General features: G+C 39.0%; 1 protein-coding gene across 2 annotated transcripts; it reads right to left on the bottom strand.

Moving 5' to 3' along the window:
* Nucleotides 1-55402: 55402 nt before the first annotated feature.
* Rab28 (RAB28, member RAS oncogene family) lies at nt 55403-137745 on the bottom strand. 2 transcript variants are annotated; one of them, XM_046423729.2, is made up of 8 exons: nt 137484-137745; nt 132934-133030; nt 127752-127840; nt 116380-116509; nt 70936-71039; nt 64141-64218; nt 57533-57626; nt 55403-56345 (listed from the first exon to the last, which is right to left on the bottom strand). In XM_046423729.2, the coding sequence occupies exons 1-7, from the start codon at nt 137556-137558 to the stop codon at nt 57537-57539; spliced, it is 663 nt and encodes a 220-aa protein (XP_046279685.1). In that variant the 5' UTR covers nt 137559-137745; the 3' UTR covers nt 55403-56345; nt 57533-57536. The 2 variants fall into 2 exon arrangements, with proteins under 2 accessions (XP_046279685.1, XP_046279683.1); XM_046423727.2 differs by lacking the exon at nt 57533-57626.
* Between the last annotated feature and the right edge of the window lie 6434 nt (nt 137746-144179).

Genomic DNA, 144179 nt, shown 5'->3' with positions numbered 1-144179 from the left:
TTTTTAATAGAGTAAATGTAAGTTTACTTGTTTTCACCTGCACTCTAACATGCCTTCTTTCTTAGCTCCCAAGGAAGTGTGGTTAATCCTCAGCCTGGCATGTCTGAGAAGCATCTGACATGATCTGCATTCTTATGGCTATTCCCATGGGCCACTGACCACCAACAGAGTGGGGATCGGTGAGGTCACTCTGTTTTACAGACATCATTCAGACTTGTGCATGGAGTGAGAATGCTGGAGACAGACACGCCCACTGGAGGGATCAAGAGATCTGAGATGAAAACCAGACCACAGCAGTAGAGGTGAGGAGAAAGAGAAAGTGGGCTCAGGGGCTTCTCTGAGAGACGCCTCGGGTGCCTGTGTTCAGTCCTCTCATCTACGATACAGCCAAACCCGTGGTGGACAGTTGTAAGTCACCCCTGCCCACCCCACCAGTAGGGTTTCTCTCTCTATTCTGCCCCTAGGACCTCTTCCTATGTCACGGAACTCAACTCACAATGGGACCCAAAGGTGTGGAGACCTGATCTAATGCCCTACAGCAGCACTTGCCCCATCCAGATGCTCCCACCCTCCTCTCGGGTGACAGCACTAGAGCCATTCTGGGCACTTGTCAGAGGTTCTGGGGAAATTGAACCCCCATCGCCTACAGCAGTGACTTTGATAATACACCAGCTGGCTGACTTTCCCCTTCCTTAGTCCTCTCCCTCTTCCTTCCTGAAATCACCTTCCAGATAAACTTCCTGCTCCCATGTTCTTACCTGAAGCTCTGCTTTTGGAAACTAAGCTCTGATCATAGAAACCAAGACAAATCCTAAGATAGACTCGATATAATTTAATGACTGCTTGGTCTTGGAGGATGAGGCAGAGAGGAAGAATAAGTCCACTTTGGGATTTTTAATAACCTTTTTAGCCTAATTTTAAACTGAGCTTTATTTTAAACCAAGTTTACAAGGATGAATGCAAATCAGTTACTTTAACTAAGCTAAGCCCTTACTCAACCAATCTACCTCCCTAGACTGTATACCTTTCCGAAACTCTGAAATTTGGGTCTCAGATAAATTAACTTTGTAAATTGTTTCTGGTTGGATTTGAATCCAACTTCAAATCATTGGCCTCTTTTGCTAGGGGATAATTCTGCTTCCATATAATAAGTCTAATATGAATAGCACAGAATGCTGCTCCTGGAAAGATATGGGGTCTGACATAGCTGACCTCCCTTTGTTACAGAAGAGGAGATTGAAACTATAAGAGGTAGGACTGTTGTTCAAGATCACAGCTCTGCATCCCTACGGGTGAGGAAGTCATGAGGAACCGTGCATGATCCAAAGTTACAATGGAGGAGAAGTTGAGAAAAAGGTCGAAAGAGGGAAAAGAGTGGGGGGAAATGATAGGCAGAAAGAGAAGAACAAATCAGACGGGAAGCAAGTTGCTAAATCCCATGAAAAGCAGAGCAGTCAGGGCAGGCCCCTCTCTTTTGCATCTATGGTCTCAGGTTCAATGTGAGCAATCAGGAACCTGCATGGAAAGCCTGACTCCTGCTCATCCAGCCAATTGACATGGCCCACATGATGATCATATGGAAATGCCCAGCTAAGTGATTTGCAAATTATGTTATGAAGTGATAGCTAAATGGACCATGAAATGGACTTGAATGATTTCTGCAGAGAAAGCATATACTAATGCTACTATAAGTACCAGCAAGCAACAGGAAATGGCAAGCAAATAGCAGTTTGACCCTGTCTCCTATACATAGCACTAACTCTTCATGAGCCACATTATAAAGGGGAAACCATCATGACTTAAGGAGATATGATAGGTGTCAGTCAAACCTGTTTTTAAAAATAGTAAAGATGGCTGTTAGGGCTTGAATTGTACCCCCCATCAAATGTTGAAGCCCTAACTTGCAGTACCTCCTAGGAATAGGGTTTGTATAAAGGTGATCAAGTTAAAATGAGTTCAATAGGGTGGGTCCAAACTGAATATGGCTGGCATCCTTATAAAAAGGTGATCTTTAGATACAAAGAGACATGCACAGAGGTAAGATGAAGTGAAGTCAAAGGGAGAAAATGGTCACCTACAAGCCAAGAAGGTCCAGAAGTACGTACCAGAAACTAGGACTGAGGCATGGAGCAGGTTCCCCCACACATCCCTCAGAAGTCAGTAACCCCGCCCACACTTGGCTTTCAGATGTCTAGCCTCCAGAATTGGGACACCATAAACTGATGTCATTTAAGCCATTCAATTTGTGGTACTTTACTCTGAAAGCCCCAATAAACTAATCCAAAGATCATCTGAAACAGAGTCAGACCCCCTGTCACTATTGATGAACCACACCCATGCTACATTCGTGTTTAAGACAATAGCTACATTTGTGTTTAAGACAGTGTATGATTTTTAATTAAGTGTAAACACACACCCATGAGAATAAAGACTCAAACAGTTTTACTGAGAGGACTGTGTGATCCAAACAGCTTTCTTGTCTGGTTAAACTTGAATTCTTGGAAAAGTCTGTCCTTGGTGGGTTCCTTAAAATAAACATCCATTACCAGGAAAGTTAATCAGCTTTCCGTGACTGTAAAAAAAAATACTCAAGATAATCAACTTACAAAGAAGAAAGGTTTATTTCAGCTCACAGTTTCAGAAGTGCCAGTCCATGGTTGGTTGGCCCCATGGCTTCAGGGCCCGAGGTGAGGCAGCACATAGTGGTGGGGAGCACATTGTAGAGTCAGCTGCTCACCTCATGGGGGCCAGGAAGCAGAGGGAGGAAGAGAAGGGGCTGAGGTCCCGATACCACTTCAAAGGCTGCCTTCAATGACCTACTTCCTGCCACTAAGGCTCTGCTGCCAAAGTCTTTACTACTTCCCAGTAGTGCCACTGGTTGGGAACCAAGCCTTCAATACATGGGCCTTTGGAGGACATTCAAGATCCACACCCTAGCACCATGATAATTTAGACAGTGTCTGTTCCCTAAAATCATTAGAATCTAGTCAAACTCTGATTCTTCCAGCCCAGCATTCCCGAGAGACACAGTGGTCATCTCTGAAAAGTAAGCTGAATGTCAGCATCTCCCCTGGGGTGCCCCAGTCTAGGGACTCTTTTAAAACAAACATAGCTCATTCAGCAAACCAAGGTTCCCACCTCAACTGTCCCATTGGACAGGATCTGGTTAAGGTATGAGTGACCCTCAGGGTATGGGCAGGGTGAGTTCCTTCCGAAGGCCATGAGAAAACCTCTGCCAGGCCTCTCTTCCATCTTGACTCCTCACTTAAAATTACACAGACCATGTGTTTTACAAGTTGTCCAGTTTTCTTTTCCCTTTTCTTTTTCCATAAAGTGTGCCGACTCACATGGGTTTCTGTAAAACTTTCTAAAGTCCATGTTATATTAACCGGTCTAGTGTGAACTACAAGTACACTTCAGATAATGATTCTTGCAAATGAATTAGTGGTGTCAAGGAAAAGAATTTGAGCAGATAGAATAAATGATTGTGTCCATTAACAGCATCTCAATATGTTAAGTCCTTACCACATGCCGTGGTTCTAAGGGTCGTACTCACACATGTTATTTCAGACCATCCTGGTTCCAACCCTATTGAGTAAATGGCACTGTAGTCTCCAGTTTCCAACCCAGAAAACTGAGGCCCAAGTTTTCATACTATAGCACCACGATATAAAATCACTCTGTTCAACTGAAAACTGGGAACAATGGCAGTCCCTGTGTGGAAAAGGTATCAGTGTAATGAGGCCTTAACTGAAGCTTGTGCTTTTAAGTTCTTTGTTGTCTATTGATCTTTTGGCTGCTTTTTTTAATCTCAAGATGGATGTCGACAGGTGAGTTTTACATACTTCATACAAGAGCCCTGGGTCAAGGTCAGGGATCGATGGAAAACCTGAAAGGCAGATCAGATACCAAGAAGTGATTATATGATTAAGTAGACTTTGGAAACAGTTCTAGGAGCAGAAAAATATATGTTCAGGACATTCAATCCCATCAAGACTGAGGACCCATAGAGGGAGTGGCCATCCCAATAGGCATGGGGGACTGGAGCCCTCGCCTTTATTCATCACTTGTTGCCTCCTAATTTACTTTGCAATATATAAGGATTTGAAAGCAGACACTTAAGGAGGCCAAGAGAGTATTAAGAAGATTTATAGGAGAAGTAATTAAAATGAAGTAAAGCTCTTACAGAACCCAGGGACTAAGAGTGAGACCTTGTGGACCTGGATCCTTGTTCTACCGTGTCTAAGCTTACCCCGAAGTTCAGTTTCCTTATCGGAAAAACTGAGGATGATATCTGTAAGCATCCCCAGGGGTTATCTTCCTTTATTTTCTTTTCATTTATTTTCTTTTATACTGGGTATTGAACTCTGGGCCTTGTGCAGGCTGGACTAGCACTCTAGCACTCAGCTACATCCTTTGTGCTTATTTATTTATTTGATTAATTAATTTTGAGACAGGGTCTTGCTAAATTTCCCAGGCTGGCCTTGAACTTGTGATCTTCCTGTCTCAAGCCACTGGGATTACAGGTGTGTGCCACCACACTGGGCCCTCCTATGTGAAGAGGATTAAATGACACATATAATGCACTAGAACTGAAGAGTACTTTTAACCTAAATATTAACTCCAATTTCAATCACTAGACACTTGCTTTCCCACAAAATTGGAAAGGTCTGCCATTGTTCCCAGTCTTCAGTTGAACACCAGGAACATGTGTGAGGATTGCTCCTAGTTTAACATACAGCACTACCAAGGATCACACTGATTTGATGTCAATGACATCAAGGTGTGGAACTAAAGAAAATGCTGTATTTTGGATCTGGAATGTCCCCAATGGCCCCTGTATTAAGGCTTTGTTTTAGTCAGTTTTTTTTTTTTTTTTTTTTTTTTTTTTGCCACTGTGACTAAGAACCCAATCAGAACAACTGTAGAGGAGGAAAAGTTTATTAGAGGGCTCAGGGTTTCACAGGTCTCAGTTCATAGACAGCCAGCTCCATTCCTCAGGGCTCGAGATGAGGCAGAACATCATTGCAGAAGAGTGTGGCAGAGGGAAGCACCTCACATGGTGATCAGAGAGCAGAGAGAGAGAGACTCCACTCTCCATATACAAAATATATACCCCATAGCCATGCCCCCAGTGAACCACTTCCTCCAGCCACAACCCAACTGCCTCCAGTTACCACTCAGTTAATCCCTACCAAGTGATTAATTCACTGATTGTGTTAAGACTCTCACAGCCCAATCATTTCTCCTCTGCACCTTCTTGCATGGTCTCACACCTAAGCCTTTGGGGGACACCTCACATTCAAACCAGACCATAGGCTTGATCTCCAGCTTGGCACTATTGGGTGGTTTTATTGGGAGGTCTTCCAGTCATTATGGGTGTGCCCTTGATAGTGAGGGCCCAGCCTCTTCCTCTTTCTCTCTCCCACACCCAGCCATGAAGTTCCCACCATGATTCCTGCCTCACCAAAGGCCCTGAAGAATGGGGCAAGTAGACCATGGACTGAAACCTCAAAACTGGGAGGTCAAATAAGCCTTTCCTCTGTATAAGTTAATTATCTCAGGTAGGTTATAGCGATTCAAAGCTGACCAACACAGAAGGTATGGGGAAAGATTAGAAAGTTTTCTTTCAGTAACTCTATTTTCATTTTAGTAAAACAGCATACATCACTGTTGAATTTTTTAATCTAAAAAAATTAAAATCAAGTCATCATGACTCTGAAAATCAAAAAATAGGATCAGGGTCTCATTTTTCTCTAGCGTCCTATATCCAAGAAAGCCAGGGTTGGGGCCGATGGAGATGGGAGAGGTGAGAGAAACAACAAAGGCTGTGAGACCCGCTGTGTGCAAAAGCTTGCTAGGAATGAGCTCACCCAGAGTTAAGAGACACGCCACGTGCATTTCAAGATACAAAACCTGTGTTACTGCCTTTGCAAAAAAATGAAAGCAATAACCAGAAGACATTCCTGCCTTGCTGACAGGGCTTGTTTCTCCATTTCCTCATGATCGGTGGGCTTCAACTTGAAGCAACCCCACCCTCACCCCTTTCTTCCCCTCCCACCCCCACTTCAAACCATCCCGGCGAGGGAGGGAGTCCTCGCAGCACATGGGAAGCAGAGGACAGAGTTCACCCTGTTAAAAATCATTAATCATCTGGAGGTCACCAGCCCTGAACACGTTTCCTACTCGAAGGCTGTCCTGTGGGCGATCTGTCTCCTAACAGGTTTTGTAATGCCGAGTTGTAAAGCGTTCCTGATGAATTATTGTTGGCACTCGGTCCAGAGGCTTGAAGGCTCAAGTCCACAAGAAGAAAAAGCAGACCCTCTCCCCTGCGCTTGCTGTCTGTGGGGCCAGCACAGCGCTTGCAGTGTGTGAGAGGCGGGTGGCTGGGCCCCTCATGCCTACAGCCTGGACTCCAGGAAGGGCCTGAGGCCGACTGTGTTCTGAAGTGAAGAACAGGGTGTTTGAGGTACTGTCACCCTTAAGTGATACATCCTCTGCATACATCCAGATAAGGGCAGGGCTTACCTTCCCATCTAACAGATAAGGAAACTCAGCTCAGGGTCCTGACATGGTATGTCCAAAGCAGCCCAGCTCCTTAGCAAAGCATCTCCAAACTACCACACCTGTTCCCCATCCTCCACATGCTCGCCCTGGTCTATGTAGTGTCCAGTGACATGGGCCTCCCTGAAAGACCTCAGCTCACACCCCACCCCTACCTCATTTAAGGTCCTACTCCAACCCTGTCTGCCTAGACTGCTGTGCTCCCAGATGTTCCTCTGGTAATCCAAGGCCAGTGTACAGTCCCTGGTCAGAGAGGCTGCCGTTACCACCTGATCTAAAATATTCCCTGCCGCTCTTGATTACAGGACCCATTTCACTTCTCCAGAGCACTTGGGACTGTCCAGAGTTCTCCTGCTGGTCTGTTCATGCCTGGGTACCTCCTTGTTTTTCATCTGAATAGCATAAGGTCCATGAAGGCAGTCGCCTGTCTCCTTCTCTGCCCCATGACCAACACCAAGACCATAACTGGCATATGGCAGGTGCTCAGTAAACGCTTGGTTAATATAACCAATATTTATCATTAATAATGTCACACCTACAAAGTCTTTCCAAATATGTGTGTGTGTGTGTGTGTACAGTCAAGTTCCAAAACACTTTCAAAAGCAATATCTTATTATTACTTTTCCCCAATATGTTTGGAAGAACAGAACAGTCATTATAACCATTTTACAGATAAGGCCATTGAGGCTCAGAGAGATTTAGTAACTTTTCTTCCTGACCCTAAAATGAGGAGATGAGATTCTCCTAATTTCCTTGCTATAACATCGGGTGGGCCATTCTTTCTTTGGACCTTATCTCCCTACAGTGGGGATTACAAATTCAAGGATTTCTCCCGTTTTCTCTTGTAATAATATCCTTGTACGGTGTTTCCCAGACTTTGTTCTTAGAATTCCAGTACATTAGTAACAGGGGATTGGGGGCTGACATTCATAAACTGCAGAAAACTTGGGTGTTAGGTATTTGATTTACCATCAACTATGGGGAGCAGCTGCTTGGCTTTCACCTTCCAGACATTTAGTGATTGAACCTAAAGTGTACCCAGAGCTGTAGCTGCAAGGGAGTCTGGGAATGCAGTTCATAGCTTACAGCCCCTGCAGTTCAGAATGGCACCCCTAATATTGGTGCTTAGTGCTGAGGACCACATTCATTGCTTGTCCTAAGGTGAATCAGATTATCAGTGTTCCTCTCCTCCTGACCTCTAGGTGTCTGAGATATAAACTGGGAAGTGGGGAGGGGAGAAGGAATGGACACAGGAAAGAATTTGCCGGGGGGGGGGGGGGATGACAATCAGGGACCAAGATGGGGACACAAAACTCCACTGAGTAGTGCAGCAAAGACAAAGGAGAGATGAGGAGAAGGGAAAAGAATGGAGGTGGCGATAAGTGAAGGGTTCTTTCTCAGAGGCCACCTACGGGACCCCACTGTGGCTCTTCCTCCCCTCACCTCGTGATCCGGGCACCTTCTTTGTCTCTCTGAGACACAATCTCTTATCACTTTTTGCACCCTGGTTTTACGGATCGAGTGGATACGGTTTGTTTGCTGTTAAAGGGTGCACAGATGAGAGAAAAGGGGATAATTTCCCGACCGGCTCAGCCAAGGGCCTTCACCCAAGTGTCTTTGTGATGTGGTCACTCCACCTGGAAAGTCCTGCAAAGTGGCAGAGTTATCTTTTAATATAGTTTCAATTCAGAGGAGCAGGATCACAGATGATTTTTATTTTATAGTAATCCCATTTCTAACAATGAATGTGTCTTACATTTGTAATCAAGTAAGCTTAAGTATGTCTTTAGCAAAATAAAATGTAATCTCACTCTTTCTCTCTATCCTCTCACTTTCACATATTTTTGCAATCATGGCTGACTTCATATTTATAGTACCTGCATGGAATCATTGAAGCTGTAGCCAGGAAGAACCCGAGAGATCATATGGCCAAGCTGTATCCAACCGTGTTCTGGGGACCCTAGGGACACACTAGTATCTAAATGGTCCCAGGGCAGAAGGGGTGGTGAAAACTAGGAGCCGTCCTCCCACCTCCACCAGAATATCTTGGCTTTCATCTATTTTATCTTCTCAGTTTGCCTGAAAGATTCCATTTCAAAAGGAAATTTCACAGCGACATACACAAGAATGAAAACCAGCAGCTGAACCCCAAACTACCTCGCTTCTGCCATTTTTCAGATGGGAAAGCTGAAGCTGAGAGAGCAAAAATGCCCACCTAGAGCCCCCACAGAAGCAGAAAAGCGGGGTCTGGAAGTGTAATTCTGATGCCTAATCTGTTTTCCCCACTGCAAGAATCCCAGGCCGAGCGACCCAGACAGACGGGGCTCTGATCCAAGGTCAGATCATGGTAGGTTCTGTTTGTTTGCACAACGTATAACATTGTTTAAGTGCTGAAGCGGAGACATCCCTGGCAAGACTCGCTCTGAACTGGCGCCCAAGGAGTGTGCACTGCCTTCTCGGATGGAGAGAGCCACAGGAGGACCGGGTGGCTCCTTGCAGGGGTGGCGCGCTCTGCTGTTACGCGTCATATCCCTTCGCAGTACTGTAAACACAAGTCCGCTGTATGTTTTTAAAACGTGAAAAGAAGCAGGATCCTGCTCCGTGTTTTGACATAGCCTGCAGGGAGGGAGAATGGGACGAGCGGATCTCGCCTGTGCAAACTGTAATTGCTTCCCCCACCCGATGGTTAATCTCAGGCGGGCGGCTGTCGGACAGCCTCCCAGCCAGCCGGCCACCCCGGGCGCAGAGCTGACCGGGGACCCTGGCTCCAGGCCGGTCATTGATGGCCACTCCGTGTGCGCTGGGGTTTTGGTCTCCCTTTTCCTCACCTGGAAAATGAGAGGGTTGGCCTAGACCATGGCTTTCAAGATGTCAAAGAGACTCAGATCCATTTTACAAAGTGGATGTCCTGATAAGATTCCGTGGAAGTTTCTGCTACTAAAAAGAAAGTTGGAAATCCACAGAACTCAATGTTTCTTACCCAGCTGGCCCTGAGACATGGATTCAACCAACACGGATCAAAAATATTCAGAAAAATAAAATTGTTTCTGTGTCAAACGTGTACATTTTTTTCTTGCCATTCTTCTCTAAGCAACACAATAGAACATAATACACAGTATTTGCACTGTATCAGATACTATAAGGAATCTAGAGATGTTTAAAGTATGCAGGAGGGTGTTTATAGATTATATGAAAAAAAGCGGGGGGGCGGGGGGGGGGGCATTGTATAAAATGAACTTGACCATGTGGATTTTGGTATCCTGAGGAGGTCTTGAACCCAATCTCCCACAGATACCAGGAGGCAGCTGTACCTCCTTTGTTCTGAAATATTTCCGTTCAAGATTCTACTACTCATAGGTGCTAAAAAAAAAGTTTTACCTCCACCCAAGAAAGATGGAGAAAGGCATCTGCAGTCCTTGGGAGAGCAGCTGAGCACCTGGGGTCTGCAGCACTGCACCTGCACTTGCTCCATCCTCTCACGCCCATGGCTTAGGTGCACCTCTCTGCCCTGTGTGGACACTGCTGCTGTTATGCTAATATCACTGCCCACAAGTAATGTGTTCCTCTGAGCCACCCCTTCTCCTATTTGTGCCTCCTCCCTGCATTTCCTACCAGCAGCCTGAACTCTGTGGCTGTGTCTTATTCCTGGCTGAAACCCCAGTACCCGACACAGCACCTGGCATATCATTGTTGCTTAATACATGGATGTTGAATTGGATCTCAACTATTGGCCTTTCAGACTTAGCATTCTGAATTTAATTTTGAAATGTACACAGTTTTCAAGAAGAATATTCCAGCCGGGACTAAACTAGAGATGGTATTTGTTCAACCAGTAAGCAGATGTTGAGTATCAACTATAACCCAAATGCTTCAGAGCTAGAGATATGTTAGAAAACAAAACTGAACCAGTTTGGGGAGGGATACTACTAGAAGGGCAAGAGATCATTGATTATCTAATGAGGGCCAGGAGGGCCTCTATTCCCAGAGTGTGCATTCTTCTGCTATGGTGAGTCGCATGTGAAATCTCAGGCCCTGAGTATGAAGGATGTCATCAGCCAGTTGGGTGTTCTCACAGAGACAAGAGCCTCCCAGAAAGGAACACCACCATACTGAATGGAGCTCAGAGAGGGAACCTCTGGGAAAAGAGCAAAAGGAAAGACTGGGTGTACTCCTCCTCATTTCCTTTCCCAAACACTGTGGCAAGTGACAGAATAAGCATGGATTTTGACAGTCCTGGGTTTGGAGCTGATTGTTGTTATTGCATGCTGTGTGATGAGAAGCAAATTGCCTTCTCTGAGAATGTTTTGAAAAAAATGTCCATAAATTTGGTTGGTGATGTGTTGAATGGGAAGTGGCTTTGTTCACCAACAGTGGGTTCGGGAGGCTTACCAACATCCAGGGGAGGTGTTTGAGGTGAGGAGAGGGATTTTACAGTTAATTTGCATGTGTTGCTTCATGAAGACTTTGGTTTTAGTGATGACATCGGGGAGAGGATGTGGAGAGAATGGAGATGAGTAAGGAAGGAATCATAGGGAACATTCTAGATGGAGTAGCACAGAAACACACTGCCAGGGAAGGGCTCTCCTCTGCACCCCTGTAGGACCTCATTCAGGCAGCCATTACAGCTCCATCACAGATCCCATTCTGGGGAATCTTTGCTTTCATGTCTCTGCCCGTCAATTCTGCAGACTCTTTGAGGGAAGAGTCAAGGTTTAACTATCATTGCATACCCAGCATCCAGCCTAGCATTTGTTGAATGAATGGGGTCTAGAAACCATATCCTGTGAGAAACTATTAAAAACTCTGTAAATGTTATCTTGGGGAACCCAAGGAACCCAGGAAGAGCTGCTGTATTGGAAATGTCAGAACTCCCTCATGTCAGTGTTAGAAGGAAATGGTTTCAGCTCAGTGCTGCAGCTGCCCAGTGTTGGCCGCCTGGTGAGTAGTGAGGTCTTGAACACTGAGAGCAGGTGAACAGAGATGGAACCTTCTCCCAGGACTAGTGCATTGGGCGGGAGGCTAGCCACAGCTCCTAAGGCAGGCAGTTCCAGGGTCTGTGATTTCAACATGGTGCCAGGAGCTCCATCCCCTGTGATGTCCATCAGTACGGGAGCCAGGCGCTCCCTCCCCCATACTGATGGACATCGCAGGGGATGGATCACATCATTAGAAAATGGAGAAGAGACACCTAAAGGCGGTGGGCCTCGTTCTATGGAATTTCCAGGAGGCCCACTCCTTGACATTTCCTCAGCTGGTCCACAGCCTTCTATGTTCCTGAACCTCATCCCATAACGTATTCCTACTCATCCTCCTGTCCTATGGCCAATCCCACTGCCCACTGGTGGGAAGTCCTTTCAGAGAGACCAGGACTTGTTTATTCCTCAGGCACCTGTGGCTAAGGACACAGAGCCAAGATCAGGCCACCTTCATTCCTTAGTCTGTGAATCTGAAACCTTTGCAGGACTATTTTGAGGATTAAAGGGTTAATTCACATACTGTTCTAGGATGTAGGACATTCTAAAAATAAGTTAGCTACTATTATTTTATGATCTTATGCTGTCCCAGGCATTGTACCAATCAACAAATATTTGCTGAACTTAAAAAATAATGAGTACATTAGGAACTAAAATAACCAATCAACAAGCATTTACTAATCTCTACTATGCACCCAATACTGTGTTGGGTTCTGAAAAATACAAAGTGGAAAAAATACCCAGTTCTTTTATTTCTAAGGATTTTGCAGTCTGGTGATAAAGATAAATGTTATTTTTAAATCAATGAGTTAACAAAATGGAACACAACTTGATAAAGTAATATACTGAGCACATACCACAAATCAGGCCCTGCTAGCCTTCAGAGATCATTTTATTTGATCAGGTTCTAAATTGTGAGGCATCTCCAGTGAATGCTTTGAGGGGGAGATGGTAAAATCAAGTGGGCTTCCTCAAGGGAGAAGTTTTGACTTTCTGGAACAGAACTCTTAATTTTTTCTAATATTCTATGAGTTTCCCTGAAATAGTCAAGCAATTCAAACAAGACAAAATGGGAAAGCAAGGCGAATTTAGCCTTTGCAATGCGATGCAAATGGGTCTTAAAGCCTTTATCAATGTCAGTCATTTAATCTCAACCTCAAAGCTGTGAAGCAACTTGGCTTTTTCCTGGAGAATCCTGGAGTCCCTTCTCTCACTCCTCTCCAGATCAACAGAGATGTGTCTCTGGTGCAGGAGGGAACTGTCAGGGTGTCTGCCCTCTGACCCACCAAGATGCAAGCCCCTGCATGGGAAAGATGTCCTGAAGACCCACCTCAGATGGGGTCATGTGCAAATTCACCATCAGTGTCCTCACGAAAGAAAACATAAGCAGCATTGATTACCTTCCAATAACCATTCTATTCCACATCTTATGTTTATGAAAGGGCACTGAGAGAGACAGGGCTGTTATTATTTCTCTAACACAAAGCAGCTGGGCCTGACAGAGGTGAGGGGAGTTTCTGGGTGTGGCCCTGAGCGGTTGTGTTTTTGGAAGGTTTTGAGCCAGAGCCAAACCAGGCCCAGAAGTTCCCACCCAACCCTGTCTCTACACATGACTTTCGTTAACAAAATTGCATTACTCTTTTCTGCAGAAAGTGGTACCATTACTGTAATAAAAACATGGCCATTATGGATCCATTGCCACCTATGTGGTGGTGAGGAAGACGAGAGAGAGAGAGAGAGAGAGAGAGAGAGAGAGAGAGAGAGAGAGAAAGGGACTAATGAGAACAAAGAAGGGCTGATCCGGCAAAAGGAGGGTCCAGCCACTGGGCCTGGACATGAGTGAGACGGGTAACACTTGCATCTGTAGCACAACGCCCAGACAGCACGTGGCTTTCCCAGAATTTACTCCAGTCACTAAACCACCCATTCTCCTACATGTACCTTGATCCTAGGGCCAGGAAAAGTGCCACCAGCAGCCCTCACTCCAGACTCACTCTCTGGGCTCTTCTTGGACTCTCTTGCTTGATTCCTGACTTTGCTTTCTTATTCTACCTGAATAAATTCCCATCTAGTTTCCAAGTTCATGATCCCTTTTTAAGTTCAATTTGAATTTCTTGGCTTGGCTATGGTCATGCTGTGAACCATCCACTGGTTCATACCCCTGGTATGCTCAGTAACCCCTGCTGAGCCCCACCTCCACCCATTCAGGGTCTACCAGCCATTCCTACCTTAGCCTGATCCCTCTACATGGTACAAGACCATTGTTCTCTAAACTTGGGGAAGTTTTCTGCCAGGCTTTGAAGTAACATATCCTTTACCCTAGAGGTGCACATCTTGGTGGAGGTTTTTTTTACCTATACCAGTCACTGTCAATGTAGGAATATGAAAACTGGCTGGGCGAGAGGAAAAATAAATAAATTTTTGAATACTGTCTTTAAAAATTCTGATTCTATCAGTCTACAAGGACCAAGAATCCACATTTCTTATGGTGATTGATTCTAAGTGGAAGAACTCTGAATACGCTTTGGAGAGCACAGCCCTAAGTTGCCCTCACATGTCTTTGCTGCAAAGTAATTAGCTGAGGAAACACTGACCACCTTTCACATCTGGATGATGCATGACTCTTTTCAAGCTCTATCACATCCATCTGCCCTCCCATCATCTCCAATTCTCTCTTCCATTAAGGCTAATATTATGTCCACTTTAAAGAAGAGGAAAGATGAGGAAATTCAAAGTATGTGAATTTTCAGATTTGGGGTTCTGAGATCCTAGCATAGGTTTCTGTGTCCCATCTAGAGGGTCTGCATATCAGTCCAGTGGCTGAAACAACAAATACGTATTACTCACCATTTTGGAGGCTGAGAAGCTGAAGATGAAGTACCAATAGATTTGGGTCCTGGCAAGGGCTTCCTTCTTGGCTTTCAGACAGTGTCCTTCTCTGTGTCCTCACACAGCAAAAAGAGGGAACTCTGGTCTTTGTTCCTCTTTTTATAAGGATATTAATCTCATCACAGAAGCTCCACCCACATGACCTCATATAACTCAGATTATCTCCAAAGGCTCCACCTCCAGATACCATCACTTGGAGGGTTGGGGCTTCCAACATGTGAGTTTGGGAGGAGGGCACAATTCAGTTCATAGCGTCCATGGAGGGTCATTCTAAACCCAGCAGCCACTAAAAGTCTATGCTGGCATAAGCATAAATAGAGAATGTCATTCCCTTCTCCACCAAGGTCTCTAGCAACTTCCAATTACCTCCTGAATAAAAGCAAACTCCTTACAAGGGGCACCAGGTACACGGAGGACAAGGGACCTCTCTGGGCCTCACATGATGAGAATTCAGGAAGCCATGGAATGGGTGTGACCCTGGCCTGGCATGCTGATTAAGAGGACCACTGGGGAAGTGGGCATTTTTTTTATACCTCCTTCAATGAAGAAAGAATATGAAAAAAAAAATCAGGAGCAGAAGGGCTACATTCCTCTCAAGTAGAAGAAAAGACAATGGAAAGAGACTCTGAATAATGGAGGCCTTGAAGATATTCTCACAGCTACATGGGGGGCCACTGATTTCACCCCAGGTATCCCTAACAACCCTGGGGAAAGGGGACTGAAGGCAGGTCTGCCATTCTGTCTGTCAGAGAGCAGGAAAACCACACCATTCTCCAGAAGATCAACTCTCTTTTCCTAGTATTGGGCTGGAAAGCAACTTCTCATTGGAATTATTTCAAAGCTTTTTCTCTTCAACTCCATTTGTATATGGGAGGTCTTCAAGGATATTATTAATTAGAGTCACCCTATAAAAGGTGGAGCTATTACTTGAAATCAAGCAGTACAGAGGAGAGTATAACACAGCCTTTACTCCATCTTTATGATGTTTGGAACTGAGTCTGCCCTAATGGGCACATGGATGACCTTCTCTTCCAAGGGCACTGACTTTGGCTGCTGGTGCTTAGTTTTCTGCATCTTTCTGCTGCTCTTCCAGAAAAGTCTGCCCTCTTCACCAGGACCTGCAGGTACCAGCACCACTTGGCTCCTGCCTGCCTCCCTAGAGTCTCCTTCCCCCCACCTTGAACACCTCATTCCAACCATACCAGTCTTTGGAAAAGGTCCAGTCTTTGTCCCACCTCCAATTCCTTCCCTTGCCTTGCTCACTGCAAGAGGGCTGTACCCCAAATTTTCATGGGGTGGTGCCTCCATATTCTGCAGGTCCCAACCTATTGTCACCTCCTCCACTGGTCTGCCCTGCCCTCTAAAACAGGCATCTCCATCATTCTCCCACTCACGCCGAGTGGCCCTCCTTCATGCCTCCAGTCACAATCCATGCATCCTACAGATTTCTCCCTGCTAGAAGGTGGAAGAGCAGGGATCTTGATGGCTTTTTCTTCATCGTGTCCGTAGGACCCACAGGTGTTCAGTATATAATTGTTGACAAATGAAAACAAAAAAATGTTCTCTCATGAGTCCTGACAGTAGTTTTTTTCTGCATTATATCCTGTCTTAAAAGACGGAATCATCCAAGAAGATATTCTTCCATGGAAATCAAGGAACCCAAAACAACACTCACTTCAAGGAGAGCAGCTAGCTTCAGCACAAAGATGGCTCTCAGAGCCCTGTGCAGATGAAGTCACATGTCCCTAAAGCTCATTCTGGGCAGAGCCAAGTTTGTTCTTCCCCGTCGTCTTTGGCAGGGGGAGGTGGAAGGCTAGTGGGATTCTTTTCTTCTGTCCTTCCACCCCAATTCCAAAAGAAATGTCCTCCCAGCAGGATGAAAACATACCTCCAACCCAAAGCACCAAAGAACTACATGGTGGAACAGATTTAAAAAGAGACACTGTCTGGACATGAACGAAAAAAATCCCTCACTTGGCCCTTTTTCCTGGTACCTGGGTCCATTGACACCCCTGCACAGCTAGGCAGCAGCAGCCTGCGGCGAAGCCTCCTCGCAGCTCCCACAGAGCCGAGGGCTAACCAGGAGAGCGGCCACCCACTGATGCGGCAGCCCAGACTGAACTGAGGGTTTATTGTCACAGCCGGCCCTCTCTGTTCCCTTTGGTTTCCTCCTTCTTTCCCACACTCTTCTTCAGCTCCAAACAGGCCACCTGGTATCCAAACCCAAATTCCTGCTCTCGGATCTGTCCTCCTCCACAGCCACCTGGAGCTAGGAACACAACTGAGGGCTATCTCCAACTGGACACTGGGCTGTGTGGTTGAGACTTCATTCCTGCTCAGGCACTTTCAAGCTGTGGGACCTTGAGCAAAACAGTCCCTTCAAGCAAACTGCTCTCGTTCATGTTCGACCTTTTCCTTTGCCGTTTGGGGATGGAACCCAGGGCCTCATGCAAGCTAGGCAGCACTCCACACTGAACCACGTGGCCAGCCCTCATCTCTGAGATCTTGACCATTCTTCATATTGCCTATTCTGCCTTTTGAAACGTGATCATTTACCTTGCCTTTAGACCTACACACTTGTTAAACAATTATATTTTGGGAAATCACAGATATGCTAGGTATATTTTTCTATATGCATTCAAAATATATAACTATTAAAAAATTGATCCATCAACTACCAAAAATCATCTCGTATGCCATCAGCCCAATGTGGGCAATTTGGGGAAATACTGGATCAATTAAATGATCTATTAGCTAAGTTCTTATGGTTCATGAGTATATTTACAGAACACAAATTTTTAATTCCAGAGGGTAGAAAGTGTGACCAGGATTTCATCTCATTCAACGTCCCCAAATCTGCTGATGGTATCAAGCCCCAAAAGTGAAGATTCTACTCTCAGCACAATTTGTCAAGTGTTGAAGCCCCTATTGTGTGTCCCACCCAGGGCAGAAACCTTAGAAGAGCTACATCTGTCTCGTTAGGAGCCAGCCACATACAGGAAACTCCATTGACGTGTGCTGAGAAGACCAGGCTACACACTCCTTCAGACGAGGGCCCAACACGCTCACCTGTGAGTCCTAGCCCCGCACATCGTGGAGACTTTACCTGCAGAAGCTCCATAGCAGAATCATTACAAAATCCTCCAGCGGAACAGGGAAGCACACGTTGATTCCACACAGGACAAATCACAGATCTGCTAAGCCGACTTTTGAAAGAGGAAGTGTACCCTGGTGAGAAATTCCCTCCAGGCAGGCAAAAGAGCCTGCGCAGAGACCAGAAGACTGTAGATACCCGTGGACATTCATGAAGAGAAAGATAATGGCCTCAGAGCACAGGTTGACGAGGACTGAGGTCCAGGCAAGTGGTCCCATGGGAAGCATGGGGCAAGCTCAGGGGACTGAACTTGGCCTGCTGAACAGGCCCTGGGAGTGTCAAGCAAGGAGCTCTCCAGGAGAGAACTTCCTGGCAACTGAGGCTTTCAAGAACAACAGAACCCCGTCCAACTCTGTGCAAGCCGTTTCAGAGCCAATGCATCCCAGCTCTCCAACACGTCATCATCCATATGCTTTGACTTTAAATTTGAATATCTAATTTGTTGAACAACACCACTGACTGCCTTGACCTAATTGGCATTTACTACATCCATCAATGTCAGCATACACTTACTTTTCAAATACCCTTGGAATATTAAGTAAAATATACCATATGCTGGACCACTAAACAAGTCTCAATAAAGTAAAATAATAATAATAATGAGATCATAATACGACTCAGACTACACTGGAACTAAGTTAGAAGTAAATACAAAAATGTATCTTGAAAATCCCTAGATATTTGTCAGTTATTTCTAAATAATCCACAGGCTCAACAACAACAACAAAAAAGATACAAAATATTTACATCTGAATGATAATTTTTTTTAAACAGAACATATCAAAATTTATAGAATCAGCTAAACAGTCCTTAGAAGGAATGAGGCATGAGGTGGTTATGTTAAAGGTATATTTTTAAGATGCATCACATGTACTGTTTCTCTCATGAGAGAGAGAGAGAGAGAGAGAGAGAGAGAGAGAGAGAGTGAGAGAGAGAGAGAGAGAGACCTCTGAAATGCAAACAGAAGGCAGATTGGCCAGACCTCAACTCAAAAAATAACCTAAAAATGAATTTCCAGAGCTTTCTTTTTTGTTCATTTTGTTGTTGTTGTTTTTGGTTGGTTTTTGGTTTTGTTTGTTTTGTTTTGGTTTGGTTTTGGGGGTGCTGAGGATTGAACCCAGGGCCTCACACATATGAGGCAAATGCACTGTCACTGAGCTACACCCCCAAGCTTCCTGGGTTTTCTATTTGCCTCGTCTATCCTGGGCTGGGTACAGGAGAAGCCAGCACTCCAATCTTCAAGAGATGCAGGCAAAACACCAGCCCAAGACCAGGTAAGATGCAGCCTAAAAGTACAGAAAGCTTTTAGATAATAACTCTTTTCCAATAAACAAAAACAACAGAACTGAGGCCCCCACCAGAGCAGTGGAGGTGAAGCAGGGAGCCTAGACGTCCACTCTCCAGTCTGTCCCCACACACTCCAACAGCTCCCCAGGGTGGCGTCAGAGAGGGCCCAGGGGAGAGCAGAGTGGCCAAGACCACGCGGCAGTGCTGTTCCAGGATCCTGAACTCCCACCCCCACCTCCGGTGATGAACAGGACGAGCTCCTCCCACAGGAGACCTTGTGGGAGAGCAAATTTAGAACAAAGAGTATGATGGCAAAATTTTCAAAAAGAGGGAAGATTCAAAGGCAATGATCTAATCCAGGGGTCAGTAAACTACAGCCCACAGGCCAAATTTGTCCGCCGCCTGTTTTTGTTAAGAGTTTTATTGGAACATAGCCACGCTCACTTGATTACATACCACATGGATCACACAGCATGTGTCATCTGTCTGTGACTGCTCTGTGCTGCCGTGACAGAGCTCAGCAGTTGCAACAGAGTGTAAGGCCCTTCAAGTCTGAAATCTTTACTCTCCAGGCCTTTTCAGAGGGCACTGGCCAGCTCCTCGTCTAAGCCACCACCTAGAGGAGCACACATTAAATCCAAAGAAAAGAGAAGGAAAGAAGTAATCGATATTGTAATACAATAACTTAATAAAGGATTGTCTTAGTCTGTTCCTGCTGCTATAACAAAACATCTTAGATTGAGTGACTTATAAAAAAAAGAAATTTATTTTTCACAGTTCTGCAGACTGGCTAGTCCAAGATCAAGCTGCTCTGGTACGGGACGAGGGCCTGATCCTCATGAACAATGCCTTTCTGTTGTAACCTCACAGGGCAGAAGGGACTTATCAAGACACTAATCCCTTATGAAGGACATCTGCCAGGGACCTTACCCATCTTAAAGGTCCCCTCTCTTTACTTCATTCATCAGGTGAATAGGTTTCTACATCAACGTTTGAGAGGACACAAACTTGGTGATGGTCTGGTGGGTGTCACATATTTTAAAACTTACCCAATGATACCTTAAGACCTATGAGTTGGACTGCAGGTAGAAATTTCCTCCAGAAGCCCCCAAGGTCCAATCATGGTGCTCTTCTGCTCTCAATGGGTTTGCAGAGAGCTTCCCAAGGCCTCAGCATCCCTGCATGACACTGCCCTCCTGCACAGGACACTATTCCTGCTGCTTCTCAGGTTGCATGCTAGACTCTCCTCTTGCTTGCCCACCCCAACTACATCAGCTGAAGATGGCGGCCAAGGCACTGCTGTTCCCTCTACCTGGATGCTCTTCTCCAGACACACAAATCATCCTCTCCTTCATCTCTTCTACATCTTGGCTCAGATGCCATTCTCAATGAGTCCTACCCTGATGACGGCATTTGAAATGCAGACCATTGACCCCTCTACCACTCACCCTTCCCCGATCCTAGACCCCGCTCTACATCTGTCTCCGCCGCATCACCTTGGGCACGTGATCTCCCTATTTTTATGCTCCTTGCTTCTTGTGTCGACGCTTCCAACACACACTAGAAAGGAAGCACAAAGCGGGTAAGAATGTGTTTGCTTTCCATCACCAGTGCTTCCTGACAGCTTAGAGTGGTCCCTGGCACACAGCAGGAACTCAAGAAATATTTGCTGAGTGATTAAATGAACCGTCAGTAAAGGCTGTGGGAAGAATTAAATTGAAGCAAACTATGTATCGCCTTTGTGTGGATGTGGCAGACGGAAAACAACCGCCTCCTTCCCTCTTCCCTCGGCACTCCCTCATTGGTCCAGATCCTATCCATGGGTACCATGCTTTCAGAGCCTACGCCCTGAAAATCCACATTATTTTATTTTAAAACACTGCTAACTCTGTGGATGGCAATTATAGTGCTTTTATCACCTGATACACTAAAGGATTAGAGCACATCCAAAATGGCATGGTGATTGGGTCACTGTGTCCCTCCAGGTACCAGGGATTGAACCTCGTTATACTTAACCACAGAGCCACATCCCCAGCCTTTTTAATTTTTTTTTTTTTTTTTCATTTTGAGATAGGTTCTCACTAAGCTGCTCAGGGACTGGCTAAGTTTCTGAGGCTGGCCTCAAACTTTCTATCCTTCTGCCTCAGCCTCCTGAATCTCTGGAGACTTTGATTTGAAGAGCTCTATTTGCATTTGCTGTTACTATATAATTAAATTTCAGCACCTTTTAAAAAAAAGTAGTTGAGAATATAAGAAGTGGTTACATGTTACATATTTGTACATTTCTTCCATTGTGTTGTAAAACTAGTCATCTTGGGTCTTATTGCCTTGTATTGTTAAATGCCCTGAACCTTCCCTTGCAGCTTACAGAATAAAAGGCATAGCTGTGTGCTAGCAGGGGAACTTGCTGCTTCTAAGCCTGGACACAAGCAACAAAAGGTGGGCCAAAGAGAATTTCAAATGAGCACAGCGTGAAGGAACAATTAGCAGCACTGACCAGCCAGGGCTGTGTTTACATTCTGACTGCCAGCTCCAATGCTTGACTCTTGTCTGTGTTTATCGTAGGCATTAATGCCTGTCAGTTCTTCATTTCTCAACTGGGACCCAAGCTCAGTCAACATTTTCACACGAAAACAGCAAAAATGAACTATGACAGTTGCCCTTTTGTGCTTCTGGCCGGGTCACAACAATTTTGTATCTCTGAGAATGCGTCTCGCTGCCTGGCAACGGTGTTTGCCTGGTGTCCTCTGGCTGTGGTTGCTTGGAACCAAAGTGGGCCCTTGACCCAAGCTCCTTGCTGTTGAACCAGAATTCTGAGACAAGCAGCTAGTCTTTGCCCGTGATGGCAACAGAGGAGGTGCAAACTCATGAACTTGAAGGCAGTCACCAGTTCCCACCACAATCAAGAGAAGCAGGGCAGGCAGCCGGCAGAGGGAACAAACCAGATGTACAGACAAGCATGAACCAGAGGAAGGAGGGGTGCTCACTCTCCAGCTCCTGGCTCCGGTCCCTTGAGAGCCCCACTGCGTGGGGATTCCGGGATCCACCTAGGTGTCTTCTACAAATGACCTAACTTTGCTTACATCCACTTAAGCTGGTTGCTTGCAACAAATACAGTTTGTGCAAGAAGTAAAGGTTATAATTACAGCCAAGAACATGAAGCTACATAGTCCAGAAGAATGAAACATAGGCAGGATGTGGAGGCCCAGGTCTGTAGTCCCAGCCACTCAGCAGGCTGATCACTGGAGCCCAGGGGCTCAGAGGCAGCATGGGTAATAGAGTAAAATCCCTGTCTCTTAAATAAAAGGGGGGGGGCAGATAAAAATCAAACTCTAATTAAAGTATTTATTTATTATTTTTCCCTGGGTTATTTAATAGTTTTAAAATAACCCCAGAATTGTTCATAGAGAATTCTGATGGCAATCTTCTCAGAGCTGGCCTCCCAGGCTCTCACCTGCCTATCACCAATTGATCCTGCCTTCTTTTTCTTCCCTAAGCAATGATTTATCAAATTATCTCCCAAATTCAGACTTTTGACCTGTTACCTTTCAAATAAAGCCAAGGGCCTAGGGTGTAGCTCAGTGGTAGAACACGTACTTAGCATGTGCAAGGCGCTGGGTTCCATCCCTGCACAAGCATGCAGAAACATACACACACAAACACACACACACACACACAAATTAAATGTGAAAATAAAACAAAGCTCAGCTTCCTTTTGTGACACTCATAATCTGACCACCATCAGTCCTCCTCCTTCAGACATTTCACTGTCCCCTTGAGCCACTCAAGGCCACAGACAAAAGGCCCCTGGTGCCCCATGATCCTGTAGTCATGATGCTGGAGCTCCCTGGGGCTATCCTGCCTATGGCCACCTCTGCACACCAGCTGCAATTTACCTGTAAATTAGTTAATTAAACAAAACAGAAGCACAGCCCTCATTCACAGGAGCTTCACCTCCGGTGACCAACAGCACCTGTGGCTCCTTGCTGCTGAATGGACAATGGAGATCCCAACACCACAGAAAGGGTGAGTGGACCATCTCTAGCAGTCAGAGAAATGCAAATCAAAACCACCCTAAGATACCACCTCACTCCAGTTAGATTGGCAGCCATTATGAAGTCAAACAACAACAAGTGCTGGCGAGGATGTGGGGAAAAGGGTACACTTGTACATTGCTGGTGGGACTGCAAATTGGTGCAGCCAATTTGGAAAGCAGTATGGAGATTTCTTGGAAAGCTGGGAATGGAGCCACCATTTGACCCAGCTATTCCCCTTCTCGGTCTGTTCCCTAAAGACCTAAAAAGAGCATGCTACAGGGACACTGCTACATCGATGTTCATAGCAGCACAATTCACAATAGCTAGACTGTGGAACCAACCCAGATGCCCTTCAATGGATGAATGGATAAAAAAAATGTGGCATTTATACACAATGGAGTATTACTCTGCATTAAAAAATGACAAAATCATAGAATTTACAGGGAAATGGATGGCACTAGAGCAGATTATGCTAAGTGAAGCTAGCCAATCCCTAAAAAACAAATGCCAAATGTCTTCTTTGATATAAGGAGAGTAACTAAGAACAGAGTAGGGTCGAAGAGCATGAGAAAAAGATTAACATTAAACAGGAATGAGAGGTGGGAGGGAAAGGGAGAGAGAAGGGAAAATGCATGGAAATGGAAGGAGACCCTCAGGGTTATACAAAAGTACATACAAGAGGAATTGAGGGGAAGGGGAAAAATAATATAAGGGGGACAAACGAATGTCAGTAGAGGGGGCAGAGAGAGAAGAGGGGAGGGGAGGGGAGGGGAGGGGAGGGGGGATAGTAGAGGATAGGAAAGGCAGCAGAATACAACAGACACTAGTATGGCAATATGTAAATCAATGGATGTGTAACTGATGTGATTCTGCAATCTGTATATGGGGTAAAAATGGGAGCTCATAACCCACTTGAATCAAATTGTGAAATATGATATATCAAGAACTATGTAATGTTTTGAACAGCCAACAATAAAAAATTAAAAAAAAATAAAAAAATAAAAAAATAAATAAATAAATAAAAAAGAAAGGGTGAGTGGACACACGTCTCTACGGTGGTGTCCTCCTCCTTGGCTGCTCGTCCAGTCCTACTGACCCTGTCAGGTCTCGGTCCTAACAGTCACATTCTTTCCACAGGAAAGCCATTTGGCCACTCAGGGGAATTCTAGAGTCACTCATTTCTGCTTTTCTTAGAAGCTAAGCATCTGGGCTCTGGATCCTGGCTGGAACTCCCTCCCACTGGCTGTGTGGCCCTGAGAATCCACTCAGCCTGTCTTTACTCGGTTTCTTCATCTGTGAATGGGATACTAACTGTACCCGACAGTTGCATTGGTGTAAGCACGGAAGAAGTCATCAAGACGTGTTGATGGAGGGTACTGATGTGGGCAAAGCCTTAGCCCAGAGCCTGACACCAGTCTCCCAGCGGCTCTAGCCAGCAGCAGCCACAGAAGCTCCCACCTCTCGTCCGTCAGACACAAGCCTGCTTCATCCTCCTTCTGGACTCTCCCCTCCTCGAATGAAGGAAGCAAGTCTAACTCACCTTTGAACCTTTGTCGTCCCTCCAGTGTCTAGGACGATGCCTCCACTGAGTGGACGCACATTTTTTAATGAATAACTCAGATGATGAATTAATGGTGGGCATTTAGCAGCAAGGTTTCCTGCTCAATCTGACTTACCTCGCTGAGCGGCCTTCAAAGGCTCTCACTTCTAAAGAGGTCCAACCACCTTGAAATGCTGGTCCCCACAGTGCCAGGACCCTGGGAAGGGAGGAGAATAAAGGCCTTCCCCTACGCGGGACTCCAGGCTGCCGCGATGCCTTTGCATCTGTTGGCATTTTTCATCCTCTTTCTTTGATAGTGAAACAATAAATAAAATGACACACTTTAAAGCACAGAAACCCTTGTGCTCCTCCCACCACTCCTGAGACATGGCCTGGTCAGGCCTTCCTGAGTCGACTCCGAGCCCTGGCGGCTCTGAGCATGGGTGCAGGCGGATTTCCTAGGCTCATTCCCTCAGCCCCCAACCCTCTCAGGACTCTGTGCAAGGTGCTGGCAACTCAGAAAGAGTAAAACAGGTGCCCGGAGAGTTGGGTTCAGTGACTTGCATGGTGGCAACTAAAGCTAATAATTATGTGCAAAATACTTAACAAATTCTAACAGAGGAAATTTGAAATGTTCTCACCACAAAAAAATGTTAAGTAGGTCAGGTGCTGATGTTAATTTGCTTGATTTAATCATTCCAACGTGTCTACATATATCAAAACATCATGCTGCGTGCCATAAATGCATGCAACTATTTGTCAATTGAAAATATTTTCAGTGCTTAATCTCATTGAGTTTCTCTTTTCTTTCTTTCCCTCCTCTCTCTTTCTTCTTTCCCAGAAATATTTGTCGAGCACCTATTACATGACACATCGTCTGATATCCTGGGATTATATTAATGAATGAAATGATTCATCATGAAATTCATGTTCTAACAGAGGAAGTCAAACAGAAATAAATAAATTATATGATATTAGGTAATAACCTAATATTAGAAGGTTATAAATGTTGTGGGCAAAGTAGAGCAGAGTAAGGAACAGTGTGAGTGGACATGGTAGTGGGTGGGGCAGTGATTGAAATTTAATTAAGTGGTCAAACAGGCTTCATTAAGAGAGAGAGCAGACTCCAAAGTGCTGGGGGAGAGGGAGATGGAAATGTCCGGGGAAGAGCATCGCAGGAAGAGAACGCCTGTACAAGGGCCCTGAGGTGGACACAGATTTTAAATACAATTGCAGTGGTTTTCAAGGTGTGATCTGGGGACTCTTAGGAGTTTCAGAGACCCTTCCAGGAAGCCTACAAGGTCAAAACTTCATAATAATACTGAAATGTAATTTGCCTTTTTCACTCTCCTTTTCTCATAAGAGTCCTGTGGGGTTTTCCAGAGGCGCATGATGTGGCATCAACACCAGCTAAGAACGTGGGGGGGGTGTCGTGTTTTTAAATTTTTCTGTTTTAACTTTCAATATGGTTGATATGCATTACTTACCTAGGTAAAAGCCCTCTGGGTGCCTTGATCAGCTTCAAGAGTGCAAAGGAGGCCTCACCCCAGGAAGCTGAAGAACCACTGTGGGAGAGAAGCAAGGGAACCAGGTGGGGGAGCCGTGGTGGGGGGCAGAGCCAGGCAGAGCCAGGCAAGAGCAAGGGGAGGGTCCCTGTCAGGACGGTTCCCTATTCTAAGAGATAGGAAGCCATTCTAGGGCCGTGCACTCACCCGACCCACGTTCTACGTTTTAAAAATTAAATCTGGAAGGCTGTCTTTGATTCCTATGTTTGAGAATCAACTCTGGAGGAATGGAGGAACCCTTGTTGACATAGAGTGACCTGGAGTGAACATTCGCTGCGCTGTGGACACACTGACCAGTTACCTAGCTGGGGAAGACAGGCAGTGCCCAGGAAAGCAAGTGAACTCTCAGCAGGTGACGAATGGCACAGACCCTGCCTGTCAGCGGGGCTGGAACAGAGGCCTCGGGGCACTGTCCTGTTGGGTCATCAGGGAAGGGCTCTCTCACAGGGTGATGTCTGAGCAGAGACCTGTAAAAGGTGAGCTAGGGGGCTGCGTGGACATCTGCTGTCTCCGTGGCCGCAGGAGTAGCAGCAGCACAGGTGGGTCTGTGGAGAGCAAAGCCAGGTCTGCAACCACAGAGAGCCGCAGGACTGTCAGCCTCCGCGGGCGCCTCTGCCTCCTAAATTGCAAAGTGTCCCCTGGGGTTCCCTGTGTGCCTGAGGACACACACGCCTTGCTCGGAATCGGTGCTCTTGGCTGTGGGACAGAGTCTGTCTTCTCCACTGGGGCTGCTCAATGGCACCTGTTGCCTCTTCCTCTGCAGATGCTCCTGTTCACCCAGGTGCTGTGCCTCTCCCAGCCCTACGAAGCCGGGTTGCCGCCTCCGGCACCAGGAGGCACCTCCACTACCCACAGGCCTTTGCTTCGTTAGGGTCCACTTTTCAGACATTTCAGCAATCACAGTCTATTTTTGTTGTTGTTATTTTCGTTATTTCATCTTTCTTTTCTCAGGCACCAGCCTGAGAGGCAGGGCCAGAAGATGGGCTGTGTGCAGGATACCCACTGTACTTACTGTTCCCTGCATGCGTCAAGGACTCGGAAAACACTCAGGCATCTTTGTTCCCTTTCCTTTTGAGGTACACTCCTTCCAGCTAAGTGAGAAACATAAAGACTAAAATAATAAGAATATGAGATCCCTCTATTGAGAACGAGGTTAAACACATACACAACTGACCACCTGTAACTGTGGATTCCAGATCCATGGATTCAACCAACTGTGGATTGAGAATACTAGAAAACAATGTGTTGAACTGAACACCCAGACATTTTCCTGCCCTTACTCCCTGTACAGTGTAATGACAACGTACATAGCATTTACGTCGCATTAGATTTTACAGGTAACATAGAGCTGATTTACTGAGCTGTGCATAGGTTATATGCAAATACTCCACCATTCTTTAGAAGTGATGGAGCATCCCTGTGTTTTGATATTGGCAGGGTTCCTGGAACCAGTTCTCTGTGGATACTGAGGGACGGTTGTACATAAGAAGAAGGGAAGCAAACAGTCTATTGGTCACGGTCAGGTCTATGCCCTGGGTTCCATCGTTCAACACGTTATCTATCTGGTGCCTTCTAGATGTCCAGGATGGTTTGGTCACTGAGGATATAGTAGTGAACACAGGCCACAAAGTTGTCACCTTCATGGGGTCCAGTGGAGAGGGGGAAACAGTAGATGTGAGATGGTAACCTCCACAGTCAGCCAGCTGTGCTGAGCACCACGAGAGGGAAGAAGCTGAGGTGGGGGTGGGGCGCAGTGTTCCAGGAGGGCCCCACCATGACCACAGGCCTGAGAGGAGGGTAAGCAGGGGAGCAGCCCGAGCCCGGTGGAGAGGCCAAAGTTCCCGCCAGCCCTCTCTCTCCTCCATGGAGAGTCCCTCTGTCTTCTGAGCACCACTACCAACCAAGATGTTGAACAATCATTTCAGGAACTTAATCAACAAAATATTGACTTGAGTTGTCTTATTTTCAACATTCCAAATTTTAAAAATTACATCATAATATTAAATATGCTTTTTCAAATAATGCAGTGACCGCCCAGAAAGTCTTGTAGGCTCTCTGTCCCCAAATATCTGCTTTGTCAAAAAACAATCCTGGCAGGTTATATTCTCTAAAAATCCACTTTCGTGCTGTAGTCTTTGGGAAGAAAGCAATTTCTCACCTTCTCCTTCACGTGAAGACAGGTCTGCAGGTCGTGGACAGGGGTAAGGCATAAAAATACACTGCAGGTATTTCAAACAAGAGGGGAAATGGGCAAGGAGCTGACAAAACCATTGGGAGAGTGACAAAGAGAGAGCTGGGACATCTCCCTGCCGCTGCCAGATTCACCAGGAGCTTTTAGAGGATCAAGAAGCAGAAGAAGTCACAGAAGGAACCCCGCTAACAACTGCCAACAGCAACCGTCAGATCACTTGGGGTCAGCACCTGCCGGCCCCTGCAAAGCCAAACACTTGTAAAAACCCACGCATCTGCCCACTACTTCCAGAGGAGCAAAAATATTGATTCTGCCTTTGTTTGCCTTCTAAATTGTAATTGAGTGGCTGTCTCAACTTAGGTTGAAGTCTAATCCTGCAAGGGATTCTGGGAAATGTCATTCCCCGGCTCCAGTCCCTAGAATTTAGGGAAGAGCGTGGTGTCTTCATTCTGAATGGGTAGCAATGGTGCTGACATGGCAGTCAACTCTCCAGCCCACCAGGGAGCCCACCATGACACCAGTAAATATCACTTAGGTGATAGGGGAACCCCTGCCCATGGCCTCTGCTCGGGTACTAGGCCTGGATGCTCAGTTTGGTACTCCAGTCCTCTGACCCTCACAGATGTCCTGCAGGAAGACAGATAGGAGTCCACCAGTGGTAGAACTTAGGTTCCTGGGACTATGGTCAGCTGGTGGGCTGCTGAGCCAGCACTTTTCCCCCTCAGACAAGGTAGCCGAACTGCACTGGATCTACCCCACCTAACATGGAACCTTCTCCCTGCTTCTCCTCTCCTGGAAACTCCATCACCCACCCATCCCACTTGACCTTCCCTACAGGACGCCCTGGAGGTTGATATCCCTCTACATACATTCTAAGGTGCCATCCGAAAGAGCCTCAGTGGAGCACTAAACAGATCCCAAACTAAGAGTAATGAAAGCTGGTTCCTTCCCTGCTCCTCGAAGGTCCCAACTGCCAAAACATTGTCCCATTTCTACTCTCCTGGGGAGATGTTTTTAATGAGTCCTACAAATAGTACAAAATAGCACTTCTTTTACTTCTTGAACAGAAGACAAAACAAACCACACGTCCGTGTCATTCTTTCAGTGTCGAGCCCACAGGTGCCTGTGCTGTCACCATGGAATACCCAGGCACTTAGATTGAGGCACAGGAAGACACTATGTCGGGTCCATTCTCTCTTGGATGGGGCTCTCCTGAGCTTTGGTTGGTGAAATGGTGGAGTCGTTCAGGGAAGTGCATTCACGGGAGGATGGGCCATGAGGAAACCGTACTGATTGCAGAATGTATTTTATAGAGAACAGAAATGGATTTCTTTGTTCCAAGTAAATTGACAACATCCCCATCAGTAGGCTAAGCAAATGAAGAGAACCGAACATGGTGTGTCTCCTGATAAAACACCAAAATCATACATTTATATTGCAGAGTGTGCATTCAAAGCCCACTTGTGTGTATGAAAAAATACATATATGTGCCCCTGTGTAAAAAACCAAGTGCTGTACCAACTTGAGTCAGGCCAGGATAGCATTTAATGTCCCTTCCAGGAGATGCATAGCATGGGTCTTGCTGCTCAGAACACCTTTCTTATCCTTTCTGCTCACAGATTCTTTGAGACTCTGGCAAATGGCCTTATGGCTGCCTGTTTGCTCTGGCTTTATTTGCTCCGTGTACTTTCCCAACCTCCTTTTTCTGGTGTCTTTGGGAAACTGCTCCCCCACCCCATGTGTTTCTGTAAAACTGTCACTGAGAGTGTTAGGGATGGGGAGCAGAGGGGACCCAGGCAGATCTGCCAGAATGGCTCCACACCTTAGTCCCAAGGAACAGTGGAGCTACCTAGGTGACCCCTGCAGGGGATGGAGGGTCATCTTCTTGCCACCGGGTAGTACCGAGGTAGGAGTTTATGGAATCATCCTTGGTGACTTTATGTCCACCAATTTAAAAAAAAATTAGAATTCAGTCAGAGGCAAACTGAGTTGGGAGGCAGAAAGAGAGAGAGGTAACCTAGCCAGAGTGAGCAACTAGGGAAGTTTTTAGGGCCCTGAGAATGAGCTCCTGGAAAATAAGCCAATAAATCAGTCATATTCTCAAGGTTTGTGTGGTGCAACGAGGATGATCCAGGATTAAATGGATCCTCTCCTTGAAGAAAATGCACAGGCCTACCACACACAAAATAATCCATCTATCTTCAAGAGCTTGTTCATATAAAATCAGAAGCTGAAGCCCTGGCAGGTTAAGAGCTCCTACCCATCAAGATCCCTAGATGGTCTTAGAGTTGATTTTAACATGAAAGCTTTCCCTTTGGTTTGGGCCATTTATTGCACTTTTGGTGGGAAAGTAAATCAGTACATGGAAATCAGTATGGAGCATCCTCAAAAAACTAAGAATCGAATTACCATATGGTCCAGCTAAACCAATCCTGGATGTATACATGAAGCAAATGAAGTAAGCCTACAAAAAAGAGAACCACACACCCACAAGAGCCAAGCTACGGAATCAGCCTCGGTGGCCATCAGCAGATGACTAATAAAGAAAATGTGGCATCCATACACAATGGGACATTATTATCCAGCATGAAGAAGAATGAAATCATGTCATTTGCAGGGGAGATGGGCCTGGAGGTCATCAGGTTGAGTGAAATAAGGCAGACTCTGAAAGGCAGCTATCACATGTTTTCTCTCACATTTGGAAGCTAAAGAAAAGGAGAAGGGGAGAAGAAGGTCAAGACTTGAAAGTGTAAGAGGGAACAGACATGTATGGAAATGTCCCAATAAAACCCATTAATCTATAAAATTAATATGTGTTAGTAATTATAATTTTCAAAAACCCTTCTTTTGTGTGTCAGTGTTTTCTTAAACATGTGAAAATGTTGGAGCCTGGAAAAGTAAATACCATGTAACAGCCATTAATAAAGAGCCCGAGGAGAGCAAGCATGATTCAGAATTACCTGCAAGGAATAAGTTGGCAAGAAGATGATGAACAAGAGGCTCTTGGCTCTTACGACTGGAGCTAGAACAAGACACTCACCCCATCTGAGAAGTTCCCTTCTCATGTGATGAAGTTTGGATGGATTTCTGAGGATCTGCCAAATTAGCCATAAGTACTTTTCCCACTTTTGACCATAATATAAGTTTAAGCCAAGTCAAAAGAGGAAATGCTTCTTCCATGAGCACAGAGCTTTGCCCATCCCCCTCTGTGAGTCCCAATGTTGTAAAAACTGGCTTTGGTTTCTTCTCCACCAGAGGAGTCTGTGAGAACAGCGTGCAGAGGAGTCTAGTGGAATAATAAATGTATCACATTACCCTTGAGTGGCTGTTCTTTTCGTTATTCCAGGAAGACTCCAAACTCAATTGAATTCTCTAGCTTCAGAAATACCCCTGGGAAGGCTGGAAAATGAATGTGTTAATGCATGCATGTAAACCTATTTAAAAACAGAGCAAGGCATTTTAAGATAAAATACCAAGATGAGTGGAAGCTTTCTCACTGGAGGAATAAAATTAAGATCTTGCGATTTGAAACATGGAGATAACTTTGGGCTAGCCTCCTCTCAAGAGAAAAATGAGCAGATGAGTTACCGAAGCTGAAGAGCAGTGTCTTTCTCTTCAGGATAAGGGGGTGGGATCCCCGTCTGAGCCTAATCTTGCTCACACTGAGGTCCATTCACAGCTCGCAGTGATGGGAAAACAGCCCCCAAAGGATACATTTAATAAGGGAGAGAAACAAGAGCGTCCTGGAAGGGAAAACTCGCCCGAAGGAGAGCATGCTGATTTTGTACACGTCTGACCAGAAAATCATCTGTTCACCTCAGTGGAGTGACCTGGGGCCGGTTCCCGCTTGCAATCCATCCATCAGACGGCCGAGGCTCTGGGCTCACGCCTGACTTGTACCAATGTTGCTGCAGGAAAAGAGCAAATGTAAGTCAGGAGAGTGAGACAGGAACATGTGAGTTTCTGCAGCCTGGAGGTCAGCGGCCAGGGCACCAAGTAGACTGGCGTGTTTGCACTCAGGGTCACAGCCTGGGTGCAGGCACCTGGGGGTACTGGCGGCTGGCACTGCGCAGGAAGCCTGTGGCTTCAGAAGTGCAGGGTGCGGATCACAGCTGGAGGGAGTCCACAGCAAGAGCAAAGACCCTGGAGTGCACAAGGACCTGCTTCTGGGGACACTCAGGACCACTAGGAAGAGGACAGGGGTACTAAGGAGGTCTGCGTCTCCCCTGCTAAGCCTCATCTGCTTCGCTTTTCCTAGTCCCTGGCAGTTAATACCCTGTTTTCCCTCAAGATGGGCACGGCCCGCAGACTAGAAACGCCAATAAGGTAGGCCAAGTGGAGCTTTGCCCAACAGTGGTCGGGAGATAATTAGAACATGGAAATCTTGGGTTGGGTTCGAGCACTTCAGGCCCTCTGCCCAAATTGACATGAGAGAGTCAAACCAAGACGAGCTGCCAAATTTCCAACTCTCCTCCCTCCTCGGGATTCCCGTCTCTAAACAGATGTTCTACTGTTAGCGTGAATGCCTCCAGGCCGAAACCCTGCGATTGTCAAGGTGATGAAATGAGATCGGAATATTCCAGACACTAACTTCTAAACCTTGGGTCCTGAGTGGGGGAAGGGCGGGGGGGGGGGGGCTGTTTACTGGTGATAGTACACTCTAAAAGTCATGCTCACGACAATTGCCTGATTTGTACACCAAGAATCCACAGTCTTTTTCACAACCTAGTTAAAAAATGGGCAAAGGACATGACAAGACGTTTCTCCAAAGAAGATATACAGTAAGCACAAGACAAGGTCACATTCAACATGACCATGCATCGGGTAACTCAACTCAAGACAACAACAAGAACATGGTGCGGCCATCCCTCTGCTGGGTACACATCCAAAGGAAGTGAAGTCCGATTATCTGACCATCATCTCTTTGCATCACTGCTGTAATAGCCAAGACATGGAATCAACCTGAATGTCCACTGGCTGATGAATAAATAAAGAAGATGTGGTACCTGGCATGATGGAATATTATTTGGTCATCCAAAGAATGAAATCCTGTTATTTGCAGTGGCACAGATAAATCTACAGGACGAGTGAAAACAAGCCAGGCACAAAACACAAGTACCACATGATCTCACTTAAATGTAATAAAAATGTCAATCTCACAGAAGTAGGAAATGGAATGGCGGTTACCGGAAGTTGGGGAGGTAAGAGGAGGTGGGAAGGAGAAATGTTGGTCACAAAATATATAATTCCAGTTAAACGGGAGGAGTAAGTTCAAGAGACCTATGGTATGATACAATGATGATGGTTAAGTGTGTTCTTGAAAAATGTAAGAAGAGTGGGTGTTAAGTCTTCTCACAAAGATGATGGCTGTAGGAAGGAATGCATTGAACCAGCCAGATGACCACTGCACGTGCATGCAGACCTCCAACGTCACGCCCTTCACGTTCAAGGCATGCAATGTCACCTAAGTTCTAAAAACGGAAAAGAAGAAAAAGATGAGAAAACACTTTGCAGCAGATGAAGGCATAAACAGAACCTGGTGAACACTGAAAGGCAATGGAATTTCATTTGGTCACAGGAAGCTGTGGAAGCTGACACCTGTGCCACTTGGGTGGCCTTGGAAGGCCTTATGCCACGCGAAATTAACCACACACGAAAGGACAAATAGTACGTGGCTCCGTTTGCATGAGGAACCTGCAGCAGTCTGATTCAGAGAGACAGAAAGTAGAATCGCGTGGAATGGTGACTGCCAGGGCCCAGCAGGAGGGACATCGAGAGCTGTTGTCCAGTGGGTCCAGGGTTTCAGTCTGGGATGCTGGACATTTTCTGCAGATGGATGGTGGGGAGAGGTGAGCAGCAATGTGATCGTATTAATGCTACTGAACTTGAAAATGGTCAAAATGGCAAATCTCATGCTGTGCAAATTTTACCACAATGAAACAATAAAACTCCTGGTACTTTTCATACTTGTCCGTGTCTCTGAACAATGAGTGTCTAGGTGGAGAGTCTGGCTGGCCCTACGCACTTGTCAGGGTGGAAGTCCTGTCACCAGGACGTGCCTTAAGTCACCCCGTGACTGTGGGTTACTCTTGGAAGGCTCTCATTTGCAGTGGATTCACATGGTCCTCTGCAACCCAGATACCACCATGCGGCAGAACACAGGAAGGAACAAGAAAAATTGGACATCAGAGTCAAAACACTAAGCCCCCGCGGTCTCCAGTGGCAAAAGGAGTCATCTGAGCCTCCGCACCACCCCAGCAGGGCAGAGGTCTCATCTACCCCCCTTCAGCTTAAAAACCCTTGTTTAGAAGGGGCTTACTAGGACGTTCCACGACTATGATTTTTTCCGGAAGATCCTCCCAGACTGCCTCCCACCTCAACTCTGCACAGAGACATCAAGTGTGTATCCAAACTGCCTCCTGCATTCTGGGCTCAGCCTCTTTCTGGTCACAGAAAGCAGTGGAAGCTGACACCTGTGCCACCTAGTCATGTTCTGGATGTGGCTTCTCGGTTCCCTGTTCTGCCGGATGCCTTCCCTTCCCTCAGGCTCCAGAGCTGATTTTCTAGCTTCCCCCTCGTTTGAGCATTCTTCCAGTCTTCTACTTCATTTTTACTTCCTTTATTTGCCCAAAAGATTTGGTGCAGTGCGTGTGTGCATAAAGGTTAGCAAAACAGAAATGATCCAGATGGAAGAAGAAAGGGGAGAAGAAAATACAGAACCTGTAAAAGTTAACCTGCAACCGCAGAGCTTCGAAAGGAGAACTCCGTGCTTCACGGCTCTCCAGGTCCAAAAGAAGCCAGTGAGTTTCAAAGGAAAACAAAGCTTCTCACAAGAGACACTGAGTGTAGAGGATATTGTCAGCACGTGTATGGAATACGGAGATGTCCACGCGGCTTAGTCTTGGTTTGACTTCTGCTTACCCACTGGAGACATTTACGTACCCACACAGCGCAAGACCCTTTTCTCTTGGGTTCTATTCCCTTTGCAGGGACCAAGTTGGAAATCAAATGGTCTTTACAAATGTTCTATGTCATGTTACAAATTTTCTATGTCATGTTTCCTGTCCTGTGGGGGAAAAAATCACATCCACGGTGAAGTCAGTGGTGAGCTACTGTGTCCGCAACACCATGAGGTCCTTTCTTCCCATAGGTAGGTGACTCTACCCCGTGTGTCTGACTGTCAGACGCTGGTGGCTGCTAAAACCTTCACCAGCTGCCCTCTCCCATCATAGTGTCTAACCAGTAGGAGAATTCATGGAAGAGCTATGGTGGACACGATTTTCATGATTCACTGAGTTGCTCTGGGCAGCTGGCCAGACAAAAGGCCAAGTCCTGTTTGCTCCTCTGGGATTAAAGGGAGTAGTGGACAAGCACGGCTGCCCTGAGCTGGACACAAAAGTGTGCATAGACTCCTCTCCTTGATCTGGTACTTGCCAAAACACAGGCTGGGAAACTTGAGGAAGGGCTACAGAGAGAGGCAGAGGTGGCGGGGGAAGCCCAGAATGGACCCTTAGTATAATAGCTTATTTAAAATAACTCCATCAAGCCACGTACAGACAGGGTGTGACCCCAGGCTCTTTATCACTCACAGTGTGACGACGGACCCCTCTGCCATTTGCAGCCCCCGCCATCTTGTCTTCACGTCCTATATTGATCCGAAAGCTAAATCTTGATCTCACAGCCTTTCATGACTTATGACAGTTCAGGTCCCACCAGCGGGATGTAGGAACTGGTCCCCAGGGAGATGTCCATGGTAAGCAGAATAATGAGTCCCAACGCCACATCCTAATCTCCAGAATCCGTGTAGATGTCACTTCCCTTGGTGAAAGGGACGTTTTGGATGGGACTGAAGTGAGGATCTTGAGACGGGAAGATGAGCCCGGGTTGCAGGTGGTCCCCTGTAGTCAAAAGGTCCTTAGAAGTGAAAGAGGGGACAAGAGAGGCAGAGGCAGGGAGGCGGCAGCAAGAGCAGAGTCACAGTGATGTGACAAGAGAGAGACTCTCTGCCGCCCGTTGCTGACGCTGAAGTTGGAAGAGCCAAGGACTGCGGCAGCCAAGGAGTGGGGCATGGCACACCCTCCTCCCAGTGCCTCCACGCGGAGCCAGCGCTGCCTGCCGACAGCTCACCTTCAGTCCCACAGAACCAGCTGGGACTCCTGCTCTCCAGAACCGTAGGATAACAGCTTTACGTTGTTTTCAGCCACTGTGGGTTTTTTTGTAACAATTTATCACAGCATTATAGGAGATGAATGTAGTTTCCCTTGTTAAATGAACGTACTTTCCCCTTCCTTCCTTCCTCCCTCCCTTCCTTGCCCCTTCTTGTTATATGGGATGTGATATGAAGCCTGGAGGGACAGCAGCCGTCTGGTGATCCTGAGGCATTATGAGGCTGAAGCCTTCATGCTCTGGGCATTAAGCAGAGTCTGTCTGGGGTCGTGAGTTTCACTGAGCCTCCAACTCTGAGCCTCCCATCCCTGAACTTCTTATCACATTAGACACATAAGATGCACTATGTTTAAGTCACTGTTGTAGGAACTTAGACATTGGTGTGCTGAAGCTCACACACCAGCTTCTGGGGAGAAAGTGGTGAATTTTCAGGAAACCAGCGAGCTGAGTACTAAACAGAGCCACTGGTAAAGATGAAGTTGTATAGTCTAACAATTAAGTAAGCTATCCTTAAAAGAAAGGCATTTATACTCAAAGCTCATCTCTTCCTGAATGTGGACCAGTACACTTGGCTCTGTGCTCTGGGGTTTATGTGTCCTACTGTGTGGAGTTGGCGGGGGGATCATGCTTTGCCCAGCTCTGCCACAGCAGACTGCAGTGGACTGAGTCCCCTCTTCCCATCCTCACCCTTGGGGCCTCACATCACTAGCCTGAAGCCACCCAGGAGGGAGAACTTACACCACGGAAATCAGCAAAAAACTACCAAACAAGTTATATTGACCCCAAACTAGATTCTCCCAGCTTCCCTTTTAAATAGACATTTAGGTACCAGGCACTGTGCAAGGCAGGCTCTTTTTTATTCTCTCTCAGGTGATCGATCCTTACTACTCAAAAGTCTCATTTCATAGGTGAGGAAACCAACACACAGAGGAACCATGGGGTATGCCAATGGCCTGTGGCCAGTCCTACCTGGTCCTCACCAAGATAGGACTGAACACACCTGTGTTCAGTCTCCAGTAACCTGTGTGTTTTGAACAACATAGGGTGAATCATTGTTTGTTAAGTCATTTAAACAAAAGGCAACTCTCCCAGAGAGTTGGGGGCCTGGAACACTCTGCTCATGTGCAGGGCGGAGTCCTCACCATATGTGCGGAGGACCTTGGCACCAGGCTGCTTTCCCTGAACATCAAAGCGAGCCCTGAAACACTTATGGTCAGAAGATTGAATTTCATAAAAGTATTAAATTTATGTGTTTTCGAACAGCATCGCTGGGGGAGGCACCGTGGTTACCACTCTCTCATCTTGAAACAGACAGAGAGTAATTTCCTCCTTTGCTGGTTGTCAGCCTGGCTCCCACTCATTCCCTCCAGAGCTGGCAGAATTTCAATGACTCTAAAATTAATCTGCAGGGCAGAGTCTGTCCAGCGCCTTGAAATTCTGGGAGCTTTGCTGTGGTCTCATTGTCGTTGCCTGGGATGGGAGGTCAGGAGGTCAAAGGTGAAACCCCAATTCTATGTCCAATTGGGGAACGGTGGACAACCTTGCAGACACACTCTACCCTGAGTTTTGGATGCAGAACCCCATAAATTATTCTCAAATGGAGTGACCAGCAACTCACGGAGAATGGCAAGGCTTGAACAAGGAGTTTTAAAAATTAGTCTGCTGAACACGTACTGAGTTCCTAAGGAAGACAGACACGTGAACAGATAAACAAAGTGACACAGATAGTGAAAAGGATGTGTACAGGCTACTGGGGTCCACAGAACCTGGGGTGACTGTGCCCACACAGGAGGGAAGGGAGAACTTAGACAGTTTTCTGCAGTAGGCGATGCCTGAGGTTAGTCTTTAAAAAGCCAGAACTGGATGAGTGATAAGGTAGCTGAGAGAGTTTCAGACAGGGGAATAACGCACCTGTGAAGCAATAAAGTGGCTAAATGGCAAGAAGATTAGTTTATAAAGCAGAGCATAAGACACTGAATGGCAGAAACATAGTTCAAGGCATGAATAAGGGCCAGGAGCTGCAGGGTACCTGGATACCACACTAGGGCACCCAGACTTTATCCCACATGCAGCTGAAAGTCATCCAAAGTTTTATCCAGGAGATGACATAGACATGCTTGTGTTTCAGAACCATCTCAGAGGCCTCGAGATCCATTAGGAGCTTATGACCTCTGCTCTCCCCTTGCAGGAGAGGAGGCCCAGGGGAGAGCAGAGGTAAAATAGGAGAGGACCAACCCACCAACTCTTAAGCACTGTTGACAGAATCACAGGACATAGGGATTGAGATTAGAGCCAGTCTAGGATAATCCCTGAGTTTCTGGATCAGGTAACTAGCTGCATGGCGGTAGTCATAATTAAGCACTAGTGGTCAAAGAGCAGGCCTAAGGGGCAGATGGGTTGTAGAATTAGTTCAGTACAATTTTGGGGGAGTCCCTGAAATGGAGGTATGCAAAAACAAATGGACAGATGAGTCTTCATGGAGGACCGTGCTTGATCCACCTTTCACTCAACTCTAGCAAAAATCCTAGCACACAAAAGGTTCTAGACAATTATTTGTAAAACAGAAGCCGACATCAAGCTCAGGAGAAGGGATCGTGTTTGCCAAGTGTGATGGTTAATTGTACATGTTAACTTGACTGGGCTAGAGGATGCCCAGAATGCTGGTGACATGTTACTTGCAGGTGTGACTGGGAGGGTGTTCCAAGAGAGACTGTAATTTGAGTCAGGGGACTGAGTAAAGAGGGTCCACTCTCACCAAGGTGGGGAGACACCATACGATTCATTGAGAGCCAGACAGAACACAAAGGCAGTGAAAGGCACATTCTCTGTTCCTGAGCTGGGGCTCCATTTTCTCAAAAATCAGAATCTTTGGATTCTAGGACTCATCACAGCAACCATCAGTTTCTCAGGCCTTCAGCCCTGGTGTGACCTACATCCCCAACTTGCCGATTCATCAGCTTGGAGACAGAAAAATCTGGGGACTTCTCAGCCTCCATCCTCATGCAAGCCCACTCCCAGGACAAGCCTCCTCTGACTTATGTATATGTGTCCCACTGGTTCTTAACTCTGGAGAACCCTTGCTAATACACCCAGAGTGGTTGAAACTGAGAATGAATAAAATTCCAGAGAAAGAAATTTTCTAAGGAGAGCCAAGATCAGGGTCCTTGGGAGAACCACCACGTAAGAAATGGGTGAGACGGGCAGGTACAAGGAGTTCGAGACCCAGGGTGCAGAGTGGTTGGAGGGTCACAGAGGCCAAGGACACGGGAGCCGCATGAGATGTTGTGAGGTCATGGAGAGCTAAGACACACGCTGAGGAAGGCCTGCAGGAGCCCTCTGCGGACACTTGCAGTGTTGGAGGACTGTCCCGAATATAACATGGAGGTGAGGAGAGGGAGGCAGGGAGGTGAGGAGGGCTAGGGGCACTCAAGGTCAAGGAGATGATGTTTGAGAACAGGAAAGACTGAAGTAAGCCTGGAAGTTTTAAAAAGTTGAAGCTGTAGGGGGAAATGGGATTATCTACCGTGTAAGGTCCTGTAGCAGGTCCCCAGGGAGGAGACTGACAACACCGTGGAGAGAATAGCCTTTTACCTGTGTGAGGCGCACTCTGTCAAGGCCGTGAGGAAGCACAGGCTCAGCGTGGAGAGTCGTGTGGAAATTCGGGGGGGGGGGGGCGGGGGCGAGGGGTGGAATTGGAATCTCCAATGGCATCATTGACCGCAGTCAAAAACCTGGGGAAACCTTCCAACCAAACACAGGGGTATAGGGGTGTGGTAGTATACTATGACTTATGACCCAAGGGAACATTCCATACTCATGAAGAATAACAGTGATGAAATTATAGGGACATACGAAAAAGGCATTTAAAATAATCTTAAATTAAAAGGATGAAAATATTAGAAAGATGTTACGATGAATTTTAGAAGAAACTTCAGAAAATTTCTAGAACAAAATTTTTACATGAAAAAGTAAGGACAGTGATCATGAAAAAGGATAGAGATTTTGTGGGTGCTTCTAGTATATTGTTTTTTGTTTTCCACCATGTATTGGATTTTCTTTTGAAATTCACAAAAATAAAGTTAAAATAGGACTGACATGATGGAGCTGAATTTTTCCATCATCAAAATTCATTCTTCTGGGTTCACGTAGCCGAGGAGCACGGTTCCTGGAGCATTTCGGCGGTGGGAAATCTTTCCTCCTCCTATATCAAGTTGCCCTTGGTGGGGCTTCCCGCCACCTGGTAACTGGCTCCTCACCTTTTCCCTGACAGCCCTGGCCCTAGAGCACACCAAGCGGCCCCTGCATGAATACCGACTTTGAGCTGGTGTCCAGAGCTGCGGCCAACTCACAAGGAAGACCCTGTCCTCGCCGTAGTGCAGGTGGCCGAGGTGCCAGCCAGCGCTGGAGTCAGCTCAGTTTCCTTTGACACTTTGCCTGAGTTCTCGCCTATTTCTGAAAAGGTGATCCAGGCGGGGATTTCAGGGCAGGTCCTGAGGATTTGAACGAGAACAGAGTTGAAATCTCCAAGCCTCCTTATTATTAGGCCACGACAATTAGAAAAATAGCTTCAGGGTCTGCATTGGCAAAATGGGGTGATAAAAGCCACTGTGCTGATGTCTGAGAATTAAATGAAGAAGCATGACTTTGTCCGTATATGTAATATCTTGTTAGGTCTTTATCTAGCTATCTACATTGGCATTAGAACTTATCAACATGGGGTTTGTATTGGATGTCGTCATTTAGAAATTGAATGACACCTTGAACAATTCACTTCACTGTCTTCTCTCTTCATTTTCTTATGTGTACAATGGGGATAACGTGACTGCCTCTGTGATGGTTCTAAGTGCCTTAAATGTGTGTAGAAAGAGGCCATGTTCAACAAAAGGCTTTTATTATTGTGCAAGTGCCAAGCACGTGGACGGAGCAAGAAAACATAATTCTGTGCCTCTTTGCACAAGCAATACAGCCATGGCCAGGAACATACCTTGCCCTGCTTCTGCTCAACAAGTCTGCAGAGGTAGTAGGCCTTCCGAGGTTGTCTCAAGGTGCCTTTTGTTTTAGACTCAGCACACTGACTGTGTTGCCTGCCCCAGTGTTACCTATCTAATCTGAGAGCAGTGAAGATGAATGGGTCCTGTGTTGTCAGCCGGGAAAAGCTTTGACAAACCAAAGGATATAGGGTCAGGTAGGGAAATCTCCCAGAAAATATCAAAGATCAGAGACTGATGCAAACAAGAGCATCGTGATGTTTGTTATCGATGCCACTCATCACCATTTAAGTATCCTTCTACTTACTGTGGTCCATGTTAGGAGTCCCAGCTCTCTAAGCCTGAAGACAACGCTTACCTTCTCAGGCTCCCTCGGAATCAGGAGGTGAGTATCTGGTCTCAATTCCACTAATCACAAACAGTTTTTTTTTTGTTGTTCAGAACGGTACAACGAGAGGGAGAAGGTGCCCTGCAGGATCAGTGGGAGAGTGAGAATGGCAGCCTGGGCAGAGGTGTCAGCAATAGTGCCCTACACTCGTCATGTATGGAGCCAGTTCTGAGATCTGGGTCCCACCACCACGGGATGACATTTACAAACCATCCAAGGTGAAACCGGAGTGTTCTCCTGCTTGTATCATCCCCCAAAGTGGATTTCTGACTTTCCCAAAGACTGAAGGCCATCCAATGAATGTGTTGCCTGACCACATCGCCGAGGGTGAACTCTTCTGTTTGCAACTGAGAATTCCAACTAATGCACATGGGCTGTGTTCCTCCATCAGAGCACATGCCGGGTTGATTTTGCTGTCTTGTGGGATAATATTTTGAAACAGTACCTGGATGTTTGCTCTGGTATTCACTTTTGCACCTGTGCCTTTCTTCCTTAGCATACCGCTAAACCCAGCCCCTGTCCCTCCCATTACTTTAGAAAAGCTATGTGGAATAAAAGGGGTGTGTGGGGGGGTACATCTCCTTAGGATTTCGGTTTTAAGATTCTAGATTATTAGAGGAGTGAATAGGATTTGGAGCACAGGTAATAGATTGAAGAGAAAATAAATCAAGCAAGTAAAAGTATACATCCACATGACAAAGATTCTCCAACTTAGAAAATTGTATGAAGTCAGAAGGAAAGCACTGTGCACACAGAAGTGGGGTGTCTTGGACAAAAGGGTTTGCTCTTTGAGATGAGCCCCAAGGAGAAGTAAATTCCAGGGCTACATTGTTGGCTCTGAGAGAAGGGGAGACCTATATGCTTCACGGAGGTCTGAGTCAGACCAGGGTGTGAACACAGTCCCAAGTAGGTCACGGTTGTAGGGATGCCTCGGCAGTCAGACCTGAGACAACCCATGATTTCCTCAAGCCCTCTTCTGCCTCGCTGACATCACAAGATGTGGATGTGGATGCACCCCAGGGAGGACAGGACTGCGCATCTGGGGTGCTCCATGCATGGCAGTGAGGCATCTCCATGGCGACCTGACAAGACTAACAAATGAGGACAAGACAAGATGCTGAGGACTGTCGTTGGGAGCTGGTAAGGACAGATGGCAGTGAAGACCAAACGAACTAGCCTCTTTAAGAAGCTTCTAGGACTTGTTCAAAACCTGGGGAAGAATGGGATGGACCACTCAGGCTAAGTGGGCCTTACAGGGGAAAAAAGTAAGTAAGTTCACTGTAGAAGAGCAAAGGTTCCTTTCTTTCCCGGGGTTCACGCACTGAACGTCACGTGGTAATTTGAGTGAGAAGGTGGCAGTGGAGTAGCTGGCACACAAGGGAGCAGCTGGCAAGAGGCAACTTGAGTTCCATTCCTGACCTCATGTCCTGGCTTTACAAACTGGTCGATGGAGGCCAAAGGAGAGGCAGCAATTGTTCATAATCACAGAGCAGCTCAAATTCAGGTCTTCTAACTTCCAGGCCCACGCTGCTTCCCCAAATAGCTGGTTGTATCTTTTCCAAAAGGAACGGAATGGGAGCAGAGTGCCCGGCCTGCGACGGGCCATTTCCTCGAAGTGCAAGTCCTTGGTGCTTGTGTCTGGAGGGAGCAGTCTTTCCCTTGCATCTGACCCCTTCATTACATCGGGGGTGGGGACACAGCCACACCATCCCAACTGGTTGCCCAGAGGGACGGGCATCTCTAAAGTCCACCTATGTCAGGTTGGGTCAAGCAGTGATGGCCCAGCCCTATGCCACCCCAGTATCTTGCAACTATGTTTATTCTCGAGGCAGGACGGCCTGTGAGAATCTCCACCCATGAGCCTCAATCCAGGTGACACAGGGACATTTTCTAATCTACACTATTGTGTTGCTCAGGACTACTTTATTTGCAATGACTGAATGTCTTGAACTAGCTTGGGTAAGCCCACGAGTTTCTTAGGAGGATGCTAGTCCCAGGGCTCACAGACATGGGATTGGACTCCAGGATATATTGGAAGCAGATATTTAAATGCCATCAAGAATTCTAACTCTGTGTTTAATTTCTGAGCTACTGTTTTATTCTTAAATTCAGTAATCATAAGAAAGGATTCACCCTTAGGCTGGCCAGTTGGGCTGACAGCCTGGGTCCCACCGGCATGTCCCTGTCTTGGCCTTCACTTAACGGAAGAGGTGGGGTCAGAGGGTCCTCCGTAGGCACCCAGCACTGGTTCTAGTGTTCATTAAGTGGAGGACTCCATGCTAGTTTCTGAGGGAGAAGACAAGTCAGGGAGAAGAGCCAGATTTTTCCCTCGGGGAGCCTCCCACTTTGGAAGGGAAAATGACATAATGTGGTCCAGGAAATGCCATCATCGTGTTGGGTACAGGAATGGAATTCTCCCTCACACAGGGCCTGGGTTCTGAAGGTAGAAAGCAAGGCCAAAAGGGGCCTAAGTCAAGTGCGTATGAATACCTGAATCGCACCCAGCAGGCCAGGTGCTCAGGGCCAGGGAGAAGAGCAGATCCCAGAGTGACTCATACAACCAGGGTCACTTCTCACCCCACTGAACAGACTGGCAGGCAACAGCCCCTCCCCAGCCAGAGCAGTCTCCTCCCATTCTCTCCTACCAAGAGCCTGGAGTTAGATCTATGGGACGTGCCTCAGTAAGTCCCCCAAGCCAGGCAGCACCGAGCTTGGGAACCAGGATGCCAGCCCAGGGGGCCTCAGTTTAGCCCCATCTTTCTTCTCACTCCAGGCGGAGCCTGGAGTCACTTCACCCCCGTTCTCTAAACCTTTTAAAAGTGGAGGAGGTTCTGCGGCTTCTCCTTGGGATTCTCGACCCCAACCCAGCAACAGCACAAAGTCCAGTTCAGATGGAGCCCTGTGAGTCCGGGGAGGCTGGGTTGTGCTGGGCTGGACTGGAGGTCCTCTGGACAGGCAAGGGGGGTGGCAGGCAGCAATCCCCAGGCAGCTGAGGGGTGCCATCCATTTTCCTAGGTTGTATATGCTACAAAGAGCTTATCAAGGGGTGTTTACACATGAGGAGACCTTGCTGTTTTTAACAGATTAACATAATGTATTGGCTCAGTGACCTGGCAGCCCATTTACATGAGTTGTTAGTTTATACTTGACTTTTCCTGGACAGTAGGCAGATAAAGAGGCCACCAGGTTGGTGGGGAGGAAGCAGGCCTGGCCCAGAGTGTCCATTAAGCAGTTAGGCATGGGGTCTGCAGGCTCTGTGCACCCTAGAATTCGGCCCAAACTCACCTCCCTCTTTTCCAAATGGAGACAGGAAGCCTCCCATCTGGCCCTGCCTGTGTCCCTCACTGAACATCTCCAAGCACTGGCTCATGTCCAAACACCATGGAGGAATTTTACGGTCAGGTAAAAATACCAAGTATTTACGTCACAACCGGGTCAGACAGGACAACGGGATCCCAGGGCCTGGTTACGTTTTCTGGTCTAGAAAAGTCTGGCCTCAGGGCAGTTAACTGGCAGGCACTGTGCCCTCGCCTGCCGACTGTGTATGCTCCGGGTCTCCAGGAGATGGGCATTGCTCTCTCTTGTGTGGATGAGAAAACTGAGGCTCGGAGACATTCGCCCAAGTGGAACAATTCCTGGCGGTAGAACTGGAGGTCACCTGTTTGTGCTGCTCAAACAGATGACCAAGGACTGGGGATTCACAAAGAATAGATGTTTCTTTGCCAGTGGCTCTTACAGGCTGGGGAGTCCAAGAGCAGAGTGCCAGAGTCCTGCAAGGACCTTTGTGCAACACCACCCTCCCCCAGAAGAGGTCAGACAGGTGAGTGTGCAGACCAGAGAGGACAGGATTTTTCCTTCAGGAACCTCCTGCTGAGATGATGACATCAATCCCTTCAGAATCTGATCACCTTGGAGAGGTTCCAGCTCTGCACACTGGCACAACAGCCATTACGTCTCGATGTGCATTTGGAGGAATCTTCCAAACACAGGGATGTCCTTCTGCCTGTGGCCTAACCAGATCTCTTAACTTCTAGGGGACAGAGGAACTTGTCACTTGCAGAACCCTTGGGACGGATGTCCGACAGTGAAACCTGTTGGCAGTAAGTCCCTTTCAGTGAGCAAGAGACTCCTCTAGGGAGCTAGTTCAAAGTGCAACCCCCCAGGGACTCACAGACTGTGGGTCTGAAGTTCAGCCCAGGTAGCAGCATTTCCCATATATCCTTCATAGGTGCTCCAAATCTGAGTTTGGTCAACCAGATGGCATCTTTCAGCAGCACAGGGTCCCCTCCTCTCCAGGAGTGGAGGGTCCCAGGTGAGATCGGTTATCTGCTCCTGTCCTAGTCCTCCCATTTTCTAATCTTTTAATATTATGATGAACATATATGATGCCTGGAGTTATTGCAGCCATCTTGGGGCCATGAGGGAACCAACCTAACAGCCATAGGCTGACAATACCAGAGAAAAAGGCAAAAACTCTGGAAACTTGATGGTGTCTTGGGGCAACTTACTTAAGCAACCCAAGAGTCACTTTACCCTGAGAATGCTTCTTGTGAAGATGATTCGTATTCTTAGATGATTTAAGACATGTTAAGTTTTTTTGAATATTCTGTTACTTGCAGTCAAAAGGGTCTCAGCAGGTACACCTGCTAATGAGATTCACCTGCTTACTGCCTGAGCTAGTTCCAACAGAGCTTTAAATACATCAGCATCTGGGGCCCGCCTAGACTCCGTCTGGCTGCCCAAATGACTTTAATTGTTATGAAATACCTAGTTACCCCGAGAGCTGCTTGAGTGATAATCATGGCATTTCATATCCACCCCCTTCATGCCAGGAGTTGGGTAATGCAGAATGCTATCATATGCCACCTCATCCCATCCTTAAAATCACCCACTGAGATGAGGAGCATCTGTGTTTTGCACATGAGGAAACTGAGACCCAGAAAAGTTAAGGAGTTTGACCAGGCTGCTTAGCCGTGAGTGGCAGAGCCCGAACGAACCCCAATTCGTCAGACTCTCAAGATGGTTCTCTCCAGGAGACCATGCTGTTCCATTTTCTGTGACTTATGAAGCTCTGGGTGTTCACACATACACCAAGGTGCTTAACGATGCGGATAAAAGGCATTCATCATTGTAATCCCTGATGGAGATAACAGAAATATTAGCAAAGGCCCAAGTGAAAACAGATCAAGTGAGGCCTCATCTTTTACAAGGCCAAGGAATGATTTACTTTATCACAGCAAAGAATTTTATTTGACAAATGCATACTTTGTCATCTCTGGTCTGCTGAAACTGTAAGTTTACATTTTTCCCAGCCATAAAATTAAAATAATTTTGGCTCCAAAAACTTAAAAAGAAATCCCATTGTAGTTCAAGTATTTCCCTGGAAATTTCAATGTGAAATATGGAGCTGGAACAAGTAAAAGTACTTTCAGGCAGGACAGACTCTGGAGTCGGGAGGGGCAGGGTTCAAATCCTGTTTGGGCTTCTTGCTTACTGTGTGACCCTGGACAGGTCAGTTCACTCCTCCAAGTCTGAGCTTTCCTATCTGAAAGATGAACTCACTGCAGTCTCACTGCAGGCCTGGGCAGAGGTTTAAATGGGTAGCCCGTGCCAGCTGCATGGCTGCATAGGTGCATAACAAAGTTCTCCTGGTGCAAAACCGTGCGGGAAGTGTGTAACATGGCCCCTGCTACAATAGGTAGCTATGCGATAGATCTCAGTTCTCATTTTCCACCTCCAGGGCGGGCCTCCAGACCCTGCACCAAACCCAGGGGGTTGTGGTTGTGGAAGGAGTGACAAGAAGCATCCCCATGGCTCGGCTCTCTGGCATCTTTCACAGCATGGTCCCTACCCCTGACCCAACCCAGGGCAGCGGGCCAATCTGTCAGTGGGCCATCTGCCAACTGAGAAGACAAATTTGAGAAAGTCAGAGGATTAGTAAGAACAAGGAGTGGGGCTGGAGAGAGGGGAAATGGTGAAGTCAGCTCAAGAGCCGAGGTCTCTGGGAAGCTGGAAAGAGGCAAGCCTCCATGTCCAAGTCAGAGTGGATTTCAAGCACGTTTCAACGAATGAGGGAATGTCCACGGAATGTGGGCGGCTAGTGGGAGAGGCAAGAGACAGGGCCCTGGCAGGGAGGACCTAGCCATGGTCAAAGGGAAACCCAGCAGCTCCCTAGAACCATGGGTTACCGAAACTGTACCCCCAGAGACACTGAGATAAGCAACCCTGGAAACCAAAAGTCCCCATCCTTGTTTGGAATTGTTGTGCTTTCGTGCTATCCCCCACTGCCCACACCACATCCTTAGCACCTCCTCTCAGCCCAGGAAACTCTCAGCGCTGTCCCTATTTTACACATTTGCAAATGGAGGTTCACCACTGGTAATGTGTTCTCCATCAAATAAGGGAAATAAATGGACAGACAGGGAGATGAGTGTGTGCAGCGATTGCCAGAGAGAATCCAGGGCCCTGGGTCTGGGCTGGAGCCCCAGAATTGTTTATTAAGCTTTCTAGGCAATTACAATAATCACCCAGTTTTGTGAAACACCAATATCATCCAAAACACCCTCACTGTGGGTAAAAGAAACACAGCCGGACAGAGATGGAGGAAACTGCCTGAGATCACTCAGCTGGTCAGTGGAGAGCAAAGACGGTTGGTCCCTCCACCTAATCTTCAGGGCACTTCCTGGGTCACCTCACTGGCTGTTTGACAGTCCATGAACCTCCAGTATGGATCGACTTCATTCAATCAATAAGGCTTTATTGGTTGCATGTTTGGTGCTAGGCACCAGGTTCTGGCCTTATGGGGTTCATGGTCTGATGGGAAACTGGTCAGGTAGCTTATGGAAGCAACGTGACATGAGGGTACTTTGAGGGAAAGCAGCTTGATGCACAAGCAAAGGGGCACACGAGGGGTTAGCAACTTTTTCCTGGGAGGCTTTAGAGGAAGGAAGCAAAAATAAGTAGAGAGTAGAGTGTCCTTACCTGTGAGCCTTTGTTTTAATAAGCCACTTATGTGCTGGGACTTGATACAATTAAGTTAGAATCGACAATGTTAAATGGAAGGTGTGTAAGGATATTTATTATGTGGATAAGAAAAAAATATGATGCCACTGAATATGTTAGGGCAAGTATGTAGGACCAATATAGAGGTACCAGGAGAACTTCCTGTAGACATGGACCTCTGACTGAGCCCAGGCTGCGACTCTCTGCTTGTGACCAATGGTGGAAGTCAGCCCTTGTCTGCACCGTGCAGAACATGAGAGGGGTCAGCACATACACTGCAATTACAGAGGGGTTTACCATTTCCAGAGTGAAATGAGAAGGGGTGGAATTCATTTTCTGATGGGAACTACAAGGTCACTGCGAAGGGCACACTTTCATTTGTAATTAGCACAGTAAGCCCCATGGTATCTCTGAAGGATGGTTTGGCAAAATTTAAGAAAAATACAATGTACTCAAAATGCCCTTTAAGCCAGCCTGTCAGATATCATACCAACACCCACTGAACTAGTTTTCTATTGCTATGAAGTCAATTACCCCCAGACTTGGGACCTAAAATAACTATAACAATTCACTATCACTCCTAGTTTCTGTGCGTGAGGAACATGGGGGCAACTCGGCTGGGTACTTCTAGCTCGGGGTCATTGCTGAGGTTGCAGTCAAGTAAAAAGCCAGGTTACAATGATCCAAAGCCCTGACTGGTGGTTTCCAAGTTGATTGAACCAAAGGGCCACAAGTCGGTACTGAATGTCAGCAGGGTGTCTTGTCCACAGGCTCACGTTGCTGCTGGAATGTTCTTGCAGCACGGTGTCCAGCTTCATCCAGGAAGAGAAATGCAAGGGACCCAGGAGGGAGCTTCAGTGCCTTGGGTGGCATTGGAGATCACTCACACCACCACCATCCCTGCTGAGGTATTCCAGGGTCACAGTTAGCTCTGATTTAATCAGGGGGTAACACCAAGGTGCGATTATCAGGAGTGAGAACCTTAGGGGAGGGGCCCTTTGGGAGGCTGACTACCACATACATCAAAGGAGAAAACATTTAGAAAGAGCTCTGGATACCTGCACTGCACTGGGAATTAGGATGGATGGTGAATGAGGGTCCAGACCTCTGGTTTTTCAGATCAGAAAACTGAGTCTAAAAGGTCCGACTGATCATGCAGGCAGTTTCATTTTTTGTTTATGGTGATACTGGCAAGTGCTCTACCACTGAGCTACATCCCCAGACCTTTCTATTTTATTTTGGGACAGGGTCTTGCTAAGTTGCCCAGGTTGTCCTTGAACTTGAGATCTTCCCGCCTCAGGCTCCCAAGCTGACGGGATTATAGTTGTGGACCACGGTGCCTGGCTAGGCAATTAGGTTTTGAGACAGGAGAAGTGAGTTTTCTAACTGTCCTCTTCAGGGTCTTACTTCCAAGGGAAATCCCAGCAAAGGTGCAGAGTAGGGGCCCACCTGCTAGAAATCAGTGGTCTGCAAGAGTTGAAGAAGAGCAGATGTTTTAGAAGGAAGAGTGGGAAAGCTGTGAGAGGATTCTGCATGACAGACAGAGGAATTCACTTTTCTTTGATGGAAAAGGCCACAGAGGGCCGCTGGGGGGTGTGGCACCAGAGAGTGACTTAAAACCCATAGGTAAGTCCATTCTCTCAGCTGTGTGTGCAACAGTTTGTGAGGCCGCTGAGGTAAGCTGTTGGAGCGATCCACCAGGTGTTGGGAGACCAGGGCAGCAGCCAAGGAAAACAAAAAGGGGTCTGAGATATGGCATCCAGGAGTCCCCACCATGTGCAATATGTGGGTTCCATGTTCATTAAGGACTGAGGGCAAAGGTGAGGGTGGCTAAATGTGCATGGGCAGTGCCCAAGACATGTGTCTCCCTCAGTCCAACCCACAGCCCGGAGTCCGCTTCCCTCCACAGTGTGGGAGGCCCAGGAACAGCCAGTACAACTCAGGATCAGGACTTGGAAGCAAGTAGTCTGCCCTTCCTCGTTTCCAGCTCTCCAGAATGGAAACCTGGTGTCATGAAGGGCCAGACATGGTTCTGAGCTCAGCCCAGAGGGCCCTGCCCTACTGACAGGCTCACTTCCTGCAGGGAGGGTGCTCTGGGGGAGGGCTCCCTCCAGGCTCTCCTGCAAGCCCTCTTTCCCCACCCAATATGTTCTGACCACCCCTGCATGCCACGTTCTCCACAGATGGAACCTCTCCTGATACCTTAGGTGCCATGGCCTTCCGGGCTCTTCTGCTTACTCCTCCAGGTTGGGGGCCTCCTGAGGCAGACACCAGGTCTGCACATGCTGTGTCCCCAGGGTGTGGCCTGAACACCATGATTTTGCTCTCTGAAAAATCTTGACAAATAATATTCTCTCTCCTAATTTCATTAGCTTTATATCCAGAAACAAAGGTTTACAGTCACAAGGCAGAATCCGGCCCATCCTTGGGGCTGCTATTCACAAAACCATTGCTGTAGATGTAGCATGTTCTCTAGAACAGAGAAATGCCTTGTTCTAACAAAAATGGTAAGACAATGTTTGAAAACAGGCAAGAAAGTGACTTGAGAAAGAAACCCATTTTCTAACAGGCATGAAGATTCTGAATGGGGTAAGAGTGGCCCTGGCCACACAGAGGAAGCTGGCCAACAGAACTTGAAAAGCTGGATTAGACAGGGCATATGCCCTCTAACTGGTCATCAGTTACCACTACTCCTTACTGTCTTACACGCTTACCTGCTTTTTATTCCTGTGATTACATGGATAACCTCTGAAGGCATGAGTCCACAACACTGCAATATGATACAATGCTTCAAAAGGAATCCTTTCCATCTTTGGGAAGCAAATGTTTGCAAGGTTCTTTGTTAAGCTGGATAGAAATCTTCATAGCTTCTCCCTACCCATCTTATTTCTGGGTACCACAGGTCCTATAGCACAGATACAGCCTTGCCCTAAAGCACACTGTCTGACCTATTTGAATTCTACCTTCAGAGTCTCTCTGAGCCCTTCTCTTTTCCACATTAATTTAGCGTGAAGTCTTCCTTCAACTGTTTCATAAGACATTGAGTCCCCTCACTGTAATCAGAATGCACCTTATTTCTTTAAAGAGGAACATCCATAAGGCAAAAAATACTGTAGGCCTGGCCTAATCCTTTGCAATTCAGGATGCAATCCAAAACCCAGCTGCACCAGCATCCTTGGGAACTCATTACAAATGCAGAACCTCAAGCCCACTGCAGACCTACCCAATCAAGATTCCCAGGTGACTCACACACACAACCTACTCAGAGGAGAACCGTCTTCACCTTATGTAGCATAAGTCTACATGAGCTTTTGAAGGTTATTATGATATCCTATTGGCCTTGTTTCCTCCTATCAGACATACCTGCTTTTTTCTACCCTTACTGCTAAGCTGCATCTTATATATTGTTGTTTTTTTTTAAATATTTTTTAGTTTTAGGTGGATACAATATTTTATTTTTACGTGGTGCTGAAGATGGAACCCAGTGCCTCCCACGTGCTAGATGAGCACTCTACCACTTGAGCCACAACCTCAGCCCCATTATTGTTTTATTGAAGCATTTAACAGTCTTATTACATTTTGGTGAGTTCTGCATGTGGCTACAACTAAGCTCTGAAGGGGCAAAACACATCACGTTAATCTGTCTTTGATGTCAAGCAAAGACCCCAGTATGTCATAGTTGCTTGTGCAAGAAGTAATCAAAAACTAGAGACACTGAAATGACAGAGAAAATCAACATATCCAGGTATGGCATGATCCAGGGCTCAAGCACAGTGGCAGGGATTTGGACTCTTGACCCCCATCCTTTGGCATCAGCCCTGTCCCTGGGGAGGCTCTCTCTCTGCAGCCTCACACTGGCTGCCAACATTGCTCAGAGCTACATGTTTTTTTATTCTAGTCCAGTGGGTATAGTGTTCTGGAAACTTCTGTGAGAAAAGCTTTTTCCTTTTCTGTTTCAGAAACCTCAGCAAATTTCTCCTCTGGTTTCATTAGCTCTGATGGACTGATCAGCTCAACTCTGGGCCAACCACTGAGGTGAGGGGAGAATATCACCTAATATGCTGAAACCAGTAAGGATCCACTCTCAGAGCAACGAGTGGCCAAAAATGGAGAAGGAGGGCTCCACCAACAATTCGGGAAACTGATGTTGGGAGGAGTCGTGACATGGGCACCAGGAGGCAGCGGATGTCTGCCCTGATGTTTAACAGCTCTGCCTCTCAGGTTCCTTTCAGTCTCACAAGTGCACAGGACACCCAGCATCTCAGCCACCACCAGTGTGGGTTATGGCCCCAAACTTCTCTGTTTTCAAAAGGTACACAATTATTATGCTCCTCTGCTTGTTTCAGTAATCAACTTTAAGGGCCTGGCCTACCTCCTCCTGGAATAATGAAGCAGTCACAGGAGCTCTTGGGCCACTCCAAAAACCACTGCAGAGCGGTCTGCCACACATAAGAGGGTGAACTTGAAAGGCAGCATCCAAACTTGGGTGGAAGACTTTTATGTTTTCCAAAAGCTCAATAAGCAGCAGAAGTGACCACAATGTGTTTGAAACTTTATAGCATGTGTCTTCAGGAGACAAAGTGCCTCAAACTACAAAGTAATCATGGGGAGACTTGTAATTTTTTAAATTAAAAACTGTAGGCAGGAGAGGTAACAGTTGAAGTAAAACAAGCACGAATTCTACTTTTTGTTTCAAAAATAAAACCCGAAGTACGAGGAAAATTGTAATAATATGGAATTTAGAAATAGGCTTTCTCTGCCTGATGTTTCTGTATGTTCATTATGCCTGCTTGCCTTGGCCCAAAAGGCTCTCAGCGAATGGCCACACTTAGCTGAGAGACCCAAGGTGGGAACAGGGAAGGGGTTCAATTTCTGACTTTAGAGGGAAGATTATCACCAGCTCCTTTGGACACACACTGCAGGTCGAGGTGGTCAGCGTGAGAGCACAGGTGGACCAATACAGGACCATGGCCAATTCTCCAGAGAACCATAAACCAGACCTGTTCAATGCCCAGGAAGGATGTCAGTGGAGCAGGGCATCTGGAGAGCAGATAGAAACAGGTCCCAGTTTCTTCCATTATACCTCAGAAGCATTTGGGGCAGCTCCTGGCTTCACCACTGACTCAAGGAGGGCTCTTAACTGTCTCCTCACTTATCCTCAGCTTCAGTTCCCTCGGAGAGAGGGGCCAATGATTCCTTTCTCACTGATTGGTGTGAAAGTAAAACTATTCATGTGACAAGTGCTAGAAACGTCCAGAACTGGCCATTCTAGAAAAGTCCACAGAGGTCATTTTTCCCCTGCCCCCAACTCGGTCCCTTTCAGTGCTCAAACTTTATAAAATACACAACTGAAGAATTCTGTTCTCATCATAGACCAGCAGCATTGATCTTGTACAATCGTATGTATGTATAAAGTCATACCTTATAGTACTGCAGTAGCTGTCCTGGGTCAGGAGAGGGAAGCTTTTCAAAGTCCTCAAGTTTTCACACAGATATAAACAACACAGAATGACCAAAAGGAACTTGGTCCCATTCCTTACTAAATATAAAACCTTGGACAAGTTAGTTCAGTAGTGGGCTTCAATCAACCACGGCATTTAAAATAGCAGCAACAACAATAAACATGTCTCCTACAAGACTGTAAAGCCTATGAAGGTTAACATCTCACTTATTCAACTTTATATTCTCCTAAAGGCCCTGGTTTGCATACGTTAGGAAGATGTTGAAAGGAAGGATAAACCGAACTGTGTGAAGGGCTTAAAAGGGTGCTAAATTATTATAAAAGATACAGAAATCCAAATAAGGAAGTTAGATCTAGTACCTAATGAGTTACAGTCAAAATGTTTAAGTCATCTTTAATTTAAAATTTTAAACTTAATTTCTTTTCTAGAGATAGATGATCTACCCAGTCTAGCACTGAGCTTCCATAATCTCTGGCAAGTTACTTATTTTGTCTCCTTAGCCACACAAGGATGTGAAAGAAGTTTTATAAAATCCCTCACAGCTCCAAAATCAAATGTCCAAAACTTCTGCACACACTGTGGCAACTTTCCTATGAGAAAGGCACCCTGCTAGGCACTGCTAGGGACACGAGAGAGAAGAAACACAGAACTGCCCTTCAATTAGCTCATGACTTATGAAACAGTAAGAGAGGGAAACGAATAGCTCTGGTTTAATACAGCAAGGGTGGTGGGCGCCTTCTAAGAGGGAGTAACATGGAGCCGTCAGCTAGCTTTGTACAGAAGTGGCATCCATTCCTGTTTCACTGTAGCAAATACAGGGTACCCATCATGCCAGGCACCATATCTGAACACAAAACACATCTACAATCAAGACAAAGAAAACTGCCTTCATGGTGCCCAACGTCTTGTGGCAGGAGACAGACAATGGGGGCGCAACAAGAGGAAACACAAAGCAGACAGAAATGAGTTCACAGTGCTACTTGCACAAAGGTCTAAGAGTAGCCGAGAAAAGATAGAAAGGTAGGATGCGGCTGTCACAGAGCTTCTGAAACGCCAAGCTGTGGAATTCAGACTTTAATGAATTCAACAAAATAACCTGACAACTCCAAGTCACTGGCTATATACTAAACTTCAGAGGATCACTGACCATGTATTCAATTATAATTTTTCTATAGTAAAAAGAAAGATGGCTGAAAGAAATTTTTAAAAAATTTAATTTAAATAAATTTATTTGTGAGAGAAAAACATCTGAACATCAGGTACAGTCTGATCCACAATGATCTAACAGGATGTTATAACTCATTCTGGAGTACTCTAATACAGTTTGTAGGGAAAATTCCATGTGGAGCATCAGCTGAACACTTATTAAAATTCATAAAGCCATCTAAGCTGAGCATAATACAATACATAATGACCATGATACAGTAATAAAAATACAATATCAAATACTCACTACTTTGTGAGTTACAAACTATAGTATAAACAATTTAGGCCCCTTTTTAAAAAATGAAAAAATATTTCTATTACAGCCTTATTTCAAGCATTTTCAGTTAGGTACAGCTTTATATATTTTCACTTAAAACAGATAGCAAAAGAATGCCTTCTTAAGTAAGTGCAGGTAAAATATGTGACTTGTTTCAATATTTGCACTCTGAAGTATACTATGACATGTGAGTTCAGATAAGAGAATGAAACTGTGTTGTGGCAAAATTCTGGCTGATGATCAAGACTTGGACGGTTTTCACATTTGGTTAAAAAATTTCACGTTGGGGAAAAAAAAAAAAGAAGTGAGGATATAAGGAACCAACATCATTCCTTTCAATGAACCAGTCCAATTCCAGAGTGGGCTTTCCGTTTTGATTTCAAAGTGTGTGGTCCCGAAGTTGAACTCCTTCCAGTCAAGGCACTGCCTGTGGCTGAGAGGCAGCACTTAGTGATGAAGCGATGGGGAGGAGAGTGGGAACTGAACTACAGAGATGGTCACTGATAAACAAGCTCCTAGATGGCCCAGGGTGGCCGGCGCTCCAACCCAGGAGGAAAACACGCTCACTGCACTGCACACATGGAGCTCCGGGGTGGGTGAACAGTTCTTGACATGGAATCCTGGCTGTAGTTTACAATATCTGCCTTCACCACCCTCTGTCATAAGAGAAAAGAGTTATTATCGGTACATCAGAAAGAGCTCCTTACAAGTATATTTTTATTTTCTGAACTTTGGTGAACCCCTGATGATAAACATCATAAAAGAAGCAGGAGTTGATACTGAAAGAATCAGTCAGAACTAATGAACAGCTGTGTTTTTGGTTTTCTTGTTTGTCTGTTTCTTTTTTTAAAAAAAGGCAATGGCAACTCAGTTATTGAGTCTTTTCTGGTTTTATAACATTAATTTGCAGTTTTCACAGACTCATAAAAATGTGACAGGTCAACATGAAAAATTAAACCCTGATCATAATTTAAAAGAATCAAGATAAATCATTTACACATACTTTAATTCATGATTTTTTACCATCTATTAAATATTTCCATAACCAGGATACTCAGCCATACCTCCTCTTAGAATGTTTACAGCGGTCTGTGTGTCAGTAAGGAGAGGTATGCTGAAGAGGACTGAGGAAGAAGGCAGAAATGTTCTGGGAAACCAAGTTTTTAAAACTTTTCTAGTTTTAAACACTTGCCTCCTAAATCCCTAACTTACTGCCAAATAACTCACTATTGGATTGTGAATAAAAATAAGGTATAATGAGGAATTTAAAAAATGACTTCATGTTCATGTTTTTAAAATAATTCAATCTAAAAGATACTTTTAATTCTTCTCTTCTTTCCACTAACCCACATGTAAAGAAACATCTGAAACAATGAATTTATCAAAATGCCCTAATATTTATCTCTAAGTAATAATTTAAATTAAAACAAATCCTTTACTGATTTCAACTCTTTAAGTCTGCACATAGAAGCAGACAAAAAAGGCCAATTCAAGGCAAATTTGAAAATACTCTTTCAATTCCCAGCTATGTCAGAAAAAATGGTAAGGAATGAATAAGAAAAGAGCTGCCTCCACTCTCCACTTCACTGCACATGAAGACAAACATGTTTGAAAGTAACTGAAATGTTATTTTAATTTGTTCTCAATTTCTTATTTAATTTTTAAGTCTTTTGACAAAAAATCAATTTTTCAAAGTTCTAAAACAGGACTTATGCAATATTAATTTACAAAAATGTACAATAATCATCTGAATTTCCCTATTCAAAAGGAATAAAGAGCAAGATAGCATTCATCGGTCATCCCCTCCCACCTCCCCAAATTCCAATAATTTATCCATTAATACCTGACTATTGTACTGAACAGATTCTACTCTGAGAAGAGCTGGTATGTTGATTATCTTCTTCCGGATACTTCACTATTTCTGCCCTGACAATATGCTGTCAATTCCATACAATATAAACAAGATGAAGGAGAAAGAATAAAAAAGAGAGAGAGAGAGAGGGAGAGAGAGAGAGAGAGAGAGAATGAAAAGTATGTTCAATGACTGAAAACAGAAGGGAACACCAAAGTAGAAAAAGAAGATTAACATATAAATTTAAACATGTCACAAAAGAAACAGCAGAAGCATGCAAACAAAAAACAATAGGAACAGAGACCCAATAAACAATACTCTTTATAATTCTATTTAAATATTGAAATAGATATGTACATTGAACTTCCCAGACATGTAAGTTCTATTTTTACCCCACAATCATATATAACATATATAACGCCCAGTATATCAGAGGACTGTGAAGACTCGTTGGGCTTTTCTACACTAAAGTACAGTAAGAGAATTAATTCCATTTCCTTTGACGCACATTGCTGAGGATCTTATGTGCCAGTTACTCTCTGCTGGGAACACAGGGATAAATTACACAACTATTTGTCATACAACCCAATGCTTTGCTAGTGGACCTATGCTGTAAGAACACAAAGGGAGGAGTAATTAAGCATCTTTCAATGCAGGGCACGGAATGAAGAAATTAGAGGCGATTTTTACATTTAATAATATTTGTTACTTGTCCAAAATTTCCTTTTGAAATTACTCCTCCACCCCTCCTAACTCTGACCTTTGTGCTTCCAAACTGATGTTCAAAAATAACAATTGTGAGACATGTAAAAAAATATATAGAATATGTATTGTCTTCACAAATAGCAGCCCATATTAAGATGCTATAGCTATTGTTTTCAAACATCTAAGAGTTTTGCTAAGTAAAAATAATAAACTACACTATAATGTTTTTTAACTGCTTCAGCCCTTAGGATGAAACAACATGCATGACAGAGATAACAAGCTCCCCATTATTTTTAGACTTGAAGCTATCCTTGCTTTTCTGTATGACCACAATATTTTATTTCAGAAAATCTTTCCTTTGCACTAGAATCTATAAATATATTAACACAAACAGAAACGAATCTTGATATGGGCTGCTGTTTGTGAAGACACGTATGAATAAAGATCAGGTGAACAATTGAGAGTAAATTAATAGGATGCTAAGGCATATGTATGTATGCATTACCTTAGGTCAGTTCTGCTTAAGTTCTCTAGCAAACAGTATTAACTTCTGGACAAGATTCATGATTTACTAGGTACTCAACTATGGATAGAAGCACTCCTAACCACCAGATGAGGGCTAAGGAGGGGTCCTCAGTGAACTGTTGAGCACCACCACCTGGCCTCCCTAAACCTGACTGCTGAATGTCAAACTATGAATTACAGTGAAGAAAAGGGAATTTCTAATCAGTAAGCAACTCATCAATCCAACAAATGTTGATTTATGCCTATCCTATAAACAACCAGCTTACTGAACTATGCTGCAGACATTTTGATCAGAGTACTTGACTAACATAAATGACTTTGGTTTTCCTCATCCATCTTATAAAATTAAAGAAGAATTAACAAGGCAAGGCAGCATCTTTCTTAGGGGTCTTGACTCGATGACAAAAATCTTTGTATGATGTTTCTACACTGTAAGCCATAATGAAGGCTACGGATTCAAAACTTAGCTTTCTATGATTAGAAAAATTAATTTCTGTGTCATAAACTTCATGGGTAGGTGGTTTCACAGCAGCTGGCTTGTTTATAAGTCATTTATTGATTTTTTTCTCAGAGAAAATATGGTCTACAAAACACTGACCTTTATTTTTAGAGTCAGAAAGTACACTTTAATTATTCTCAGCTATTGGCCAATGGAGTAAAAATAATGAAGTGGCTTTAGGAGGAAAGGAGCCTTGTGGGTGATCAGGAGCTTACTTAACTCTGACCTTCAAAGAGCATTTGCAAGTGGATACTGGAAAGGGAAGTGGTAGAGATCCAGAGCCTACACAAGAAGCAGCCTAGGGCTGGGCTAAAAGGTGAAAAGATGATAGATGGATTCATAGGAAGGCATTAAAGATAAATTTAGTTAACTGTATAATTGTGCCTTAATCTAGATAGTATCTACCTCAGTAAAAGACATGGTTTGTCATACCCAGAATATGGAGCAATATTTATTACAATCGCTATTCTAGGTATTGTGAACATTTAGATAAATAGTGTGTGATCTCTGTTTTGGAGATGTGTAAGACTAGGAAAAAAAACAGATGTGTAAACTATCAAAGAGTAATCTGGTTGATATACAAAGTATAGCAAGATTACAGATTATCATATGCAGCATGGACACAGCATGTTAATAGCATAGTACTTTGCACAGAATATAAACTAAAATAAAAGTTACTATTGTTCTTCTGTGTAATGGGCCATTATATGCTACCAGTAACATTCATAACTTTGGGTAAGTTATTTCATCTCTTTAGTCTTCACAAACAACTAATTCATAAAACACAAAGTTTATCCATGTGGTGTCTAAAATCCCAGATAGTCTTGAAATTTTATTTAAAAATAAATTTAAAAGGTGAATAGGAAAAAGAAAAATAGGATATGATGGGGAAATCCATTAAGCAAAGTTCAACACAGGGGTATGTACAAAATGAGTAACTGTGTTCTTTAAGGAAGACAAGTGGTACTTAGAAAAGGGATTTCTGGTACAGTCCTCAAAAACACTGGAGAAAATGATAAAAAGATTAACATTTGGATAAGAAGGATCGAAGTTCTCCCAGGGCTACTTAAAGAAGGTTGATATTCAGGTAAGTGAAAAAGCAGGAAAGTCTTAGGACCAGGCCTTCAATGGGCATTAGTGTTACACAGCTACTCGCGAAGATGTTAATGAAGACTCAACTGAAATCTAGAGCATGCTTATCACATGCTAGGTCCTATGTAGACACTGTCATATACAGTATGAAAATGATCTGAGGAGACATCAATGTACCAGACATTACAGAAATTTTTAAGAAACTAATGCATACCTAATTAAACAAATTCTTAGTTTATTAACTGACAAGAAAAATGCCAAGGCTAACAATGTATTTACAACCCTTAACAAAAGCATATATGGCAAAACTTCTATGCAATTAAGATTTAAAAAAAAAAGATTGTGCATTCATCACAGGTTATCCAGTGAATTATTAAAAAGCTAAACACTGGACTTTCTGGAGAACAGCAATTAGAAATTTATTTTTCCCCTGAAGCTCTATTTTTCAAACAGAAACATAGGAACAATCTGAGAAACCAGAACACCTGTTAACAACAATCCCAATTTTCACACTATCTTAGAGGGAAATATTTGTGGGAGGAGAAATATTGATAAATAATGCAAATAAAATTATTAACTAAGTTAGGGATTGTGAGAAATGCATCTATAACGTATCTAATTGTTTAAATGTTTTCCTGCTCCATTTATCCTGAAGCTCCTTGAAGATAGGCACTTTACCTTATTCATCTCTGTTCACAGATTTTAGTATGCTCCCTGGCAATGAACAGACTCTCAAAATGTTTGCTGCATTAATAAATCGCATTCATTTTCCTTTCTTCCTTTCCCTGTTTTGTTACAAAACTTATAAAATGTGTTGATAACCTGACTTTATGATTCCCACACAGAAGCAACCTGGGTTAGAACTAAAATATCAAAATCCCTTTAAATAACCAGTGAATGAAACTAATACGGAAACCTCTTTATAAATGTTTATGTCAGAAATTAAATTATTACTACAGCATCAATTCCCATGTTACATTAATTTTCTGACATTAATTTTCTCCTCAAAATAATATAAAATACTCTCAAACATTACCTTGAATCCCCTCAGGAAATGTTTCAAATATGGAAAACCTGCAGAATTTTTTCCCCTCCCCCCCCCCCACAAACAGGACTTCTTTCTTTCTTTCTTTCTTTCTTTCTTTCTCTTGTTTTCTCTCTCTTTTGAGATGGGGGTTCACTCTGTTGCCCAGACTGGTCTTGAACTGTGAAATCCTGGGCTCAAGCAATCCTGAGTGCTAGGACTATAGACACATGTCACCAGACCCAGCTAAAACTTCTTATTCCTTTAAGCGAACTTTCAAAATTATTTCACTGAAAAATATCAATTGTGAAATTAATAATTGAATTGGCACCTCTACCAATTCATCAGGTTTAGGGAGGGATAATGAGTCTTCCCACTATACATAAAGAATTCTGAGACATGATAGATAGAGGAGGGCTCAGTATCTTACATTTATCTTCACATTCATGAATTAAAATCAAGCTCCACCAATAAACTGAAGACAGAATGAAATCTCAAAGCACAGTAAACAAGGGGCAGTGTGCAGGGAGGGAGGGTAGAGGGTTGTTTAGTTAACATGTCCAACATCTCTTTAGTTTAAATATGCCTAGGTGTTAAACACTCCTCTAAATCAAGAGTAACTGGATGCCCTTGTGGCAAGAGGGAACTAAGAAAAGTAAAGTTTTCTGGAAATTTTGCCTTTTAAAATTTTTCCAGTTCCTCCTCTTTGGGGGGGGTGTCTTCCTGCAACCTGAACACCCACACAGCTCAGGCCAAATGCAAGAGTTCTTCCTTAGTGCAGCTCATACCCCTGTGAAAGATCAGCATGTTTTTCATCCTAAGTACAGCCACCAATCACTGGAGGACCTTGTCTCCACTCCTCTAGGCAAGCAATCTTAGAGTTATATTGGACTTCTGGTTCTCTCTCTTATCGAATCATTCCACACACCCTACAAATTCTTCTTGGCTCTGCTTTGACTCTTGTCTTTATCCCAAAATAGCAGTAACCCAGTCTCCTTACCTCAATCCCCTTCCTATCCAACCACACACAAAAATACCCCAATAAATTAATTCTATATCAAAATTGCTTTATTTCCCTACATAAAAATTATTTCCCTCTTGCTATAGATAACGTTCATCAATATGGCATTCACAAATTCCTATGATATTTTCTCAAACTCCCTTTATACTCCAATACAAATGGTCACTTATTTTAATCAAACTGCTCTTTTGTTTCCTAAATATGATCTAAGCTTCTCTACCCAGGTACATTGTTCATGTCAGCTCATTTTCAGCCCTTTTCTTCCTCTGCATTCAAAACTGCTCTATACACCTTCCCCCAACATGGTAGAGTAGTGACAGCAGAGGAACTTGTGTCAGACAGACTGTGTTCAAATCACAGCCTCACCACTCCCTACCCATGGTTTAGTGATCATGTTACTTAGCTTATTCACAGAAACAGTGTCCTGGCCATAAAATAATGAAATGCCACTTGTCCCAGAGAGTTATTCTGAAGAATAAATGAGATAGTTTAGTATCTGGCATAAAATATACTAATTTTCTTTACTAGAGACAGAAACTACAATTTTAAACTCCTTTAACTCTTACATCCACCATGATATTGTGTATATAATACATGATCAATAAATCATTGACTGTTTGATAATTATCCACAGACTCCAATTAACCAGCAATAAACATCATTTAGAAAAAGAAGGGGAAAAGCAGAAAACCAAAGGATCTCTGAGGTCTACAGGGTCTGTGTGATCAAACAAATCATGTTGACTCTTCTTTCTTGTATTCTCCCAAACCAAAACCAAGAAACTATTTTTTATGTGCTTGGGACCTGTTTACACAGCATAAAATATCTTACCTTTGTATCTGGCCATGGAAAGTGCTAAAATAAACATCTTTAAATCATGAGAATTAAAAGTAGCAAATTTCCAAGTTCCAACTTTTAATTGAGTCCTAGACATAACCACCTCCTCCATGTAAAACTTTTCAATTGATAGTTGCTCTAATTATTTACACACACACACACACACACACACACACACACACAGTAGCCACAAGAATGTGACACAGAAATAACTTTAAAAGGAAGAAAAACTTAGGGATGGGAAAAGATAATTATACCTTTTTAGCTGTACAGCAAAGTAAGAAAGGTGGAGAATATTGAGGGGAAATGTTGTTAGTTTGTTGCTTCTAACCAAACCACTTATGAAATTTAACTGCAGACTGCTACTCTAATTTTTCATTCTATCAAACATGAGACTTAAGTGCAATCACAATGGCATTGTCAAGTTCTTGACTGCTGGTATTCATTTGTTTTAAGTCTAAGGCGACTATGGAGGAATAGTGAAAGAACACAGAAATTCTCAATAACCAATAACACTATTAAACTGACAAGATAATATCAAGAACTAATATTATAGTGGAGAGTGTTTTAAAGATGAACAGATTAGCCCTTGAAAGAACTTAAATGAAGAAATACAAAACAATATGGTCAGAATTTTAACCCATCAATTAGCCACTGATAAAATTTTCATTAATCTTTTTCCTTCCACCAAAAGGGACAAAATGAAGTTTCAAGATCATGATAATTTGGTACAAAGTTAATATCCTTCATCTTCTGCAATTAACACTGATTCATACACATAATCTAAGGTTTTACAGGATATGTACATAGAATGCATGAATGAGATTCATAGACAAAAACTAATGATTTGTTAAAAATTCATTATTTTTTTAAAATATACAGTTCAAGATAATCACCTGTGACTGTTCTATTTCTGCTTTGTTTAATTTTATCCCAAGGATTTCAGCAGCAACTTTTTGGAAGCACAGGAAGACCTACATAACAAAAATAGGTTCACATGATTTAAAATAGTCATACTTAAAGTTACCTTCAAATAAGCTAAATTTTCTAAAAATCGATAAACAGGAAGAATTGCAAAAATATGATGCAGCATGTGATTCCTAAAAAAACTTTATTGATCATGTGTAACAACTTATCATTTTTCAAATCATTAAACCATAGTTTGAAAGTCCATGAAATTCAATGAATTAGTCTAAATTTGTATTTATCCCAAAAGCATATGTTTGTAAATATTTAACATGACAAGTATAACCCACCACATTAAAACACACACCTACTAGCATAACAAACTACCATAATTCCTAAAAGAAAATAAAAATAAATTAATCTATAACTTAATGCTCTGGTTTGTCACTGTCAGCTCTATTTTGGTCCACTGAGCTCACTCTAGTCTATCTTAAAAGGTTTTTCTTTTCAACTTGTTAATAATCTTTCTGGTTTTCCTATCAATTTCAACAAACTCTCTCTGTCTCTTCAGTAAAACAGCTTGCTACTCTTTACTGTATTTTATCAGTTCAGAATACAGGAACAATATACTCCATTACTATTATACTTAAACAGAAATCTACAGAAGCTTTTCTATAAATAGTCTCTCATACATAGTCAGCTTACAGCAGGGCCACTATGATTCTCAGAACTTCCATCCTGACATTTATTGCACTATAACTTATCTTTACCTCAAAAGTGTCCTGCCATATGCCTAGCCCTCCAAATCTCATGATTACTCACTGAATATTTACTATAACTTTAATAACTGTAATTTCTAATAAAAAAGAGATACATACCTTTGAGAGGCTTATGCAATTTTACTCCAAAAAGCATGTTTTAGTTCACTGATGGCCAATGTTAAAGGAACAACAGAAAAGCTAATGTGGTATAACAGAGAGAAAAAGAGCGATCATAAGAGAAAATGAGCAAAGAGATGAAAGAGGTACAAATCATGTAGGATCTTGTGGGCTAAGGAAAAAATTGGCATTTACTTGGAACACAAATGAAAGCCATGGGAGAATAGCCTGACCAGACTTTTATTTTAGTAGGACCCGTCCAGTTGGTGTGTTGAGCATTCATTACAGAATCACAAGTGAACAACAAGAAAAATCAACAAGGAGATTAATGTAAGAGATTATGGAAACTAAACCAAAGTAGTAGCAGTGGAGTTGGTAAGAAACCAACTCCATCAGGATCTGAATTTATCATTAAAGTAGAACCAAAAGGAATTGGTGATGGATAGATGTGGGTTGTGAGAGAAAGGAGAGTCAAGTATGACCAAAATTTTCTAGGTCTGAGCAACTGGAAGGATAGGATATGCCATTTTTGAAGTGGGGAAGACTGAGATTTGAGAAGAGAATATCAAGAGGTCAATTCTGCATGTGTTTAAACTGTTAAACATCTCAGTGGTGATGTCAAGGGGGCAGGTGAGTCTAGGCAAAGCCATGAAACTAAATCAGGTGCTAATGGAGTAAGTTTAGAAAATGAGACACCCAAGAACTGAGCCCTACAGCACTCTAATATTTACAGGTTCCAGAAACAAGATGAGAGACTACTTAAGTAGAATGAAATCAGGAGGCATAGAATCCTGGAAGCTAGATGAAGAATCTATTTCAAAGAAGGGAGAGTAATCAACTATTTTATATGCAATTACTAAGTAATAAAGATGGAGATGAAGAAATGACCACTGGATTAAGCAAAAAAGAGGTTGCTGGTGAACTCTGGCCATAGCAGTTTGGGTAGGGGCAAAAGTTTGCTGGAACAAAAACTGAAAGGAGAGGAACTGGAGATAACTCTATCAAGGCCTTCTGCAAGAAAGTGAGGAAAGAAACAAAGTAATAGCAAGAGAGAGATGTGGAATTGAGAGTCTTCTTATTTTTAAGATAAGTCATAATATCCTGTATGCTGACATTATAATCCAGTACATGGAAAAAAAGACAATGCTGGAAAAAGTGAACTGCTATATCATAGATAAGGTAGAGGGAAATGGGACTACTGAAGTACATAATGGAGGGTTACCTTCCTAGGAGCACAGATCCCACAGTGACCATGGGGAAGAGGTTTGGGAACAGATGTGCAGGAGAGAGCAGAGGGATTACTACAGATGTGGTAATGTGAGTATGTGAAAGTTGTCTTCTCTTTGTTTCAATTTCTTAGAAAATAGGAAACAGGGTCACCAGTAGAGAGAGTGAGAATGTTTTAGACATCTGAAGAGAGAAGAAAAGCTATGAAATAGTCATCTAGATATCTAGATAAGAGGGTGAGATGATAGAGTAGGAACACATGGCACAATCACCAAGCCCATTAAGGGCCCACTTGAGGTTCGTCATTGTAAATTTGAAGTGAAACGTCTGGCATGCCTCTGTATTTTTTTTGCGGTCACATGCCTTGCTGCAGTCACAGGAAAGTGGAGGCTTGGTTTAAAGCAGAATTAATATTCGGCCAAGTGAGTATGACAATATGAATGAGGGGAAAAGGAACTGAGGGAATATGTACAGTAATGGTTTGGATTGGCCATGAGATTTTAGTTAGTAGGAGGCAAAAATGAGGACATAAAAAGAGACTAGGGGAAAAAAAATTTAACAAGTTGGTTAGGGATTTTAAAAAGGCATTAGAATCAATGTCTTAAAGGTCTTGGTTAGGTTAAAATAAACTATTCAGTGTTATGGTTTAGATCTAAGGTATCCCCCAAAACTCATGTGTGAAACAACGCAGGAAAGTTTAGAGGTGAAATGATTGAGAGCCTTAACCTAATCAGTACATTAATCCAGTTGAATGGATTAACTGGGTGGTAACTATAGGCAGGTAGGGTATGGCTGAGGAGGTAGGTCCTTGGGGGTGTGCCTTTGGAGTATATATTTTGACTCATGAACAGAAAAGTCTCTGCTTCCTGGCATCTTGTCCTGAACTACTTTACTCTGCCATGATATTCTGCCTCATCTTGGACCCAGAGCAATGGAGCTGGCCCTCTATTAACTGAGACCTCTAAAACAGGAAGCACCAAAATAAACTTTTTCTCCTTTAATTGTTTCTTGTGAAGTCTTTTGGTCAAGCAGCAAAAAAAAAAAAAAAAAAAAGCCGACTAAAACACTGGGTGGGTTGGGAAATTTAGGCTGTGAGCTGGAAAGACAGAGTAGGGTGGTAGTCAGTGATTACTGATACTGAGAAGGACTGCAATAATTTTTAATGACACTCTCAGGAATGAGCGGCTTCAGTGTGGTGGAAGACAAATAAAGAAGTTGAAATCACTAACAGTTATGACAGAGATAGTATCAGAGAAAGTACTGTAATCTCAACAAAATCAAGGAGGGAAAGTAACCTGGAGCTAGAGACAACAAAAAGTATTAAACTGATTCCACAAGAACAAACCATTTCAAAGATGTATTTATAAAGAAAACATTGAGCATTTCAACATAAGTACATAAAATACCAAGCTAATCACAAGCTAAAATATTGGAAGTTAAAATCATCCTAAAATGACAAAAGACCCATAGGAAGATTTAAGGGCAGAAGCTCAGTGAATTCATAGACACGTTTATCAAGTACTAAAACCATGCTTTAAATGGCACATGGAGCATGTGCCCATGTTCATGTAATCCTGGAAGAAAGAGTTCCAAGAGACCAAATTAAGTGGCTCTAACCCCTGCAAAATGAAGTACCCTTTATACTATTTAATGTTTATCTTAGTCATGAAAACTATAAAGGGTATCATACTAGAAAAATAGCAAAGATTAAATCACAGAAAAATTTCAAACTTCTTTTGGATGAAATTGTCAAGAAAAAAAGCAGTCATGCACAAGGCCCTGGGTTTAATCCCCAGCACCAAAAGGGAAAAAAAAAATAACAAATTAAACCCTGAATAGCAGTGAGCATTTACCAAAAAAAAAAAAAAAAAAAAAAAAAATAACAAATGATTGTTATTTTTAATATAAAAATGGTCATAGGAATTTTTTTTAAAACCAAATAAGAGATCCAGAATAGCTAAAGCAATTCTAAGCAGGAAGAGTGAAACAGGTGGTATTGCTATACCAGATCTTAAACTATACTACAGAGCAATAGTAACAAAAACAGCATGGTACTGGCACCAAAACAGGCTGGTAGACCAATGGTACAGAATAGAGGACACAGAGACCAACCCACAAAATTACAACTACCTATGTTAGACAAAGGTGCTAAAAGCATGTACTGAAGAAAGGATAGCATCTTCAACAAATGGTGCTGGGGGAACTGGAAATCCATATGCAACAAAATGAAATTGAATCCCTTTCTCTCAGCATGCACAAAAGTTAACTCAAAATGGATCAAGGATCTAGGAATCAAACCAGAGACTCTGCATCTAATAGAAGAAAAAGTTGACCCTCATCTCCATCATGTGGGGTCAGGCCCCAAATTCCTTAATAAGACACCTATAGCACAAGAGTTAAAATCAAGAATCAACAAATGGGACTTACTCAAACTAAAAAGTTTTTTTCTCAGCAAGAAAAATAATATGTGAGGTGAATAGAGAGCCTACATCCTGGGAACAAATTTTTACCCCTCACACATGAGATAGAGCTCTAATCTCTAGAGTATACAAAGAACTCAAAAAGTTAAACAACAAAAAACCAAATAACCCAATCAACAAATGGGCCAAGGACCTGAACAGACACTTCTCAAAAGAGGATATACAATCTATCAAAAAAAATACACGAAAAAAATGCTCACCATCTCTAGCAATCAGAGAAATGCAAATTAAAACTACTCTAAGATACCATCTCAGTCCAGTAAGAATGGCAGCCATTATGAAGTCAAACAACAAGTGCTGGTGAGGATGCGGGAAAAAGGTACACTCATACATTGCTGATGGGACTGCAAATTGGTGCAGCCAATTTGGAAAGCAGTATGGAGATTCCTTGGAAAGCTGGGAATGGAACCATTTGACCCAGCTATTCCCCTTCTTGAACTATACCCAAAAGACCTAAAAACAGCATACTACAGGGACACAGCCACATCAATGTTTACAGCAGCACAATTCACAATAGCTAGACTGTGGAACCAACCTAGATGCCCTTCAATAGATGAATGGATAAAAAAAAATGTGGCATTTATACACAATGGGCATTTATACACAATGAATATTACACAGCACTAAAAAATAACAAGATCATGGCATTTGCAGGGAAATGGATGGCATTAGAGCAGATTATGCTAAGTGAAGTTAACCAATGCCTAAAAAACAAAAGCCGAATGTCTTCTCTGATATAAGGGGGGTGACTCAAAATGGGGTAGGGAGGAAGAGCATGAGAAGAAGATTACCACTAAATAGGGAAGAGAAGTGGGAGAGAAAAGGAGGGAGAAGGGGAATTGCACGGAAGATGGAAGGAGACCCTCATCATTATACAGAATGCATTTATGACGATGTGAGGGAAAAAAAAAGAAGTGTGTCACATTAGATTGGATAGAGAGATGTGATGGGAGGCAAGGGGAGGGGACAGGGGGATAGGAAGGACAGCAGAATAAAACAGACATTATTATTGCTGTATGTATATATGTGACTATATGACCAATGTGATTCTGCAACCTGTACACTCAGAAAAATGAGAAATTATACCCCATCTGATTGAAATGTATGATATGTCAAGATCATTGCACTGTCATGTGTAACAAATTAAAACAAATTTTAAAAACTTAAAAAAAGAAAATTATAACTGATAATAACAGAAAATGAATAGTTAATGAAATTTTCAAAGATTCAATTTCAATTTCAAGAAAATTCAAATTTCAATGGTGAAGTATTTTTTTTCTTTTCTTTTTCTTTCTTTTTTTTTTTGCCTGCCACATTGATAAAGACTTTAAAATAAATAAATTCTCAATGTTAAAAAGGGTGTAGTAGTATATAATCATACAATGCTGATGACTATAATTTAGCCTTTCTGGTAGTAATTTACAATATTTCAATCCCTTATCAAAGACTCCATCTGAAGAAAAAAATCAAAACATCAAAATCTTATGGACAAAATTTTACATTAGAACAGTATGTTCAAAACTTAGAAACATAACAACATAAACATGGTTAAATGTATTCTAAAACATTTACCTAATGGATTATTAAATCTGATAATATTAAATGATATGGGGAAGTTTTCTTCAGATAAAAACAGTAAATAAAATTTTAAAAAGTATTTCTATATTGTATCTTAACACTTCAATATTTACTGTGGGTTGGAGAGGGGCCCTGGAACATCACTACTTAGTCACAGTCCTACCTCCACTAATTATCAGCTTGGTAACCTGGGCCTTCTTACATGCCCTCTCATAAGATTTACCTTTGAAATGGAGATAATCAAGGTAGTACAACACCTGTCACAGAGTAAGTACTCAATAAGTGAAAACTGCTAGCAGTATCAGTACTAGTGCTTATGAATAATAAAAAATGAAGACTAAAAGGAATCACATGAAATAAAGAACAGTCACCTCTGGATGTGGGGATTATGGGTGATTTATATTCTTTTAATTCTTTGAATTTTAATATTCCTTAAAATAATAAAATAATACTAAATTAGTTATAAAAATAAGATAATCAGAATAAGCATGTTATCTTTTTTATGCCTTCAATAGGAATTAATTTGTTTCAAAATTAAGAAATAGAAGATTACTGCCCAGGAATACTAGTAAATAAAAGTGAAACATTACTTATAATACACAGTATTCATTATTTTACTTACAGAGTCTCCTGTCTTGGCTGAGACAAAGTGGCTACTAAAACCATTTTCCTGGCAAAACCGTAAATGTTTCTCAGGTTTTACTGTTCGCATATGCTCCAAATCAACTAGAAAAGTGTTAAAGAGAGGGAAAAAAAATGCACTATGAGAGTCAATCAAAACATTTTTTACATGTTTAAATTTGACTAACTTTGCAATATTATACCCTAGCATAGACACTAGCTGTATAATGCTAGGCAACTTATTTAATTTCTTTATGCTTCAGTTTCTATATTAATAAACTTGAAATGATAAATTTATTTCTTTAATATGGAGTTCTTTCAGAATTAGTTCATGTAGAGCCCACAATGACTGGCACATATGGGCTTTTAAAAAAAAAGTTGAGCTGTCATATTATTATCTATATAAATTAAACACACTGGTGAGGCTCAAAAAAAATCTACTTGACATAATGCATTTCAACATTGTGATTAACTGAAAGTAAGACATATTTACCCAAACATATTTATTTTGAAACAGTTTACTTTAATAATTAGAACAGTTTGTAATCTTTATAAACTTTAATAACACAAATACACAGTATTCTGCCAAAAGAGATCAATATTACATTACATATTTATATTAACTTATTTACAGCCATGGTTTAATTTCACAAAGACACATTCAACTCTTTTTCCATTTCTAAAGTGTCCACTTGGGGAGTTATGGCTAAGGATATGTCCCTTTGAATAGCTGAAAGTACTTCAAAGTACAGCACAGACCTCATATCCAATACTGGTTTTTTATCCAGCACTCTATTTTTTCAAATGTGATTCTTTATTGAACAGTTTCTCCTTTTACAACGCTACAGACCCTATAAGGGTGTTGACTCAATGCTGTCAAATTATAAGGCAAATATATTCACAGGACTTAAGGACAACTAGGCTCTTTGAGTCAATAGAGGAAAAAAAAATTTAAACCTATTTCCTGAGGAAGGGACCCAACTGACTTGTAAAAACTTGTAAATTTGCAAATCTAGAAAGCCTACATAATAGTGGCAATTGATTGTCAACTAAAAAATGTTCTCATGCTTCATAAAAGGCTTTATTTAAAAATATATCGAAGGTTCTTAGTTTGTAGGCTCAAGGGATTTTTCTCCAGGAGATTTCTGATGTAGTGGGGGATTCCTGAGATCATTTATATTGCTTACCTTGGAAAATAGAGAGTTCTTTTTTTTCTTCTTCTTCTTTTTTAGACAAGTTGCTATTCCTTAAACATCACTGAGACCTTATTTACAAAAACCAGGTCAAAAAATGTCCAGATGCCACAAGCACCAATTTGTGGAAGACTAAAATACTAAGCTATTAGCACTGATGTTTATACATCTAGTTCATCATAATATTGAAACTAAAATACTTTCCTAATTCAATAAGAATGAATTCTGTCTCTAGAAAAAAAAAATCCCCAATGAAATTTATATCCAATTAAAAAAACATGAAGTTGTGTCATTGAAAGTCTATTTGAATTTGTGTTTTCTAATGAAACAGTCTGTCATTGTCTTTCTTCCTTTTAATCTTCACTCCTTCTTCCCATCTCGCCATCTACCATATAAATTATAACTGAGCAATTTACTATCCAAACAAAAATTTTTCCCAATAAAGGTAACCATGAAGAGAGTACTATATCACTGGTCAATAAAAAAAAATATTTTATTTAATGAGCACTTATTGAGCACCTGTTATATTCCAGGTACCATGTTAGGCAGGCAATGGAAGGAAATTACTGTTTCTGCTGTGGGAGGGGTTTTGTAGCTATGTAAATCCAGCATAAAAATATACAGTCCAGTCTCTGAAAAAGCCACTACAAATACTGTGAGCATAAAAGGCCCTTAAAAATTATAAAAATTATTTTAATTAGCTGAGATTCTCAAAAATGAGATAACAGGTACAAAAGGCTCTCAAGAGCACTTCCCTACAAAGCTCTTCTCTGATGTGTTAGAATTTAGTAGGCAGCATTTAAGAGGGCTTGGTTACTAGACTATTTGGCTTGAATGCCACCCACAAAATCATATGTTAAACTTATTTACTAATGTGATAGTACTAAGAGGTAGGATCTTTAGAAGGTAATTAAGTCATGAGGGCTGTGACTTCGTTGGTAACATTAGAATTCTGATAAAAGGGCTTGAGGAAATGGGTTTGCCCTCTTCTACTCTTCTGCCATGTGAGGACACAGCATTCATCCCCTTTTGCTTTTCCACTTTCCACCAGAAAGGACAGAGCACTCAAGATGCCATCATGGAAACATAGATGGGGCTCTGATCAGACACTGGACATTCTAGCACCTTGATCTTGAACTTCTCAATCTCCAGAACAGTGAGAAATTTCTTTTGTTTAGAAATTACTTGGTTTCATGTATTTTGCTATGGCAATACTAACGGACGAAGACAATGGAACAATTCATTCTAAATGGAAAAAGATATAAAATATAATGATGGGGGCTGGGATTGTGACTCAGTGGTAGAATAATCGCTTAGCAATTATTCAATTGGGTTCAATCCTCAGCATCATAAAAATAAATAAATAAAATAAAGGTATTGTGTCAACTACAACTAAAAAATTATATAAATAAATAAACAAATAAAATATAATGGTGAAATTGCAGTGAGACACTGGGAAAATCTTTTTCTTCTATTTTTAAGAGCATCCTTAAAATTATTATCCAGTAAACTATCACAATGACTTTGTGTGAAGGATTAAACTAAAATGAAGCATATTTTCAACATGATTCATTCTTCATTAAAAATAATTTTTTATCTAGAAGGAATGGCTATTTTAGCTGGAATGAAAATAAATTTTTGAAAAGAAAGCACCACAACTTTATGAATGCCAAAAAAACATATGTGCTTCTAAAGACACTGTCCACTCAATGTAAAATGGTTAAGAGTACTGCTCATTTTTCCTCCCTGCCTTCCTCCAAGTCAAATTATGAAATTTCTATCCCAAGAATTCCCAACGACAATTTTTACCCATCACTATCATTTAGTCTTTTGTGAATTCTGTTAACAAAAGGCGGTGCTATTTTAGTATCACTACTTTTGAACAACAAGAATTTCCTGAAGAGTTAGGCAAGTCATAAAAGAAATGTTAACTGAGGACTCCACTTTGCTTAAACATGTAGACTTCCAAATATCATGGAAACCCCAGAAATTAACCTTATAAAATATAACCAAATGACCTTCAACAGTCAAGATTACTCAAAGGGAAAAGGACAGCCTCTTTAACAAATGTTGGTAAATTTTTGGCATTCTTTCATGAAAAAGAATGGAAGTTGGACTCTTACATCATGTGCAAAAATTAACTCAAAATGGATTAAAGACCTAACCAAAAAAACCCCAAAACTAAAACTCTTTGACTAAACAGAAGAAAGGTTTCAGGATATTGGAGTTAGAGATGATTTTTCAGAAGAAAAAAATAGACAAAGTGACTGAATTAAACTTTAAAATGTTTTTTGCATCAAAGCACACAACAGAGTAAAAAAAATCTAGAAAATGGGAGAAGATATTTGTAAATCATTACTGATAAGGGATTAATATCTAGAATATATTTTTAAAAGTCCTACAGCTCAACAACAAAAATCCAGTGACCCCATTTAAAAATAAGCAAAAGAATTATACAGACAGTTCTTCCAAAATGATCATCAGAAATGTAAGCTAAAACTACTAAGAGATATCACCTCAAACCAAGTAAAATAGCCACCCTGATATGCAAGGCTGGTTCAATATACGGAAATCAATAAATGTTATTCACCACATCAATAGACTTAAAGATGAGAACCATATGATCATCTCGATAGATGCAGAAAAAGCATTCGACAAAGTACAGCATCCCTTTATGTTCAAAACTCTAGAAAAACTAGGGATAACAGGAACATACCTCAATATTGTAAAAGCTATTTATGCTAAGCCTCAGGCTAGCATCATTCTGAACGGAGAAAAACTGAAGGCGTTCCCTCTAAAATCTGGAACAAGACAGGGATGTCCTCTCTCACCACTTCTGTTCAACATAGTTCTAGAAACACTGGCCAGAGCAATTAGACAGACGAAAGAAATTAAAGGCATAAAAATAGGAAAAGAAGAACTTAAATTATCACTATTTGCAGATGACATGATCCTATACCTAGCAGACCCAAAAGGGTCTACAAAGAAACTACTAGAAATAATAAATGAATTCAGCAAAGTGGCAGGATATAAAATCAACACACATAAATCAAAGGCATTTCTGTATATCAGCGACAAAACTTCTGAAATAGAAATGAGGAAAAACGCCCCATTCACAATATCCTCAAAAAAATTAAAATACTTGGGAATCAACCAAACAAAAGAGGTGAAAGACTTATACAATGAAAACTACAGAACCCTAAAGAGAGAAATAGAAGAAGATCTTAGAAGATGGAAAAATATTCCCTGTTCATGGATAGGCAGAACTAACATCATCAAAATGGCGATATTACCAAAAGTTCTCTATAGGTTTAATGCAATGCCAATCAAAATCCCAATGGCATTTCTTGTAGAAATAGATAAAGCAATCATGAAATTCATATGAAAAAAAAAAGACCAAGAATAGCAAAAAGAACTCTAAGCAGGAAGTGTGAATCAGGCGGTATAGCGATACCAGACTTCAAACAATACTACAGAGCAATAGTATAGCGATACCAGACTTCAAACAATACTACAATAGCAATAACAAAAACAGCATGGTACTGGTACCAAAACAGGTGGGTGGACCAATGGTACAGAATAGAGGACACAGAAACCAATCCACAATATTACAACTATCTTATATTTGATAAAGGGGCTAAAAGCGTGCAATGGAGGAAGGATAGCACCTTCAACAAATGGTGCTGGGAAAACTGGAAATCCATGTGCAACAAAATGAAACTGAATCCCTTTCTCTCGCCATGCACAAAAGTTAACTCAAAATGGATCAAGGAGCTTGATATCAAATCAGAGACACGGCGTCTGATAGAAGAAAAAGTTGGCTATGATCTACATACTGTGGGGTCGGGCTCCAAATTCCTCAATAGGACACCCATAGCACAAGAATTAATAACTAGAATCAACAAATGGGACTTACTCAAACTAAAAAGTTTTTTTCTCAGCAAAAGAAACAATAAGAGAGGTTAATAGGGAGCCTACATCCTGGGAACAAATCTTTACTCCTCACACTTCAGATAGAGCCCTAATATCCAGAGTATACAAAGAACTCAAAAAACTAACAATAAGAAAACAAATAACCCAATCAACAAATGGGCCAAGGACCTGAACAGACACTTCTCAGAGGAGGACATACAATCAATCAACAAGTACATGAAAAAATGCTCACCATCACTAGCAGTCAGAGAAATGCAAATCAAAACCACCCTAAGATACCACCTCACTCCAGTAAGATTGGCAGCCATTATGAAGTCAAACAACAACAAGTGCTGGCAAGGATGTGGGGAAAAGGGTACACTTGTACATTGCTGGTGGGACTGCAAATTGGTGCAGCCAATTTGGAAAGCAGTATGGAGATTCCTTGGAAAGCTGGGAATGGAACCACCATTTGACCCAGCTATTCCCCTCCTCGGTCTATTCCCTAAAGACCTAAAAAGAGCATACTACAGGGACACTGCTACATCGATGTTCATAGCAGCACAATTCACAATAGCAAGACTGTGGAACCAACCTAGATGCCCTTCAATAGATGAATGGATAAAAAAAATGTGGCATTTATACACAATGGAGTATTACTCTGCATTAAAAAATGACAAAATCATAGAATTTGCAGGGAAATGGATGGCATTAGAGCAGATTATGCTAAGTGAAGCTAGCCAATCCCTAAAACAACAAATGCCAAATGTCTTCTTTGAAATAAGGAGAGTAACTAAGAACAGAGTAGGGAGGAAGAGCATGAGAAGAAGATTAACATTAAACAGGGATGAGAGGTGGGAGGGAAAGGGAGAGAGAAGGCAAAATTGCATGGAAATGGAAGGAGACCCTCGGGGTTATACAAAATTACATATAAGAGGAAGTGAGGGGAAAGGGAAAAAAATAACAAGGGGGAGAAATGAATTACAGTAGATGGGGTAGAGAGAGAAGAGGGGAGGGGAGATAGTAGAGGATAGGAAAGGCAGCAGAATACAACAGACACTAGTATGGCAATATGTAAATCAGTGGATGTGTAACCGATGTGATTCTGCAATTTGTATACGGGGTAAAAATGGGAGTTCATAACCCACTTGAATCAAAATGTGAAATATGATATATCAAGAACTATGTAATGTTTTGAAGAACCAACAATAAAAATTTAAAAAATAAATAAATAAAATTCTGAAACACTTTAAAATATAGCACTTATGTTTTTTCATATTGGCCTGAAACTTTACAATGTTCCATTTTCCAAATACTACTTTTTCAATATGCTATAAGAACATGTCCTATAATGAATATGACTTTTTTCATTCAAATCACAATGTTATTTCATGTTTTTAAAAAGGGGCAAGTTCTATAGATGCTAATTAATTATATTATTAATGTCTACTCTCGACAATGGAAAGAAGATGTTCAAAAGTATAAACTATTTTTGCTCCTTAATCCATACATAATAGCAGGAACAGAATATTCTCAGTGAAATGATTATAAAAAATGTCACTGTCTAACTTAAAAGAAGTAAAAGCAAAATACAAATATAGCACTTGTACAGATTTTCACAGTAATTTTTAGGTTATCAAGGAAACATCTAGAGTGTTGATCTGGTTATACTCAATTCAAACAAACTACTTGTCACATTAACTACCTCCAGGAAGTTACTCCAAACACAAAATAAACTGTTTATGCCCCTACTCAGATAGATAACATGACAGATTGTTATTAGTTGAAGACAGATGAAATACATTAATTTGATTTTGAGCATGTGTTTAATTTTACCCTGCCATGTACACTCTCTAATGCTGTCTTTCTATGATGACATAGTAAATCACGCCGTATTAGAAGAATTGCTTAATGCAAGAAACTAAAAAATTAGCAGAACTTGACTTTGACTTTGCAGATTCTTAAACCAACCTTCTCATAAAAATAACTGACTAAAAATCAATGGGTTCTACAAACATTCAAAGAAAAAGGGTAGCATCAAAGAAACCACTTTAATTTAGAGTATAAATTTAAAGACCTCAATGAAGTTTAGCATTTTTCCTGTGTACTAGCCTTCATACTTCTTTATGAAATGTCTCTTCCTTCCTCTCCCCATTTTCTACTGGGTTTCATGTATTTACCTTATCAATTTGTGTAAGCACATTCTATGATAAGGACACTTGTCACATTTGTTCCAAATATTCTTCTTAGTTTAGAACTTTCCTTTCAAATATTCCATAATGCTTTTGAGGAAAAAAATTAATATTTTATGAAGTCAAATACTCTTGAGATAATAAACTTGTTATTCTTGTAGTTATACTCATTTGGTTCTATTGTTACATGGAGTCACAAACAAAAAACAAATGAAGAACAACATAAAAAAGGGCCCAATACAATAGCCACCCACAAAGTATTTGTTAATTGAAGAAAAATATTTCTAGATTCTTAAAATTAACACAAAATATCAACTGTACCTAAAATAATATTTATTCCTTCATTTTACAGGAATACTACATAGGACTAAAAATTAAGTAGAGTTTCACACCCCAATAAAAATAAATCTCATAGACATGTTGAGACAAGATACAAATGAATACATTAATGATTCATTTACATAAAATTCTAAAATGGCAAAACTAAAATCTGGTGAAGCACAAGAGACTGAAAGCAAGAAGAAGCAAAGATCAGGACAAAGAACAAAGTTACTTGTTTGGTTTACATGTTAGGTGTTCCCCCAAAACTCATGTGACACAATGCAAGAACATTCAGAAGTGGAATAATGCCGGATGGAGATATAACTGAGTGGTTACTGAAGTCTGGAAGGGTGTGGCTGGAGGAGGTGGGCAGTGAGCTTGTGACTCTGGAGTAGATATAGTGTATCTGGTGAGTAGGGTCTCTCTCTCTGCTTCCAGATCATCATGTGAGCCGCCCCCACACACCCTTCTGCCATGATATTCTGCCTCACCTGCAGCCCATGGCAACATAGTCAGTCATCTATGAACTGAGACCTCTGAAACCATGAGCCCCCAAATAAACCTTTCCTCTTCTAATTGTTCTTGTTAGGTGCTTGGTCACTGCAGTAAAAAAAAAAAAAAAAAAAAAAAAAAAAGCTAACTAAAACATTACCTGGGAAGACAGAAAGGGGACAGGGGACGCATGAAGAAGAGCACCTGACATGCCTCTGGGGAGTTGGCAATGCTAAGCCTCACCCAGGAACAGTTCTTTATACTATGCACACTTTATATACTCCTCTAGATCTATATTTTCTTATAATAAAATTCCTACTAAAACTGAAATACATGACATTCTTGTCTTACTAATTTTTCATATGATCAGTGTTGCAAAAATATTCATAGTCTTCATCCTTTTTCCCAATGACTTCTATCAACCCTTTAATCATAGAATCATACCCTCCCAATCTATCTATCTACCTATCATGAATCCTGTGGGTTCTCCTCTTTAATTACTCATCACCTGATTCTGATAGATCCTCACTTTTTTTTCTTCTTAGAAAGATTCTGAGGAGATAACAATGAATATCTTAATTCAATAGACACCAAAATACCACCAACAGCAACAATTATCAAGAGGTCAGAGAGAATGTAAAAATTCATATTATTTCTTCAACTTGAAGTACCATTAATTGGATTACCCATACCCAAATTTCTTCTGGGAGCAAATTAATACCTAAATACTTCTCCTATTACCTCAGTTCAAATTAGATAGTGGGTATAAATGAGGGCATAGCACCAGTGAAAAAAATCTTTCTATATATAAGGCTGACTACAATTTTTCCTCTTTTTTTGTAATATTTGTATATAAATTATATAGAAGATTAGCATTTGCTCACATATCAAACAAAAGGCTAAAGGAACTGGAAAATTAATAAACATCCTTTAATACAATCTGGAGCATTTAATTTAATTTCAGGCATTTCTCACAGAAATTCTTATTAGAAAACTTCATAATCACACAGACTAGATAGGCTTATTAGAAAAGTTTTGTATAATAAGTAGATATAATAAGGCCCAGGTTCACTCATATCATTCTTACACAGACATGTGTGAAGAAAAAAAAGTATATTTGCCCTGCCCAGATAATAGCATACCATGGCATCTTACAAAGAACAGAAGAACTGCCTTGATTAGGCAACTATACTATGGTTTTTAAATCCTTCTTTATATTTTCTCCTATTTTCCAATTACCAACAATGACTGTATATGTTAGAAATACTGGAAGAGGGGAAGTAATACAACATAATTTAAAATAAAAACAAGAAGTCATGAGTAAACAGAAAATTGCCCTAATGGCCATAGAATTTACAGCAATAAGAATAACAAAGACTTGTACAGCAGCACACTGTTTTCTAGGCATTTCACATGTATTAAATCATTTAACATTCACAACAATCATTATGTGATAAATGAGGAAACCAAGCTGTGGAGAAGATAAATGACTTATTTAAGACCATAAATCTAGTGAGAACCAACTAGTTATGTCTTAATAACTAATATGGCAAATGCTTCTTGCTCTGTGTTTTAGTAACTATCTGTGGTCCTTTATCCTCTATAGGCATTTCAGATTTAGTTTGCTTAAACAATACAAACACAAATACTTATTTGGGCATTTGGTTAAAATAACACTGAATCAATTAATCAATCTGAGAAGTCATATTTTTATAATACCAAGTCTTTATATCTTTGAACATGGTGTATTTGCTGTCTTTCATTATGTCTTGTTTTTGTTTTGTCTCAGTATAGAGCTTCTATGTACTAATTATATCACCTGAGAATCCTGTAGTTAATTTCTTCCTTTTAAATCTGTAAATTGTCTTTACCTCTTTCTTACTGTTTTTAAAAGCTGAAACCTTAACAGTGTGGAACAGGAGTGGTAAAAGTGAATTTCCTTGCCTTGTACATGATCTCAAATGGAAACCATTCACTCTTTCACCATTACATATGCATTAACTGCAGGTTTTTCATAATGCTGAAGTTCTTTCTCATTCCTAGCTTGTACACAGCTTCTTTTAAAACCCTGAATGAATATTAAATGTTATCAAATGCTTCCATTCATCTATTGAGATCATAGTATAACTTTTCTTCTTTAGTCAATATACATGGTAAATTATACTCATTGATTCAAATATGAAACCAGTCTTACATTTCCATGATAATCATAATGTAATATCCTTTGTGAATATTACTGGATTCAATATGTTAGTATTTTTTACTTTTTTTTTTCTTCCCTTAACCTTTCCTTTTTCCTTTCTTCTTGCTTTGGGTTTAATTCATTTTCTATTTTCTTAAGGTAGAACTGAAAACAAGGATTTTAAGGATTTTTTTTCTTTTTAAATACAAGCACTTAATAATGCTAAGCATATTCCTTTAAATACTGCTAACTATATGATATAAACTTTAATATGCAGTTTTCTTTTTATGCAATTCAAAATTTTTATAATTGTAATTTCTTATTTGTCTTGCAGTCTATTTGGAAGCGAGTCACTCAATTTCTGAATATTTTGGTGATATTACTGATGTCTCTGGTATTGATTTCTGGTTCACTTTCATCACAGTTAGAGAACATATTCAATTCTTTTAAATTTATTAATTCATTTTTTCTAGGTCAGAATATTTTCCATCACTGTAAACATCCCATGTGTATTTGAAAGTAACATGTACTCTCCTGTTGTCAGAGGGATGTTCTATCAACACAAAATTAGGTCCAGCTGGCTAATGTTGTTCATACTATCTATATCCTTACCAGTTCCTTGTAGTCCCAATACAGTTGGGACTGCTTTTCTATCTCTATATCTTAATTGGTATATTTAGACTAGCTATCTGAAAGATTTTTCTGTGAAGGCCAGGAGAGAAAATATTTTAGGGTCTGTGTGTCATACATTCTTTGAAGCAATTACTCTTCCGTTTTAGTAAAGATGCAGCCATAAGTAATACGTAGATGATAAGTGTGACTATTTATGGACACTGAAATTTTATTTCACATATTTTTCAAGTTTCATAAAATATTTTCCTTCTATTTTCTCCCTACCATTTAAAAATACAAAACCCATTCTCAGATAATGGGTAATACAAAAACAGGACATGGGCCATGGTTTGCTGACCCTCTGGCTCTACACCTCTGCTCAAACTGCCCCTCTGCTGAAAAAACATTATAGGCTTTCTATGGTTCTTACAATAAAATCTAAGTTCCTCAAAACATTTGTCTGTTTCTCAATTCTTCCAGCTTTGCACCTTATGTTCCAGCTGTGACAAAATGTTATAAATCCCCCTTATATTTCATACTATTTACTAATTTTGCAGCTTTATTCATTCTTTCACTTCTTCCTGGAATGCCTTGTTTTTTCCTCACTTCTCTTCATGGCACACTCCTGCACATCCCTTAGTATCTCTGCTCTTAATTTTCCTCTGGCCATTTCTTCCTGCCAAGCTCCCTGTATATCAAGTGCATCATCAGACAACAATATCCTACTGTCTTCTCCCACCATTGTGCTTGGTACATAAAAGGCACTGATGAAGGAATAAATAAGTGAATGGAAACTTTAAAATATATGAAGAAACTGAATATGTGCAAATGTTTACAATACATTAGTGACATTCTAACATGTAATTCTATATTTTAAATTACCAAAATATATTTTAATCAAACTAATTTTAGAAACATTTTTAAATTACAATAAAACTGAAATCATTTTGTCAATTATAAAATGTCTTTTAGATTGTAATATTAAACTGTAATGTACAAGGCTCTCAGAATGATGTTGGCCCAAAATGTCAATAAGCCAAGAAGTAAATAAATACAAAAATAATGTACAAAAATAATGCTTCCTCTAAAAAAAAAAAAAAATGGTTTCACTTAAAGAAAAGACATAAGATAATTCCTCTCAGAATTCTCTTTGAAAAAAGAAAAATTCATTCTTGAATGAACCTAAGACTAAATACAAAATTTAATCAGTTTTCACCAATTCATATAAAAAATATAGAACATAATCAGTAAACTTCAGTGTTTCAAAAAAGGGAACCTTATAAAAGGTAGAATGAAATTTCAACCTTCAAAAATACTCTTCATTGCAAAGAATTCAGTTCATAGTCCCAATATATTAGCATATCAAATTATAACTTTATGTATATAAATGGCAGTGGTGAGGAGAAGTTGGAATAAGAAAGGAAACAAAATTATACCAACCAACTTTGGTGTTCAATTTTAAAACCAAAACAGCATTTCTTTTCAGAAATTAAAATGGACATGTACAGTTGAGAAGTTTTAACAATACCCACCTATTTTTTGCTTATTTTCAGACAACTGCCACTTTACATTTTTGGTTAATCCCAAATTACAGAAAATAATAATATAGGACTTGAGACTCACTCCAGAGGAATTTTTTTTTCTTTTGTTTTTGGCATTGGGAATTGAAACAAGGAGCACTTCACCACTGGGCTACATCCCCAGCCCTCTTTATTTTTCACTTTGGAACAGGGTGTAAGTTGCTGAGGCTGGCCTGGAACTTGTGATCTCCTGCATCAGCCTGCCAAATTCCTGGGGATTTTTAAAACTCCACATTCAGGTATTCATTTTCAAAAGATTCAGCCTTTTTATAGAATATTTCTGTGTCCTTGTGAGAATTTAAATCTATAGCTGAAAAATAAATTGTTTGGCTGAAAGACTGAAATGTTCTGATCTCTCAAGTATACATAGCCAAAATCCTAGTCTAATATCTGACTTAAAACTAGTAGTCTTCCTTTTACTGGGGTGTGTTACTGAATTACACATTTTAACTTTGAAGTATATTCAAATATAGAATGTTGATTCTTATTAAAAAAAAAACAGAAGCATATCTCATGGAGGCCATCTAGTATATGAAGCTGAAATAACAAACATATAAGTTTACACCTAAAAGAAACAAAAGAGAACTTACATGGAATATATGGTAAATTAAATATATTACTGAAACACAGTTCTGGGGATAGGTGGCTTTCTTGTAGTATGGATCACTTGATTCTACTGATACTCTTTTACTAACTACTGCAAGAAAAAAACTTTTAATCAGAAAGGCCATCAAGCTTCCATACATTAAAGTCAGAAATACAATTAACATTTATGATTAAAATTCTTAATTTTCATAATGAATACTGTATTCATTATGGGCACTACTGATTCCCATTTTTTTTTCAGAATACTCATTATCTGAAAAACAGAAGACTACACTAGGGAATTTAGAACAATTAAGCAATATAGTTTTCCAAGTGATAGCAATAACAGAAATTTTCCACTCCTCAGCAGCCAACTCTCTCATTTTCCCAGTTTACTACAATCTGTTAGTCACTGAAGCTGGACCCTTGATTAATTTTTCCCCCTTTATAAGACTTTAGTTATTTTTAAAATTCTGAAACAATCACAAAATGAAAAGTGAGTAAACTATAGGAAATCCAATCTATAGTCATTTTAGTTAACTCTTCAAAATGAAACTTTAAAAAACTTTCAACACAGCAACAATAAGTACATGGGCTAAAAACATTACATGAAAAAAATATGTATATGAAAATAAACAAACATACCAATGATTTCTTGTACTTCAACAAGTTGTAAAGTTACTCCACCAATATTTAATAGTATTTTTAACAAAAACTTAATAATATTTTGGACCTCCCAATTTATAATTAATTTTTTTAACAATTTTTTCATTACACTGTCTTCTGTACATAACAGCCTCAGAAGAAAATAAAACATTGTAATAAATCTCATTGGGGGACAAAAGTGGCATAATGGCTATTCTGCCTGCTTCCAACAAATCAAAATATACAGTAAAAATATATTACATCTGATAGGAATTAACTAATCATACTGAAAACAAGATACTGAAATCAGTTTCAATGATGAATCACGTGTCATTGAAACAGATAATTCAAACTTAAAAGTTGCCAAAAAGAAAAAGTTTTAGATATTACTTTATAATTATCACATCATAATTCACTATCTATTATATAATATGAAGGTACACCCAAATGTGATTCATCAAACACTTCTCACTATGCCTTTACCAAGTACTGATTTAAAATGACACTTCTATCTCAACCTAGGCCATTTAAATGTAAAAAAAAAACTTTCTAGTTCCTTTATGTATTCTCCAGCTCATTGTTTTGTACAACAAGTCTTTATGTGAAAAGACTTCAATTAACTTTAGAAGATTTTCAAGTCTGTGTTTTTAAAACTAATGCACAAGAATAATAAAGTTTTTAATCCAAACTATTATTTAAGTTTCAAAATACATACTATTGATAAGCCAAATAAAATCTAATAATGAGAATACGCAGCACTGGAAAAGAAAAACAAAAGGAAAAGGTGCCAAGAATAGAAGAGAATTACAGAAAAATTTCTAAAAGATAAAACGAGCCAGTAGAAATAACTTTCTTAATATGAAATCTAATCTTAAAAAAAGACTATTATTAGGAAGAACCCTGGAAATAGAGTTCAATTAAATAAGCAGAACCACTGTGAGTGATAAAAAAGAGTTAGACATTCCATAATCACAAGCTGGTGGGGCGAGAGGAATGGACTACTGGATTTGCATCTATTCTTGAGCTGGAAATCACTACAGATCAACAGAAGGGCACTCAGGATGAGACACTCTGAAACTTGCATGGGTAAGTTGAAATGGCCAAAAGTACAAGAAACTAGAACCTGACAGTACAACAGGAACTAGCAGTGCCAAACTAGAACTCACACCTCTCTCTCACCAACTCCAAGCCTGATGTCAAAGATCAGTGAAGCTTGTACACTTCAGAAAGAAGCCACATAATGCAGAACAAGTACTCAGAAAAGCGAAGGGGAAGACATGGCAAGAGCTGGATAAGCTGTTGCCTCATGTGCTTTCTCATATCCTGTGAGAACTATGACAGTGGGAGGTATTTAGCACTGACCCTCAGAAAACCAAAAAAAGTGTCTGACACTTCACGTCCTCCTTACAATCATTTGCAAAATGTTTCTTGTGGCCAGTACTAACCAGAACAACACAGAGAAGGAAATTTGGGGAAATGCATTTCTATTACAGCCAAGTTAACCTAGAAGATTCATCACAGAAGGAAACAGGTCAGTGCCTCTATGTAAATAGAGAAAGGAAGGACAGCAGACACAGCAGCAAAATTTGCTAACTTGGTCCAAGTAATTCCTTCTTTATTTCTACAAAGGACAACCAACCTACTGCCCATCTTATGTACCCACATTAGAGGCCTGACTGCCAGTGCACAGGGTACACTAATAGTCAGGGTGAAGTCTACATTCTGTGTAAGAACTCGTTTCATGCTCAAGGCAAGACTGCTAAAAAAAACTCAACAGTGACATTCTAATTGTAAAACCCAAATCAGCTACCAATGCTATTAAACTCTATCTTCATGTTAAAATAGGAACAAGTTAAAGAATCAAAAATATGATGGCGAGGCCACATAGCTATTTGTTTTTAAACAATGGTTAATAAAGAAGATGAAGGACATGCAAACATATGTAATGGTATGGCAACCTTAGGATCAATATTGTAAACATAAAGCAAGAATAGGCTGAGGAAAAGAATACGGGAAAATTTTCAAAATATAATTTCCAGAACAGTTTTCAGAATAAAATAATTAAGAGGCTGAATACTAAAATAAATTTGGCAGAAATCTTGTGGATGCAGAAGAAAAATTGAGACATTTTCTCAAATACAAAGAAAACTAAAAGCAAAAGAGGTAGACGTCATGAAAAATAACTTAAAGCTGTGAAGAATATATGAGGCAGCTCAAATTTCCTCAGATGAGCCAGAGCAATGATAATGCATGTAATCACAGCAATTCAGGAGGCTAAGGCAGGAGGATCACAAGTTCAAAGCCAGCCTCAGGAACAGTGAGGCACTAAGCAATTCAGTGAGACCTTGTCTCTAAATAAAATACAAAATAGGGCTGGGGATGTGGCTCAGTGGTTGAGTGCCCCTGAATTCAATCCCAGTACCTCCCCCACCAAAAAAAAAAAATTCTACAAATCATTTTTTTCTGAGCTGTATTAAGTTTTAAAAACTTGTAGAGCCACCCAAGCACCACAAAGTATTAATTAAAAAATAAATAAACAACATGGTAAATTTCCAATACTCCAAAGTAAAAAAAAAAAAAAATTCTATAAACTCAATGAGATATAAAAATATAGAAGGAACACTAATCAAAATTAGCATCAAATTTTTCATTTTCAACATTAAATATCAAAATACAACAGAACAATGATTACAAAGTTATAGGAGAGAGGATTCTAAATTTAAAACAAGAGAAACTATTGTTCAAATGTTCGCAAAACAATAAAATTTCAAACAACAGAGACACAAGGCACATCTCCTAACATAACTTTTATGAATAAGTGATTAACTGATGAATTAAGGCACACACAAAAAAAGATGGTCCATTGAAGAATTCAATAGACACAAGAAAAGTTGATGAAAAATGAAGCTGTGAAACACCAGTGATATGTGACTATAAAATAAAGCATACTATATATCCAATGTAAAATTAATATTAAACTGATAAAAAAATTAAGACTAAAAGAAAATATAAAGATGAAATATAAAGGGAAATGCAAAAGTAAATATTTTATGCTGTAAATAGTTTATGCTGCTAGATAATTCTGTAATAAATGTTAAATTTAATGATTTAATGATAATATTGAATATTATTTAGCTTTTAAGGGTAAAATATATTTTATATTTTTAATACGGTTAAAATATATTTTAAATGTGAAATCAAATTAACTATAATTAAAGAATAAGAAATATAATTTTAAAATATCCAAATCTCTAGGGGGAAAAGTAGTTTTCAAAATGTTAACTGATGTACAAAAGACAAGAAAGGGTCTTTGGAATGTTCTCTTCCACCTGACTTCCTCGAAATATCATTCACTTGGTATCAAACCAAACAAAAAACATTCTTGATATGTTCTAGAAATACACTAAGAATACTTTAAAAGAATTAAGGTTTTAATATTAATCTTATCAAGAAGATGAGCAAGCAATTGATTCTAGAATTAAGTAAGTCTCATTACATGATACTAAAATTAAGGACTAAATCCCATTTAAAACTAAATCAACAAATGCTATTTTCCTGAAATCCTTTGCAGTAATTTAATATAGAACTTTCTGTTTCAAAAATTCCAACACTAGCAAATTCACTTTCTAGCATCAAGAAAGAACTGAAGATGTCACATTATGTCTGTGGGCATGCAATTGAGGAGGAGGGATTCTTACAGAAAGCTGAGTTGATTCAAATATGTTTTCTCAAGATCTTGATTTTGACATTATAGGAGGACTAACAGAAACTTTCAACCTCTGGAAAAGTTATTGGCTTTTACAAGTCCTAGCACTTTTGTTTTGTTTAACACGTGCATACAGAGTTCCATGGCAATAAAAACCTGACAGTACAGCAATCACACTTCGGAGTTGCATCAATTCTAAATAATGTACAGGTGATTATCCTCATAGGATTAGCACTTTAAGATACTACTCCCTCCTTCCATTTCCACTCAACACTTGTTTATATTACTATAGCAATAAAATATGAAAGAAAAAGAAATTAAGCTTAGGTTAAAAGCAATGTGGGATTTAAGATGTCACACTGATAACTATAATTTGTTTTATGATTATCATATTACTATCAGGTTTATCTCTGGAGATTTAAAGTTGAGATAAGGCTTTAAAATGAAAAGGGCAAAAATCTGCCTAACTGCTTAATTTTAACATGGTGATCATCTCTGACATTTTCATCTCCTGACAAAATTCCTGGGAGGCTTTCACAAAGATTCAATGCCAAAGACTTACTGAAGAAGATGAGGCAGAGCAGAATTCATCCTCTTCTGAGTCTCAGGTTACCAACTAGTCTCACCCTATCAGACACGATTCATGCACTAAAGAGGATGCAACCTTGGAAAATAATCTCTAAGGAGATCCTCCACACCATGAGAACCACAAGGATCATGATTTGATCCCTGTATAAGATCCCAAGGATGATGCCTCCTGTCTTTTGTTTTACATTTCCATGGTACTCATCCTTTTAACTTGATGCCCATTTAATATATTTTATCTTCCTCTGCCTGTCCATAAACTGGCCACTGTTCATTTTTATCCTGTAATTCTAACCTTCCTTATAATTTTGTGGCTATACTTTGAAACCTATCAAGTCCTTACAGATAGGGACACTGTCTTCCTCTTTTTGAATTCTCAGCTTTTAACATGATTTCAGACATAACAGGCCCTCAACAGATGTCTGCTAAATAAACTTACTATTTGGTACTATACTAATGAAATTACACTGATGTTAGCCATCAGAGTTAATCATAACATTTGGTTGAACTTCAAAATATTTTACTATTAATTTTAGTCTTGGTTACCTTTCCTCACAAAATAACTAAGGAGAATATTTTCAACCTGCGGCAAGTTTAACTTGATTCAAAGGCTGCAACCTGTACTTTAGAGCTTCAGGTTATTAATCTAGTCTCTAAAAAAAAATGTTGGTTTATGTGGATTTTCAATCATCATTAACATCCTTTTTTTCCTCCTTACAATGTATAAAATTGAGATGTGTATTGTATTAGAAAATAACTCAGCCTCATGATCCAATGTTCAGAATTCCCTATTCCTGCTATTTTAAAATAAACTGATTGTTGAGTTTTCCTAATTTTTTCTAAGTCTGGAAATTCTCTTCATGAAAATAGCTAACAAGACACTAAATATAATCTTTGTTTTTTGTGTATATGTATGTGTGTGTACATGTAAGCATGCACAATGAGGATCAAACCCAGGTCCTCATTCATGCTGGATATATGCTCTATATCATTCAGCTATATGCCTAGATTTCATTTTATTTTATATGTAAATTTGAATATATAAAACATTTTGAAGATATATATATTTGAAGACTTAAAATCATTTTCAAACAGTACTGCTTTCATCTGTAACAGAATAACTAGGACATTTTTTTTTCTCCTGCTGCAAACAAGGAGAAAACTGGACAAAAGGAATGAAGGGGAGGGAAGGGGGATGGGAACAGGAAAGACAGTCAATTGAATCAGATAAAACTTTCCTATGTATATATGTGAATACATGACCAGTGAAACTCCACATTATGTATAACTGCAAAAATGGGATCCTAACTGCAAAAAGTTATACTCCATGTCCGCAATTGTTTTCAGACAACAGACATCAGGCAGGACAAGCACATGATCCTTGACAAATACACAGACAAAGGCAAGCTAAAATTTATAATCACTCTGTTTTTCTACCTGGAGGTACTTACAAGGCCATACATAATAAAGAGAAGGAGAATGTGATGATCTTATTTAGTTCAAGAGAACAGAAGCACCTGGGATTTTGTGGAGCAGAGTACAGAAAGTGGAGCTCTAAAAAGATAAAAAAGTTCTGACATCTTTCTAGGAGTTTTCTGTAGTCTCTTCTTTACTAAGCTATATATATGCTTATGGAAATATTCTTAAGAGTCTGCCAAAGAAGTAAAAGAAGGCAATAACCAGAAAAATTCCCAGCATGCAAAAAGACTCTGGAGATATTCAACTGGGAAAGAGGAAGAAGCTCATTGAAATCTCAAGGCATTCAGTAGGGAAGAGAGAAAAGTAACAGCTAAACTACCTCTCTGTATAGGTACCCGTAACAAAGCATAAAAACAAGCCTTGGAATATCAAATCACAAATAATTTAAGTGCCTGTTAAAGTTCAAAAGAAGATTAAAAAAATCTAGTATTCAAGAAAATAAAATGTCCAAAGCCCGATAAAGAAGTATCACACATGTAAAGAATAAAAAAAATATCAGTGATGATTGGGAAAATCAGGGAAACAGACCCAGAAGTGGCAAAAGTCACAGAATTAACCAACATTTTTTTCTTAAATGAAAAATTCACTAGAGTGGCTCAAGAGAAGGCTCAAGCAGAGAGAAGAAATGATCAATGAATCTGAATATAGATCAAATGAAATTACTCAGCCTGAGAAGTAGGAAGAAAAACAAATGAAGAAAACTGAACAAAATATCAGAGAACTATGGGCACCACCATGTATTTCTCCTCAGGAAGAAAAAAGGAGAAAAATTATTTGAAGAAATAATCAAAAACTTTCCAAATTTTATGAAAAACATTAATGTACACATCCAAGAAGCTCAACAAATTCCAAGTAGAATAAAACTCAAAGAGATCTATACTAGACACAATATAACCAAACTAAATAAAGGAGAAAAAACAATGAACCATCTCAACAATGCCACTTGCCTCACATGTATGAAAAATAAACCAACCCTGCCAGCACACTGATCTTGGACTTCTAACAAACAGAACTATAAATAAATAAACTTCTGTTGCTTAAGTCATCCAATCTAAGGTACTTTGAGATAGAAGTTCTAGCAAAAAAAATTATATATATATATATATATATATAGAGAGAGAGAGAGAGAGAGAGAGAGAGAGAGAGAGAGAGAGACTGAGACTCTAATAATATTTTTCTGTTATAGATCCTCTAACATGATCTAGATCTGTAACATGGAAACAAACACCAAAATACAGAAGTGGAACTCATATTTCAAAACTATAAAATAAAATCTTTTGGAGAAATAAATGTACAAAAAAACTTTGGATCTCTTTTCCAAAGCTTGAATTACTTTGGGTGTAGTGGGACTGGAGGAATAGTAAATTCCACATTCTTACAACAAAAAGTTAGCTTCATTTTTGTGTCACGGTACATACATGTGTGTTTGTGTGTTTGTGTGTGTGTGTGTGTGTTTTAATTGTAAATAAGATATCATTAAATTTCAAAGCGAGAAGGCCCTTGAATTGGCTCAACACTTCCCTGTATCAACATGAAAAGTAGATATGCTTTGGGGGAAAACAGAGCTAGATTCAAATCTTAGTCCTGCCTCTTACTAGGTACTTCACAATGGACATGTTACTTTCTCAGTCTCCTGAATCTGGCAAAGTAAGTTCTCTAAGCATGACTGATACCTAGCATAAAGTATATAACACAAGCTTTATATAAAAGACATCATTTCATCTTCACATCTTATTAAAAACTCAGCCCAAAAAGAACAGCAGGCTATCTACCTAAATATTACCCCCCCCCAAAATTGCATTTTTACTATCATACAGTTTAAATAATAAAGCCAAAATAGAATCAAAATTAGCAACATAGTTTATATTAAAACTATTAATACAAATACTATAAAAAATAATAAATACTTGGCATAGACTCCATTTAATGTATGAGATATTTAAGAAGGATTTGAGGTGTTTTTTTCTTGCTCATTCTAACTAAACCGTATTTTAAAATGTGACACTTTGCCAGAATTTCAAAACTCCCACTTAAAATCCAAACTCTACTAATTTTGCAAGAATCCAGTTTTGAATTCCACACTCTAATTAATTCTTAGCTTAGGAAGGAGGAGTATCAGCAGAGCAGAAGAGAGAGAAAAGGGGGAGAGAGGGAGGGAGAGAGGAAAAGAAGGCAGAGGGGCAATGGGGACTGAAATAAAATTCCTGTATGGATAATTATTTCAAAATAAATCCAAATGCCATGTATAAATATAATGCTCTAATTTTAAAAAAGCAGCCATGTATTCAGAGAGAACACAGTGATCTCAGCATCAACTATGTTAAACAGCTATATAATTTTGTCTTTCCTTTTCTACAATGCTTAATTTAAAGGTATTTGAAACTATGGAGAACTCAGAACACACCTTTAATTTAATTCATATATAGAATCAGACAAAGAATTCAAAGAAAGCATTCTAAAGAATCACCTCATTTTACCTAATCATTTTTTAAAAGGAATTATTTGATAAAATACAGACCACAATATTTATTTTTTCCATTGTTAGCAATATTGTTAGCAATATATCTCTTTTATAATTTACAGTAGTTAATCTTTCCCATTCCCCAAATGATAATGAGAATATATTTTCACAGTAGCAATTTGTGACAAATGTATAAATCAATGTGCTTCAGTGATACCTAAATAAAAGCTTATTTCACTATAATGATGCTTCCAGGCTTCCCTCAAGTCAGGTGGTTACTTGCAGTTAATGATCTGTGACATACCACACAAGAAGTCCTAAAAAGACTTATTATCCATCGCATGTGCAACAATATTTGCTTTATGGATGGGAATGAATGAAGACATTCAATGTAACTGTAAAAGTAAAATCAAAAGAAAACTTACAAGTAACATGTTTTCTTTAAGTAAAAGGGCTGTGACCATTTTCCATTAATACTTAACCTTTTGCTGGAGCAGTGCAACCACATATGAGGCTCCAATCCATAAAGCCCAGGAGCTGTTCTGGGTTAATGCTAATTAACTGCCCCCAATCAAGAGCAGTCACTTTCCACAAATGTTAGATCATCAGCCTCTATTGTTAGCATCATTCATATCTCAAAATTTAACCAACAGTAAAAAAGAGGTATGTTTTATACACCACTTGAAAACACATCTTTTAACCAAAACTATATATACAAATACAACACCAAAAAAAGAATTATGGTGCATGAAAAACTGGCTATCTCAAATACTTTATCTTTCAAATCTGTCAGGCTTTGAAGGCCTTCACATGTTTATCACTTATAATTTTATTTTATTTATTAGACTCAGCTTTTGTCTACCATATGTCCACTGTGGGTTAACTATTCCCTTAGGCACAATTGAGGACTTTCCATTTGTTGTAAGAAGAGCTAAGTATGAAGGACACAGCCAGAAATAACATTTATACCTCAACCCCAGACAGAAGCACATTCAAACTCAAACGATGGTTCATGCTGCATCTATTTTTTTTTATTAGACACATGTCTACATAATAAAATAAACTTGAGCTACCAATCCATGGCAACAGTGCAAGAGCTTTCATCATTCAAATGAGATATCAAAATTTTATCACCTTCATCAATTGAATATAAACAATTTTCCAAAACATACTTCTAAACTATAAGTTAAAGTTTGGTTTACAAACATTGATTATATGACCATAATTATTTTAATTATTATGTATTTCTATGATATTTCAAATGTTTTTCATCTTTTGATTTTTAAATCCTTACATTAGAAAAATGGACACAGCAGGATTTCTCTTATAACCCTAAATTGAAGACAGGATTTGAAGAGAGAATGGGAGATACAATAAAAACTACCACATGCAGCAGTATTATATAATAGGCATGGTTCTAGGAACTTTACATATATTTAACCCTTAAGCTCATTCTATGTTTACGTCTACTTCTAATGAGATAGACGCTATTATCAGCCCCAGTATACAGATAAGAAAACTGAGGTACAAAGAGGATAAATTCACACAGTTAATAAATGAGCCCACATCCAAAGCCAAGTAGTCTTGATTAGGAATCTATACCCCTAGACACTGGTCTTCACTGTCTACTTCTATTAAATATACTTGGGTGGGAGAACACAGTACAAAACAAATATCCCAAGAGGAAAATATAATTCTCATATTTTAAGCTTGAAATTTTGAATGAAAATAAAAAGATTAATTAAGGTTAAGAGTTTGCTTAACAACAACAAAAAAAGACTACATATGCCATGGGAAATGCTTTTTAAATGACTTTATGTGGTACGAAGTCATAAGCATCAAGTGAAGTTATTGTTTTCCCTAGCTTCATTAAGGTATAAATGACAAATAAAAATTGTACATATTAACAGTGTCCACCATAAAGTTTGATATATGCAAACCTGAAAATGATAAAATCAAGCTAATTAACACAGCCATCATATCACATTCTTATTTTTTTGTGGTGAACATTAAAGAACTACTCTTCATAGCAATTTTCAAGTACAGTAGTTCCTTAGTATTTGTAGGGGACTGATTTCAGAAACCCTTGCAAATACCAAAATCCCATCATGCTCAAGTCCTTTACATAACAACATGGTATAGTATTTGCATATAATCTTAACACATCCTCCCATACACTTTAAATATCTCTAGATTAGTTATAATACCTAATATAATGTAAACAGTTGTTCTAGTGGATTAGTAAGGGAATACTGACAAGGGGGGAAATCTGCACGCATTCTGCACAGATTCTTTTCCAAATATTTTCCATCTGCAGTTGTTTGAATTCAGGGATGCACAACCTACTGATACAGAAAACCAGCTGTATACATTACTATTACATATAATTACCATGATGTACAATAGACTCCCAGACTGTATGTATCCTAATTCAAAGTTTATAACCTTTGGCCTTTCTTCCCAATACCCTAGACCCTGACAACCAACTCTACTCTTTGCTTCTATGAGTTCAATGCTTTTAGATTCTACACATAAGTGATATGATACAGTATTTATCTTTCTGTTGTCTGGTTTATTTCATTTAGCATAATGTCCTCCAAGTTAATCTATGTTATCACAAATGACTGGACTTCCTTTTTAAGGCTGAATAGTATTCTACTGTACACACAAGCACACACATACAACACAGTAAATTTTCTTTATTCATTCAGTCATTGATGGACCCTTAGAATTCTTTTTTATGACTACTGTAAATAATGCTTAAATGAATATGAGAATAAAAAATCAATACATTGATTTCATTTCCTCTGAATATATACCCAAAGTGGGACTCTGGATCATATTTTTTAACTTTTTGAGGAACCTCCATTCTATTTTCATAATCAATATACTAATTTACACCCACAAGCAATGTACAGGTTCCTATTTCTCCACATCCTTGCCAACACCTATCTTTCATCTTTTTCATAACAGCCATTCTAAAAAGTGGTAATATCTTACTGTGGTTTTAATTTGCATTTCTCTGATGATTAATAATTTTGAACATTTTTTCTCATACCTGTTAACCATTTGTATGTCTCCTTTTGAGAAATGTACATTCAGATCCTTTTTCAATCAACTTATTTGTTTTCTAGCTATTGAGTTGTCTGAACTTATTACATGTTTCAAGATAAATTAACTCTTGATCAAATGTACAGTATGCAAATATCTCCTGCCAATCCATAGGCTGTCTCTTCACGGGTGAGTTTTTCCTTTGCTGTGCAGCTTCTTGGTTTGATATGTATTTTTGCTTTTGTGGCAGGTGCTTTTGGGGTCATATCCAAAACAAACAAAAATCACTGCCCAAACAAATGTTAAGAAGCTTTTTTCCTTATGCTTTCTTCTAGCAGTTTTCTGCTCTTAGGTTTAAGTCTTTTATTCATCTTGAGTTGATTTTTGTTATGTGGTATGAGATAAGGGTCTAATTTCATCATTTGGCATATAGATAACCAGCTTCCCCAGCACCATTTATTGAAGAGGCTGTCCTTCTCCCATTATGTATCAAATAAATAAAAGTATAAGTGGGCTGGGGTTGTGGTTCAGTGGTAGAGTGCTCTCTTCACACATGTGAAGTACTGGGTTCGATCCTCAGCACCACATAAAAATAAATAAAATAAAGGTATTGCATCCATCTACCTAAAAAAAAAAAATTAGAAAAAAAATAAGTGAAACAGGAGACACTATAAATGATAAAAATAAATACAAAAAATCATTATAAATTATTATGAGCAACCATATGCCAGAAAATGGGATAACCAAGAAGAAATTGGACAAATTTCTATAAATATATAACCCACCCAGAATGAATCATGAAGAAAATCAAAGCAAATCAATAACTAAGAAGACTGAATTAGTAAGCAAAACTTCAAAACAAAATACCCAGACCTAATGGCCTTACTGGTAAATACTGCCACCGAAGGCACAAATTTGTCTGGTAAATACTGTCACTGAAGGAACAAATTTGAGTCAATCCTTCTCAGACTCTTCTAAGAGAGAATACTTCTAAACTCATCTTCTATGGCCAGCATTATCTTGATATCAAAGCAAGGCAAAAATACTATAAGACAGACAACTAGACTCCAATATTCCTGATGAACATAGATGCAAACATCCACAAAATACTGGCCATACCAAATTCATTAAAAGAATCATAAAGCCAGACATGGTAGTGCATGCCTGTAATCCCAGCAGCTCAGGAAGCTTTGGAAGGAGGATCAGAAGTTCAAAGTCAGCCTCAGCAACATAGCAAGGCACTAGGCGACTTAGTGAGACACTGTCTCAAAAAAATAAAAAGGGCTGGAGATGTTGCTCAATGGTTAGTACCCCAATGTTCAATCCCTAATACCAAATAAATAAATAAATCATAAGCCACCAGAATGAAATGAAATTTATCCCTGGGACATAAGAATGGTTCAACATCAAAAAAATGTGATACACTACATTATTAGAATAACAGATAAAAATCATAAGATTATCTTGATAAATGTAGAAAAGACATGTTAAACTATCCTTCCATGTTAAAAACTCAACAAACTGGGTATAAAATAAATGTACCTCACCATAATGAAGTTCAAATAAGATAAGACTATGACTAACATTATACTCTATCTTCAAAAGCTGAAGCTTTCCTCCTAAGATCAGAAACAAGGTAAGAATGCCCAGTCTCACCATTTATATTCAATATAGTAAATGTCAGAGCCAGAAGAATTAGGCAAGAAAAAGAAATAAAAGGCATCCACATTGGAAGGGAATAAGTGAAACTGTATTTATAGGTGACAGGATCTCACATATAGAAAACTCTACCAAAAACAAAGATTCTACCAAAAACTGCTACAACCCATACATGAATTCAATAAATTATAAATATACAAAATATACAAAATAAGTAGCACTTCCAAAAACAAACAGCAAACTATTCAAAAAAGAAATCAAGAAAACAATTCTATTTACAATAGCATTAAAAACCAAATTGTTTAGGAATAAATTTAACCAAGGAGACAAAAGAATAGTACTCTGAAAACTTACAAAACACTGAGAAAGAAATAAAGAAAACAGTGTGCAGTGGTATTCACCTATAATTCAAACAACTCAGGAGGCTGAGGCAAGAAGATTGCCAGTTCCAGGCCAGTTTCAAGCAACTTAACAAGAATCTATTTCAAAATTTAAAAAATAAAATTGAGAGGTCTGGGGATGTCGCTCAGTAGTAAAGTGCCCCTGGGTTCAATCCTCAGTACCAAAAAAAAAAAAGAAGACACACAAATGAAAAGATATCATGTGTTTTCATGAGTTCATGGATTGGAAGAATCCATATTGTTAAATCTATAATCCAAAGTGATTAACAGATTCATTGCAATTCCTATCAAAATTCTATTTTTTTGTAGTTGTAGATGGACAGTATGTCTTTATTTTGCTTATTTTTATGTGGTGCTAAGGATCAAACCCAGTGCCTCACACACGCTAGGAAAGCACTCTGCCACTCAGCTATAGTCCCAGCCCTCCTATCAAAATTCTAATGAAATTTTTCACAGATTAGAAAAAAATGATTCAAAGGGTCAAAGTAATCTTAAATAAAAAGAACAAAATATAGTCACCACACTGATTTCAAAACATACTACAAAGCTACAGTAATCAAACATGACACAAATTAAGTATCCCTGACTGAAATGTTTGAGACCAGAAGTATTTCAGATTTCTGATTTTTTTTATTTATCTGAATATACATAGCAAAATATCTGGGGGCTACTATAAAAGTCTACACACAAAAATCACTTAGGTTTCATATAGACCTTATACATATATCCTTAAAGTAACTTTATACAATAGTTTTAATAATTATCTGCATGAAACAAAGTTTCATGGTGTGTAATTTTCCACTTGTGTCATGTGAATACTCAACAAGTTTCCGATTTTAGAGAATTTGATAAGGGATGTTCAATTTCTACTGGCATAAAAATAAACACACATACCCACAGAACAGAAAAAGAGAGCCCAAAAATTAATCTATGCACTTTGGTCAACTGATCTTCAGCAGAATCTGTTAACAGTAAACCCCCTTTTGGGTTGAAAAATCTAGGCTGAGAATTAAGCAAAAGCTAGAGAAAAGAAGAGTACTATTTTTATTTTCTCATCTCAAGAGATCCTCTTACTAAGATAGAAAACTAATTTTTCTAATCATTCATACAACAAATATTTATTGAGCGCTTTCTAGTTAGGGACTAGAGCAACAGCAGTGAACAGGATCCATGAGCCTAAATCACAGAACACCTGCATAATCAAAAAAGTCACTGAAAAGATAATGTCTTCAGAGGCGTCTAATGGTTTAAAAAGCAAAAAATAGCTAAGAATTATTTAAAACAAGTGAAAAACTACTAGTTTCAGGAGCCATCCGTGGGCTGTGTGTGAACTATGTTGTGCTACATAGTAGCCTAAGAAGGGGATAAGTCTGGCACTGGGAACCTCCTGGGGCACCCCCACAGGGACTGATGGCCTGATGCAGGTGAACTTCCCCCTCAAGTTGTGCCAGAGATCCCACACAGCACCTGAGATGGGTGTGACCTGCCAACACATCAATCAACCTGCTGACTACAAGACCTGAAGCAAGACTCTGCTCTTGAAACCTTATCCCTGCCTTTAATGTCCCTCCTCCACATAAATAAAGCACTCAGGGGCTCCATTTTGCTTTTATCAGTGTGGAAGCTCCTCCCACCCCCACTTTCTAAAAATGTTTTCTGTGTTCTGTTTTTTTTGCAGTTCTATTTTCCTCACCTTTATTTTGCAGCCAGCCCATTCCACCTAGGGGAACCCCATTTCCATCGCTGTGCAGGATGCGGGTGAGAACCTAGGATTCTTTTTCAGTCTCTTTCCATTTTTTATTCATTATCTCAGAACTTTTATAAAAAATTCAGGAAATGGGAACGTTCCTATAGACTTTTCTACCTTCTCACTTAATCAGAACCAAGGCAATAAACTGCAGAATACGGAATGGAGATGACTCATTCAAAACTACATTTACAAATGGAGCAAATTCAAAAACTTATTAAACCCATCAGGTGTTCTTTCTCCCTTCCTCCCTCCCTCCACCTTTTTCTCTCTCATAATTTCCATACACATAAAACAAGCTGTACATCGCCTATCCTTAACAAAACCAAGAGTGTCGTCCCACTGTATTAGTCAGATTTTACATTGCTGTGACCAGAATTATTGACAAGAACAACTTAAAGGAGGAAGAGTTACTTTGGGATCATGATTTTAGAGGTCTCATCCATAGTTGTGATTTTATATTCCATTGCTCTAGACCCAAGATGAGGCAGCACAGAATGGGGGAATGTGCTCAAGGCAAACACACATTCTCAGTGCTCATTACCAGTGATCCACCTCCTCCACCCATAACCCACCTGTCTAGTTACCACCCACTCATTCAAACTAGGATGGACTGATTAGGTCACAGCTGTCACAGTCCAATCACTTTACCTCTAAACATCCCTACATTACACAGGAGGTTTTCAGGTGACACCTCACATCCAAACCATGACACAGTCTATACAGCTGCTCCCCCATTTATCAACCACCTATTACGGCAGCATTATGTATACATGTTGCCTCTATTCACTATCTGCAATTCATTTCTTTCCCTTCACTCTTGACCCTATTCTAACCATCGTTCCCCCACCAGCACCATTCAAATGAACCTGCTTGCAAGTTACCTCTACAATGATGAATCTAATAACCATTTTCAGTCCTTATCTGTGGACACTCCCTTCTCCTTAATACACCTTTACATTTGGCTTCCAGAACAGTTCATTCTTATGATTTCCCTTCTATTTCCACCGACCATTGCTAATGTTTCTTTTTTCCTCAAACTCTAAAACATGGGTATTACCCACTTGCTTAATCTTTGGAAAAGTCATTTGATAAAATTTATCTAGCCTCATGGCCTTAAATGTGGCCCCCCATGTCACTGAATACAACTTTTACCTCCAGACCACATGGGGCTTTGAATGCCAGATATCTATATCCAATGTGTCTACTGAACATCTCCACACAGATTCCAAATAAGCATCTCTAACCAAACTTTTGAACCTCATTCAAAATTTAAGCCTCCCACAGTTTTTGTCATCGCAGTTAAAACAACTTCAGCATTCCAGATGCTTGCATTGAAAATCCTCATACTATATTGCCTCTTCTCTCCTTTACTGAACAACTGATCCATGAGAAAATCCATCAGTTGTACCTTTAAAAAATAAACAAAAGCCAGCCACTTCTCCCTACTTCTCTTAAGATCACCCTGGCCTATGCCACTATTATTTCTCGCCTAGCTTATGTCAAAAGCCTCCGATCTGATTCTCATGCTTTTACTCCTAAACACTACAGTATATTCTCAAAACAAAAACTATCTAAACCTTTTCAAATATGAATCAAATCATTTCACCTTGCTCAAAACCCTCAGTAACTTTCCATCTCAAAGTAAAAGCCAAAGCTCTTAAGCAGCCCACAAAGTCTTTATTGATCCTTCACTCTATATAGCTTAACCTCATTTATGCTATTCCTTTAAGTTCTTATTCCCTATATATAACTACACACAGGTACACATAATTACACACACACACATATATATATATGCATACACACGCACAAACATGCGTGTATTTCTTTGGAATTCCTGGGAGAAAAAACGACAAAATATTGCACAAAAGTCTTTACAACTATCATTTCCCCTCTTCTTATACAACTCATCTCCCATTTACCTATGTAGCACTCTTCCACTTGTGTGCTCTCTCTCCTTTATACCTTTGCTCAAATGTCACCTTATCAGGCTTTCCTGACTACCATATTTAATGTCTTAATACAAGCTAAGAACAGTGGCATGTGCTTGTAATCCCACTGACTCAGGAGGCTAAGGCAGGAGGATCACAATCTCGAAGCCAGCCTGGGCAATTTAGTAAGACTGTGTCTCAAAATAAAATGAAAAAGAGTGGGGATGTAGTTAAGTGGTTAGATTGACCTTGGGTTCAAACCTAGTATTGCAGAAAAAAAGTAAATAAATAAAATGTTAATAGCATCCTCCATACTTTTTTTCTTCTCCCTTTCCTGCTTTATCTATCTCTTATTATCAAACCCCTTTTCTTTCTTTCTTTCATCCCTATCTTCACTGGAACATACAGCAAGATGAGGGCAGGAATATTTATCTGTTCATTTCTATAGTGAATACCCAGATTGATATGTGCTCAAATATTTATTAAACAAATGAATGGAAAGAAAATAATAAGAAATAAACAAATAACGTACCTGCCAATTTGCTTTATTCACACTGCAAAACTAGACAACAACAAGGCTAGAGAGGTAGCTCAATGATACAGTGCATTTCTAGCATGTACAAAGCCCTGGTTCAACCTCCAACACCATAAAAAAAAAAAAAAAAACTTAAGTATTCATTTGAAAATTTAGAAAAGGATGACACATAAAATGGACACTTAAAATTTAAATTCGAATTCAAGAACAATTTTAAGTTAAAAAATGCTATTTTTACTACTTCCAAAAACACCCTAAAGTTGGCCATATTTCTAAGGTATGCCCGGCAAATAGTAAGAATTCAATAACTCTTAGGTAGATTTCTTACTATTACTATTATTAAATGCACTTATCCATGTACATAGAAATTTGAATTTTTAATGATCTAATAATTGAATTATAAAAGAAGCCAAAGAAATCTTCGCAAAGACAACAGGTTTAGCCTACATATGAAGTTAAACTAAAACTCTCCTAAATCTGTATAGCAACTATTATGTCCCATTCAGTAATCTTACAACTAAACAGTTTGGGTCATCAAATTTTAGGAGTGAGAAATAATTAGGAATATCTAGTACAATTCCCTCATTTTATATATAAGGAAGACCTTAGTGGTTAAGTGAATTGTCCAAGTTCTTATAGCTAAATAAAAAGACAATACCAACAGAAAAGCTGAATTTTTCTGATACACAGTCTAAGTATTCTTTTAAATTACATTGTATCTGTTCTAAATTACCAAAAATACAGTTGAAGGAAACTACTAAAGGGGTCGGTCGAAAAGGTCGGCGCGCACGCAGTGTGCCTTTTCTCCCCGCCCCTCATCGAGTTCAGAGAAAGGCGCAGGGCTGGAGTGACCTGAAAGTTCATCAGTACCCAATGAGACGCCCAGAGAAGCGTGAGAATTTTGGTGCAGTGACAGAAAGATGAATACCACAATTTTCTTACCCATGAGGCCCTCTTCATTTTCCTTTCAGATCCTGGATGTATTCTCCAATCAAAGTAAACATCTGTGAAGGGTCAGTGACTAGACCTGATATTCTAGAACTCCTCCAGCCTAGAACTCTGGTAACAAGCCTGGAAAGACAACTTCCTGTTTTAGGGTCTCCTCAAGTTGTTGGCCCTGGCCTTGAACTTGAGATCCTCCTGCTTCAGTCTCCTGAATTGCTGGGATTACAGGATCACTAGGCAATGCTGAGCTGACGTGGATCTGGGGCAAACAGTCTGGGCCTCTCAGAACACACACCAAGCCCGGATCGGCTGAATTCAAGCTCCCGTTCACCTGCATATCGCAGACAAACTGCTGTGACCCAGCGCTAAACGATCCCGCTGAAACAACTGGTCAGCCCTTCTGAACCTGTGGAGGTTAATACCAACCGAGCCTTCATAGGCAGTGGCCACAGGATGGAGACGGGGCTTGGGAGAGCCAGTCAGGACCCACCCGTTGCATTGGTCACCCGACAAAGGGAATGAACTGTCGCCATTTGCATGGGATACCACCATGGCAGAGAACTGAGGTCACCAGAATGCGGCGGAGGAGATAACTTCATTGAAACCGGCTGCGACAGCATCAAATAAATTTATAGCAGTAAACAGTAACTCAGCAGTCAAACAGAATAAGAAGTAACATGAGCAGCATGAAAAAGCAAGGAAGAAAAGGAGTACAAACAATGCAGGACAGCCTAAATATTCAGGAGGACCTAGAGGCATCAGAAAAATGGTCAAATAAAGAACAGACAGATGGAATGGAATCTTAAAGAGGATATGAGACAGCAAATTCAAACAATGAAAGAACACATTGAAAATGAATTACATAAACAGATAAAAGAAGCAAATAAGCATCTTTATCAGGAGATAGAGATTATTAAAAAAATCAAACAATAATTCTAGAAATGAAGGAAACTATAAACCAAATTAAAAACTCAAATGAGAGTATCACTAACAGAGTGGAGCAAGTAGACGCCAGAACGTCAGATAATGAAGACAAAATATATCATCTTGAAAAGAGTCTAGCCAACTCAGAAAGGCTGGTAAAAAATCACGAGAAAAACATCCAAGAGATATGGGATAAGATAAAAAAAAAAAAACCAAACTTAAGAGTCATCGGGATAGAGGAAGGTATAGAGGTCCAAAATAAGGGAATGAGAAACCTGCTGAATGAAATAATTATAGAAAACTTTCCAGAAATAAAAAAGGAAACGGATGTACAAATTGTAGATGCATACAGGACACCGAGCATACAAAATCACAGTAGACCAATGCCAAGACACATTGTTATGAAGATATCCAATATACAGAACAAAGAGAAAATATTAAAAGCTATAAGAGAAAGGAGGCAGATTACATTCAGGGGTAAACCAATAAGGTTAACAATGGATTTTTCATCACAGACGCTGAAAGCGAGAAGATCCTGGAACAACGTACTTCAAACACTGAAAGACAATGGATGCCAAACAAGAATTTTTATCCAGCAAAATTAAGCTTCAGGTACGACAACAAAATAAAAATCTTTCATGATAAACAAAAGTTAAAAGAATTTGCAGCCAGAAAACCAGCATTGCAAAGCATCTTGAGCAAAACACTACACAAGGAAGAAATGAAAAACAATAACCAAAACCAACAGTGGGAAGTACCTCAGTAAAGACAGAGGGCGGGGGGAAGCTAATCATGGAGAAACAAACCAAATTAAATAATAATAATAATAATAATAATAATAATAATAATAATAATCAAACATGGCTGGCAGTACAAACCATATATCAATAGTAACTCTAAACGTTAATGGCTTAAACTCTCCAATAAAGTGACATAGGCTGGAAACATGGATTAAAAAAACAAATCCAACAATATGCTGCCTCCAGGAGACACATCTGATTGGAAAAGACATACACAGGCTGAAGGTGAAAGGTTGGGAAAAAATATACCACGCACACGGTCCTCGTAAGCAAGCAGGGGTGGCCATCCTCATATCGAATAAAATCGACTTCAAGACTAAGTTAATCAAAAGGGATAAGGAAGGACATTATATACTGTTAAAAGGAACCATTCACCAACAAGACATAACAATTATCAATATTTATGCACCAAATAAGGGTTCTGCAACGTTCATAAAACAAACTCTCCTCAAGTTCAAGAATCAAATAGACCACAACACAATAATTATGGGTGACTTCAACACACCTGTCTCACCATTGGACAGATCCTCCAAACAAAAGTTGAATAAAGAAACTATAGAACTCAATATCACAATCAATAACCTAGACTTAACTGACATATATAGAATATATCAACCATCATCAAGTGGATATACTTTTTTCTCAGTAGCACATGGATCCCTCTCAAAAATAGACCATATATTATGCCATAGGGCAACCCTCAGTAAATATAAAGGGGTGGAGATAATACCATGCATTTTATCTGATCATAATGGAATGAAACTGGAAATCAATGATAAAAGAAGGAAGGAAAAATCCTACATCACATGGAAAATGAACAATATGTTACTGAATGATCAATGGGTGGCAGAAGACATAAAGGAGGAAATCAAAAAATTCTTAGAGATAAATGAAAATACAGACACAACATATCGGAATCTATGGGACACAATGAAAGCAGTTTTAAGAGGGAAATTCATCGCCTGGAGGTCATTCCTCAAAAAAAGAAAAAACCAACAAATAAATCAGCTCACACTTCATCTCAAAGCCCTAGAAAAGGAAGAGCAAAACAACAGCAAATGTAGCAAAAGGCAAGAAATAATTAAAATCAGAGCGGAAACCAACGAAATTGAAACAAAAGAAACTACTGAAAAAATTGACAAAACTAAAAGTTGGTTCTTCGAAAAAATAAATAAGATGGACAGACCCTTAGCCATGCTAACGAAGAGAAGAAGAGAGAGAACTCAAATTACTAACATACGGGATGAAAAAGGCAATATCACAACAGATGCTACAGAAATACAGAAGACAATTAGAAATTATTTTGAAACCCTATATTCCAATAAAATAGAAGATAGTGAAGACATCGATAAATTTCTTAAGTCATATGATTTGCCCAGACTGAGTCAGGAGGATACACACAATTTGAACAGACCAATATCAATGGATGAAATAGAAGAAGCAATAGAAAGACTACCAACCAAGAAAAGCCCAGGACCGGATGGGTATACAGCAGAGTTTTACAAAACCTTTAAAGAAGAATTAAAACCAATCTTTTCAAGTTATTTCATGAAATAGAAAAAGAGGGAGCTCTTCCAAATTCATTCTATGAGGACAACATCACCCTGATTCCGAAACCAGACAAAGATACCTCAAAGAAAGAAAACTACAGACCAATATCTCTAATGAACCTAGATGCAAAAATCCTCAATAAAATTCTGGCGAATCGGATACAAAAACACATCTAAAAAATTGTGCACCATGATCAAGTAGGATTCATCCCTGGGATGCAAGGATGGTTCAATATACGGAAATCAATAAATGTTATTCACCACATCAATAGACTTAAAGATAAGAACCATATGATCATCTCGATAGACGCAGAAAAAGCATTCGACAAAATACAGCATCCCTTTACGTTCAAAACATTAGAAAAACTAGGGATAACAGGAACTTACCTCAACATTGTAAAAGCTATCTATGCTAAGCCTCAGGCTAGCATCATTCTGAATGGAGAAAAATTGAAGGCATTCCCTCTAAAATCTGGAACAAGACAGGGATGCCCTCTATCACCACTTCTATTCAATATAGTTCTCGAAACACTGGCCAGAGCAATTAGACAGACGAATGAAATTAAAGGCATAAAAATAGGAAAAGAAGAACTTAAATTATCACTATTTGCAGTGACATGATTCTATACCTAGAAGACCAAAAGAGTCTACAAAGAAACTACTAGAAATAATAAATGAATTCAGCAAAGTGGCAGGATATAAAATCAACACGCATAAATCAAAGGCATTTCTGTATATCAGCGACAAAACTTCTGAAATAGAAATGAGGAAAAACGCCCCATTCACAATATCCTCAAAAAAATTAAAATACTTGGGAATCAACCTAACAAAAGAGGTGAAAGATTTATACAATGAAAACTACAGAACCCTAAAGAGAGAAATACAAGAAGATCTTAGAAGATGGAAAAATATACCCTGTTCATGGATAGGCAGAACTAACATCATCAAAATGGCGATATTACCAAAAGTTCTCTATAGGTTTAATGCAATGCCAATCAAAATCCCAATGGCATTTCTTGTAGAAATAGATAAAGCAATCATGAAATTCATATGGAAAAATAAAAGACCCAGAATAGCAAAAGCAACTCTAAGCAGGAAGTGTGAATCAGGCGGCATATCGATACGAGATTTCAAACTATACTACAGAGCAATAGTAACAAAAACAGCATGGTACTGGTACCAAAACAGGCGGGTGGACCAATGGTACAGAATAGAGGACACACAGACTAATCCACAAAGTTACAACTATCTTATATTTGATAAAGGGGCTAAAAGCATGCAATGGAGGAAGGACAGCATCTTCAACAAATGGTGCTGGGAAAACTGGAAATCCATATGCAACAAAATGAAACTGAATCCCCTTCTCTCGCCATGCACAAAAGTCAACTCAAAATGGATCAAGGACCTTGATATCAAATCAGAGACACGGCGTCTGATAGAAGAAAAAGTTGGCTCCGATCTACATATTGTGGGGTCGGGCTCCAATTTCCTCAATAGGACACCCATAGCACAAGAGTTAATAACAAGAATCAACAAATGGGACTTACTTAAACTAAAAAGTTTTTTCTCAGCAAAAGAAACAATAAGAGAGGTTAATAGGGAGCCTACATCCTGGGAACAAATCTTTACTCCTCACACTTCAGATAGAGCCCTAATATCCAGAGTATACAAAGAACTCAAAAAACTAACAATAAGAAAACAAATAACCCAATCAACAAATGGGCCAAGGACCTGAACAGACACTTCTCAGAGGAGGACATACAATCAATCAACAAGTACATGAAAAAATGCTCACCATCTCTAGCAGTCAGAGAAATGCAAATCAAAACCACCCTAAGATACCATCTCACTCCAGTAAGATTGGCAGCCATTATGAAGTCAAACAACAACAAGTGCTGGCGAGGATGTGGGGAAAAGGGTACACTTGTACATTGCTGGTGGGACTGCAAATTGGTGTGGCCAATTTGGAAAGCAGTATGGAGATTCCTGGGAAAGCTGGGAATGGAACCACCATTTGACCCAGCTATTGCCCTTCTTGGACTATTCCCTGAAGACCTTAAAAGAGCGTACTATAGGGATAGTGCTACATCGATGTTCATAGCAGCACAATTCACAATAGCAAGACTGTGGAACCAATCTAGATGCCCTTCAATAGATGAATGGATAAAAAAAAATGTGGCATTTATACACAATGGAGTATTACTCTGCACTAAAAAATGACAAAATCATGGAATTTGCAGGGAAATGGATGACACTAGAGCAGATTATGCTAAGTGAAGCTAGCCAATCCCTAAATACAAATGCCAAATGTCATCTATGATATAAGGAGAGCAACTAAGAACAGAATAGGGAGGAAGAGCATGAGAAGATCACCATTAAACAGGGTCGAGAGGGGGGAGGGAAAGAGAGAGAGAAGGGAAATTGCATGGTAAAGGAAGGAGACCCTCATTGTTATACAAAATTACATATAAGAGGAAGTGAGGGGAAAGGGGAAAAAAAACGAGAGTGAGAAATGAATTACAGTAGATGGGGTAGAGAGAGAAGATGGGAGGGGAGGGGAGGGGGGATAGTAGAGGACAGGAAGGGCAGCAGAATACAATAGACACTAGTATGGCAGTATGTAAAAAAGTGGATGTGGAACCGATGTGAATCTGCAATCTGTATACGGGGTAAAAATGGGAGTTCATAACCCACTTGAATCAAATGTATGAAATATGATATGTCAAGAGCTTTGTAATGTTTTGAACAACTAATAATAAAAAATAATAAAATGAAAAAATAATAATAAAATAAAATAAAATTTTTTAAAAAAGAAACTACTAAAGGGACTTAAATTATGTTAAAGAAAATGTCAAACCCCTTTTCACAAGGAAATCTGGTATTGTAACTCTGCTTTTAGTATAACCTTTATATATAATAATTAATTTCTTCTACAATTTAAAATCAGTCAGAAACAAAGTCAATTATGATTCCTTAACATTTAATAGACCTTCTCTATTGTGAAGAAGACAGAATAAATTACATACATATAGTTATAGGACTCCCCCAAAACCAAAGAAAACAAAAACTGTAATACTTCTTAGGCTAAATAAATTATAGTACTATCAAAATTGCTTGAGGTAAGCTATCCAAAGTAACTGCAAAATAATGAAATAAGATCATTGCAGCTGGGTGTAGTGGCACATGCCTGTAATCACAATGGCTTGGGAGGCTGAGGCAGGAGTTCAAAGCCAGCCTCAGCAAAAGCAAAGCACTAAGCAACTCAGTGAACACTGTCTCTAAATAAAATACAAAACAGGCTGGAGATGTGGCTCAGTGGTCAAGTGTCCTTGAGTCCAATCCCTAGTACCAAATAAAAAACAAACAAACTATTGGGTAAACAACTATCAGGTAAAACTATCAGTTTTTGATTAATGTTGTGAACAGCTCTCATTTGACATTTTCTTCCCGAGCAGTTGTCACTCACATTACCAGTATGAAGGCAAGCTTATTCTTACGATTTGGAGGTACTATTCAACCAATAAAACTTAAAATACTATCAAAATGTCATGAAAATAAAACAGGAGTGTGAATAATCGTGTAGGAGAACACCTTTGTGTGAATATTAAAAAACTTTCTCTCTTGGTATGTAGAAAGCTTTCTGTATCTTCCAGTAAGTAAATAACCACAGCTGTTTGAAAAATCTACATGTCAAGAGAAAAAACAGTAACGAAGCAGCAACAGTAACATTAGTTTCATCTGAAATACACACTTGGGCTGGTTCTTCAGGATTACTACTATCTGAACCAAAAAAGAAGCAAAGGATTAAGAGAAATAGGGGAAGGGGCAAAATGTGTGAATTTCAACAATATAAACAGAATAAATGTTTCAAATCCTCAAAAGAACTGTTTACGCTTTATAAATTACAGCTCTCTTAAATTTTAACAACGACTTTTTCACCTTGGTATAATACTGTAGGTGATAAATTTTATAGGAGCTGGTATGATTCCTTCAAGATAAGAATCAAATTAAACATTACCTATTCAAATGTACATTTCTGCTCTCTAGAGGAAATAAGAACTTTTCTAGATTCAAAAGAGTCACAGTATAGGCAAACATTTTTACATAAATTCCAATGAAATTTTCAAATTTGACACTAACCATTTTTTATATTCTTCTATTACTAAGAAAAAAAGGAAGTTTTTAAAAGTCTTGTGTTGATTTTATTAAGAACATCATCAGTAAAATCTTCAACTTAAAATTTACTTTTTTTACTAGAATATTCCCACTGAGTCCAGGGAACACAACTTAGAGAGTACATTAAAATGTAACCTTTAAACCTCCCAATGTAAAACATCACTTCCTGGGCAAAGATAGTTCTCCAAGAACAATCAATCACTGTTAAGAAGAATATACATTCCACATTGTTAATTAGTGTTGATGCACTCTTCTCTATGCCCTCATCTGTCAGGAAGATTGTTTAAAAATCTGAGTTATTAGTCTTTATTTGGGAAAGGATCTGGTTAATATCTTTAAGAGTAGAAATCATTCATCCATCCACTCTATACCGGAGCACGATAATTCCTACACCCAATACAAGTTACTGATAACCACCACCCCTTCACTAACTACACAGCTATAAATCAGAAAGAGGGCAGCTCCTATGCAACCCCTGTTAATTCTGTTTACAATCTATCCAACTGAGAATGTTAGCTAGCCCGGGAAGAAACTGGCTGATGGATCAGATAGTAGAAAGGCGTAACAGATTAAAGATAGAAAAATAACAAAATGACAAATTAAAACGCCAAGTGGTTATAAAACATGGACTGAATTTAAAATTAATGTTTGAAAATTAACATTCCTAAATTTTCATTTCATTTTATACCCTTGCCTGAAACACTGGAGAAAAATTTAAACTGTACTTCAGTGCAGATCATGGTTTTCTTTTAATTAAACATAAAATTAAAACTACGTAAAGTAAAAATGGTAGAGGTTTCTATTATGTAAGTCACAAGTTAGGAAAAAGAAGCAAATTTCCTAATTTTTTTGTATTTATTTATCCTAAAATCAGAATGTAAAATTTCTGACATTTTATTTCAAACACTAGCCAACATAATACAACTAGGATGTATTTCCTAAGAAATCCCACTGACATTATTCATCAGGGTGGAATTCAGTGGAACAGTTAGGTCTGAAGACCATCTAATAGATTCCCTATATCTAAATATGTATTTTCCTCGTTAGGAAAACATTTTCTCCGAATAACACACCCTGGGCCATAAACACTTCTAATTTCAACAGAGTCTTCATGAAAAGGCTTTTATCCATTCATTCGGTATTCACTCATTCAGGCACTGTTCTCAGTGATGAAGTCCTTAGTTTTCATAAAGCTTAAATCTGTTAGTGGAGAAAGGCAGGCAAGAAATAATGACAGATGGCAATAAGACTATACGGAAAATTGAAACATAATGACCTGAAATAAAGGATTTTGTGGGGCTCCTGTACTGAATGGTCAAAGAAGGCAACTTTAAAAAGATGACATTTAAAATGAAATGAAATGACCTATGGAGCTAGCAAAAATCAAGGGAAAAGCATTTCAAGCAGAAGAAATTCTAGTACAGATTAACTTGGAATGTTTTAGAAACAGGAAAAAAATAGAATAATGAGTCTTCAGCATACAGTGGGCAAGAAAACATGTAGAAAATGAGGTCTGGGAGACAGGGAAGGACCAGATCATGTATACCCAGCAAAACTGGATAAAGAATCTGGATTTGGGGCTGGGGATGAGGCTCAAGCGGTAGCGCGCTTGCCTGGCATGCGTGCGGCCCGGGTTCGATCCTCAGCACCACATACAAAGATGTTGTATACGCCGAAAACTAAAAAATAAATATTAAAATTCTCTCTCTCTCTCTCTCTCTCTCTCTCTCTCTCTCTAAAAAAAAAAAAGAATCTGGATTTCACTGGAAGTATGATAAGAAAATACTAAGGGTTTTGAGCAAAAGAATCATATAATTTGATTTGTCACTTGACAACTGAGTCACAGAAGAACAAAGTTAAGAGCAGGAAGACTAGTTAGGGGAATACTGTAATAGTTTACATGAGCAGTGACAGTGGTATGTTAAGCCATGGCCAAGTTCATCCATGAAGAGCCCTTAAGGGGACATAAATTAAATACCTAGAGGCTCTGCAGTTGAAGTGAGAGTGAGCCAAAACTGGAATAGCATGACTTCCACAGCCAGGAAATTAGATAGATTCTGCTCCCTGCCTTGTACCTCCTTGCACAAGTTTATATGGTTTATATGGTTTATATGGTAATATAATGGTTTACAGGTGCTTATGCAACTGAATTTGTGGCCTTTCAGACATCTCACTCTACATGGAGTGGCCAAGATCACTAAATGTCAGCTGAATTTCTGTGACAGGCACAGAATAAAGCAAATGAGCTACATTCTTTCTTGTTTTGAAATTTACCTACCAGGAATTTCTTTTTTAACTCATTATAAGTATAAGATATAAGGATGTATAAGATTTAAGGATGCTGATTCATAATGTAGTTGGTGGGGTGGGGGGAGGATTAGATGAACTCTAGATAGGGTAAAGGGGAGGGAAGAAAAGGGAGGGGGGGCATGGGGGCAGAAAAGACGGTGAAATGAGATAGACATCAAAGTACATGTATGAAGACATGAATGGTGTGACTCTACTTTGTGTACAACCAAAGATATGAAAAATTGTGCTCTATATGTATAATATGAACTATAATGCATTCTGCTGTCATATATAATAAACTAAAATTTAAAAATAAAAAAAAACTTAAATGTTTCATTTTTTAAAAATTCATCTTTATATCAGACTACCCTCTATCCTCAATTCAAGTTTAGTATTTGATATAAAAAGCAAATAATCTTATAACTTACTAAATATAAGCTCATTGCATGGAAAAAGTTCACACACACACACACACACACACATACACAAACACACACTCCTTCTACTAACTTTGGCTAAAAGCTGACTACTGCTGTTAATATTTTAACAGACTACATATATTTCTTTTCAATATTTGTTTTCTATTTAAGTTGCAAAAAACGGGATACAACAGTTAAAAAACACATTTAAGCAGATGACTATGTTTCAATGTTGAGAATAATCTAGTTTTAAATGTCTATCATATTTCTCTTGTTTTTCCTTTAGTTAATGTGTGAAGTTTTTGTGAATTTTACTGCTTTTTGGTTTTTTAAAAATATATTTTTAGTTGTAGAAGACACAATACCTTTATTTTATTTTATGCAGTGCTAAGGATTAAACCAGGCCACACGTGCCTGGCAAGTGCTCTACCACTGAGCCCAGCACTAGACCCAATTTACTGCTTTTTAATGTAATTATATTCCCAAAAAGAAAATGAATACATACTACTATATCATACTAATGTAACATCAATTTGAAAACAGAAATCATAAAATATTGAGGAAGCTCAGAGTTAAACCCCTAATATTCTTAACTGCAGAAAGATCTTTCATTACATGATCACATGAAATTGAGCTAGTGACAGATTATACAGTAAACAATATCCTGGAAAATGTTCATCTAGAATCTCTTCATTTTACATGTATAACAGTCTATGTGACTGCATACTCTATGATCTCATTCTGAAAGAGAATATTATAAAAACATGTAAGAAAGTAGTTAGAGCGAAGCCAAAAGGGGGGAAAAAACTGACTTTTATACTATTAAATCTCAAGTAAAATACTGCATTAATTTTCTGTAAAAAATCCAAATAACATATAAATGTTTATTCTTAAAACCTGGGCATGGCAACACCAGCCCAGTTCATAGCTCATTTAGTCTGATTTCCTGTCTTTGACAGGGATCAGTGGTGGATGCCTCACAAATAGCATAAACATGTAACAATGTACATAATTATGCCCCACTATACCATTATCTCAGATGGTGGTTAGATTATATTCTGAAAGAAACAAAAATGAATCCCCTCCTCCCTTTATAATTTCCCATAAATGATGGGAAACCCCCAATAAAGCATAACTTTCACCATAGTATAAGCCAATGTGTTGGTAACATGATAAACAATTAAGAAATTATCTCCTAAAATGAAAAGCTGAATCCAGAAACCGAACCTAAGATCATCAAAACTGAAGATTTGTAAAGGAAGATTTCAATGAACTGAAAAGCAACTGATTCATTTAAAAGTAATTATTTATAAAACAGATGAGAAAATTTGACATACTTTTTTTAATATCTTTTAGTTGTTGATGGATCTTTATTTTATTTTCTTATTTATATGTGGTACTAGGAATCAAACCCAGTGCTTCACATGGATGAGGCAAGCACTCTACGGCTGAGCTACAACTCCAGCCCCATTGACATAACCTTTAAAAACTCAAAAAGTACAATTTCTATCCAGATCATGCCATTTTGTGATATGTAATACTGTTTTCTAGTGAATACTATATATTTTTAACTCTTAAGAGAAATGGCATCCAAGCCTGTTTTGCAATGGTTTTAAATTAAGACTTAGATTTATTAAATGCTCATCTCAGTGTGTACAATCAGCAATGTATAAATCTTGATCTGGCTATACAGGAAACACTATTTTCTAAACAATTACAGAGAAAAAATTACTATATTTTCAAAGACCTTTGGAGAAGGTAATTCTCTGGGCAGTATATATGGGTATTGAGTTAACAATCCTTGTAGTTAGGAAACAGTTCCTGACTTACATCCTCTACTATACAATTTGAAATTTTTCCTCTCTTTCTGATTTCAAGTAAGTTGGAGAATATCAGGTCAAATCTAATATTTCATATCTGAAAGCCTTTATCAATGATTCATTTCCTGTGAACCAAATAGCAGTCCTGCACTAATTTTAGTTTTAAAATTTTATATGATATATCTCATAGCCTGAGAAACAGATATCAAAAAATGGCTATCCATAATTTTTACCAAGGACTGCTCCTCTCCTAATATAAAGCACTCTTTCTCAAAAAGAAAAACTACAAAACAAAAACCACTGAACAAACCACAAAAATTCTGAAAAGGAAGTTCATAAGTGATTGGAGCAAGAAACAATGCATATAAAATTCTATGCAGACACTGCTTCCTTCTCTAAAACAGAAGATTATTTAACGAAATATATCTCAAAACTTCAGGGACAGAGCCGAAGCTGCAATGCAATATCATAAACTCTACAGCTGTGTTGCTGTTCTTAATAGTCCATGCTGCTTCCTTAGACCACAGGAAGCCAAAACACACAGAGTCAGGACTGAACTTACCTTCACAGGAATTGGCCAAAACCAGCAGAGCAGTTATGAGAGAGCAAAGATCAAAATAGTTATTAAACAGTACATATTCATTACCACACTGTAATGCCTAAATGGGGGATTAATACGCATTTAAAAGATGTTTACTACAATATGATGTACACTACATGGTATACTGTGAATTTCAAAGAACAGATACTATTTATGAAAATAAAGTTATTGAAAAGACTGAACACACTCTTAAGAATTTTCTACTCTGTTTCCAGTTTGGAAACAGCTTCCAAAAAAGTCATATGTCTTTGTAAGTTCTCAGTTCAGGTGGCTACAACAAAATACCACAGACTGATGGCCTAAACAACCAACATTATTTCTCACAGTTTCAGAGACTGAGAAATCTAAGACCATGGTGCAGTTGACTCAGGATCTGGTAAAGGCCCTCTTCCTAGTTTACAGACGGCCACCTTCCTGCTATAACCCCACATGGCAGAAAAAGACCACCTCTCTCCTCTCTGTTCCTATAAAGGTATTGATTTCATCTAAGAGGGCTCCATTCTCTTTATTAACAACCACCCAAGAGCCCCACCTCCAATTTCCATTATGTTAGGGATTTGAGTCTCAAGATATGAATTAGGAGGGGGACACAAATATTCAGTTTACAGCAGCAAACAAACTTTACTATAAATAAGTAGTAAGAACTTACTTTTATTGCCCACCAAAGCAACCAGCGGCTGAGTTTCTGATTCTTCACTCACTTTCTTCACCACAGTATACCAATCTTCTAAATTCTCAAAGCTTTGATAATTTGTAATATCATATACTAAGAGGATTCCCTGTCACAAAAGAGGTACAGAATATTTGTAATGTACTACTTAAAAAATATTAATTATGAATATTCTTCAATTATGCTTCAGATATATCAAGTAGAATATAAAAGATAAAAATGTAGAGTTTTTATACATAAACTGACTTTATTATAAATCCTAGCACATAAATAATACTAAATGTTCTTTCAATATAAATCCAGTAATTAAAATATAATGCAACCCAGGTATAATTTTATCAAAAGTGATTTTCCTGTAAGATATGCTTGGCAAATTATGGTAAATAAAATCAGGGCTGGGACTGTGGCTCAGCAGTGGAGTGCTCGCCTCGCACATGCAGGACCCTGGGTTCGATCCTCAGTACCACATAAAAAAATAAATAAGTGAAATAAAGATAATGTGTCCAACTACAACTAAAAAATAAATATTTTAAAAAATAAAAATAAAATAAAATCATATCACACAAAAAGGAAAGGCTGCAGGTCTACAGTCCTGTCTCTCACGTTCATGAGGTCAAACATTTAAGCTTTTTAATGAATAACCATCTGTTGCTATTTTTTTAAAGAATTTTTTAAAATGGAGATTCCATGACATCCCTTGATAGTCCATTTCAGTGTTTAACACAATTTTCTTTAAATGAAAAGTCGATTTCCTCTTTTGGTCCTCTGTGCATTTGGAGAACAACTTGAGAGTATCTTCCTTATAATAACCCTTCATATACTTGAAGATAGTTAAGTAACTCCTTTACCGTCTGCTTTCCAGAGTAAATAAACTGAGTTCCTTAAACTTGCCTCAAAGGGCCTATTTTCTGTCCCTTTAATCATAGTTGTTGATTCTTCCCAGGACATACTACATATAGTTTTTTGACATCCTCTTTAAAATGAGCAATGTAAAACTGGACATGATACTGTAATAAGAGTCTGAGTAAAGCCAAATATAACAGAGAGATTGCTTCCTGCCTCTTATATATCATATTTCTCTTAATTTATCCCATTATTTTGCAGGGGAAGAATGAAAAGTATATACATACACAAAAATAACTTCCACATTCTTGATTCTCATCCAGTTTGTGGTCAAATACTTAATACAAAGTTCTGCATAAGTCTGGACTCTAATGGCATCTATGTCTACTTCTTAGAGTGAAGTACTTTTTGCATTTACTATGCATCAGATGTATGTCTTTCATTAATTCTCACAATAATCACGTGAGGCTGGCATTATCATTCCCATTTTACTGATAAACAAAGGTTACACACCAATGTCATAAAGATAGGTAAGTGGGTCAAGCCAGAATTTGAGTCAAGGACTAAATGACTAAAAACATTTCTCTGACAACTATACACCACACATTGTGCTCGGTGCTAGGGTTATAAGTTCCAAACTCTAAGGACCTCATAGTTTTGTAGCAAAAATCAGACACATAAGTAGACAAGGATATACAGTAGTCATGGCCAGTAATATGCTGGTAAATATCCAGCAACTGGCTTAGGCTCAGTGAGGCTGGGAGTGGGAGTACTATTGTACTATTTGCCAAAATTTAGGCAGAGATTGGTAAAATAGAGCCTGTGGGTTGAGTCCGGCACAGAGCCTATATGTGTAGATAAACTTTTATTAAAACATCATCATACTCATTTGTTTAAGCATTACTAATGGCTGCTTTTGTGGACAACTGCAGAGTTGATTAGTTGCAACAGAGATAGTACAGGCTACAAAAAGGCCTAAAATATTCCCTACCTAGCTTTTTACAGGAAAAGTCTGCAAATTCCTAGTCCAGATCAATGTGTCCAAAATTTTCCATTCAGTGATCCTTATAAATTTTTCAGGACTCATAAAAAGACAGAAGGATAAACTTATTAACTGATCTAGCCATCTAAACAACCCTAATACTTCTCTGATCATTCTCAATACAATTTAAGGTAAAAATATTATATTGTTTTTGATGTTATCATCATAATTAGTACCAGTTTTGATCTTCACCATTTTTGTGAAAATCAGAGAAGATTAAGAAAAGCAAAAATATTAAAATACAAAAGGAATTCTAGGACTTTCAGTTTCAGCTCCAACATATAAAAAATTGGTAAGTGATCACACCTGTCCTTAAACAAGGAAAAGTCTGGGCACAATGAAAATCAGTGACTTTATTCTTAGACTCATCAGAGAACTGAGATTGCAAGGCAAATCACCATTCTGAAATATACAGAGACAGGAGAATTCAGATAGTTATTGTCAAGATCAGCTTACCTGGAGTAGAAGCTACTAGAGGCAGTAAATGGTAATATCTAGATGTTAACTTTGTTAGCAGTTTTAACAAATTGCTAGCAATAGTGGTCAAGCTTCAGTGGAATATACTAGGGGCACATAGTCTTAGGGTTACCCCCACACCTCCATGCGTCTTACCTCCAGAAACTTGGGGAAGAGCCAAGAAAAATTCCCTCATGGCTCTGAACGGGGAGAGAGAGAAAGTAACCATTGTGAGATATTTCCAGAGTCTTATGTTCCCTAGGAGAAGGAAAGTTTCCAACTCCAGTCTCCTCTGGCCATTGTGTTTCACTAAATGGGAGAAGCTCAAATACAGTTGTAAAGAGAAAAGCTCCATGACACAGGCCACTAAAAACTGAGAATGCAGAATTCTTTCCCTTCCCCATAATTAGCCACATTACTGACAGTGTTCCAGTGTAACAGCAGTCAATGACAGCTCAAGAGCTACAAGATAGACTTCAACTAAGGAGTTCACTAAGATATCAAAAAAGGATAGGGAGAGGAAAAAAAAAAACAAGAATACTAGAATTTCATGCCTTTGACACCTATAGCTACAACACACATTCAATATGGCACAACCCAGGCCAAAACAACATAAAACCTCACACTAAAGATCTGTTTACCCAATTTTTTATCACTCAGTTCATCCTATCCAGCTTTCAGTAGGAAATTATACAGCATTCCAAAAGGCATTTTCAAGAGAAAAAGCAAGCTTCAGAACTAGAGTCTGATATGACACAGATTTTGCAATTACTAGATTTAAAATAACAATGATTACAATAAAATGCTAAGAGTTCTAATGGGAAAGACAGACAACATGCAAGAACAGGTGGATAATGTAAACAGAAAAACCGAAACTCTTAAGGAAATACTAGATAGCTAAACTACTATAACAGAAATAAAGAATGCCACTGTTGAACATATTAGTAGATAGCCTGGGACATCAGTGAACTTACAAAATTAGGTTAATAGAAACTTCCAAATCCAAAAAGAAGATGAATAAAACAGAGCAAAAACCTCAAAGAACAGTGGGACAATTCCAAGTCGTGCATCATATCCCTAACTGGAATAACAGAAGAGACACTAAAGCTTATGAAATATTTGAAGTAATAGCCAAGAAATGACCCTAATTCCACATATCAAACCTCAGAGAATACAAGTAGGAAAAATACCAACAACTGTAAAAGGAGGCATACCACATGCACAAAAGACAAAAAAAAAAAAAAAAAAAAAAAAAAACCTTGAATGAAGCCAGAGAAGAAGGGGAAAATGTCTTCTTAATAACAAGGATAAGAATTTCAGAGAATTTCTCTTAAGAAACTTTGCAAATAAGAAGAGAGTAAAGTGATGATAGAAACAAAACAACCACCAGTCTAGAATTCTATATCCAGCAAATTATTGTTCAGAAGTTAATAAGAAATAAAAACTTCTCAGAAAAGCAAAACCAAGGAATTCATTGCCTGCTGACCTGCTCAGGAGAAATGTTTTAAAAATAGGTCTTAATTAAGGGGATTGAGAGGAAGGGAAGAGGGGAGAACATGGGGAAGCACTGGGGAATGAAATCTATTAAATTATGCTATGTCCACACATGAATATATCACAATGAACTCTGCTTTTATATCATTATAATGCACTAATAAATATAATTTAAATTATAATAGTAACAATAATAGAAGATTAGTAGAGTAAGCAGATCAGGGAGAGGGAGAAGGAAAGGAAACGTGGAGGTATTTGGGAATGAGACTGATCAAATTATGCTATGTGCATGTATGAATACAGCATAATGAATCCCACTAATATATATGATTATGTTACAACAATAAAAAATATTTTAATGCTCTTCAGGGAGAAGGAAAACGATCTAAGAAATTTGAGTTCTACATAACAAAGAATGACTGCCACAAAATACCTCAAATAACACAGCAAAATGAGCAAAAAGAACAAAGCTGGAGGCACCACACTATCTGATTTCAAGTTCTATTGCAGTTATAGTAAAACAGCAATGGTATTACCCACCCTCCCCCCCCCAAAAAAAAACCTGACACAATGATAAATGTGACAAAATAACCCAGAAATGAACCACACATGTACAATTAGGTTTTTTTTTTTTACAAAAGTGCCAAGAGTACACAATGTTGGAAAAGGACAGTTTCTTCAATAAAAGGTGTTGAGAAAATTGGATAGATATGCAGAAAAATAAAACTGAATCCTTTATCTCACACTACATACAAAAATCAGCTTGAAATGAATTAAAAACATAAGCATAAAAACAGAAACTGTAAAAACCACTGGCAGAAAACAAAGGGGAAAAAAGCTTCTTGATATTTGCCTGGGCAGTATTTTGGATTTGACCCCAAAAGTACAGGCAGCAAAAGCAAAAACTGTCAAAAGGAATTACATTAAACTTTTAAAAAGCTTCTGCACAGCAAAGAAAACAACAGTGTGAAAAGAACTCATACAAATCAATAATAATTTTTTTTAAATGGGCAAAGGACCTGAAAAGATATTTCTCAAAGACAGACATGCAAAAAGTCAAAAGATACAAGAAAAATGTTTAACATTAATTGTCATAAAAAATGTAGATTAAAATTCACAAGGATGTATCATCTCAAATCTGTCTGAACCACTATTATGAAAAAGGTGGAGACTACAAATGTTGATGAGTATGTGGGCTACAGAGAAAACTTTTACACCGTTGGTGGTAATGTAAATTAGTAGTGTCATTACAAAAAACTGCATCAAGTTTTCACAAAACACTAAAAAGCAGAATTCCCATTTGATTCATCAATCTCACTTCTGGGTATTTATCATCCAAAAGACCTGAAATTAAGTTTATCAAAGAAATGTCTATACTACCATGTTCATGTCAGCCTTATTCACAATAGACAAGTTATGAAGTCAAACTAAGTGTCCAAAAACAAATGAACAGGAAAAAAATATATATGGTATATACATACAATGGAATAATACTCTGCCTTTAAAAAGAAGAAAATGCAGAAATTTATGATAACATGGATTGTACTGAAGAACGTAATTCTAAGTAAAATAAACCAGACATAAAAAGACAAATATCACATGTTCTCACTTAATATGTGAAGTCTAAAACAACCAAACTCATAGATTAGAAGCAGAGAATAAAATGATAATTACAGAGGCCTGGGGATGTGAGGAAAATGGGGAGATGATGGCCAAAGGGAATAAAATCTCCCAGTTAGAAAGGAGACACACTTTTTGTGTGAGATCTCAGCACAGCCTGGTGAGTATAATTAATAATAACAATAGTGTATTAACAAATGTTAATTAGCTTGAATTGGTCTCCACTACATCTATAAATCATTATAGCACTTCATATACCATAAATATATAAAATAATCAATTGTTGATTTATAAAAAAATAAATTTAAAAATAGAGTCATACAGAATGAGGAAGGGAGAAAGGAAGGGAAGAAAAGAGAGAAAAAAGAAGCAATAAATAAAGGCAAAATAAAATATTTTTTTCTTATTGTTAACTGATCTAAATATAATTAAAGTAATTATAACAACAATGTATTAAATGACTACAGCATATAGCATATGGATAAGTCAGATGAATAACAATGCTATCATGAGAGACAGGGAGGATGCATTGAAAATATTCTCTTTTGAAGCATCCTTACCTCAAGTGAAGCAATAGAGTGTTATTCAAGGTGGACTTATATTAGTAAAAAAATATATATACTGAAAACTATAGGGCAATCACCAAAAAAAAATTAAAGAAGAATGTTGATACACTCAAATAAAATCAAAAAAGAGAAAAAAAGGGTGTGGAAAAAAACAAAAACGCAAAGAGTAGAAAACAAACATGATAAATATTAATCCAACTAAATCAATCAAATGTGAATGGTCAAAAAATACCAGTTAAAAGACATTGTCAGAGTAAATTTAAAAAACAAGACTTAACTATATATTTGCCTATAAGAAACTCATTTAAAATTTTTTAAAAAGGTTGTCTATAAAGCAATAGGAAAATAGAAATTAATGAAAAGAAAGTTGGAATACCATATCAAGGTCATACAATGCAGAGTTTAGAACAAGGAAAAATTAGTATAACTTTAAAGACTGACAATAATGTTAGAAAGGTCTGTTTTCCAAGAATATATAACAAGTATCAGTGTATATGCAACCTAACAACAGGACATCAAAATATATGAGGGTAAAACTGATAGAACTGCAAGGAATTCCAAATCCATGGATTCATTATTATAGCTGGGGACTCCTAAACCCTTTTCTCATTAATTGACACATCAAGTAAACGGATTTTCAATAAGGATATAGTTGACTTGAAGATCACAAATAATCAACTTCATCTAATTTACATTATAGAATACTCCGTACACCATTAGAATATACTCTCTTCTCATATTCTCTTGGAACATTCACAAAGACAGACTATATTTTGGGCCTTAAAACATACCTTAACAAATTTATAACAGTAGAAATAATACAAAGCATATTCTGAAACTACAAAGAAATTAACCAGAAATCAATTTTTCAAAGACAGCTTATGAAACTCAAAATATTTACAGATTAAAATATATATATATTTATATATATGTATATATAAAACAGCAGAATGCATTATAATTCTTATTACATATATAGAGCACAATTTTTCATAAGAGATTAAACAATATATTTCTAAGTAATGTATGCATCAAGGAAATCTTAAGAGAATTTTTTTGAGTTTTTGAACTTAAGGAGTACAACTTATCAAAACTTATGAGATGCGCCTAAAGCAGTGCTTAGAGGAAAGTGTTCATTGAATGCATATGTTAGAAAAGAAGAAAGATCAACAATCTATTCTTCCACTGTAGGAAATCAGAAGAGCAGTTTTTAAAGCAAAAGAATAATAAAAATAAATTATAGCAGACACCAATGAAAAGAGAAGAACAGTACAAAAAAAAATCAATAAAACCACAAGCTGGTTCTTCATAAAGATCATTTTTTTAAAAAAAAAGAGAAAAGACACAAATTACTACTTTCAGAAATTGATGAAAGATCACTATTAATTATCACCAATATTAAAAGGATAATAAAATGAACAATTTTATGACCACAAACTTAATGATATAGATGAAATGGACCAACTGTCTGAAAGACACTTAATATCAAACTGGTAACCCCCAAGACCTCTCTACCCACCAAGCTCAGCACACACACATGACAAAAGCTAGACCTCTAAGAACTCACCTCTTAAAGGTCTAGCTTTTGTGTGTGTGTGTGCTGAGAACCTAAAACAAAATCCTAAATAACACATTAAACTCATGTCCTCAAAATAGCTAATCAAACATTATTTGTGAAATATTTTTGTATTGTAGCATGTGTACACAATCCAAAGTATTCATGAAATGGGCAATAGAAAAAAATATCAAAAAATACAAGCATGTTTAAATATGAGTTTCTCACCACATCAATCAATCCAGAATTCTTCTGATTTCTTACAGAAACTATTAGAATCCACCCAACCACAAAAAAGTACAAGTCCCTTGAACATATCTTAACATCAACTGAAGTCTGAGGTCAACCTACTTGGGGCTGCTGGATCTAATCTTCCTGGCATGCTTGTATCATCTAAACCCATCGCCATGTCTCCTGCCCCATAGACCTCTTGTTTCATTTATCTTTCTTCTGTATTCATCCCCATAATGCCCTGTGCTTCCTCTTCCCAGTTTGCCTCCAACTGTACCTTTTCATCAAATTTTTATATGACCTTGGAAATCAGATTTCAAGTTTAATACGTCCTTCTTTATCTTCAAATTCTTCAACAAAAATTTCCCTCCATTTTTTTTCTTAACTGCACTTTTCTGCTATCTTCCAAATTCCAGAGGATACTACTAACCCTTCTTTGTACACTTCACGACTCTTATATAAATAGTATATAAGGTTACTTTATATAGTACTTTGTTTTCATCTATTTCACTTATCATATCTAATAAGCATGATCAGTCAGCCAGTCAAATCAGTCAAATGAATACCATTTCCAAAGTAGGAACTGATAATTGTTTTGAAGTAACACATATTGGTATCAACACTTAATAGGCTTAACAGTGAAATATTACATAGGTTTAGTTCCGCAATCCACAGGTGCCAAAAACTATTTAACCTCTGAACTGAAACATTTCCTTATTCCAAAATGCAAAGGTTTTTTCCCCTCCCTTACTTGCAAGAAAAATGATCTACTTTAGTTTTTAGTTAGAGAAATTAATTAAGTCACACAGATTATACAACAGTCATAACAATATAATACCTGGCTGTACAGATACAACCTCTAAGAAATACCAACCCAAGAGAGGTCTCTAAATACAATCAGTTATAAATTGGCAATATCCAAATAAAGTTCATGGTAAAAGACAGCAGAGGGTTTCAGGGAGTCCAGTTTTGAGGTATGCTTTCTCCCCAGTTGTTATACAGGCACCAAACTATTTTGTTACTAGTTAACAAGTTGACTCATCTGTGTGGGGCACTGGCACACAATAGCAGTTGTGTTCTACCTCACAAATAACTATACTTCATTGAGTTTATGCTCAGTGGGGCAGTGTTTGCAAACCACTTAGATTCCAAGACAGAAAGAGCTACAAAAATGAAACATCCAGTCCTTCTCTGAGGTTTGTTATTAGCCTCTGTTAGCCACAGGTTACAGGGCACTAAACACTATGTACTGTGTGTTTGCTCCTAACCACTAGGAAAAATAGCCTATAACATCTTTCTGAAGACTCCTAGAAATTTTTTAATTAATTTAAAATCTGGAAATTTTACTGGGACATATTTCAATTCTTAGAACTAGTTCTTGTTAAAATATCTTACTAATTCTTTTTGGGTGTCAATTCAATTTGGTTTCAACGAACACTATTCAATAGACAATGGCTAAAGTTTAATGTTACTGGGGGAAAAGTGAAGAGGGTAAAATAATCAGTTTTATTTAGGCCTAAGTTAACTTCCACCCTAAAATAAGCTTCTTCCTGGATATTAATAAATGCTTTTTAAAATAGACTTGCTAGTTTAATAGGCCAGACATGGATAAGATAACTCTTTCTAATCACAACACAAAGTTAGAGAACCTAAAACAAAATCCTAAATAACATATTAAACTCATGTCCTCAAAATAGCTAATCAAACATTATTTGTGAAATATTTTTGTATTGTAGCATGTATACACAATCCAAAGTATTCACGAAATGGGCAATAGAAAGAATCTACAACTCTAAAAGCAATACAGATCTACTTTGAAGAATAAAGTATATGATTATATAATATAAAGTCATTAAGTATATTAGAATGTTTACAAAAGTATTGTTTTATGGTTATAAATAATGAATCAGCTTTTCTGTCCTAGATGTATATTTATATCTATTTTAACAAAATAAACTACTAATAAATAGGCTTTGTATATTTTACATAGCATTCACTTTTAATTTCTGGAAAATAGAAAAAAGTTATTACATTATCATTAGTTTATGACAACTCATTTCATCATCTGGAATTCTCAGTTTCCTGGTCAATTTCATGAAAATGGTCATAATTTTCTCAAGAACACTATACTACATGATTGTTTAATAAAGCAAGGTATGGGCTGATAACAGTCACAAAAACTGCAAGGTGTGAACAACATAAGGCATCAGCAAAAGGAAAAGCATCAACATGGACCTTCAAGACAGAGGCCTATACAAGTTCTAAGAGAAAAATAACATTTACTTTCTCCCAAGAAATGAAGCACATGAAAAAAGAGAATAGAGACATTTTACTAAACCTAAGGACTCCCCAAAAAGATGGAAATTCTCAAAATTTCCACAAATTTTCCTATTAAAGCCTGCTGATTGTAATCAACTATTTAATACATAAAACAATATGTTAAGGGGATGGTTAGGCAATATTGTGAACATACTAAATACCTCTGATTATATACCTTAGAATGGTTAATTTTATGTTACACTATTTTCACATCGATTCTAATTTTTATATAATAGTAATATATTTTAAATGACTTTTAAAAATAAAATAAATAAATTTTAAATGATTTTAAGTAAATAGAATTGATAAAACCCAATTCATGAACATTATATTTCCCTAATTTTTAAGAAAAAAGGATTATTTGAAGTTTATATTATTTACTCTTGAAATGCATAAAATACTCCTGTTCTTCACTAACTCTAGATATACTATAAAAATTATCCTATTTGACACCAAGAATAAAATATCATTATAAATTAGATCGGTCTTACTTTTATTTAAAAAAAAAAAAATCCTTTATGTGGCCAGAAGCTAGATTTTATGGGGCAAAGAGGAAAAAGAGTACAATTTTCAAATTGCATTTTATCAAGCACAGGAGTAAATCAAGGACTGCAACTTTCTACATATCTCTGTCCAGCCAGTTTTCTTTAGCTTCATGTCCACTTTAGTTCTAATTTGTTTAAAATGGCAAAAAAGCCAGACACACAAGTCTTATATACAGGTTTTAAAAATAATAGTGCATAAAATAGCAGGTCATATAATCACAAATGTAAATGTTAAACATAAGTAGAAAGATTTTGCAGAAAATAAGGAACAATGTAGAAAAACAAAGAAGAAGGTTTTAAGAATCAAATTTTTGTCCTTGCAATTTAAGTTTTCTCCTTTTCTATTTTTTATTATAAACAGATCATCTAATAATACCTATTTTATTATAAACAAATCATCTAAGAAATTTAATTTGACACTGCATTTTTCAACTGCTAACAATAACCTCTAGAAATATAGATGGCATGTAAGACGTTAAGAGTTTTCTAATTCCTACCAATTCCCTCACCCAAATCATTCCAAACATAATTTGGGGAGAATGAAACCAAAGGACTGGCACAAATGCAAAATGAGTCTCTCTCATATCAAGGAAAGATTAAGTTAGAAAGAGCATGTGTGTGTACATTTTTATAAGAAGAGTATTGTCAGTAGTAGAATAACCATAGAATTTATGTCATACCTGTGCTCCATAGATATATTTATCCAACATCTTTCCTCCTATTGTCTGCCCTCCTATATCCCAAAGTTGAAGAGTAACATTCAAGTTTCCTAGAATATAAAAAAAGTACATAAAAAGTTAAGTAATATGAAGCAACTGAGCGGAGTTTCACAGAACACCGAGTCACAATGTTAAACTCTGAACCTAATGTGCCTTTTATTCTGAAAAAAAATATTTGGAACTATGAAAATAGTGTTGTCAAAGAAGTCATAGTGGAGAATCTAGGTTTATGCCTTTATTCATTTCCATGGAACCACATTTATTCTTCTTCAAAACAAAATTAAGTACGCTTTAATTTATGAACTTAAGCCCTAAAAAAAAAACACAAGAAATATTCTGAACCTTAAAAAAATGTAAATATTCTCAAAGAATAGAACAATAAAGCACATGTGCATGGAGTAAGAAACATACTTTAAAAATAAAAATTAAAGCTTGATATGTTAACCCACATGAATTTTGCTGTCAGTTCTAAAACTCACCAAAAAAAAGACTATAAAAATGCATCTTAATTTCAACTCAAAGAAATATTTTTATTTGAAAGTCTGCTATATACTAATGATAAACAATCAAAAATTATGTTTTCAAATTTAACCTGTAAAATATGAACACATTTGGTGACCCTGGTCAGAAATGATATGATACCCAGACCCAGTATATTTCTAAACAAGATACATTCATACATATTCAAAGTATGTCCACTGAAACAGATTATATGTGCTTCAAAGTCTTGATAATATACTGTGATTAATTCTCTTCCCCCATGCAAGCACTATAAAAACATCCTAAAACACTAATTAAAAAGTAATCTTTAAAATTCATTTGTGCAGTTTGTAAAATATTTGGGTGAAGCAAAATGTGTGCAATAAGTTATTTCCTCTCATCAATGCAACTAATCATTGAGCTATAAAAGTGAATGACCATGTCCAATATGCATTTAGCTTAACCCTTCAAACTATTCTGGCTCATAGCACTATGTTGTTCTCTTCAAAGTCTCAACCAGCATCTTCTAAATGACTTGCAAATCAGGAAAATCCACATAAAAACTGAGAAAATGACCCCACTTCCAAAACAAAAAGAATTATAAAGACAAGAATTTTTAGGTCAATGTCAAACACTAAAAAAAAGAGAATGCTAGTCATATCATTTAACTGAAAAGAAAGTAAGACATTGGATTAACCAGCAAAATTTTACCCTTACTTCTAAATTTTGGTGGGTTTGTATTACAATCTTTCCATTGTTTGGATGTAGGCCTGCTCCATCTGCCACCGCACAGAGGATTTCCAGGAAGAACTTCCATTAGCATTAATGAGAGCTACTGAAGTTTATCACCCACCATCATTCTCAAAGAAACACTTTCAACGCTCACAGAGTAATGAGTGAAACGGTATTAAAGCCCTATGAATGCAAAAACCAAAATGTCACAGACTAAGACTTGTCCAACAACCTACATAAACCCAATTTCTTAAAAAATCTAAATTTTTGGAGAGTCAAACCAAAATAGTAGTGTTACAGAACACTGTCTCAAATTTAGTAGATGAGAAAGCTAACCTCAGTAAAGGTATATGTTTCAGAAGTCCCTAGATAAACAGACAGTAATCCATTCATTTTATTTGAAAAACTCTTTACAGGCATTTGTTTATATCAAAAGACAATGTTTAACTCTTATAGTGAGTAAATTATAGAGTAAAACTATAGGCAATGCTTATTAATTGCTAAAGGGTATTAAATCCAATTTCTTCAAGGTCAATAATCCCTATTACTTAACCTCACATCAAGATAATATAAAGCTTTTTGCCTTTTTTTTTCTTTATATTCTAATACTAGATCCTATCTGAACTAGATATTGTGAATATTTCAACTTTAGGAACACGCTCTTCATTACCTGCTTCCAAATACTGACTATAATTATCTTTAAAACCCTAAATCATCTACCTATCTCCAATCTAAGAGATTTATATTCATATGTTGAAGATACTTTTTAAAATCTATACCTTTTCAAACACTGTTGTTTGCCTGTTGCTTTTCTTTTTTTAAGATATAGATTCTAGTGACTCAGTAGTAAAAATAATTATGCATTATTGATAATCTACCAAAATTATCAGCAATGCATATTTTGCTAAAATATTAGTGAAAAGCAATTTACTATCATTATATCTTTGACAAGAGGTATTAACTTCGCAGATGTTTCATATACCTAGAAATACATATTTTTAACTTCTGCATTAGAATTTTAGGCTTATTAATACATAAAACTAAAAACGGGGATTCTCAATTTGAGGAAAAAAGTCATGTAAAGATGTGATTCAAATCAATTTTAACTTCAGATTTGAAAGTATAAACATATGAAGCCTCCTATTATGTTTTCAAGATGACATACCTATAAAGTTGCATAAGCATATTCAAGTAATACTATAATTTTTTTCAATCAAGTCTGCATCTAATACAAATGTGTAACAAATAAGAATATCACAGATATTGTCAACAATCTAATCTCAAATGCAAAATTCGATAAAGTCCCTGCTCCTCTGTAAGAAATGACATGTAACTAGGAAAAAAACAAAATAGATGGGGTAACAAAATACAAGTAAGTTGTTTTTGGTATGAATCAAAGCCACCAAGAGGACTCAACAGTGACCTTGTAAAAGTACACTTGGTGCCTTGGTTAACCTTACTTAAAGTGCTGCATAGTCAAGATGAAACTAAAAACACAAGACTGCCCACTTCTTGTACTAAGACTTAGAAATCCTTTTCACAGTAGAACGCTGTTTACTGGACTGTACCCACAAGCTTCCTGAAAGTATTTTGACTAAGGCTCTTAAGAAGCTCTATCAGCAGAATCTCTGACTAACAGATACACTATTTTAAGCAGTAAAATCTGCACAGTGGTTGCATCCAGACTATACAGCATACCGGATCATGAACTATACTAAAATGGATGAGTATTTGCAAAGTAATGACCTTGAAAACCTGCATGAAGAGAATGTGAATAGATGGACATGAGGTTTACATCCCTAACAATCTGACTGTTCAGAAAACTTTACTGAAATAGTAACAAGTATTAGATTCACATACGATGCCGCTTTACCATAAATTCAACAATGCTTAACTTAGCAAATGATACAAATAATAATTCTACATTGAACACTTACAATAAACTGAAATTAGGGTGAAAGCATATAAAGGATGAACTACGAACCTTGTGATTTATTTGTATTTCTTAAATACACCTATTAGTTACATAAGATCAAGACACACTAAAACAATTTTGAGTCCATTAAATGGCAAAAAAAAATAAAATCCCATCCTTTTAAAATGTAGAAATTTTTTCTGGAACACTGTATATCAAAATAAAAATTTCATCAAGAAAATTAAGATATAAATTCATTAAGAGCAAATGTTTCCAAGAGCATATGTTTCCATATGTTAGCTCAGCACTCACCTAACACGTAAAAGCCGTAGGTTGAATGTACTGTACCACAAAAAAAAAATTTCTTAAAAGAATATATGTTTCCTAACATCATTTTTTAACCTAAATACTTTGTAAGCCTAAATTATTATACTTTAAATTTGAATCTTAAGAATACTAGAACTTTTTACAAAGTAATCAGAATTTTTAAATTGGTAGCACTATGCAATGGTCAGAAATCATCACAAGTGTCACATAAATAGTCCAAATCAGTCTTTATAGTATTTAAGTAGATGCTTCCTCCTTTATTTAAGCTTTCAACTAAATAAATGAGAAAAATTAAAATTAAAAAGACAAAAAGTTGGTGCTTTTACTAATCAAAACAAAATAGCTGATAACTATTGAGGTTCTCTATGAACAACTGGCATCCCTGAGAAAAACTGGCAAAACTCAATTTTTGATATGTACATTATATGATTTGTGACTTCCCTAAGTGTCTTGAATGGAGCTTTAATCTTTCTATATGAATAAGAATGATACAAATAAAAATATTTTCAGTTTTTAATACATTAAAGAAAAATACAGATGAAATAAAGAATGTATGTTTCTCATTAAACCTCTTACTAAACAATAACTTATTAATGGAAAAGTTAGAATTCTTTTTTCCTCACATTGTCTCTCCTATTCTTCACTAAGAACTAAATAAAAACAATCGCAAAATAGAGTATATTACTAATGAGATAAGAAGAATACCTCAATTATCAAGAGTTTTCCTTAACTGCTCTACAACTTTTATGGGGAATAGTCTGATAGGTGGGGTGTTTGAGAGGTTAACAGATTTTAATAATACTGGAATCTATTAAATCCCATTACCCTGTATCACTTGCATTCTAGTATATGCATTTAACATCATACCATTTTATTCAAATGTGTTTCCTTACAGAGAAGAGGGTGATGGTTTATAAAGTCAATCAAGATAAACTGCTTTTAATAAAATACTTTAAACATAGAATTTGACCATTGAAATTGAATGGACAGAGCATTTTAAAGCCCCAATTGTTCAGAAACTAACTTAAAACATAAACCACTCTTTTTGTGTTATTATTTCCCTGTATTTCCCACAAAATGTGCTGCAACTGGCATCTAAATAGTTTCTTTGCATGGTGAACTGAAATATCTTGAATGCTCAAACTGTATTTTTATGAGTGCCTAGGGACCCTAAATTTTAGTGGTCTATTAAATGCCAGCAATTTCATGCTGCCTTGCATAAAACAGCATTCACATATTAGAGCACAGAAGTTCCATAGCTACATTATACTTCTGTTCCAACTTTCAAACAAAAAACTGAAGTAGAAGCTAATCAAAATAATATTTTAAAAAATAATCCTTCCCAATCTTTTCACATTTAGTTAATACAATATCTGTTAACAAATGTATAGCATTTAATTTTTTAACACCTTTTAGAATTTTATAAGCAAATATGATTTATCCTCAAAAAAATGTATAGTGGCCAGAAATAGTGAGGGGGTGTGGGAACATATAATCTTTTTATGGCTCACATGGACAATATGCCTTCATGCAGATGCTGATTAAAGTTAAACTTCCTACAATAGATTTACTGATTGCATATATTTTCTTGCAGAAGCAGCACAAAAATTCATTTTACACAATTTGGTCTTATGTTTGTTATTGCAATATTTGTACAATTTTCTATGTTAAGACTTTTTTGTCTCTTACCTGGCAATGTTATCCTTCTCAAAAAGAAGTCCAGTCCTATAGTTTGCTTGTACTGTTTTCCAAAAGTTTCTTGAGCAAAACACGTAGCTAAGGAGGTCTAAAAAAAAAATTGATGCACAAAATACCAAAATTAATTAATGGAAACATAAGACTACTACTAAATCTTATCAAGTATTTTCTTAACATTTATACTCCAATTGATCCACCAGACAACTTAAAGCAGCTCTAATCAGTTACAAGGGGAAGGAGAGACCTAATACCCCCAGGTAAACTTTACTTGCTAGCAGCCAGCAGTGGAGACAAAAGACTAATCAGTTAGATCTCTTCAAATCCCCTGGCTGTCAAGCAAGGGAAATTAGAATTAGAGAATTATTAACAAAGAAAACTAAAGGAACATGACCAATAATCTGAATCTGACCTATCAGTTCAAAAAAATGTTTTCAGAGAACTCTGAGTTTCACTTATAAGGTTAAATATTTTGAGGGGTAACTGTTCTCAGCTAAATAAGAAGAAGGGGAAAGTAGCTTATAAAATTTCTTTTTTTTTTTTTACAAGAAATTCATCTTAACAATCTAATTTTCCTCTGTTAAAGATATTAAATGAAAATAATTAAGTAGAATGACCCTGATAATATGTATCTTTTACATAAAGAAGCTAGCATTATTAAGATTAATATATAACAGGCAATATAAATCCTACTCAAGGTTCATAATGCTTAAAAGTCATAAGATTATAACCAGAACAGATAATCACCTACTTTTTTAATAAAAAGGTTTCATTCAAAAATCCTAAAGCTTTTTTTAATGTATTTTTTTAATCAAAGCAAATGAATAATTCTGGTAACAACTCAAATAACTCAATAACTCAGATTTCTTAAACATTTTAAATGCACTATTATTATTTGAAAATCTCCCCAAAAGGACAAAAAAGGCAGCTTCACTAAGATTTTATATTTCTCAAGACAGAGTGCCAAAGTTAGGGTAAAATAACCCTTTTTTAAAAGTTAAAATTAGATGTCAATTCTTAAAATAACGAAAACTAAGATAAATTTTCCAAGATAGCTTATTATAGTTAATTATGATGTAAGAACAGCAGTGTAAAAGAAAACTTGGCCAATTTTTAATTTCTTTTAATAAGACGTAAACTTCCTTTTACACAAAACCATATTTTTCACAAATGGCAATTTGTACACCCTAGCCCCAACTTTTTAAAATATTTACTCAGAATTTGTAATAAATTGCTAAGATATTTGATCAAGTAATTATTGAGCACTACCATAAGAAAGATGTTCTACTAGATATTTAGAAATAAACTCACTACATTTGTTATATCCTTGAAGCATATAATGATATCAAAACTGAAAGACAAGAATAAAAGAGGTGAGTATTCTTTTTTAAGTCTTTTTGGCTATCTTTTAGCCTAATTGTGCCTCCCTTGTAGCAAAAAAAAATCACCTGTAAAGAGATTCAAAGTTCTGAAGAAAAATAAGTATGATCACTTCCACAACTACAAGTGCTTCAAATGTTTAATATATGGGTGGTTGGAAATGTAAAAGTAAGGAGAAATTTGAGGCACATGGAACAGCATATTGTCATTTGAAGTAATTTTTCACTTTCATTTAAGATTCTCAATATTTAATATTTTTATGTTAATATTCAGAAAAATTCTGAGTAAACTTCTTTTCTTGGAAACAGAACTTCCAAGATTTTTAAATATTTTTAATTAGTTCACTACATTTGTTATATCCTTGAAGCATATAACAATATCAAAACTGCCTCAAATATTTGAGGCAAAAACAGTCTTAAAATCAGAGGAATTTCGATTGGACTAAAGTATAAACTGTCAATAGTACAGGTCATAGGAAACACAAATAGGTTCTTATTCCTGACATCAGCTCTAAAAATTATTCAGAGAATCAACTGAATCTATAGGAGAGAGGATTCTTCTTCAATTGTCTAGACATCATCCCACCTTTCACACTCAATAATTTCTCACAAATTACTACAGATACCATTCCTAAAAATCATAAAGTGAACTACCACCAGCTACCATATCTCAACATTTTTATCTGATTCTTTGTATTTCTTGTTTGGAAAACTAATATTAACATCTTTAAATCAAACTACATTGATTAACACCATAAAACAGCAAAAAAGACTATTTTGCCTCAAAAATAAGAAATGTTTAATAAATCAGAATTGAAAATATACAGAAACATGTGCCACTGGAAGGAGTAACTAAATTTCTCTTGAAGAAACTGTTAGAGGTCATGTCAGTACTGTTCTTTATTGCTTCTGTCTGTGTGTATCAAAAATGCACAGAGTTTAAGGAGCAGGAAAAAACTAATGCTAGAAAAATGGCGAAGAGTTAAATCAGGATACAAATAAGAAGTGAGTTCATAAAAGAAAAGGACAGTAAAAGGAGAATGGAATGTTGACAGCTGCCAATAACTGGAGGCTGAGTAGGGTAAGGAGAAAGAAATTTTTCACATAAGAATAAAAAAAGAACCTTAGGTTTCAAATGCCCATTTCTGAAAATTTCTGACAGGAAAAGAAAACTGTTCCTTTTTAAATGCATTGTTTAGTCAAGAGGATGAAGAGTAAGTTAGAGCACCATAAAAAATATCACCATTATTCTTTGAAGCAGAATGATAAGTCCTGATTCAACAATACACAAGTGAAAAACTGTTCTGTTCTACAAGAGACAGAGATGAAAAACTATAATTATTCACACTAAATTAGCAACTAAGTAAAAATATGTAGAAAAGCCTAAATTTTGGAAAACATGGACTTGAAATTATGAATAATTACTCTTCAACTGAGTAATAGATGTACAGTTAGATGAAAGCCAGAAGAAAAAAATGAACAAAAGTTTAAAGAAATATGATAACATATGGGATAATAGGTGATTTGAGGATCATTTCACAAATGCATTAATATTATCGTCATAATTTTAAATGGAAAATAAGCTTAGTTACTAACTGAATTCAATAAAATTTAGAAAGCAAAAAATTATGTGGCTTTCAAAATAAAATCTAAATGATAAAATCATAAAAACCTAACTTAAAATTTTTATTGAATAAGTGTTAGAAACAAGGCTGACTTGTAAATTTATAACAATTCACTTATTCAAAATCCTTTTTAAGTGTCCAAAACATTCGTATGCTAATAAAGCGACCCCATGTTCTTTTCTTTCCCAAAATATTTAAAGGTAATTACAACATATCGAAGTATTTGCCTCAGAATAAAACTCAGTAATGCAGCCTGGAAAGATAAAGAAATGATAGGATTACTCCAATTTTGAATACGAATGACATCTTTCCCAAGGTCTCTAAACCTCGAACTTCTGCAGCAGCAGTCGTGCAGAGCAAACTGCCAAGGAGGATTCGAAGAGAAGCCGTCACCGCATTAACCAGGGTCCAAACTACACCAGCAACGTGGTAACGTGAAACCGAAAAAGGGGAAAGGCCAGCGTTTCTGAAGGCTGGCTGGGGAAAGGGGGCGGGTAGAAGAGAGGCAAACTTTAGCAATATTCCCAGAAAGTGTGTTGGCGCCCTGCACAGAAGCAACAGGTGTGAAAGTACCCGGGGCAGAGGCTCTTCCATTTATTTGGAAGGTGGGATCCCTGCAACCCTCCCTCTCCCCCGAGCAAATACCTGGCAGTTTATAGCACTGCAGGAGTCCCACAACCTGGGGTCAAGAAGCCCAGCTCAGGGGCACTGGCTGCCTGGGGCTAGTCTCAGGCATGCACTCATTCATTCTTTCAACCAAAGATCATTGGTCATCGAAGGCTGGATTTTACGGCAGGGGCCACTGTCATGCTGGAAGTTCTACCCTAAGCAGGAGCTCAAAAAAACCTTTGTCCCACGAATACTTGTACTGACAGGTGCTGTGCTGGGAACAGATATGAAGAACAGGTATGATACTAGCTTAGTTACTAACGTTTATTGAGTGCACACCGTGTTCTAAGAGCTTCGTGTGTATTTTCGCATTTAATGTGTATTTTCACATTTCACCCCTGGCGGCGACCCCTATCGATACCATCTTATGGACGAAACCCAAATAGGTTCGCAACGTGCCCTCCAGTGACCCGCCGGGAAATGACGAGCCTGATCCTCTCGCAGGGCACCTGGGTCCTGAGCGGAGTTCTGGGAGCTCAGTGGGCAGCGCAGGCATCGGGACCTGGAAGGGCCGGGGGCGCCAGGTGCGACCTGCATTGCAGGCGGAGGTGCGGAACTCCCCGGCAGATGCTCGCCAGCCTGGAGGCGAGGAGCTGAAAGCTTCCCAGCGAAGGACGCGGACCCGAGTCTTGAAGGAGTTCGCGATCCCGCGGGGAGCTGGGGACCCACTTCTCTGTTTTTAAGGGGGCGCTGGACAGCTCTCCGCCTCCGAGCGCCAGCTCCGTGTTCGGCCGCGGGCACCGCCAGGAGGCCGGGCCTAGGGGCGCAGGGCTCGGGGCGAGAGGCGACAACGGAGGGGCGGAGGCTGGGGCGCAGGGGCCGCGCCGGGGTTCCTGCAGGCCTGTGATGGCTCGCCCGCTCGAGGACTGACCTTCCCGGAGGTGCCGTCCCCCAGCACGACGATTTTCAGTTGCCGGTCCTGGCTCTCCTCCTCAGAGTCCGACATGGTGTCCTGCGAACCTGGCCCGCCCCCCGAAGTGGAGGGAGGAAGGGAAGTAGGAAGCCTCCGGGGGCGGGGGAGAGGAGGAAGGGAGGTGATGAAGGGCCGACCCCCCGCCCCGGAGTCTCCACAGCCGCTGGAGGAATCCAGGGAGACTCACTCTCCGGGCGCCATCTTGCCCGCCTCCCCACCCCCTGCGCGCAGCCCCGCCCCTGCGCCTGACGTAGGGCGCGCGCCCCGCCCCTGCACCAACCGTGCCCTCCGCGAGCCTCCCCCGCAGGCTGGACCACTATGATGGCGTAGGGGTATTCTAGTGGGACTCACGAGACGCAGCGCTGCACTGGCAGAGGAAGTTTGCTGGAAGAGAAAAGTAAATGTGTCTTTCAAGGTAACTATAGAAAATATGAGCATATAAGCTTTCAAGCGTCCTATTAAATTCCACTCTTTCTGTCCCTGCCTGAGACGGTCCCTGAAGCAAATGGTTTAGCCCAACGAGGTGGAGGATGCTGACGCTTGGTTGCCAGGGAAGCCGGGAGTCGAAGAGGCGGTGGGGCGTGGCCTGTCTCTGGGCACCCACGCGCGTGACCCTAAGGAGCCCAAAGGGAGCGTGATCTGCAACCGACTTGAGGATGAAAGTCCTGAGCAGCAAGAGTGCTGGCCGGCAGCGGGGCGGTGGGACGCTGACTAACACCGCCCTCCAGGCGATGAGCCCAGCAGCCGCAGTGAAGTCAGTGGAGCTCTCGTTCTGTCTGCTACTTGTTTTGGCCTCTCAAACCCTCGGTTTCCGCCTCTGAACAACCAGAGTCGGAAGATTAATTCACCAAGCAGTGCTGGGCGCCAACCTCCTGGCGAATGCTTTTCAACTAGGGCACCCAAAAGTGTGGCCCTGCTCATATTCCGATGAAGTGAAAACAATTTTCCATGATAATTTGCCTTTATTCCACCTTCATTTCTCACAGAGATGCAGTTTTCCAGAGGATACCTACGGTGTATGAGGTCTTCACTCTAGTAGCTAAGGGAGCTAGTGCTTGCAACAGTTCTTAAACATTTCTCAATTTTTAACTTCAACGCATTAATGATACGTGTAACGCACAACAACATAAAGTCTTTGGCATTCACAGTATATCTTGAGAGTATAGAAGTCTTTGTCCAAATAAAAGGAGAACTGCCCTGTACAGCCTCCCTAACAGAATGTCATCCAAACTTCATTAGAATACATCCGCATTCAATCGGTTTATTCTTTCAGAAACAACTTGACAATAGATGGTTATTGTAATACTCAGTTTCTCAGAGAAAGGGTAGAGAAGAGAGGGAAATAAAGATAATAGATACCATTAAAGCACATTATTTGCATGTATAAAAGTGTCACAAAGGAACCCAATTTTTGTACAATTAATATGAGCTAATAATTTTTAAAAACACTTTAAAATTTTTTTCTCACTATAAAGTCCAGCCAATGACATTAGGTATGTCCTGTAAAGTAAAACAAAAATCTCTCGTTCTATAGGAAGATGTTCAAAGAACCACTAGGCTGGGGGAGGGGAGTGATAATTAATGATTAGTTCAACAAATATTTAGTGAATGCCTGCTATATCAGTTATTCTTGTTCACAACTCTTCTAAACGCTGAGGACAGGAAGGAAAACAAAACATGTAAGGGCTCTGCTCTATGCAATATACAGTCTGGTGACAGGGTATACTAGGCTGATTAATGGCTAGACAAGATGTCAGGCCCGGGTCCTTGGAAACTGTAAATGTGAACATGGAAGCATCTTTCTGATGTGATTAAGTGAAGGATCTTGAGACAAGGAGATTATCTTGGACTACCTGGGTGGCCCCTTAATGCAATCAGATGCATCCTTAGAAAAGCAAAAGGAGATTTGGCCCAGAGACACAAAAATGGCAGCAGTATAACTACAGAAACAGAGACTGCAGTGATGCAGCCACAAGCCAAGGAAGCTGGCAGCTAGTAGGTGCTAAAAGAGACAAACAGTGAATTCTCCCATGGAGCTTGCAGAGAGTGTGCATCTCTACCCACATCTCGCTTTCCAATGATATGACTTAGAACTTCTGGTTCCCAGAAGTATGAGCATACAAATTAATGTTGTTTTCACCTACCAATTGTATGGTAATTTGATACAACAGCCACAGGAAATTAATGCAAAGAATAACACAGATATTTAATAAAAAGAAAACTTCAGATTCGTATAGATTAAAAATAGTGAAACAGCTGATGGATCGGATAGAGCAAAAATATCTGAACATTATTATTCGAATATCACTAAGAAAAGTAAGAAAATAAGTGAATTAGAAAGTGACTTATTTTAGAAAGTACAAGTCTCTACTATCATTTTATCAAATGCAATAGTCAGCCCTCAGTTTCCTTCATCTTTTTTGAAATATTTCATAACTTTAAAAAAGCAAATTTTATGACTAAAAGTCCATGGAAATATGGATTTGGGGGAAAAGATAAAATATTATTGAGTAAGGCAAAATAATGGCCATAATCTCAACTTTTACATTTCTGTATTTCTGCTGAAACATAAGAAAAATATAGGAACAATCCCCAGAATTTACTGGTTTACCAAATGGCTAAGGGGAAAAAAAATGAACCTCTCTTCATAAAATTATTCTCTCCCATGTTTATGTCTAAACATACAGACAGAAATACACATATGAATGTATGTAGGGGTGTGTGTAGATGTGTGTGTATGGGTGTGTTTAACACCACCTAGATCAAGACATAGAACAATTCAGAATCCCAGAAGATGCCCTTATGTATTCTCTCTCAGTCATTTATTCTCCAAGTAAATACTATTCTGATTTCTAGCAAAATAAATTTGTTTCTTTAATATTTTTTTTAGTTGTTGGTAGACCTTTATTTTATTTATTTATATGTGGTGCTGAGAATCGAACCCAGTGCCTCACATATGCCAGGCAAGTGTGCTACCACTGAGCCACAGTCCCAGCCTAAAAATAAGTTTTAAGTGTTTTTGAACTCTGTATGAATAGATTACACACAGGATGTACTATTTGGTGTCTGCCTTCTTTCACTCAATAGCATGTCCATGAGAGTTATCCATGTTGTATGTGCAGCAGTAATTTGCACTTTCCAATGCTCCATGCTATTCCATTGTGTCCACTTATCATTATTCATTTACCACTTTCTTTTGATGGACATAGATGTTGTCTCCAGTTTATGAAATATGCTTCTTAGTACACATTACAATTCCTCCAAAGGAAATCTCAGTTCACAAACACCACTCTACTCTAATAAAAGAAAACAAATTCTCCAGCTGAGGTTGTAGCTCAGTGTTAGAGCACTTGCCTCGCACTGTGAGGCACTGGGTTCGATCCTCAGCACAATATAAAAATAAATAAAGGTATTGTGTCCATTTACAACTAAAAATATTTTTTAGAAATTCTCTATGTACACTTTATAGTCTTGAGATGAGTGAAGCACTCAACAATCGGGGAACCGGGTCATGCATGCCCCTTCTGAACATCTGCATGTATTGATTTAACCTTGGATCATCTATCTAACATATCTAGTAGTCTCTACTTAATGCATCAATTTTCACATAGCGTTTTGTTCAGAAATATAAAAATGTCATTTCCACATAAATATATTTATTTCATTTTCGATCAAAACCTCCCTAACTTCTTTAAATTGATGGAATGATATTAAATTTCATCTGGAAGAATAAACACTTAAGAATAACCAGGAAAGTAAGTAGGAGGAGCAAGAAATAAAGGATCCATGAATAAGCAGTATAATTTTATTTTTCAATTTCATTTTTATTGGTTCTTTTAGTTACAGCTGACAACAGGATTCATTTTGACATAATTATTAATGCATGAAATAAATTTGCTCTAATTCATTCCCCAGTATTTCCCCTTTCCCTCCCCTTCTCCCTCGCCCCCTGTTCCTTTCCCTCTACTGATCTTTCTGCTTATTCTAGTTTTCTATGGTTGAAAGATAAGAGAGTGCTTATTTTTTCTCTTTATTTTTTAAAAATTATTTTTAGTTATGTATGCCACCAGTACAAATCCTGACATAATCATAGAACACAAGATGCTCCAATTCTGGCCCCAGCCCTTCCTCACATCACCCCCTGCCCTGCTCTCCTCCCTCCACTTTACCGATCCCTCTTCAACCCATTTTTTTTAATTAGTGTCCAGTAGACACACCAATGCCAGGCCCCACTGTGTCCCTTGCATGCATGCACATAGGAAAGTGCAGCCTCATTCATTCCACTCTTCTTCCTTTTTCCTGTCCCTTCCTCCTCCTCCTCAATCAGCTTAATCTACTCTTAATGCCTCTATTTTCTTTCTTGTTTTTTCTTAATTTTTTTTAATTTCCCCCATCCCCTTAATTTGAGTTAGCTTCTGCATATCAGAGAAAACATTCCACCTTTGATTTGGGGGGATTCCATCAGTTTATAGGCCAATGCCATAACTGCATATGCCATAATTCCATTCTTCTTATGGCTGAGTAATTCTCCAATGTGTAACTGAACCACATTTTCTTTATCCATTCTTCTGTTGAAGGGCACCTAGGATGGTTTCATAGCTTGGATATTGTGAATTGTGCTGTTACAGACATTGAGGTGGCTGCATTATTGTAGAATGCTGATTTATTTATTGGTTCTCTTTAGTTATACATGACAATAGAAATCCATTTTGATATAATTTTACAAGCATGGGATATATTTTATTTTAGTTAGGATCCCATTCTTGTGGATGTACATGATGGTGGGGTTCACTGTGGTGTATTCATATATGCACATAGGAAAATTATGTCAGATTCATTCCACTGTCTTTCCTTATTCCCCACTTCCCTCCATTCCCCATTGTCTAACTACTGAACTTCTGTTCTTCCCCTTACCCCCTCCCATATTGTGTTACCTTCCACATATCAGAGAAAACAGTTGACCTTTGGCTTTGGGGGACAGCTTATTTCACTTAGCATGATAGTCTCCAGATGTATCCATTTACGACAAATGTCATAAAGTTCTTCTTTATGGCTGAGTAACACTCCATTGTGTATATATACCACTTTTGTGCTGGGTGAGAGGTAGGGGTCAAGTTGCATTGCCCTACATGTAGATATACACTTTTCCCAGCCCCATTTGTTAAAAAAGGCTATCTTTTCTCCAACATATGTTTTTGGCACCTTTGTCTAGTATCAGATAACTATATTTATGTGGGTTTGTCTCTGTGTCTTCTACTCTATTCCATTGGTACTCATGTCTTCATGCCAGTTTTGGTGCCAATACCATGCTGTCTTTTTGTTTTTTTAACTATAGCTCTGTAGTATAATTTGAAGTCCAGCATTGTGATGCCTCCAGCATTGTTCTTTTTACTTGGGATTGCTTTGGATATTCTGGTCTTTTATATTTTCAGGTGAATTATAGAAGTGCTTTTTCTCGTTCTGTGAAGAATATCATGGGTATTTTGATGGGAATTGCGTTGAATCTGTATAACATTTTTGGTAGTGTAACACTTTTGACAATATTAATTCTGCCTATTGAAGAACATGGGAGTTCTTTCCATCTTCTAAGGTCTTCTTCAATTTCTGTTCTTTAGTGTTCAATAGTTTTCATTTTAGAGGTTCTTCACCTCCTTCGTTAGATTGATTCCGAAGTATTTTTGATGAGACAGTTTTCCTAATTTCATTTTCAGCAGATTCATTATTGGAGTATAGAAAAGCAATTGATTGATATGTGTTGATCTTGTATCATGCTAGTTTACTACATTTGTTTATCAGCTTTAGAAGGCTTCTGGTAGAGCTTTTTGGGCTTTCTAAATATAGGATCATGTCATCAGCAAACAGTGATAATTTGACCTCTTTTTTTTCCTATTAGTATCCCTTTAATTTCCTTCTCTTGCCTGATTGGTCTGGCTAGAGTTTTAAGGACTGTGTTGAATAGGATTGTTGAAAGTATTATCTGTGTGTGTTTTGTTCCTGTTTTTAGAGGAAATGCTTTCAGTTTTTCTCCATTCAGAGTAATGTTGGCCTTGGTTTGTCATATATAGCCTTTACAATGTTAAGGTAAGTTCCTCCTATCCCTAGTTTATCTAGTGTTTAAAACTTGAATGGGTGCTTGACTTTGTCAAATATTTTTTCTTTATCTATTGAGATAATCATGTGATTCTTGTCTGTAAGTCTATTTATGTGGTGAATGACATTTATTGATTTCCATATGTTGAATCAATCTTGCATCTCTGGGATGAAATCACTTGATCATTGTGTGCCATCTTTTTAATGTGTTTTTGTATGTGGTTTGTCAATATTTTCCAGAGAATTTTTCGATCTCTGTTCACCAAGGATATTGGCCTAAAGTTTCCTTTCTTTGTTGTGTCTTTGTCTAGTTTTGATATCAGAATGATACTGGCTTCAGAGACTTTGGCAATATTCCCTTTTTTTCTATAGCATGAAATAATTTGAGGCCGGTTGGTATTAATTCTTCTTTAAAGATTTGATAGAACTCAGCTGAGAATCCATTCAGTCTGGGCTTTTCTTTGTTGGAAGTCTTTAGATAGCTGCTTCAGTTTCATTACTTGATATTAAAGTGATATTTAAGTTTCCTGGTTCAATTTGTATAGGTCATATGTCTCTAGGAAT

The sequence above is a fragment of the Marmota monax genome, unplaced genomic scaffold (assembly GCF_021218885.2).
Source record: "Marmota monax isolate L192 unplaced genomic scaffold, Marmota_monax_Labrador192_F-V1.1 WCK01_AAM20220418_F8-fsc00009, whole genome shotgun sequence".
Classification (NCBI taxonomy): Eukaryota; Metazoa; Chordata; class Mammalia; order Rodentia; family Sciuridae; genus Marmota; species Marmota monax.
The sequence above is the reverse complement of the archived record's forward strand: the minus strand, read 5'-3'. Positions and strand labels throughout refer to the sequence as shown.

Coding starts and splice junctions, on each gene's coding strand:
- Rab28 (XM_046423727.2), bottom strand. CDS start 137,558: ATGTCGGACTCTGAGGAGGAGAGCCAGGACCGGCAACTGAAAATCGTC. Junction 127,841..132,933: donor GAGAAGGATAACATTGCCAG/GTAAGAGACAAA, acceptor TTTATATTCTAG/GAAACTTGAATGTTACTCTT. Junction 64,219..70,935: donor CAGCCAAGACAGGAGACTCT/GTAAGTAAAATA, acceptor TTTGTTATGTAG/GTCTTCCTGTGCTTCCAAAA.